A 129851-nucleotide genomic window follows, 5' to 3' on the forward strand; every position below is an offset into this window, starting at 1 on the left:
TTTACACGTAATAAGTACCTTATAATTTACTTTAATTAATAATTAAAATATTTAAAACAAACTGCTTACAATTATTAGCTACAATTACGATACGGTGCAATATAATAATAGATAAAATCAGAGCTTATTTTATTTTATATTTTATGGATTTAGAATTAATAATTAGATAATTAATCATTAAACTATTGAAACACAAGTACAAAATAAATTAGCGTCTAAGAAAAAAATTTTTTTTTTCAAAATATACTTAAAAAATTGCACCGTCTTATTTTTTTAATCTACCAATTAGATTATAATAATTGCGTAAACAATGATTCTGTACAACGCCTTCTAAAACTTCATTCTAGTAATAACTACAATAATTAATCGATTAAAAAAAAAATTAATCATTACTTATTACATTCACATTCACACGAGACGTTTAAACACTCATTCTACATTTTATTTTTACAGATCTTAGGTAGTGGTGCGAAAGCTATTTCAATTGATTTTATAATTATAATTAATAAACATGGACTTGTCTATTTAATAGACATAATTAAGACTTTCAGTTGATTTAAATTTTTTATCAATAAAATTTTTATAAATATTTTTTATGGACAAATGGTAACAAAGAAAAATAATTGATTTGTTTTGTATTGTTTTTTTTTTATAGATAAATTTTCTATCTAATAAAAAAAAATAATACAAAATATTGGAAGCAATTATTTTCAATTTATAACCGCCGGACATATATTAAAGTGCTAGTGCGGGTAGTTAAAAAAACACAATAAAAAAAAATATGACCCGCACGATGGCACTATTTTTTTTAGTAAAACAGATTTGATTTCACATTAATATTTTTTTTTTCATGATTTTCTTAAGCATACAAAAATAAATTATAATAATAATAATAATGATAATGTATCTCTTGACTTACTCATGTACAACGAATACTATGTTATACAGGTAATATTTATAATATATATATGTATTTATATAAATATATTTTAAAGTATATATATCTTCTTAAAATAATATTCTTACGTGAATTAAAAAAAAAAATGCTTTCTTTAATTATATTTTTTAACACATAATGGCACGCCTAGGAGAGACCTTATAGAGATTTTATGTTAAATATTTAAAAATACTACACTGAAATTTTTTATTTAAATTTAAATAATTAAATTTAATCTTTCAATTTAACAAAAAGCCATAAAAAATAATAATTTACATGTATAATAATAAAAAAGAAAAATGTTTAAAATAAATAGAAATATAAAATCCTAGATTACAAATAAAATTCCGGCATAGTATTTATCAGTTAATAAATTATACCTTTAAAAGGCACGTGGATAAAAAAATTTATTGGAAGCTTATCTATCGCCAACATTCCATACTAAAAAATAATAAAATCAATAGCTTCAATTAATTAAAACTGAAGAAATAATAGTAATCTATAGTTTGTACATTTCAATAAAGATATTTTAATGAATATATAGATATATATCGTATTTGCAACGACCTTGATTGTCATCGTCGCAAATTGAGGCACGCTGATTTCGTCACTTCCATATTATAACGGAAGACAAAGGTGAAAGGCAAGGAAGTTTTATTTCTTCATTAACTTTTTTTTCTTTTTGTCTTGTTCTTACTATTATCATTATGATTATTATTATTATATATATATGATGAAGGCTCCTTCTTTTCATTTTTAATATCGATGGGCTGTCAACGACGTAAGTAATGCTGTTAGTGGCACTCCCCTAGGCAATTTTCGTTCTTATATTCACCATGAAGTTTGCTTGGTGTGTATACGCTTTGGCTGCAGCGAATTATCTACACAAATAATATATATATTTAAATATGTACTTAAATGTATGTATGCTTAAGAATATATACATGTATATAATTTACCGCCATTTTGAATAATTGAATATTAATATATTAACAAAATGTTACATGCAAGAGATGCTTTAGCGATGATAAGTATGACTTTTATCATGTTTATATTGCTTACCTATGTAGTCTGGAGCGATTAATTAATTAAATATTCGTTGAAATGTATGACAAGAAGACTAGGAGTACCGAGAGTGCCGCAAGCGATCGCGTCGATGCTGCATTCTTAGATTCTGAGGCTGTGTGATAAAATTTTACTTTTATTTTTATTTCTTAAATACTCTGTTAATTATTTTATGCTAAATTTATATTAATGTCTATTTATTCAACGGTTTTCGATATTATCGGTAATTACTGATTACTTACGATTTTGTGGCGAAGCAATAATGTATTCTAGGTCGAAGGAATGAGTGTCGGAGCTGGACGACCATCCCAACTCATTCTTAGCCAGCAGTTTCGTCTCGTACGTCACGCCCGCCTGAAGACCTTCCAGAGCATGTTCGACCATAAATTCATCTCCTTCTCCGTCTTTCACATTAGGACTCACTGACTTCCAGTCTGCATCGCCTTTGCGACGATACTCCAGCTAAGAAGAAAACACATTAAATGAGAAAAAATATTCTGTCATTAATCACTCTTGTTTTAAGTACTCGGTGTGCGTATGTGCACCATTTAAATACTTCTCACGCCTGATACGGTGAAAACTTTTTTTTTTTTATTCTATATGATTTTAATATTCTTTGTCAATTATTTTATATTTTACACATATTTTTGTTGTCTAACAAGATCATTTTAAGAAGAAAGTTTATGTGAGACACTTTTAATCGTTAAAAAAACATTATTGGAAAGTTGTAAGTAAAAATAACATTTTTTTAAGCTAGATTTTTTAAGGAAATTTGTGGTGATTCGTTCTAGTTACACAAAGAAAATTTTTAGTTTACAGTTGGTGTATGTTAAAAATATGCCGCTGCTCTTTTGATCATGCGGGACATACTGTATTTCTATATCCGGTAAAATTCATCAATTTCATTACATAAAAATTAATTATTATTTCAATAATAACAATTGGGAAAAAAATTTTTTTTTAACAAATAAATTTACAATATTAAAATCAGAAGATATTTAAAAAAAAATTTTATTTTTTTTTTAAAGAAAAAATTAATACTAAAAAAATATTTTTTTAAATTGTATTTATAATTTCTACAAAATTTTGCACCTGTAATTTTTTTAATTATAATTTATCAGTTAAAAAAATTATTAGAAATCTGATAATTTATCACATAAAATATTTAAAAATTGCACCCACAATTTAAAAAATTTTTATACTTTTACTTGGAAAAAAATCAAACTGTGCAAGCTGCTAATTTTAAACAGTAACTCTATTTTATTATACCCTTTCTCAGAATACAATAAACCTAATACAGGACGTGAAAGCCTTTTAAATTTCTTTATAACAGTAGTATACTTTTAATGGGTTACAAATTTGCTTACTTTGTACTCCTTGATGGGTGAGTAGCTTTTAACTTTCCATTTGAAGACAACTGTTTTTTCGTCATCCAAACGGTCCATTCCAACCCACCTGGGCTTAACCGGAGTACCAGTAAGAATAATTTCCTTGCTGGCTTCACCCATCGCATTTGAAGCAGTACAAACGTAGGAACCGAAGTCATCGCTGTCAGTGTGTTCAATTATCAGTACGCGTGAAGATTTTTCTTCAGAATGAAGTTTCTTGTCCTTTCTGCCGGTCACCGGCTTGCCGTTCTTCGACCATGTCACCTTTGCGCGAGGGTGGGCGTGAACTTTACACTTCAACTCAGAAATCAGTCCCCTTCCCGTGTGAACGATGTCATGCTCTGTTTCTATTACTGGTTTGACTATAAAAATATAAAATATGAATAAATATACATCTTTTTGGTTGAATTAATGGTATCATAATAGAATACCCGCAGAAAAAATACCCGCATTCATGTAAAGAGAGGACAAAAATTAAAAAAAAAAAAAATCATGGCAGATTCTTGAAGATAAATTTAAATATGATTTCTATTTTAAAAATACACATTTTTTATTAACAGAATTTAAAACAAAATTGATTGGAAAGTTATTTTAATTTAAAGAAGAAATTTAATATTTATAATATTAAAAATTTTGGGGAACTATAAAAAAAAATATGTCCTAAAAAATCAGAACCGTTAAAATTGATTTCATAAATACAATAATTATTAATCAGTTCCATTTTTTCCAATTGGTTCATTATTATCATTATCATTAATAAAATAATATTTTTTTTTTAGTTTTCAAAACCACTCTCAATTTTCTTATGTGATAATTAACTAGCAAAATATTGATATCTGGGTGTAATGTCTGCGGGTATTTTTTTACGCAGTTTTGGTCTGGTAAAATACAAAAATAAATTTGAGGGAACAATTATCGAGAGTAAAAATACTTACACTTGACAACTACGTCAATTGATTCGTATGGAGGACGGTCTTCCGGTACATCAGCAAGACATTGATAAAGACCTCCATGATGTCTATTGGCTTTAATTATTTTAACGTATTTGCCATTTTTGTCTATTTCTTCACCATTGTGCAATGATGATCCCTGGAATTAAAATTTAAATTAAAAATCTAAAATAGACACTGCTGTGGGTTGTCCATAAATTATTCAACAGGATAGAGAGAACAAATAGGAGAGAAGAAAAAATGAGACCGCTGTATATAATATACATGAATATAATTAACTTTGGTGAAACAAATTGATAAAAAATTGTTTTTATACTCAAATAATAAAAACGTAATTCACGATACGGTTAGTGAGTACAAACATAAAAAAAATATGTAATAACATTTTTTTATGTAAATTCAGCTTCAATTTCACACTTTGATAATTTTAAATTATTAAAAACGATTTTATTTTTATTCATAAATATTTTTGTTGAAATTTTTTTTTTTTTTTTTTTTTTTTAAATAATTAGCTTGCATACCTTGTGCGACCAAACAATCTTGTGTGATCCCTTAATTTCACAACCAAAAGTAACACTCTCATTTTCGTTGACCTCGACTCGCTTCCCAGGAACAACGCGGATCCGCTTGTCATCATCCTTCGGTCTGTCGATAACATGGACCTTATGTATGACCTCCACCGGTTGGTCTACACCTAAGAGAGAGCACGTGTAAGAATCTGAGGAGTCGTTCTTCGTCACATTATAAATAATTAAACTGTGATTCGCAGTCGTGACTATCTTCGAGGTGATATCTTTAGTCATATCGGAGTCGCCGAAGAACAAACTGACGTTGCCTTTCTTCCATTCAACCGTATAGGCATCTATTAAATAAAAAAAATTTATTGTCAATAAATAATCATTATCATATTAAACTTTTTAATTATTAACAGAAAATAAAGCAGTGTCTTTTTTAAAATCTAGTCTATTTAAAAAAATCTCGGAGCGTTAAATTTCTTCTTTACAAAACTGACGGCCGCTCGAAATAATAAAACCGCCCTCATAGAGTTTTACCTGACTCGGCATAACCTTAGCTACTATTATTTTCTTTTTAATTCTAAAGAGTCAAGCACATACAAAGGAATAAAAAATATATATATATATATATATATATATATTGTAGATTTTTTTGTGTACATACCTCCGTTAACAATATAACATGGCAACTCGACGTTGCTACCCGGTCTAACTTCGATCATTTGGGGTTTAGTCTTTATTTCTGGGGGTTCTGCGAGTGCCCCATTGTTATCATTATCAGCGTCTGCCTCTGATTCTTCGTCATAGTCTGTTTCGTCTCCCAAGTAACCTTCTTCTTCATTATTTTCTACGTCTGGCTGCTGGTCGGGTCTTCCATAAGCTGGAAAAATAAAAAAATAAATTTAATTATGATTTTTGTTTTAAAAATGGAAATTTTTAATTGAAAAAAATAAATTTTATTTAAAGAAGAAATTTAATATTTATAATTTAAATAATTCTGATGAATTACAAGGAAAAAATTTGTTACAAAAAATTATAATTATTTTTGTTTTAAGAAAAAATTTCTTATTGATAAAATTTGAACAATTTAAGATAAAATTGATTGGAAAAAACTTTTGATGTAAAAAAGGAATTCAATATTTATAACTTTTTATATTTATAACAAAATTTATAAACATTTAAGACAAAATTGGTTGGAGAATAATTTTATTTTAAAGAAGAAATTTAATATTTATAATAGTAATAATTCTGATGAATTACAAAGAAAAAATGTATCCTAAAAAATCAGAATTCTTTTTATTTGAAATCAAAATTTCTTATTGATGAAATTTTAAAAATTTGGGTTAAAATTGATTAGAAAATACTCTTGATATGAAAAAGAAATTTAATATTTATAATAATAAAAATTTTGGGGAATTATAAGAAAAAATATACCCTAAAAAATCGGAACTGTCAAAATTGATTATCTGAATCGTTGTGTAAACACAAAAATTATGTATCAGGTCTATTATTTTTCTAATTGGTTTATAATTTTCATTATCAATGTAATAATAATTTTTTAATGAATAAAACAATGAAGCTAAAAAATCATTTAAATAAAATTAGTGTTAGATAATTAATAAAACATAAAAGAAAATCCGTTTACAATACAATAGAAAAATTTATAAACCACCAGAGAAATGTGAATAAAAACTGACAATTATTCTTAATGCCATATGTCAATACATCAATTTATCCTAGTTTCAGATAGCACGAGCCCTTAGTCCACTTAATCCAAAGGGTGAGGCAGTGATGATAAAATACTAAAGACATGCAGAGCACGCGTGACGATAGCCCGTTAACAGCCGCATCATCAAGCTTCAAGACATGACATACTTATACATCTCCAAAGTAGATTTCACATGTATATATACATATTTTTAAAAGAACACATAGATATAAGTGGATAACCACGCCTTCGTTAGAAATAAATAGGTCAAGTAAATACTCATCATTTAAGGATAGTAATAGTAATAATGACAATGAGTGTCGTGTGTGGTGAATAAGTGTGTCTTAGTCTGCAGACATCACCCGTTTACATTACGATCAATTCAATCAAGCTTCATATAATATCACCATAATTTTATCCCAGTAGAGCATAGATTGTTATAGATATCTCCGTCTCCCACGACCTGGTAACTCTTATTGTTATGTATTAATAAATTCACACTATCACACCATGTTTATTTCTTCCTACATGTAGGAACACAGTAAAAAATTTTCAGTCATTGTGTAAAAATTTTAGTATCGAAAATTTAAAATTTTCCCACAAATTAACACTAAGTTTGTGTAAAAAAAGTCATTAAAAAAATTTTTGCAAACAATATTATTAATATTTTAATCCTCATATTTTATAATAAATATTTAAGCTTTGAAGATTCATCGCTTTTTAAATAATTAATTAATTAAATTTTTATTTATTGAAACAAAAGATTATCTTCAAAACAATTTTTAGGAATCAGAATTAAGCCAGAAATTAAACCCAAATTTTTAAATTTTACAAAAGATTTTTTACTGTGCAGACAAAAAAATTTCTTCAAATCTATAAAAAAAAAAACTAATTCTGATAATGTATTTATTTTTCCTTTTACTTCGCTTATGTAATATTTTATCAGATAAAAAAAAATCATTGATTTTCTTAGCGGGAAGTTAAAAAAATTTTTTTTGCATTGAAAAATTTTTTATTGAGCAGATAAAAAAAATTTCTACACATCTATTAGTTAAAAAAAAAACTAATCCTGGTAATGTACCCGAGTGTCTTACTTTTCCTTTTACTTCGCTCCATTTAATATTTATCAGGTAATAAAAAAAAAGGAAGAAATGAGAAAAAAAAGAATAAATGAATAACGCGATTAAGTGATGAACTGAGGAAGAATCTGGGTTAATAGCAGGGTATCGCCACCCTCTGGTCAGGAACTATTTTTCCCTTTACTTAACTTACTGGTAGACTAGGACATGTAGTGCATGAGTATGCCATAAATGTGGAGGAGTCTAACAACGAGCTGAGCCACTACACACGAACATGCTAGTATATCTTTTCGTACAAGATTACAGGCGCCAGGATGCCCCATTGCGTAGCGACCCCGTCTGACGCGTTTCCATACACCCTCCTACGCAGTATCACGCCTTTTATTATTATTTTCTCTACATGTAAATCTATCCTGATTCTGTCACAGCAGACTAGACAAGCGGCTGGAGCCTTTATATATATTTCTGTGAGCTAACTTTGCGAATCTGAATTAGAAGTAGAATTATAGAGATAAATATTTAAAGTAATTGCAGGAGGGTGTTTATTTGTTTGACGATTGCGTGTACGTTAAATTACTCGGATATGTTAAATATAAAATGTCGACTGAATGATCCTTTGGGTGAAATAGTGAGCTCTATTGTGCATAAAAAGCTCAAGGCTCAAATTAAATGATTGAGTTAAAAAGCCGAGAGTTTATACATCCATAATACATAATACATAATACATAGCATAAATATGTATGAAGGTGTGGTTATCGATTCTGTATGAGCTTCTTTATTCTTCTGCTCATACGTACACTTGCTCACTGTCTCGTAAATTTACCCAGGTGCGATCGTTAAATTTACCTAATTTTCACACAGTTATTACTTATTCGAGCATTATTTTTGGCCCTTTGATCCTCCTCTTTAACATCCGGTTAATTTATGCTCTGAGGTTATTTATTTTTATGCCTTTGTAAATATTTATTGGTGGATGATTAATTTTTTAAGTGGTTTTAATTGGTGTACTTTTCAGTCGCAATAAAAATATATTTTGATTCAATTTAATCCGCTGGTGCGGAAGCTGAAATGTAATTTACTCGGTAAATATGTTTTTAATGATTAAAAAATGTTTTTTTGCCTCTTTTGTGATTCAAAATTTTGTTGGAAAATTTATTTAAAATTTTTTAAGTATAATTTTATTTGATATGAAATTAAAGCTGTTTTTATTGGAAGGTGACTTATTTCAGAGAATTTAAATAAATAAATTAATTAATTAAGTAAATTGCAAATGATTATTTTCCAGAAAGAAATTAATTTTTTAATAATTTTCTATTGTGTAAAAAATTTTTTAGTTTCAAAAATGATTTATTAATTTTGTGTATTACGTTTTTTTTTACTGCTTACGAAAATTGTTGGTTTATTTTTATAATTTTTGTCTATCGGGCTCCAATCAAATTCGATTTATATAAAGTAATTTTATTTGATTTATTATTCTTATAAAAAATAATGGATATTATATCTATTATTTTTAGAAATAAAATTTAATCAAATTTATGGTTTAAAAAATTTTTTTATATTTCTTATATTCTTTATTATATTTTTATATTTAAAAAAAAAAAAAAATAAATAAATTGAATCAAGTTTTTTTATCACTCTATCCAAAAAAATTTTTTTTCATCGTGAATTTTGTATAAAATTGAAATTGAGAAATAAATAAGACTTTAAAATGAATTCACCATGAAATCATGTTAATATCGAAATAAAAATGTAAAAAAAAAAAAAAAACAAAAATAGTGTACGAAAAATGTTCTTTACACAAAAGTATAGAAAAATGAAATTTATTATTTATTCATTTTTTTTTTGCCAGTGCAATAAAAACTTACAAAAAGCATTCTATATAAAGTTAAAAATATTCAGATAATTCAAATTTGTCTCCAAGAAAAATAGTTTGTGAATTTTTGTACGTATAGTAGTCTTCCCCTATCTATTAAGAGTGACAAAAAGCTCCATTTGTTCCTTTGAAAGTCAAAAAAACTAAAAATATTTAAAAAACAATTAAAAAAAAATTCTAACCACTAATAAATCTTAGAAAGAACATGATAGCGATTACTCAGAGTACATTTGAGAAATTGGTGAACGGATGGCCGTTCATAGTCATATAGTTGTTTCACATCCGTGGCACACCCTCGAGACTCCGTCTTCATTTTATTCGCCGTACCGGTCGATCGTGTTCATCTACAAATATATATACGTATATATTTATACGTGTAACCCCATATAAATTGCTCTCGAAGCTCGAACAATGCAAAGGAAGAATAGACAAGAGTATAACTTTGTTATCGATGATAAAAAAAAAAACCTCCCATTGCAATAAATTTCCATTGTATATAAAACAATGTATATTTAAACCCGAACTAGAGTAATAATATGTATGTCTATTTATAAATATGTATTTATATCGATGTCAATATCAATATCAATAATGATGAAAGTTAAAACATTTGCAGAGTCAATATTTAATTGCTATTTTGAAAAGTAAATGAACTCATGATTTTATATTAGCGATGCAAGTCGTGAGCGCGATTTGTAATGGCCGAAATAACGGGGTCGCGTAACTCGCGCTAACCGTAAATCTATTTTGAATTTGGTACACGCTCAAAACTTACCACGTCGTACCTAACCGGAGCCGGTCGTGATGTCATGCTGTATTTAGGCGCCTATTACTATGTGATCGTGTAGTAACTCTCTATACACATATAAACATACATAACTACTGTACACTGTATAGTACTTCTTCTATCATATACGTGTGGGTACTATTTTATACAGCAATCCAACATTTTGGAGTGACGGCATCGCCAAAAAAAGTCCTCGCGGTCAGGATCATGTGTCCGCAACTAAACATACCTTCTAAATGTATAATAACTATTTTTATTTCCACGTCATTGTTAAGGCGCTAATATCGCTGTACATATAAATTATTTTAAAGCGACTATTAACAACAATAGTCACGTATTAATTATCAAAAATTAATAGCTTCTAGTTTAGGAAATACGAGGTCTACATATTTATTACTGTTTACCCCTAATATATTAGCTACATATGATGGATTTATATTTATAACTACAACTCAAACTATAACTATATGCTGGAATTTATTTGCTAACGTTCCAATTCTATTTGTTATTCGTAATTAAATGGGACGTCGATGTCAGCCTAGGTTTTCCACGACTCGATACTTTGTCACTCACTCACTGAAGGCATATATTTTATTAGAGGATATTATTATCATTATTTTGTTTTATTTTTGTGCTAAAATAAGTAGCAAAATAATCGTATTCATAAATTTAAAGTTAGTGGATTAAAAATTGATCAAAAATATTTATAATATTTATAAAGTTCACATTTGTTAAATTAAGCTGTCATAAGGGCATGATACTAAAATTAGCCGACGTTAAACAATTTTTGAATTTTTTTTATTAATTAAATTAGAACTAAAAAATATTTTTAAAAAATTGCACGTATAATTTTAAAAATTTTCTACATGTTTAATTTTTTTTTTATTGTTTTTTGATAATTTTTCAATAAAATAAGTCACAAAAATTTCCAGATGTCGGTTAATTTAATTTTCATCTTAAGAGCTTGCATTAATTTAACGAAAATTAAATTATTGAAGTATATTAAAAATTTACTAGATTTTTTATATCTGTCATCAAATTTACTTTTGATCTTGATAATATAAAAAAAAAATTTCTTTTTTTACTATAATTCATCAGAAGAGAGCAAGGATAAAATATCAAAATTTTTTATACCAAATTTTAAAATCAAAAATTAAATTATACTAAATCAAAATTTTAAAAATTAAATTGCAGCAATTTTTAATTATAAAAAAAGAAAAATAATTATTATTAAATCAAAAGAATTTTTTCTTATTATTGTCCTGTCAATGATTCACGTCTTTAATTATCGCATGATGCAGTAGCTTATTACGAAGAAGCGTCAATTAAATAATTTAGTGGCGTTCATGATATAAATTTAACAATCCAACTACACCCAATAAATAATGACGTTAGAAGGAGAATAAAAGTCATATCATTTTTATGAAGCATCCGAAAAAGGTCTTGGACATGTTGGGAAGGTCGTTTTGTGACGTGTAGTAAAAGCAGCCGACAATCGCAACAAGTCCAAGACTAAGATCAAGACCCAGAGCATGTAGTCGACAAGTCAATTACCGTACCCAGTCAATTCTACTATACTATACGGTCGATGGATGATCGAGCTCAAGAGTAAGATCGTCAATCTTTTGGTTACATTTCTTCCTCGCCCTTATACTTGTTATGCATTCTACATCACTCTTCATCGGACCCGCTTGCTTTAAAAGTCACATATCGTGATCCCTCGGTTATATATAATATATAACTGTAGGACATGTAGAATAGAGAGAATTTATTTCTATTACTGCTCAAGTAAATAAAATAAATATTTGATAACATACACAAGCATATATGTTACATGTTTTGTTGATTCAAAAGTAATGCCAGCATTGTCAGAGTCACACCATCTTAAAAGAAATGTTTCTTGCAGTTGTGGGTACGGGAAAATATTTTTTTATTCAAACATCAATACATACTATTATTTTCTTATTAATCATCCATTTAATTTAAAAATCATTAATCTTAAAATTTTATATCGACGCTAATAAAATTTTGAATTTCCAATTTAAAATTTCTATAATTTTACAGTAAATTTCTCATGATATATATTAATAATAATTATTATAATTAATAATGTAGAACATTGAAGTAAAAATAACTTATTTATAGATTATGTTTAGCACACAAATCATCTAGCACATTAATTTTATTGTAGAGCCCTAAAGAATTCAAAAGTTTTACAAAATTTTGGCAACCACTCTAGACAGAAAAAAATTAACTTGAATCAAGAAAATAATTTTGAAAAACTTTATCGTTTTGATTTGAGTGGAAAAATTCTTAAACTCAGAAAAGTTTTCTTAGTTTAAGTAAGTTTTGCTTGATTCAATTGGTTTAGGAATTTTTCTCTGTATTCAACTTATTTATTTTTTTTTTTTTTTCAGTGTACAAATATCCTCCAAATAATTTATTCTTATTTCTTTGCTGTTCAAAATGATCACTAATTTGACTTTGACTTTTAAAATTTCCTCTATTCATTTTTCATGAGTACAAATGTAATTTGTTAGTTGATAAGAATTACAGAATGTTTCCATTTTTATAGCTAAAAAATTTTAACACTTTTGGTTTATAATGTTATAATTTAAAAAATATATGTTTTTGTTATTTTATGTTCTTAAATTTGTTTGTGAGTAAAAAAATAGTGAAAAACCTCATTAATTTCTTAAGTATGATCACTAATTGACAAAGACTGATTAAAATAAATAAAATTTCTCTGAAAATCAACGGAAATCTGTCGTAAAAATTAAATCCAAACTTCCTTAATGATTTTTCTTTAAAACAACATCAAAAACTTTTAAAAGTCAGGAAATAAAGGCGGTTCTGATCCCAAAAACTGTCCCTGATTTTCCATCTAAAAAATATTTACGACTCTGTCAGAATAATTTATTACCCTAAAACATATCAATTGATTTGTGGTTCCCAATACCCAAACCAAAGTACATAAATAAAAAATTATAATCATTACTCAATATATAACTTTCAGGATTTAGTTAGCCAGCAATGCCATCGAATATGTTAAAGCTAAATGTATGTATGACGAATACAAAATGAATGACGTCACTGGGTACATTCTCTCACGCATTAATGGTTATTATTGTCAAGCAACTCGCACTCTCATTCCGCGCCTCTTTCATATGTATTATATATGCACCAACTAATATAACCAGCGTAGCAGCGGGCACCAGCTTCGGAGTTACTCGCGGGGGAAATGGGGGTCAGTCCCCTAGCCCAGCTCGTTTTTTCTCATTACTCTTCTCTTTCTCTTTTTCTTTTACCATCTGTGTTCAGTTCTGTATTTGTTCCTATCTCTCGATCCCTCAGCAACGAACTCAGTACATCAGACATCAAACACACATGTATAATATGTAGTGTTTGCATGCGTTGGCGTGTGCGCCAACGAAATAAAAGGCGTGCGCTGACTCGTTCCAATCTAATGAGAATGTTACCAAGCGAGAGATGATGATCAAGGGGAGTGCCATTGACCGAATCAACGGTGACTTCTACTACTTTGGTCACCAAGCACATGTACACATATATACCTATAAGTTAGTATTGTACTGTGTATGTGTACTTGTGGTAAGCGACACTCTTTCTCTTAATTTACGCTACACATATAATACAGAAGATCTAGATCAGTCTCTCCTCGGCGGTTTAGTTTCATTGCATTGAATTAACCAAAAAAAAAAAAGCGCATGTAATCTGGCTCTGCAGAACTTCCTAAATAACAAACAGTACAGACAGTTTGTCTCAATTCGACGGCGCAGAGTCCTCAGTGCTCCTCGGTTTAGCAAAAGCCTCCAAAGTTAAGTCAGAAATAAACGCTGATGAACATAGGACTTAACTGATCCTCTCAGAAGAGAGAAGAAAGAAGAAAGAGGAATAAGAGAAGAAGAGAAATAAGAAAACGTTTGAGATCGTGGTTGGACAATTGCCAAGTGGCAAAAACATCATAGACATGAGCTCACAGGTGCCGTTTCCAGTTAACATATTCAACCTTCTCTCTTCAGCCAGCTCTATCACTTATTTTAAAAATTTTTTTTTATTGTTACCTTTCTCTCTTGTAAGTACAAGCAAAGGCTTCTTCTCTTTCGACTATAGTTGTAAGTTATAACCAAGTATTTAAACTTTGCTATTTGGAAAGACGGCCGCGTCTCGCACCAAGTACATATATATGTTCTGGTGAAGCTGAGCTGAGATGAGAAGACTGGATCTCAAAACTGCATTTCCAATCCCCGTATACGTTACAACATTGCGTACCGGGAAAGCACGCTTGGATTTATCGCTGATGATTCTTTATACAGCCGGTTGTCGGTGCCGTTGGAATTAGAACCGGCTTTACTTCGTTGGTCTTAGTTCTTGGTCAGGTCAGCTTCACTCTTTATCTTTACTTGTAAAGTAAGAGACGATGATATTATGTCTGCTTGTTGTAAGTTTAAGTGTATAATACGAGTTTTAAGATTGCCAGTTGGTTACCACCACGGCCATTACTGGATGATGAGACAGTACATAGTAATAATAATAATACTGACAACAACGATAGTAATAAAAATTATTTTTTTTAGTTTGGTGTTAGTCAATTTTTGAAAAATTTTAATTGACAAAATAATAATAATTTTTATTTTTTATTTTTAAAAAAGTTACCAAATACTAATTGAAGTTTTGACATTCAAAAATTTAATAGTTCATCACAGTACCTTGCTCTCTTCTGGTGAATTATAATTAAAAAAATTTTTTTTCCATTTAATATTTTAACAAAATCAAAATTATTTATTTCTTAAGTTTATTTAATAGTCACATAATCAGTATGGTCATGAGCAAGATTATAAACAATGTTAAATAATTTTAAATAATATTCTAAGAAAAGATAGAAAATAATAAAATAAAAATATTTAAGCAATTATGCATGCATGAAAATTTTGAACCATAATAACTGGTGAAACAATATAATAGCTAAATATTTTGACTGCAGTTTAGAAATTAAGACTAGATTATATTTTTGTGAAAATTTTTAGCGACTTTAATGTTTTTATCACTTCCTGGAGGTTTTTCTCGTCGCTCCAAAATTATTAATATTAATTTTAACACTAAAAACTTTAATATTTTATTACAACATTTCAGCATCATATTTTGCTCTCTTATAAATTATAATAAAGAAAAAAAATTTTTTATTTATAAAATATTCAAATAAAATTAAGATGAATATTATAATTTTAAAATAAACTGGATATAAAATATAAAAATTCGAGTAACTTCCAATCTAATAAATTTTTAATATCCGCCAAAATGGACTTTTTGTTAAATTAATGCAAGTTATTATAATAAGCTTAATTTAACAATTGTGAAATTTGTCCCTATTATATTCAATCTACTAAGGTGTTTTCAAAAAAAATTATTAAAAGCCAATAAAGAAAGAATAATAATAATATAGTGGTCATCCGAGTGTACAAATGTGTACACTTATATCGAGAATAGTTGTTACTTTGTGAGCAGTATAACACAAAATAACATAATGTGAAAATAGAAGAGAGAAGAGAGAAGATAGAACATAGGACAGGAGATAGAGAGGATGAGTTAAAGCTGGACTGGAGAACAATGACCCTGAGTACTGCGACGGGTTCATCCCGCAAACTCGTCACGCGTCCATTTAACCCCGCACACGTCTCGTCTACTGTACAGTGTACTGTATTCTGCGGGGATCTAATACTTTCCCTTGTTTGGACACTGGGCTTCTTGGAACAGAGGGGAGGACACTCGGGGGGCCTCGTTCCTCCCATCAGCAATCGAGAAGATAAACATCGATGAGGGTGCCTCGGCTGAACCGCCGTTTCGGCATTCCTTCTTTGTATCGTGTTAATTCGTAAGAACATGCGTCATATTTGGCTAACGCTCTTTCGCAAAGGTAATGCTCAGCAAACACGACCACTACATCCTTCCTCTTAGGTCACCGGGATTTACGGATTATTAATGTGCTTGTAATTGTATAATTAAAACCCTATAATTACTTAAAAAACAAAAAAAAAAAAAAAACAATTATTGTATTGTCTGATGACGATGACTAATACTAACAATTAGATTGTTCAGATAATATACAGAGTAGAGAATAAAGGTACTGTATATTGTAATAAATAGTCGTACTGGAATATGACATGGTGTAGATGGAATTCCTGAAGGCTGTATAACACTCGTTATACATTATACATTGGTATTCCACTCTCTCCATTGATTTGATCATTAAATATACAACAACAATCAGTGGTGCACTCTCCGGCGTATTCCACTCTCAACTTCTTATTCTTGTACTTCGTCATGCTTGGATTACTATCAAGTGGTGAGTCACTATATACATTACGATCCTCTTCTTCATAAATTATATTTTTTCACCTAACCCGTATCATTATTTTTTCAAGTCACTCGAGACTCTTTCTAATATCGGCTCCGTACACGCTTACAGATATATGTACATATTATATATATTTTAGATATCCAGATAGAGACAATGATAGAATCATACTAAAGTCTATTGATGACCATTACGATTTCAGGGTGGCCGTGAATAGAATTAATACGTTTGATGTGTGGAGTCAAATAAAGGTTTATATATAATGTTAAATGTTTTATATAAAATGTAATCTTGAATACCTTCGATAAGAATCATCGATGAAAACTTGGAAAAAGACTCTTCATTAGAATTTATATAGTGAAGTGTGTGGTAATAAAATATATGTATATTTAAGGTGTCAACTTGCCACATGCTAGCAATACTAATAAATACTTTTCATCGTTATCATTATCATTATGATTGTATTATTAGACAACCCAATCCAAATACAAATGTTTTTTTTTTATTTTATTTGATTAACGCTTTTTCATTTTCGAGTATTGTGTGGCTTTCATCGTCTATAAGAGCACATAACTTGTTAAATTTTCTATTTAGGGCTTGCTGCAAGGCGCTTCGAGATTTCAAAAAGTATCCGTCAAAATAGACTTCAAGTATCATCCTTCAGTTACAGTTAGAACGCATTCATCATAAAGTCAAGTTTTAGGCTTCATTTTTTTTATTTAGTGTTGAAGTTCTGACAATAGGAGATGTCAGGATCAAAAAAGCCCGTTACTTTTTTTGTTAAAGTAATTAACAGTACAGTTCTATATTTTTTTCAATTATTCTGTGAAATATAGAGTCAAGTATTTCATTTTTATTGACACGCTTTTATTAGCTTAACATGTACCTATCTTTGTAACAAAATTTTTTGGCGTCATTTTTATCAATTTAAGATGTCTGATTAGTTTCAAAATTTATATATGCATCGATGGAAATAAAATATTTTGATAACTTTGTCCTCACCAGGATCATTATTATTAACCAAAAAAATGACTAATTTTATAGCTTAAATATACAATATCCATAAAAAATCGCTTTTGGTTTGTAATTAAACTCGAAAATTCTCAAAATAAATTATAATCTATCAAACTAAAAAATATTCTTTAATAAAAAACTTAACTAAAGAATAAAAAATAATTTACAATAAAAATAGTTATCAAAAAACAAATAAATTTTGTAGAAAACGCTTAAGAACAAAAATTTATCAAAATGAATTTTTTCATCACTTTTAATTTTAAACTTATTCAAAACTATTTTTACTTTTTAACTAAGTTTGTTATTAAAGCATTTTTAATTTTTAAAATTACCATTTGTTAAAATACTTTTTAAAGATTGAGACACTCTTTGCTTCGAAGAAGCCTTAGATAAAATTTTTTAAGGGAGTTTTTAGTTTTAGTTCCAACAGTGGTCTGAAGCCATGGTATGCTGAGGATATTTGTGACATTCCTAATCAAATTACAAGGACTCTGGCCATACATTTATTATAATCCCGAGATTCAGTCGCTTTGGCATGGAATAGATGAGTTTCTTGTGTTTGTATTTGTATTCGTGTTTGTATTTAATTTAAGTTTCGCTCAATCCGGATAGGATAGAAGGTTGCAGTCGGCCCGTGTTAATTAGTTAACTCAATACAATCTGTGATAAATAAAGACGGACGGCAAATAAATCACCGAGCTAAAAATGGCTGATGATTGATTAGGCTCATAAATATGTATATTTATTTCTATTAATGGTTAATGGCGAATGAGGAAGATTAAAGTAGGATTTGATGCATCAGATCAAACAAAACGAACGGTATAGGTGTTCATCAGTCACCAGTTATTATGATGCAGTTATTATAATTACGTACATATATTATATTATATTATAAATGATCAACCGATGATGTCAGAGTATTGCCACTTAAGGTTGCTAACTTGCCGATCCGTAATTGCGCCACACGTGCTTCATTATCATGACAATTATGTCTGCCGGCAAGAGTAAAACGTGACAGACCTAATGCTCATTTCCTCGTTTCCCTTGGATACCCTCGGCTATTTCTATGCCTCTATTTTTTCTAGTATTCTCAGCCATTAATTTAATGTTCCTCTCTATTCATTCTCTTTTTTGTCAATGTAATACTTTTACTGCTGTCCTCTGTGACATACACTGGCTTCTAACTAGTTACAAGCACAGTTTGTTAGTTTGTTCTCAGGTTTATGGGTTAGGCATCACTGGTAATAATGTTCTGGATAATTGGGAAAAGGCTTCGAGCTTCCGTTTTGCATACAATAAAACAGTAAATCATTATACAGGTATTATAAAGGTTTTTTTTCTCTATCACGTCAAATATTTACCGGATCCCGGAATTCGCTGACCCGAACTGGTCGTCAATTACAGCTTTCGAATAATTTACACCTCGTTATTTTATTCACTGGGTAAATTTATAATATCTGAACTATAAAAGATTTCAATTCTTCTGTATAAAAAATTTATATCAAACATATATTTTCAGTAGCCAACTTTTGACCGATTTTTTTTAGATATTATTTACATCTTAACTGTAATTGTGAAGTATAATAAAAATAAATGTTACATTGAAAAAATTAAACTTCTTAATTCAAGACAAAAACTCTGGGATTAAATAAAATTTTTGTATGCAAAAATTTTTGTCTTCATTAAAAATAATTTAATTTTTTAAAATTGTTTTTTTTTTTATTCAAAATTTTTCCTCTTAAATTTTGTTGATTTACTGAAATTTATTTACTCAAATAAATCAAGTTAATTTTTTTTTCAGTGTGAAATATATAATAAATAAATGTATCAAAATATAATAAATATTTATTTTGATAATTATATTCTTTATACACAGTAAAAAATTTTTTTTTTAATATTAAACACTTTTATGAATAAATTTAACACTTTTTTTTTTATGTAATGACGGAAAATTTTTTACTATAAAGAGTTCAAAATATATTTTTTTTATTTTTTAATTTAAGATAATTGAAATTAATACGAAAATCGACAGAAAATTAACCTACTAAAAATATATTTATTCCTTATTTATTTTGATCAAATTTTTTGTATTTTTAATAAAAATAGTTTTAATTAAAATTGATTAATTCTAATTATTAATTCAATGATAAGCGATAAACGTCACTTAGAATATTTACCATAATCTTCTATTCCCTTCTTAAGAAGTCGTGAGTAATAAACGATAACATCTTCTTGACATTGCTAATCTCGAGATTCTATGAAAGCGACCAAGACAAAAGGATCAAGTTATAACGTGTCAAGTTTATTCCTACCCTAGTATAGTATCAGTACAAGCTCATACATATATGTGTATGATATCTGTAATAAAAAGTGATGATGATCAGCGCACGATCTAACTGTCGTGTATGTCGAGTGAATACATTAGACTCTCTGTACAACTCTGGCTTCCGGTTATGCAACTGTTTCCATACCAGTCGGAGCAAAAACTATCATTGAAATAAAATGTACAAGTGCTTTTAATCCAGCTTGTAATTTAACCATTAGATAAATACAATTTTTAAAATAAAACACTCTAAACTTCAGAACCACACGCTGCGATCCGTGATGTTTGATATATATAGTAATTATTCCGTAACAGTTATCCATCATACCGCGCTGTTTAATCAACACACTTATATTAATTTACATAACGCTTATCCGTAAATGTGTCTCTGGTTCACATACCATGTGCATATACTCAGCTCAATGCTGAAAGCGCAGTACACATATAATAATTCCATTGCATAGTATTTAATTACCAGACTAAACTTTAGTACAATTTCACTCTTGTAATCAAAATTTTGATATTATATGATATCTAAAAATTAAATTATTCATACATATTTTTATATTGGATGAATAAAAGCAAATATTACACAGTAAAAAATTTTACGTCATTGCGTCAAAAAACATAGTGTTAAAAATTTCTGTGTTAAATATTTAATACTTTTATGCGTAAATTAAACATTTATTCTGTTAGATCAACACAAAAAAGTGTTAAATATTTAAGATAAAAATTTTTAACACACAATTTTTTGACGCAAAATTTTGTACTGTGTACCCTGATAAAAAATTAATTTGATTCAAGATTAAATTTTTTGAATCAAGAATATTATTTTGAAGAATTTCATATTATTCTGAGTCAAGCAAAAATATTATTAAATAAAGTAAAATTTACTTGAACCAAGAACAATATTGCATTCTCTTATTTTTTGTCTTTTTTTATTGAAGTCTCTTGCTATGATAATATACATCTTTGTATAGCATCTAATTATATTCGACTTAGTTACTACTTTACCAAAATTTATTTTATAACTGTATTTATATCTAATGTATATTTCTCTATGTATATACTTGTTTACGCTACTTTGTAAATTTACAAACTTAAATAATTTTTCACTAGTTATAACTAAATTCCAAAGAGTCTTGGTCCTATAATTGAATTTATAAATGTTGGGCTTTCAATACAGTAGAAAATTTCGCGTCATTGTATTAAAAAATTTTATGTTAATTCTCTTAAATCAAGACAAAAAAATTTTAAATATTCAACACAAATTTTTATGTTGTAATGACGCAAAATTTATTACTGTATAATATAATTGTAAAAATAATAAATAAACTTTTTAAATCAATAATTTTTAACTTGATTAAACAATTTTTTTTTCAAATCAAGTTAATTTATTGGTATACATATATATATATACTATATGTTTGGTCTAAGTCCATAAAGTGACTCATATTATAAATTACAATTATGAAAAGTATAAACCTCAAAAGTCAAAACAATATTTTTACCACCTATTAGCCACAAATTGTAAATAAAGCTTGACTCTGTGACTCAGACCAGGATTTAAAAACCTCTATAGCGATATAATACAAGTGTAAAGATTTTATTTGGTATTTTGTATTAGGTACGAGAGTTCTGAGGCAAAGCCGAGGCGAAGACAAAGCAAAGTTGCATATATTTTAATATTTTTTTATTTTAATTTACACGTTCAAACACTTTTCCTGAGGACACAAAAGAATCACGTATTCCCGGTCTGCGGCGATGCTGCGGCACTTTTACGATGTTACAACCCGCTACATAAGTCCAAGTACATAAATATATATGTATATATATACATACATAATATCTGCAAGTACTCTTTTCCTTTCATCTGTACATGCATACAATACATACACACAGCAGTAATATAATGGGTAGTGATGTGAGTCTGCACCAAAATGCATGAGGATATGTGCAGATGTGATGCGTGCTGCACGAAAGTACACGAATAAATGCAGCCCAAGGGACTTTAGCTACACGTATAACGTTTGGTGGTTCTTTTTTGCTTTCTTCGTGCAGAAATTCAATTCGTCCATCCTTTCTTCTTCTTCTCCTCGTACTAGTACATACACCATGTACCAGTTTGCCTTTTATCCGACATTGCAGGGTTCGTCGACCGGTTTCTTAAGGTCTCGGCTGGTCCACGGTCCACCGATCCTCCTTCCAAGATTTTATTTAAAGTCCTCAGATAGGAGGATTTTATTTTATCAAGGACTAGTAGGACTATTCTGCTTTGGATAAAAAATATTCAAATGCTTAGAACGGGTGGATGTGACTGTGTAAATGCATGAGAATGAGGATGAGGATGTTTGTACATATGTGTGTAAATAAATGGAGAGAGGTTTCCCTGATGTTACCAGCGGAAATACTCGGCGATCGTTATCAAACCTATGGGGGATGCATGAATGGATTATTGTTCTCTCCACTAGCTGAGACAAATTACTCACAATCAACTGACATTGACGTTGAAAAAATTATTTTATTGAAACATCATCATCATCAGTCATGAGTAATTTACGATATTGATTTCATTACTTTCATTTTTGTTTAATATTTCTTCCTTATCAAAATTTTTTCACTGTAATCATTTATAGTAATTTTATTATTTTGATTGATGAGCTTAATTTATATAAATTGATATTGAGATTGAGATGTCTTTTTAGGAAGCTCGGAGCCGGTAATCCGGTGGGAGGGGCTGGAATTTTTGTTAGCCGATAGCCGATAGATGATGAAAACTAAAATTCTCTGTTAATATGTTTTAATCCGTTGCGTATGGATGCAAACCTCCTACAAGCGTTTTGACGTGGAGAAGGCCACTTTATCGTGCACGCACCCGACTTAGTTATTATTAGACGGCGATAGAATTCACCGCAAAGGAGAATGGAAGGGCGAGGAAAACCCGCGTGCCATCGGCTCACTCCCTATTTCACTTCTTCGCCTCCTCAACTTCTTATGCTCATTCTGAACTTTTGTTGGTTATTTTTCTCCGTCATCTCTTTCTCACAACTTTCGGACTTTCTTATTCTCTTTTTCTTATGGTCCCCTTATGTGTCTATTATTAAAATACAAAATAGAGCTTTTGCTACTTCTGCGATGCTTATTGATATACATTAAATATTTTCAGTCTGGAATTATTTTCTGCTTAGCAATGTTTTTAAATATAGAAGGGTTTAAAAATGATTGAAGGGGAAGAGAAGGAGTTAGTTCTTTGATAAAATTTTTTTTAAGATGTATTTTATGATTCATTTGAATTTTTAAATACCATTTATACATCGGTTAACCATAAAAGTAGACTTAAGTGTCTTTAAGACAGTTAATTTGACTAAAAATGTTCTAATTAGATAATTGTTTTACTCAATGTCAAAAAATTCTCCAGTTATGATAAAAATAAGTAAATTAAAATTTTTTTTTCATTAAAAATCAATTCAATATTTCTTGTTGGAGAATTTGGAATTTTTTTATACACTTTAATAGTTTTTGTAACGTTACTAATTATAAGTAAAATGTATAATTACGTTAAAAATTATCTTCGACTTTGTTAAGAAATTTTTTTAATTTATTGAAATAATTGAGTAATTTTTTGTTCTTTCAAATTGTGCAAAATTATGTCAAAATATATTTTTAGATAAAATATTTGCAGAAAAATCGATCTTATTATTATTTAAAAGTTGACAATAATAAAATGTAAATTAAAAAAAAGTCTTGAATTTACGCAAAATCCAACTTTTTCATGAGTCATGAGTTATTAAAAAAATAAAGAATGAAATAAAAAAAATCTGTTGAATAATCATTAATAAAAATAAGTAAAATAATATGAATCGGCTAAAAATATGCAATTTATCATGAACTTCATTCCGGTTTCGAATTTTTTCTTCCTAAAAATAAAACAAAATTTTTTTTTTATTCCAGTGCATAGCAATGAGTAAAATCCGGCCGCGATGATTTAAGATATGTACTAGCCTAAACCGACACTTGATAACATAAACATAAAATACAAGGAATGCGAGGGAATAATTATTCAAAGAAAACTATTGGTCATATATTAAAGTATTTAGCATGCACCGCGACCTCCGATAAACTAAAACAGGGCTAGTGTCGTAAATATCCAACCTCAACAATAGTAGTAATATATTAATAGCAATTACTCACAAGATGTCGATATGTTTATTTATATTTATGATACATTGAAGTAATTAAAAATACCACAAGATAATTTATGTTGTGTGTAATGAAACGAAAATAAACCGGTCGTAATCGGGGAAAAACAGTATTTAGTAAGAACAGTAATTCATGTTTGATGCTAATACGAAAAAATTTCTGCATATTAACTATCAGCTGGGTGACATAATAAAAATGTAACTTTACAAGCAACTTGCTGATAAGTTAAAGCAACAATTATCTAAGTAAAATGGAAATTTATTCGACCCGTATATATTGTAAGTGATATCTCATATGTGTGATGTATACTTACACTATTAACTGTATCTAATATAATATTAAATGGTCAACTTTTCCAATAATTTATTATTAACAAGCTCAGAGTTAGTCCAGAGTAAATTACGCTATAAGTTATAATTTAATTAAAATTTAATTGAAAAAATCTATTTATTTAATAATAATAATAATAATAATGAAAACAAGAAGGAGAGTTTTCATAAGCCAGGTGTTTTCAGTACCGAAGCTCGTAAATACTAAGGAGGTTGTAAATATGTTTTATTTAAATGGCGTGAATGATAAATAGTGGAAAGAGAAATAAAATTTTGGGCTGAGTTGTACGATAGCTAAGCAGCTGGTATTAATTCGTGATTATTCAGCATGTGTGTGACTTTGGGGAATCAACGAAGGCTAATGTAACGACCTAACGACTCACTCATCTCTCCCCATGTACATTTTTATTATTCTACAGCACAGGACTTTTTTGTATATTTATATATCCAACGACATTCATACACATACGATACAATGAGACATTCTTTTACTCTATTAATATAACGAGACATTAACTCATCGCAGTCGGCACGCGAGATACAATTTTCATTAAAGAGTTCATGACATACCCGCCAATCTTTAATCTTATCTCCAAATGTATATATTGACCAAAAAAATTCAAGTTTCAACAAACCTTATAAGATTAAAAAACAGTTTAATTGGCCGCGTGAATAAGAAATGTTGATTTTAATAAAACAGTTTGTTTTAAAAAGTAAATAATAAAGAGACAATTAAATCCTCGTGTTTAATAGTACTTCCGTGATAATACATTAGTTATAATTTAAGTCACGCAAAGGTTGTCGCGAGAGTAAAAAGCAGGTTTGAATGAGCGTGACATAATTTTCCATGACCCAGAATGAGAAAGTCATCAGCTATTCTTAAAGACATTATTTAACTTGTTAGTCTACCCCTAATGCATACATATATGTTTATTAGACATATGTGGTATGTTACTTTTCATTAGGTCTCAATTCCACGACAGCAGACCTTACAATGATTGTTGGAAAGTGCGTGAGCCGAGTTATAAGCGAGCTTAACCATAAAAAAACGTGACAGCCTCGCCCTATTCTGAATATTTTATTCTATTGTGATGGTTTTTCTTCTTCTGGTGGATACCAAGCAAATTAAATTCCACCACGGTTTACATTAATACATTTATATCCATTTAATGTACATTGCATATAATAGAGTACAGTGCGAAGCGCTAATGCAGAGCAGAGTAGATAAGCTCGCGGAATAAATGAATGAAGAAATAAAAGCAAGTTAGCTCAAAAGTATAACAAACGATAAATCGATGGAATTTATCTGACAAGTTCAATGTCCTGAGTAAGAAACTCGATACGATATAATACTTTAAATCGTTTTTCTGCAGTAGGTTCTTCTGTTGTTGCCAGTTGATACTCGCTTGTTGGTAGTCAGCTCGCATTGTAGGTGACTCAAGATATCATCTTCATCTTCATCTTGCTCATGGTACATTCTATGCTATTGCACACGCACTCGCGAATTCAAATGACAGATGATTGAAAACGAGACACCAGACACAGACGAGTTTATTTTATTTGCTAATGAGCTAATGTGTCGATCTTCAGCCACCCAGTCCATTAGCTTTAGATCATAAATAAAAATACAAGTTAAACAAATGAAGATAAAGATTCGGTTAATGAAGATGATGATGATGATCATCATGAGCTAATAGATGATAAATTGCTATTTATAATTAATCGATACGCTTTTCTGTTTGATCTTTTATGAGTCATCGAAAAAAAAGTATATTAATATACTGAAATAGCGAGCCTTAAGAGAAAGCGAGATAGATTGCCGAGAAAGGGGCGGTATGAGGAAGATGAGTTTGCACGAGATAACATGGACGAATAAAGTCGGCAATAATTCTTCTCGGGTGAGCTGCTGATTCTAAAGACCAGACACATATAATAGTGATATGTGAGTCTCTGTATGTTGGTACATAGTTAAGCACCAGTTGTCTTGCTCTTGGTTTCGGTCTTGCTCTTTTCATAGTAGTTTATAGTCATTGGAGAAGAAGAAGGGACAACGCAAGAGATTGTGGTCGAGGGTATGATGTCAAGTACAAATGAACGACTCCAAATGCTTAAAAGCGACTCTTGTTTACCATACTAATGTTTTATCATCCTCGGTCATTCTCAGAATAACACTCCGATCTGAATAAAACTAATTACCCGTCAGTCTAAATATAATAATAATAATTATTATTATTAGTTTAATAACTCAAACTATTTATTTTTGTCCAAACTAATTATAAATCATGGTAATGGTTAATTAATTCAATAACTCTCAGCTCAACACACATCCATAGATTTATAAAGTAAACAAAGGTTTGTTCAAAAGATTAACTAATGTGAGCAAACATAACCGGTGATTTATTCACAAAGCTATTCGTTGATATCCCGTTATGGAAGTCCTCACATTGTTAAGCTTTATTGTCTTGTTACATTGCATTAATATAATATATATAACATATATAAAATGTTACGACACCAAAATCGTGATGGATAAAAAAGTGTTCTGTGATTTTTTTAACAGGCCATGGACACCGACGACAATAAATTTAAATAATTGTCTTCATCCTCATCCACATCCTCGTCAATGATATCATCATCAAATACAGAAACAGAATGGAAACGCTTGAATATATTCCAGGTTCACAAACGGAGACAAAAGTAGAGATAGGATTTCGGACCGGCAACATATAACGCTGAGAGGTACAAGGAAAACAAATAAGGTGTTGACAGGTGTTTAAAATTATTGAAATTCGGAAAAAGTGTGCGTAGAATTGAATATTAATAGGATATGTTGCTGGGTTGTATGTTTAAAAATAGATGTTTAGAAAGATGTCTATTATGTCCAAGTTCTAGGTGGGATTAATCAATTGGCGTGGCACGTGGTCTAGGTCTGATGTCTGATAAACAGACAGGGAACATATATGTGAAGGTAAACTTGCGTGTAAGTGTAATATATGTAAGCAATGCCATGCCGGATGGCAATTGATGTAATGTCTGGCGGTCTCATTACCGCGAGGGGAACTCAAGTGAAGAATTTTCCCTCTGGCTAGAAGCTATACGGCTGCGATATAATTTAATACTTGATCCTCGATTAAGAGCCTTGTCCTTCCATTCCTTTTTTAATTGACTCTATAGAGAATCAGAGTTTTAAGAGATTTTTCGCCGAGAACTGTTCATTAATCCTTTTTAACTAGACGTGTATAGTGTTATTTTATTTAATTTAAGGTAATATCACTGATACCACAAGTGAAGAAAAGAACACTCTTGTTACAAGAATTTAAATTGTTGGAAATTTTAAACACTTTTTTTTATTAGCTGAAGAAATCACATTTTTCTTGTAGTATTTTTTTTTTTAATCTAGTTTTTTTTTTTCATGCAGAAAAAATAATTTGAAAGAAAATCAACAAGTATTTTATTTAAGACTAACATTATTTTATCATCAAAATCAAAAACTTGAAGTCTTTAATAATATACTTGTTGACTTTTTTTCAATTTTTTGTTTCTGTATGAAAAAAACTTGATTTTATAACAAAAATACTACGAGAAAATATTTATTTCATTTCAAAAGTAATTTTTTCTTTCAGTTGCATTGAAGAAAAAGAGCCAGAGATAAATTTTTGATAGTTTTCTTTATTAATTATCACTATTACATGCTTTGAATCTGTACTTTGAAGTATGCTAAGTAATTAATGTTATTTATTTTCATTACTTAAATTTTTATTAAAATCTGAACGGTACTTTTTGAAAAACAAAATAAAATCTAGGACAAAAAATTTTTTATATTAATATCTTTTTTCTGGTACTCTGGAGCTTTTTAAAAATTCAACTGGCTTATTAACTTATTGTAATGTACAATAGTATGCCAAGTTTCATTAAATTCTTCTTGGTAATTCTATAACCAAGAGTACTCTACCTTAATTTAAGAGCTATCTCGCGAATGAAATAAATAAAACCCGTGGAAACTGAAACGGGTTGTAAGGTTATCCATAAAACGACAATGGCGCCTGTCTTCGACCCAGAATGTTTTGCATTCGGGATGCAAATTTATTCAAAGCCGGATCTTTCTATCCACCAGGAGAAGTATAGTGCATGAAGTATAGTAGAGGCATGTAAGCCATACCATCGAAGAATCCGCCGACACCACGACCACCACTTTTACGATTCGCCGGTCAGAATAATACACCGAAGAATCAAGACTACTATTATATATTTTGGTGGGCTGAACCGGTTGAATTTACTTGAAAATAACTTTGAATTTTTGGGGCTCTTTGTTAGGCTAGTTAATAATAATCCTGAAATTATGGGTTGGAATGATGAATAAAATTTGTGGAAATGCTAAAAGAAAAAATAAGCTTTCGTTTTATGAATTTTAAGCTACTTATGGATTGATGATGATAAATATTTAAGATTGAGCTGAAAAATTGACGCTTAGCTCTTTTTTCTCAATAATGTCTAGCCTGTTCTTTCAAATTAAATAAGATTTAATGAAATATTCACACTTTAAATTATGTAAATCCTGGTACCTCGTTAATCACTTTCCATCTCTGCACACACATTCCTATCTGGGTGTAAATGTACATAAATGATACCCAGCCCATATACATATCACGTGAGTAAATAAAAACACTGTCAGCAGCGGAAGGTAATTTATTCAATGAAAAAAAAAAAATTCTTGTATTATGAAAATTTTTTTGACACAGAAACATATATTATTGATAATGCTCAAGAATATTTTTTTTTGTTTAAGCGATTGGTCGAATTAATCAAAATAGTTTTTATTTCATTTAAATAAAGCTATTTATTGTAAGTTTGCTTACACTGATAAAAAATAATTTGATTCAAGAGAAAAAATTTACTTAAATAAAAAAAAATTTCTTGGTTCAAAATTTTTTCTGTTGAAAAGTTAATTTTTTTTATCAATTTATCACAATGTAATGAAGGTAGATATTAATATTATTTTGCTAAAAAATTAATATATTAAATTTCTGATTTTAACAATCAAGAAATTATTTTCTAAATAATTTGTCTTTCTCTCTCTGTGTACACATAAATTTCCAGAGATTTTTTTTTCATTTTTCAACGTTTTTTAAATCAAAGGAAACACGTTTAGAATTTTAAGATAACGTCAGATTATGAATTTAAAGATGCTGCCGCTGGCATAGTAATACGGAAAATGTTAAAAGCAGACGTAGATGTGTAGCGAGTTAAGTGAATAGTATTATATATTATATCGAGGGTTGTTGAAGCTCTACTCCAATCTCCTGCATGCCTTTCCTTGAGAACCTTGCTCTGCAACCGGTGGAGAAAAAAGTAGAAGCACTTTAGGAAGGAGCCATCGTAAAGATAACTTTCAGATGACACAACGTCGGGAAATTTTACTTCTTTACGGCGTTGAGATAAGAGACAATGGGTATTATTTATTAACTTGTCTGATTTTTGTATTTTATTTTACTTATCAAAGTGGAAATAATTGAGCAACGATAGCATTCTAGTTACTTAAGGAACTTTCATCCAAATTAAGTTTTAGAGAATTCTAGCAGTTATTTTTGTTCAAATTTTATCAATAAATTTCATCTTTGTCGATTGAATTGAATTTCAAATAATTTTGATTATTTATTTATCATTAATTAATAAAGTTCAAATTTAATACAAAATTTATGTTACTTCAAATATAATTCAGGATATATGTTGCACTGGAATTCCCAGCAGTATTTTAGGATATACAGTCCATTCCGGATTAGAGTGGAATGGGACACTTCAAAGGGAAATCTCGCCTGGAATGTTTTGAGATTTTCAGTACTAAATATTCGTAATTGGTTTTTGGAATAAAACTTAATTATTCACGTGTACAAAGACATAATGTAATTTGTAAAATTAATTAAATAATATTGTTGACTTGTTTGTTTTAAAATTTTTCCCCTTAATTATATAAATTAAAGTTCCAATTAAGATTCTACAAACTTTTTAAATTGAAAAATTGTAAGAAAAAAAAAAGTTGAAAGAACCAGCTTAAAGAGAGTAGACCATCGCGTTGTGGGGCCTGCAAAAGTACGGTCTTATCTCGATGATCATTTTACGATGTTTAAGGGCAATAAACATGTTTCTTTATTTTTTTTCAACTTTGATCATTCAGGTGGATAAACTTAAAATTTTACAGTGCTTAGGGGCAAACTATAAAAATCCCGAAACATTAGATTTCAAATATTGTAAAGCTCAGGTAATAGAGACCAAATTATACGCTGAATTAAAAAAGGTCTAGACTTTTTTTAACTCATATTTACTTTTTTTTTTTATTTTGTAAATAACTTTGCTCTTGAATAGACTTATAATTTTTGTCTGTTAAATTTTAAAATTAGGTCATCGGAATACAATTCGTAATTTAAATTATAATACTCGGATATTTACATTATACATTAACACTTCGTCATTAAATATATATTCTCGCTGACATATTCATTTTCGTAGGTATTATCTTTTAATAAATATTTACAGAGTGACACAAGATTTTCTAGGGATAATTATTTTAAATTTATTATAAAAATTCTCACTTAAAAAAATTACTTTAGTCAACTAAAAATTTTTCATCTAATTTTTTGATAGCAAAAAAAGATTCTTGTTTGAAAAAAACTTTTTCCTTAAAAAATAATATGAGCAAAAAAAAATTAATCTTCAGTTTAAAATTATTTTTTCTGTTTTGAAAGTTTTTACCGTATAAATATTTAGAGTTTATTTTAAATTTAAGCAATAATAATGTGTTTAAAGATTTTCTCCGTATAAATTCAAATCAACTAACAAGTAACTTGTTAAAAAATTAACAAAACTAAACTCCCACAATTTGGCAACAACGCAGGCTTATTCCGTTTTATAACTGAAAGCTGCTGCGATTCTCGGTTTACACATGCAAGATTCATGGTATAGTACACAGTATGGTGTTGGCTCTTCTCCCTCGGTGCTATAAAAACCTCAAGTGCCTTTACTACATAATATAATACATGATAGCGGTGTAGTATACTTATACATATATAAGTATAAGTGTAAGTGTAAGTGTAATGTAAAATGCAGTGTATTAGTATGTAGTAAAAGTCGAGCAGTATATATCAAAGATTAAACATTCTCGCTAGTCTTGTGTATACAGCCATAAAATTCTCATACCATACGGTTAATACGCTAGCTCGATTTTTTATTATCTTCTTCATGGTCACTTTTAAAATTACTATGATCAGATGAAAGTACAGTTTTTTCTCTCATCATGATTACTCACTAAATTACTCATTAAATCGATACATTAGTAGTCTAACTATTGATTATAAGAGCTATCATGTGTCCATTAATTATTCATTTTTTATTATTTGTCGCTGCAAGCGCATGTAAAATTATTTATGGTGTCGTGGTTATACAGTAATCTAGATCACGATTGAATAATTTTAATGTTTCAAGATTAACGTACATTACAATATTTTATTATATAGAATTTTCTTTCACAATCACTTGCAGTAGTCATGTCGATTATGTACCAAAGAAATCGATTTGTGAACGCGCTCGAATAACGTTACCTCTATTTCGTGAAAGTAGGATAAATTCTTTGATGATTTTTTTTTTTATTTTTAGATCCTCTGAGTTTTGACAATTTACTATTTTTTATTTTTAAGGGTGTATTTTTTATTTCAAATGATTGAAAATTTAATTCTAATAAAGAGTATTAAAATTTAAGAATTTTTTTTTTCAATAAAAATTTTTACAAGAATTTCTATCTAAAGAAAGTGATTCTGAGTCAAATATTCAAGATGCAAAAAATTTGTAAGAAACTTTTTTGTATCCTCAAAAAAATCATTTAGACAAAAATTAAATTTAAAGTTAAAACTTGTGTAGTTAAAGTAAAAATTTTTCATAAATAAAATAATAAATTAAGCAAATTCCTCACCAAAAATCCAGCTATTAAAGAGATTCTCCTACTTAGCATAATTCGGCGTGTCGACCAGACTGAATTACACTTTGGTGTTTATACAATAGTCTGATAATCAGAGACCAATGACCTCAGATCGTCGATTTAAATGCGATTGGAATAAATAAAGTAAACTTAACTAAACTTTAACTAAATAGTATTTACTGGTAACGAGTATAAGTCCATATACATACAACTATACAATGCATAACTTTTGAAACATACGAGTGTAGAGCGGAAGTGCTTTTCGTTTATCACGATTAAAGGATCAGTGTTCGTTAAACAGTGAACTGTACTGTCTGGTCGCATTTTGCCAGCACTTACTACTAATTACCGAGGGCTTTCAAGTCTTGTAATCAATTTATCCTGCAATCAATTTATTAATATAAATATGCTAAAATTTTTAGTAAAAAAACGGTACAATAGATGCTTTAAAAATTCGCGAACTAGGTCAGGGTCTTAAAAAGGAATGAGCAAATTTTTAAACGGCAAAAAAAAAGATAGCTCATATATAAAAGTCCAAGAGTTGAGATATGGGACGGGATATATTTTATATTTAATATCAAGGAACGGAGATCTTGGACGACGTTGTATGTTTTGATAATCTTACATGTGAGCTGGAATTCGAGGTGCCGGTATTTTAAAGAGAGTTGAGGGCAACTGAGGGCCACAGTTTACACAATGCATCTTTACTCAAGTGATAAATCTCGACTCGTGGAATAGAAGTCCTCTTTAAAATGTTAAACGTTGTTTAAATTTTTTTTAAATACTTAAATTTAATGTCTGTTAGAGTCTAGACGGCTCCAATATTATTCGCGTTAATAAGCTTCTAATTGTAATTTAAAATAGCGATTTCATTATCTCTGACATGACCTCGAGATAGCAATAAAATTACATGATATAATATAAAATAAAATTTTATTAGATGTAGATATTTATATTTATAAACGAAAACGATTATAAAAAATATATATGATATTAATTGACATAGAACAGGAAGCAATTAGGTTATTTATTAACTATTAGCTATAATCGACTACAATAATTGACGCAATAATTTAAAAAAGCTAAATTTATATCGTAGACCAAATGAACTGACAGCATCATCCCCAGTTGAGTCTACTACATAACATTTCAGTAGCTGAGACGAAATTTTAGTACAGTAGTTTATTGGTATACGCCACTAGAGCATCTATAGAAGTTGAGATGAGAGCATTCGCCTCTATTTTATGTATGTATTATGTTGGGTATGTATGTATGTATGGTTGTATGTATGTAGGAGACGATCTCGCGGTTGCCGGTGGACTAAAACCACGCCTCTTTATTTATAGACGTTCTTGGAAGATGAAGACACCGCTAAGGATGTGGACGGAAGCCAGAGAAGAAATTGATAAAAATTTGTCCACCTTATACGCCGAGAACGTTTTTATACCGCACAATTCACGAATAAAAATTCTGATCTTATCACGAGCAAAAACATACGATTAAGGATTTTTATGGAAAAACGTTTCATTCAAATTTTAAATTTTAATTCTCAGAATTTTTTCTCCTTCATTGTTTAAATTTATAAATTTATAATGGATTTTTGGGAATTTTTTAATAGGAAGTGGTGAGAATTTAAATATAAGTTTGTGAATTCAGTAAGTGAAAATTTTTTTATCAGATCAATTACTAGACTTATCACTGACTTATATTAATTATCATATTCAACAGTAGTTTTTGTCAGCTAATTGTGCACAGAAAAAAATTAATTTTTGAGCGAAAAAAAAATTTTTTTGACCCAAAAAATAATATTTATTAAGACAATAATTATTTTGAGAAAAAGAAATTTTTTTTGCTTCAATAAAATTTTACTTGAGCCAAGATTAAATAAACCTTCTTTTTGTGTGAAATTTTCACTACTCTAACTAGCTATATTGAATTTATTCAATAGTAATTTTATTTTTAGTAATTCATGCGTTGTTTTTTATTAAATGGTTAAAAAATAAGTTTCTCGTTGACTGTAATTGAATTGAATTTATTTTTCAGAGATGATCTTGATATTAATCAGTTTGATAATTTAATAAATTAAAAAAAAAAAAAAGTTATTACCCCGGAATATTTAGAATTTTGCGGAATAATCGCTACATTAAAAATTCATTGAAAGCAAAGAACAGCTTTAAAAAAATGTGGAGATCGGAACTGAGTCGGGAATCGAACCCAGACCTACCTGGTCAAGGGCTCTATTTTTTTTTAGTTTATAAAGGTTGCTAATGAACATAATATGACCAATCATGGCAATGAACTACAGTAGAGTTTATTTTTTTGTTTTACATTTTTACAGGAATCGCAGTTTTTACCTTAATATTAAATTTACGCATATAATTATTTTTATCTTATTGGGTAAAAGAGGAAAAATGGATAAACTCCATTAAGTCATTTATCAGGGACTTTATTTTAAAAATAACTTGGACAGCATGTAAAATTTACATAAATAAATAACATCACCAATCAAAAGACATGTGTCTAACGACCATGTATATTAACACCATCTATGAATAATGAAATTTAATAATTGAAATTTTCTTAGTTTAAATAATTCAAACCCAAAGTAAACTCTCTAACTTGAATAAATTTGAAATTTCATTATCCTATCAATTAAAGTCTCAAAAACTTTAAAATCTCGAACATTATAGAACAGAGTTGAGTAAGAAGATATGAAAAATACTTAGAGCTTCACGAGTCAGATTAATAATTAATTATCAAACAGTATTATATTTCAAGATCGGCTTAACGAGGTATGTACTTTACTGTTTACTCAGTAAGATTTAATCCGCAAAACCTTGGCGCACCCAGTTGAGTATAAGTACTGCACAGCAACCAGCATTTCTTCTTTAGTCCTGATCTTCTGCTTCTCAGTATCATATCAGCCGTCTTTGCTGACGGTGTTTTATTTATAATAATCTGAGCATAAGAATGAGACGAAGAAAAAAAAGAAGAAGCGATTGCCGTCATTATAAGAAAGTAAGACGCCTACGACACAATACACAAGTACCAGGACACCTGTTTATATATTCGTTAATCAAACACTGATGAGACAAGACTCGGAATGCAAAATATAATTACAAAATAAACTAAAATAAAAATTAGTCAGGGACAAGCCCACGCAAGCTTAACTTGTAGATTCACTTTCCTTTATTTCGAGTTGTTTGTTCGTTTTTTCACGTATGTGAGTATGTGTTGCTCGTTGCGTGTAATACTATTGACTCAAAGATATAATATAAGACAGAGCGCTACATAAACATGAGTTACTACGTAACAGAGCCGAAAGAGCTAAGCCAGCATTGACTTATTATCCTAATGTATTGACATACTGAGTCTGCTGACTAATATCCCGTATATTCCCGTAATCGTCGGAATAAACAGTGAAGAAATAAAACAACAAGAAAACTTAATAAAATAAAATAAAATAAGAAGCAAGTTAAAAAAATCAATGAAGAGAATTCAAGTGGAATGCTCGAGGATTCTTATCCCGGAACTTCCGACTATTGACGAAGCCAGAAAGCATCCAGCGATCTTGCTTTAACTTAAACTCATCCGTTCACTTCTCTGCCTCCTATCTCATGTTTCGTATTTTATTTTTTATTTCGTTTGGTTATTTTTTGCTCTTTGCTTCTTCTTGCTTGGCAACCTCGCCAGACGTCGTGGAAGCTGCGTTGCCGCTCGGACGCTGCTGGAGCAACAGCTTAAATGCAAAATACGTCTCGCTACCTTCAAAAGACGGACGAGACCTTGAACTATCCACCACCTCACCATTAGGGTTAAGAAGAATAATTACACAGCTTCTAGCTCTTTTAGTCTTATAATTAGTATTTCTTCTCTAGCTCTCTTGTTCGTCTTTATCCTCGTTAAATTTATTAAATAATTAAGAGCTGATTTTTTTACGGTCTTAATCATCTAGGGTGCTTGTTAAATTATGCAATTATTTGAATAAATTTTAATACGGGCTCGACATTTTAATTATAGTTTAAGTGGATGAGAAATTAGCATTTTTCCGCCAACGATGGAAATTTTTAATTTGAAATTTTTTTTCTTTAAACTGAAATTACTCGTAAGGAACCATAGATACAAAAAATTGACAAGGATCATCTTTATCGAGAATTAAATTTCCTACAAAAAAAAGGTTTCTTACAATTTTTTAATATCTTTAATATTTAACTCTGAATTAAAGTTAAAAACTTCTATTATAATTCGAAAATAAATTTATAACATTAATGTTTCAAATTTTTTTCTTTGAAATTAAAATTTTGAGTAAAAAACTACGGATACAAGATTAATTTTTATAGAGAATTTAATTTCCTACAAAAAATTTATCCAACAATTTTTTAATAATATCTCTCATATTTAACTCAAAATTTGAGCTCAAAACTTAAATCATAATCTGGTAAAAAATTAAAGACATTAATTGTTGAATTTATCTGAGCAAAAATTGAATCTTATTTTACAAATTATTTTTATTTTATTATTTTTATTCTATGATTAGATTTTTATGTGTAAGGAAACTTAATATTTAGTTGAAAATATTTTCGAAAGGGAAAAGTAAGTCCTACCTCTGTTTTATGACCCTACCTCTGTTTCAAGTTTTTCCTTTTAAATTAAAATTCTGAAAGAGTAAACGATAGATACAAAAAATTGGCAAAAATCATTTTTATAGAGAATTATATTTCCTACAAAAAATGTCTCTGACAATTTTTTAATATCTCTCATATATAACTCGAAATAAGAGCTCAAAACTTCTATCCTAATCATTCAGTTATAATAATCCCAAAAAAAAAAATGAAAATGTGTTTACACTACCGGAGAAATTATTTAATCCATAAATTACCATGACAAGATATAAATTTATTCGATATAAATATGTTAACGTGAGAAAGTAGAACGAGTGTATTTATTTATTTGTTCTAGAGTCGAGATCTCGAGGAAGCTAAAGGGGAAAAGAGCGAATGAGGGACGAAATTCTTGAATGAAAGTGAATAAAAGAAGAGTGTTGTATGTAACTGGACGTATGTATGTGTAATAACTTCTACATCTACATAGCTTTAAGAGTTTTTAATGTATAGGTAAATGCAGTTGTGTGGAATATTTTCATATTCATATTTATAATATACATCTTATCATAGTATCGTATATTGTATAGCATCATATAGAGGACACACAGACTATAACAGTGTGTGAGATTTCACGCCTTAGTTATTTATGCGGGTAACTAATTGACCTTATCTCAAGGAAAGATCCAACCGATTCTCTTAAAGATACTCGTGGCGAATGGGGTTGAAGACCTTCTTCGTCAAAATCACGCCTCAAGTTATCAATTATATTGCCGTTTGATCAATTTATTAAAATTAAAAACTCCCTTCTATATTCTCTTCGCGGCCATCATCATCTTCTTCTTCATCATCGCGATTATCATCATCTTCACTGGCTCTTTATTTATGAATACTTAGTTTCACAAAACTGTGAGGTTTATTAATATTTAAATTTGCCATATTGATTCTCCGTTTAAATATCAGCATAAATCTTATCTACGGAATGTGGATTCTTGACCAATATTCAATGCTAACTTATGCAAAACTTGTATTTCCTATTTCGTAAGTGCAATCCGTGCGTAAGTTTAATTTATTTATAAATAATAATAATAAATATTCACATAAATATGACTCTGAAGAAATTTAAAGAAAATAATACAATAAATATAAATACATTACTTTATAATTTACAATTATATTTGCATAGCATCTGCTGAGACTGAAGTAGGCTTGAGTAAATTTTTAAATATTCCTTATTTATTATTTTGAATTATTTTTCTCAACGGTATTTTTATTATTTTAACTGATGGTTAATTTATAATGTAGAGGTAACAACAATAATAAACACCGTATATTATTTAAATAAAATGTAATACGGCTGGCAGTTATCGGCTAAACAAACGGTTTGACTATTATTTCTTCAAGGCTCTGTTGAAGTGTATGAAAGAAAATATGAACAAGAGTTATTGTAAAACTTGCATAATCATTTTACAACCTGTCTAATTTTTTCAATTGGCTAGTGAGGTGTAGACAAATAAACAGTCATACAACATGTTAAAGAGACGAGCATGTCCAAATAAATTTTAGGTAATTAATTTATTACAAGATAAAATTTATTTTATTGTATTACTAGTCATTTTGGGCGACATATGGTGCATTATTATTTAATTTAATTTAATTTTAATAATTGTAATGATTTTTTGTTACTCACTACACATTTTTTTCATTTCTTCGTTAATTTTTTAATTTTTGTAAATTAATTATAGTTTCAAAAATAAAAATATCAAAGTAGTTAATTCTTAAATTATAATCTTCATGTCTTAAAGACTTTCGTACATAATATTTAATAGTAGATATCGACGGTCTAATTAGCAATTGGTCTAACTCCATGTTTTTTAGAGGGTGATTTTTTAACATTTTTATGTAACAATAGTTCAATTATAAATTATTATAACTCTAATAACCAAAATATTATACCTCTAATAAATATTAAATGGTTTTTTAAAGTGATAATAAATTTTTAACTAATTATTTTATCATAAAAATGGATGATTCTCTAAAATGGAGTTAGACAATTTGCTAATTAGAACGTCGATGTACATTTTTATTTTTTAATTTTGATAAGTTTAATCATATTGTTGTTTTTGAGACTCTAATAAATTTCATAGTCAGTACTCATTTATCTTTAGCGTAGCGCATAAACGTCCTTGTTAAAATCTATGCATCAATTGTTTTCTCAAAGATATAACCGAAAATAGAGGTTCTATTGTATGAAATAATTAGTAAGTGAAATTTTGAACTTTCGCCGTCTTACGATCGGATGACTCATGAACTCCTAAAACAGTTCACTGACTCTTGTCTCTTTGGAATTGTCACGCTTGTCAAGTCGTAGTCTACACAAGAGTGAGCACAAAACTTAAATCAAAATATAATTCATAATGACTGGTTAGTTGTAATTTTGAGTATAAATAAAAAAATAACAAAAAAATATCCTATGAATATTAGCATAAATATTTATTTTAATCATCGCGATAACCATTATGCAGTCCTTGAATGGACAATAAAAATTAAACGATAAAAATTTATCAAATGTCTTCTTTATCTGTCCCACATATGTAAAGTTCTCGAGCTAATCCTACTTAAAAAGCCGGATTTTTTGCCACTCGTAAAGCTTTTTTCAAACATGTTTGCGCTGTATAATTGATTCATTGTTCAAATATTTGTATGAAGAAATAAATACACTCTGTGAGGCTGTTCTAAGTCTTAGAAGAATATATTATATACATATAAATATTTTCCGTAGAGTTCAAGTATATTAATCGTAGTTAATTAAACAAATTTATACGCTAATAGTGATAAGAGTTACTAATATCCTATTGCGACGTTATCGTGGTGATAAATTTGAGAAAAAATATTTATTTCCGTCCATTATACGATAATTTATTAATTACATCTTTCATTGAAAGTCTTTGAATGTTTTTAACGAGTTTTTGCTTCAAGAACAATTTATCTCCTTGGAGAAACAATTATATTTTTCTTTCTAAACAATACGAATAGAAGTGATTAAAGAACGAATTCAATTCAATTGAAACGGAATGTTGGATATATGTACATGTATAGATCAGTAAAACGAATGAAGAATTATATCAAAAACATTTAGAATGAAACATATCATTGAATAATTAAATGATTATACAATATCAAAGTACAGAAAAAACAAAAATTGATAAAAGAAAAATGAAAGAAACCAATAGCAAAACTAAACTAAATAATATCAATTGAAAATAAACATCGTCATATCATCAATCGTTTCTCTGTTCACACAAATCGCTTCTCCAGACACTAATTGACCTTATAATTTCTTCTAATCACATAGATGACCAAATTAAAAGAAAAACAAATAGTTGATATTATAATTGTATGTGTAAAAAGCGACTATTAGCGATGATTAAATAAAATAAAAGGAAAATAAACATGTATAACCTATAACATAAATGGTGATGATATATTAAATGAGAATTCTATAAATGTTGATGACAAGTTAACGACATGTCTGTATAGCATGCCACACGGGAATAAAAATATATATTATCAATTGTATATAAAACTTCGAAGTTTAGTTTAGCGAAGAAAGTTTCAATAGAAAACTCACATCATTATTTCTTTATACTTGTAGTGTTATATATTGAGTTGAAAAATATAGTTTAAATTGTATGAAGCATAAATAAATAATAAAATAAAATCTTTTTTTTTTTTATTGTACACAGTCGCTGTATTTATTTTTGGGATTGGATATAATAATGATGTCATCACTGTTTTATTTCACATTCGTGACATCATCGCGACGAAAAATTCTCATCTAGACTTGTTGGCATTATGAGATCCTTTACTCACTGTTTTACTTGGGCTGTAAGTAATATAATATTAACTCTCTCACACGTCCCACATCAATTCAGAAATCGCAGATGTTTTTAAACACATATTTTAATTGACAATTATTATTTTAAAAATCCTAGTATTTATTTTTTTTACTTCTAAATAAAACTCACATTTGACGTGCTTTGATCCCGGATAATAAATTGTTTGTTGCTATTTTTATAATTATTATTTGTTAATAAAAAAAATTTTTACTGGGAATATTAATGGTACAAATTAAAAAACTGAGTAAATATTTCATAACCGATAATTATTCAACAGTAAAAAGTGAGAGGTTGATATAAAAAACTTGATTAATCTAATGAAAAAAATTAATTGTATAGGAATAAAAAAGTGTCATAATGAAGTTCTGCAATTAACGATTTTCCGTCATTTCATAGCATTGCTGAATTTATTTTAATTACTATCTTCAGTACACATGATTAATGATTGATGAATGAGCTTCTTGAGTTAGTTTATTTTTTAAATTAATTTATCGATGAATTGACTTAAAACTGGGTTAGAATGTTTAATTGTCTACATGCTGGCATGTGATTCACTTTATATACTTCTCACTGTACAAATGTGTAATGAAGATTGAAAGCTAATTAAAAAAAAAATTTTTAGTGATAGAGAATTTCTAACGCTTCACGAATAAGTATTAAATAATATGAGATAAATTGATAATTAATTTGAAGAATAAAAAATCAAACAACACAAAAAATGAGCAGTTGAATTTTTTCAATTTATAATGTAAATTTTTTTAGTTAACTGCTCTGAAAAAAAAAAAAAAAAAAAACGGAATTACAATTTTAAATAAAATTTTTGTAAAATACAATTTTTAGATTTGAAATTCATATCTTTTAAAGTTTATTAAAAATTCTATTTTAAAACTGTAATTTTTTTATTTTTCTTCTCAAGCGACCTAACTATTAAATTTTACACTATGAACTGTAATTATTGATCTGTTATTTTTTCCGTGAACTGAATTCAACTTTCATAAAAATAACTTATACCACACAAAAGAAGAATATTATAAGTTTCTGTAATATTTGAAGATTTGAATTGTTTTGATAAGGATATATCAGTATTATCTTGCCCTATATTCATAAACAAATATTTATTATCCTCTTCGTAAATCAAAACAAACTATCAAATAACCACAAATATATAAATTTCGAAATAACCAATGCTTTCCTTTCATGAACAGTAGAAACTTGAAACGTTAAATTATCTCCAATTTCATTTCAATTAAATTCCTATGACCTCATTTTATGATAACAGACTCAAATTTATCACATTAATCAAAAACTTTCAAGGATTATAAATAACAGGAGTGGAGATATCAAACATACATATGATGAATCAATTACTCGTTAACTGCACTCACATAGATTGATTAAAATAGCCGGCAATCACAATCACATTCGCCTTAGCATCGACATCCTTAATAAAAAAGGGTGAGACTTCTTGGAACGTGTAACGGACGTGAGATAAAAATACCCGTGGTATCAAGTCGACGGATCATTAGTCCGTCGAAAATTATTTTTTAATCGCTTATTGTATATTGTATATTGTTAATAAATATATCTATATAATATAACTACAATTATTAAAAGCGACGATGATGATAATAATAATTACAAGTTGTAAGTTATAGCTCAGGATGCAATTTAAAGCGGAAGTTAACCGATGCGTTTCGTAATAGCCCAGGACAATGGTTCGTCGACCTAATTCGCGGTAAGCTCTGTTGGCAATAGTGTGACACTCGTCAATGTCAAAAGAATAAGAGTTAGTTATAATTCAGGTTTTAAAGTTTAAATAGAACATATGAGTAACGAGGGTGAGTAAGTGACGACAAAACAAAATAAATAAACATTTATTCTGATGGTAGTCATTATCCCACCCTCAGTGTAAAACAATTACTCCCCTAAAACAATTTTTTTATAATAATAAAATAATCCCCGATTCGCGTTTTAAAGAATGACGTCAGCGGGGTTTAACATCTGTGACTCGACCTTAGACTTCCGGTTTTTTTTGGCGGTACCATTGTTTTTATTATTGACTATGTTTGGTATTTATAACTTTCCTTTTATTTAATTCAACTCCAAAATAAAACTTCATTTTATTTAAAAAATCTTGCTGAGTACTTTATCGATTATCGGTTTAATTAAAGTCTAATTCAAAGCAGAATAATAGTAATAATAATAATAATAATAATAATAATAATAATAAAGAAAAAAAAGTAAAATAAAACACATGATATGAGATTTCTTTGTCACAGAGATGCGACACCTTGACAAGGTATAAACACATAACACAAGGGCAACAAGGTGTAGGTGTAGTAGTTTATCCTCTATTATATCCTTAGACAAGATTTTTAGTTCCTATACTTATTTTTATTCTACTTCTATTCTATTATACACAACATGCTTTACTAATAACGGGACTTTTAGTTCTCAGTAGAACATACACACACATGAAGGGTGTATGTACATGTCGACTGGCACGTTAGTTGTACGTGTACCAGCTTAAGTCTTAAGTCTTAGAAGAACAATATTTGAAAAAAAAAAATATAAACTCTCTTGTTACTCGAAAGATCTTACTCGGATAATTCGACCTTTAGCTGAATTGTAAACTTTTTGCAGCCTTTGTCGATCCACGAGATTTTCTTTGTCGATGGACAAATACTTTTACTCTTTTAAAGGATTTTTTTTTCTCAAAGGTGTTCTTTAAGTGTAAGTTTAAGATGGTTAGCTTGAATGTAAATTGGCGGCCGATGCGATTCGAGTCGAATAAAAGAAAGGGATTGGAATAGAAGCATTAATTTAAATCAATGAAACAATTGTCCAATTACGTTACCGGTTATTTAGTATCATTGCGAATGAATAAATAATGAATGGGTCAGTGATATGTAATAATATAATATCTTTTATGTTATGCCTTATATATGGGATTAGATTATATGTATATATGAGAAAAATACGTGTATCCTAATGTGAAAAAGGTGAAATCGTGATTTCTCAATGGAAGAAAATATTACTCGGAAACGTATGTAAGATTCATAAGTTCTAGCATCATGTGTTGTATATTGCACTTTTATTTGTAATATTAATGATACGGAGTTTTCATCGATCGGTTCAGAGCGGGTCTTGCTTTCTGATCTCGAGCTTTTTAAAAAAAATAATTGCTAATCACTAATCACTCGTCCATCAATCAATGCCTACGATTATTTTATTTACTAGACTTGATAATCTTTAAGTATTTATAAATAAAATGTAATATAACATTGCTTATGACCTAAAATTATTTCAGGGACATTTGTGATCGTGTACTACGTAATTGATGTGAAAAAAATATGTTTATGACTCAGTTATTAAATCTGGACGGACGGTTTTAGTTTTACGGTCCTATTTGAGTAGACCCGGGGGAAAAAAAAAAAAAAAAAAAAAAACAATTATTTTTTATTAGAACATTTAAATGCGGAGAAATTTAGTTAAATAACTTTAAACTTATTTATAATTTCTCTTCATTACCATTTAATAAGACGATAAATTTAAATTTATTAAATAGTAATGGACTATTTAAAATTATATAAATATTATGAGAAAGTTTAAACTTTAAAGCACTGACGTTAATGTTTCTTTAACAAGCTGAATAATCCAGTATTTTTATTTGAGTATAAAAATATTTAAAAAAAAGTCATCAAATGTGAGTTAATGCTCACGTCTGACTCCGTAATAATTTTTAATCTTTTGATATTTGAGCCTTGCCCATAAAAGCCGAATGTATTTTTCTATTTGGTTATTTTATTTACGGATTAACTCTTTAGAATGTTTTTTGTTTTATTAAATAATAACATTTTTTAATTAATCAAAGATTTATGGATTTTTTATTTCTTTTCTCAGAAGTTCTGATACAATTTTTATTTTTCAATCGTCATGTTCATGTGATTATAAAACAACGCATTAAAACCTTTAAAATAATATTAAGATCGAAAAATTCCAAAAATAATTTTTTACGACTTAAAGATTTTAATTGAATAAAAAATTTGAGTATTTTACTCCAAAATTTTATTTTTAAGTTTATTTATTTGATTTTAAAACAGCCAATTAAAATTATAAAAACAATATTCTAATAAAATAAATCTAAAAATAAATTTTTACGACTTAAAAATTCAAGAGTTTACTCCAAATTTTTACACAAAATTGTCTAAAATTTTTTTTTTAATTCAAATTTATGAAATAAAACTTCAATCAAAATTATAAGTTATGAAAAAAATATCAGTTTTTATCTATCGCAAGTTTGATAACAATAAAATATCAGATATCAAACATCTATTGAAAAGAACCAGACATTGCGCGATACTACAAGTGTTCCCTTGGCGCTCACTAAAAATAAACATAATTAAATTTTTCTCAGCTATTTATCAACCTAATTATAATTATATTTTGACTTGAAATTAAATGGAGCAATTAAACAGAATATATTACTAAAAGAGTTACATTATGAATAAGTAATTCACTTAAAAATAAATAACAAACATATAAATAAAAATAAAATAAAATCCACTTAATATTAAAATCCATTCAATAAACAGCATTAGTAAAAACATATATATTATTAATATTACATGAGTGTGAGTGCGGTTTACCATTACACTATATAGGCTTAGCTCGCCCTTTAGCCGCATAAACTCTCGGTGCAAGTCGTTAAACGTCGAATGAATCCGCGGCATTGACAGGCAAAGGCTTTGTACTTTAGCCAGAGGCAACATAAAGTGCCCACAGACTTGACTCATATATATGTTTTTGAGCCTCCTCCCTTTACGCTCTTTGTCGTTTTGACTTTACTCAATACTGACACACTCACGCATTACAAACTACGTGCATACAAATACAAATTTATATACAATAATAATAATAAGCATAACAATCTACTGCAGTCTATTCTCTTCTGTGCTGACCTTTCTCTGTTCTGTACCCCGAGAATGTGCTCACAATGCTTAGCAACATGTTAAAGTACAAACATACTAAATAATGGAGTAATGAATACAAATAGAAACGGGAAAAATATAAATAGCGTAAAGGGTTCTTGAGTCAGTGTCTTCAATGAAGAAGAGTCTCTTATAGAATTTAAGTGAATGAATTGTTGTAATTCTTTTCATTATTGTGTCTTTCTCAAGTCAGTGCAGCACAATAGTTAAAATTTAAAAAAAAAAAAAATAGGAAGCTCTAGTCGAGGTTTTTTGTAAAGAAAATTTAAAAGTTTTAATTTATTCATATTCATGGCTTCGGAATTTGTGTCGTTCAATGAAATGTTCCGAGTTTCCTGTTCACGAGCTTGTTTTATTGCCGACAACGGTGCCCGCATTTATCAATTTGCCCGTCATAGTCAAGAAAGATTGCATAGTGAGAACACGGGAAAATTATCGGTTGCTTGAGCCACGTAACGCGGATCAACTAGTCTATAACACCAATCATTGTATGTTTGTACACATTGTTGTTTATTTTACTTTTTATCCCGATGTAAAGGTCATCTGTAAGTATTGTTTCTACATCTTAATAATGGTCGTTGAAGTACGAATCTAGCTAGCATTTTAATGTTGTTGTTTAAGATTGTACTTTTAGGAATAAATATCATGACTTGTTCTTTTATTTTTAGTTAATAATTATTTTTAAAAGTCTTAGGCGTTTAAAATTATCTATGTTGAATTTTTTTTTTTTTTATAATAGCTCTTCTGATTTTTTGCTTTCGTTGAATTAAAATCAGTATTTAATTTAATTGACTAATAAAAATAATTTGATTCAAGCAAAAAAATTTTTACTGGTTTGAATAAATTTTACTTGATTCAAGAATTTTTCTCTTAAATCTAGTTAATTTTTTTTTCAGTGTAAATTAATTTTAATTAAAATTTAAAGTAAAACTTTCGATTTTAAATTTATTTATGTAATTTAATAAATTCCATTACTTTTATTAAATTTTATTTGAGGAACTTTAAAATATATAAAATATAGAATATTATTCAAATAAGAAGATATAAAGTAAAGTTTACTTGGTTCAAGATTTTTTGTTCTTAGGTCAAGTTAATTTTTCTATCAGTGTTTAAAAAACTACTATTAATTTCAAATAAAAATTATCATTTTGCACAAAAAGTGATAAAATTAACATACCAGAGCGGCTATTGCAAAAAATGGCATTTTATTTCAATAGTTCATTAATCATTTAAAAAAAATATTTAAAATAACATTAAAGAATACAAAAAAAACGTTGATAGATAATATTTTGCAATTACATAAAAATCTAATGTTTTGATTAACTTCCGATCAGAATCTTTGATAAATTTTATATGATGCTATTGCAAAATATGATACAGTGATCATATAACCACAATCTAATTATTAAAATGGGAATAAATGTCTAAATTATTGTCAATCATGTGTCGGACATATTTCAACGTCAATAAACTGTCGCCCATGTCAATAGCCACCAGAAATAAAAAAATCAGATAATTACTATTCAACGCACACAAATGATCTATGCAAAGATATTTTAATTTTATTACGCTAATAGACAATTTTATTGTTTCTTTTTTTATTATTATAGAATATTTATATGGACTTGAGTAGAAATACGCCTCGGAAATAGGATAATGGTGATGATAAATATAGAGGCGTCTGGTCAGTGGGTGGATTGTTATTGGAGCTGAGTCAATAAATTAAATTTAATTCAATTTTAAAAATGACCATAAATTGTGACAGAAAAAAGCAAAATTTGGGTCAGGGTAACTAGATTTATATTTATGCTTTTTTTAAATAATAAAGAATAAAAACGGACCGGAAGTTTATATGTTACACAATGCACGACGGTTTCGTTTCACAATTTGTAATCCTGGGTACTATCTAAATCTTACACTGATGTGAGCGCACCAGAGAAATTGTTGAAAAAGCTATCTGTCAAAGACTAATCTTCAAAAAAAAAAAAAAAAAGCTTCTCATTGCATAATTTTAATATCTCGGCAATTAAAATTTTTCTGATAATATTCTTTATAGGTGAAAGTAATTAATGATAACCTTTGTAATTATCACAATAATAATTATTATTACTATTTAAAGTTTAAACAAATTGGCACTAATTTTCCCGAGTGACAAGATTAGTCACATTGAGCGTATAGTAAGTACGATGTCTCGATTCTCTGGACTGTTATTATTATTACATACTATACATATAACGAGAGTATGACCGAGTGACCTGGGATGATGATGAAAAAAAAAAAAAAATAAAACAAACTACAGTTATACATTACACAATTTTCTATTTATTCAAATTGCGAATTACTCAATAAGTTTTAATTTCAATAAAAATAAAGACATAAATCAGTAAAGATTATCTCGGATTCACGATAAGCTAGTACATCAAACAAACCGAACAAAGTGGATAAAAATGAATGAAAAACTCGAAACTTTTAATAAATTTTTGTAAAAAAGTATCGAATTACTAAAATGATAAATATACATACAAGTTATATTAACTTAATTTATATTTTCCCTTTACACCGATATAAATTACCCCTGGGAAATAAAATGTATTAAATAAACTTCTTAACATAAATGTGTTTGTACTGTTAAGTGTTTTCAGCTAAAGCTAAAGAGAAAATAATAGGTATACATACATAAAGTATAAATATAAATAAATGAAATGAAAGGTGAAATGAATATTGAAGCGTGTCGGAAAGTTTTTCTCATGCGGGTTTTTAAATACATTAACGGTAACACTAATATAACATTCCAGTATTAGTATTATATACATATACGTATACAATACAATAATGATAATGTAGTGTTAAGTCTCTAGACCAATAAACGACGCTCAATTGCTTAATTACACTACTACTGGTAACTAGGTACTCATGGTATGGGTATGGGTTTATAGTTTTTTTTTTCTTCTTTTTTCCCGCGGATAGAAATGACGCAATCACTTTGGCGCGCGGCACGTTGTTAGTTCTTGTTGTTATTTTACATTCTGGGGTACTGTAGTTTACTATACAGTCGATAATACGGCTCATACCTGTTACGCTATTATTGATAAGACCGAGACTACACGCCAAGAATTTTAAACTAATAATATATATTTAGATAGGCGAGGTTTTTTTTATCGGAATAATGATTAGAGTTAATGATTAAACGAGAGCAAAATAATATTTTCTCGTTTTTTTTTTTTTTTTTTTTTTTATTCAAGTAATCAAGATCGTTGATCAGTGACCGACCAAAATTTTTAATTGACAATTGAGCGTGATATTAAAGATTTCAGAGTTATTGTAAGGCTCATCATTATTAATTTTATTATTATAATTTTTCCTTAAAAAAAAATAACGAGTATTTTTTATTTAATTATTATTAGGGGCTATGATAATTATACTTTCTTTTGTAGACACAAGATACGCTGATGTACGCTATTGTAGTGATGTGAAGAGCAGTAATAAACCAACCAATGATCCATCATCCGTCAACCGCTAACCCACCGATCCGTTCGATTCCTTTCCATGGTAATTCACACCGTTCATCCAGCCGGCAAATTGTAGGTGTATGAAGCTCGTATCGATATGATGCTATGCTGAATATAATATCGAGTTATAGACGGTTCATGTTTGGACGAACGCTGTATATCCATAATTCAGCACATGCCTCGTGTACTGAGTAATAAAGCCCCCAAAAATTTTTTTACTAGAATAATATATTATTCAGCGGTAGTTCACGCCTCATCGAATCACGATTGAAGTATTGAGGATAATACTGGTATATATACTCCCTCGATCCAAATGAAAGTCCATTTTAAATCCCCCTGTCTTTAAATATTAACTTAAACACATTATATAGTCCCACCGGTATAATACAAAGGTGTAAAGCCTTCATTCAACTTGTATCAACAGGTGTCGCGGAGAAAAAATACAGTAAATTACCGGAAAAAAAATAATTAAACTGTGAAATTTCTGTTTATAGGCTTTAGGGTTGAGAAGACAAGTGTGTTTTTTTTTGTTGATCTTTTAATTGATCTTGAAAATGTATTTTTTTATGATTAATTAATTTACGATTTAGAATTTTTTTTATACTTATTTTTTTTTAAAGAATAGAAATTTTCAAGACAAAAAAATTTTTGTTGAAAGAATAGACCTGTAATTTTAAAATTTGGAGATTAAAGGAAGGTATACTTAGTATAATTGGTCACGTTTTTACTCCGAATTCAACTAAATTATTTGTTGAAAAATTACCTCACACGTTTTGAAAGAAAAATTTTTTTACATTACAAAAGTAACAGATAACTGTATAAAAGATTTGTAATTTAGTTTAAAAATTCTAAATAAAGTTTTTTCATGTATGATAATAATAATAGTATAAATTATGAAAATTTTTAATAAAAAAATCGGAGATACAAAAAAAATGAAGTAAATTTGTAAAAAGTTAAATCTTCAAAAAGTTACTTGAATTTTTTTGTTCTTTGAAATTTAGAACCAAAATTAAAAAATTTTTTAACAATCAAATTATTGCAAAGACGTCAACTTCATAAAAAATTGATATTTATTAAAAAAAATATGAATAATAAGCCATAAATCGTAGTTTTAAAAATTCGAAAAAAAACCTTCCAAGAATACAAAGAATTGCGACACATTAATAAAAATAAGAAATGTGTAGCAAAAGTGAAATGCGTGTCAAGTATAAAAAAGAGGTTATTATACGGATTTTAAAATGGAACACCCACATTTGAAATCGTCAGCAGCAGCAGTAATATATAATATAATATAACACATAACAGTAGAAGAGTGCGGCAAAGGTTCTTTACGTTTTAATGCAAACGGTCGAGAGAATCGTGCCAGGAATTCTCGAACATACAAGCTGAACAAGTATAACAAACACAGGGAAAGGAATCGTCCAGCGTGTACACGTATAAAGCGAACTAAACGGCGAGCAGTTGTGTGCAGGCTGGTTGGTTTGTTCCTACCGGCCATCTGTCCAGAGCCAGAATGGATGAGACTCAAACGTAAACGCACGCGGTTTTCATTCTACCTGGCAATACTATACATAACACTACTCTTCTCATTCTGCTTCACCTGGTTCCTCTCCTCCCTCGCCGGTAGTCTTTTTCACTGACACACTCTTACTTATTTTCTCCAGAACCAATACCAGCTTATATTCTCAATTCCGAAACTCTTGAGCTTCAGCTTTGGCTTAACCACCCATAATGAGAGTATTCACGGACCAGCTACCGACTACAATCGTACGCACCGCCAATATGTATTACCACTGTGCAGTGTGTTGACCAGCGCGTGTTCTTCTTGCTAATACACTGATGTACAACCGGACCATCACTACCATTACTGATCTCTTCCTTCAGATTCACGTTTTTTCTCAAAAGATCTTACTTTTAAACCAGACACTAATGCGCTCTTTTTTGTCTTTGTTTTTTCTTTATCATTTTATTTAACTACAGTTATATTTATTTTTTTTAATGAATAATAATAATAATAATTATTATTATTATTATTATATTAATAAACCTGGAAAGATACCATCTGGCAGTTGAAAAGTTTTTTCCAATTTAAAAAAAAAGTAATAAATTAATAAATAAGTATCCATTTAATTTAAAATGATTATCAATTCAATAATTTTGATTTACATTTCAAGACTAACTTTTAATTGAATTATTATTTTTATTTTTTCTACAGCTGTTTTACTATAAAGAAAGAAAAGATTTATTTAAATGAAGAATAATACAAAACCTTTCGTCCAAAAATTTTATAGAATTTAATTTAAAAGTGACTAAATTATCGAGTATTCATCTTGTAAAGATTTTAGAAATTGTAATTTTGGAGTAAACAAGTTTTTTTAAAGTTTCATAGCAACCAGAAGATTTATGCTAACTAAAGTTACTCTAGCGTGAAATGAAGTTCATTTTTCCTATTTAAATTGGAAATTAAAAAAAAAAAAACCTGATGTATTATTCACAATCTTTTCAAAGATAAACTCTTTCAATATTTTCTTTCAATTTTCAAGGAAGAATTGTTTCAAAGCATTGAAAATATATGTTAAATGATGTAAGCTGAAGCTATCAATTTTTAGTTTGGAATTTAGATGGACAGAATAAACAAAGTAAAAATTATTTAGTTGCATCATACCACATTCTGCAAAACATAAAATTTATTTTCTATATCTAGAGAGAATATCTATAGCAAAATAGCTATTTTAAGATCTAGGAAGCTTCCTGTAAATATGTAAAACAATTTATTTGCCGGTAATATTTATTCGGTCTATCCTCCGAAAATATAAATTTATTTATAGCGCTAAAAAATTCAGTGTATTTATTTTATCGGATTTTGAACTTCGGCGTGTCTTTGATCTTGAAAGATATCTTATAAAAAAAATTTAAATATAATCTTTGTATTTTATGATACAGAATCTCCAATAGAGTGAATTTCAATAAAAAGAACGGCAAAAGATGGTGATTAAATTCTGAGGAAGAAAAATTATTGATACGGTAATTTAATTATGATAATTATGATCCCTCGAGATGAAGCTAATTAATTAGATGAACTTGAAGAGCATGGATAATGGACAAAAGGATTGTCACCGCCCATTTTGTACAACCGAGTTGATGTTAAATAAAGATTAGAGTAACAACAAAAAATTATAATCCAGCACTCCATATATTAAAGGATTAACCGTGGAGTAAGATAGTACTTTATCCGCCCATTATCCGTGCACGAGCTTTTCTCCGATGGTTAATTACAGTTCACAACATAATGTAATGGTTACATAGTAATATAAATATAAATACATGTAACTTTAAGTTAAGTAAAAGGTCATTGGACGTTTATGAAAAAACATAAAACCCGACAGTAAAAATAAAATAAAAATAATAATTATGTACTTGTACTGTACGCAATGAAATTCACGGACTCTCTAACTTATGTCATAAACGATTCAATTGTCGTGGAAAATTGAATTAAATCGTGTGTGATATATATTTTTAACCGGATAACACACTGTGTACACTACTTACATGTATTTACATTGAAATCGATGGGCTATAAAGATAACAAAGATTACCATTTTTATCGCTACATACTACGTACGGATACGTGTATATGACAAGTTAAGCTAAGTCAGGGTAACTGGTGACCCATGTATATTTATATTTTGATCTTTTAGTAACGGATATACTACATACATATTGTCAGAAATAAAAAAAAAAATTAACTGTTGAGGCAGGAAATGTCTTGGCAACTTCTTCTATCTAGTTCAAATAATTCGATACGGAACTCAGGCTCCCAAATTTATTTTTCTGTCCTAAACTTATTAAAGATTTCATGACACTGAAAGTAAGAGACACTTTTCCATTTTTTAATTTTGTTTGACAAATAAATTAGTTATAGAAAATTAGAAAAAAATTGCTTTTGGAGTTTTTTGCAATTTTTATTGGTGGAATTTTATGGAAATCAAGTTAGCAGATTTCTGACAATTTTAAAATTTTTTTTTTATTTAAAAATTTATTACAAAAAAAAATTCCACAAAAAATTTGAAAAATGATGAGTGCAATTTTTGAAAAATATTTTTTTAGCTCTAATTTAATAGATGAAAAAATAGTTAGTCTGCTAATTTTAGTGTCAGAATTTTTTTTTATTGAAAAAATAATTACAAAAAATTTTTTTTTTAATTTCATTTGTAAAAAACTTTAAAAACTGGCAGTGCAATTAAAAAAAAATATTTTTTTGTTTTAATTTAATTATTAAAAAAAAATCAAAAAATTAAAAATGTCGGCTAACTTTAGTATTATAATTTTTTTTTCTTAATATTTGTAAAAATTCTAAAATTGATCTAATGTCTCTCAATTTAAGTACCATAAAATTAAAAATAAATAAATCTTACCGTGACAGACAAGAAGCAGAGCCAAAAAAGCAGCAATCCTCGTAGAATACATTTTTGAAAATGTTTTTTAAAAACAAAAACAAATAGTCTCTGAAGAGATAAAAAAAAAACTTGAAGATTAATTAAAATATATTTATTTTTAATAAACACCTGCACCACAGATTACTCTTGTTGAATTTCAATAAATCACCACGACTACGCGCCGGACGGATTAATTACGTACAACTGTCAATTAAATACCGGAGGGATTGAACCCCGAGAAGAAATTTAAATAAAAAAAATTATTTTATTTACTAATAAAATTTTTTTTTTGTTTTCAAATTGCCAAGCCGTTATGGTGAAGATACACGATTATGATCACGACTGATTAGAGGTAGGACTTAATACAAACTGAGAGACGCGAACGGTATAACCCCGCAGAGCTGAAGAAATCGCGCCTTCGGCTTTACTTTTTACAGGGACCTGCGCACAACCCGGTGCGCGCTATGAACCCGCGTATGCCACCCACACTCTCACTTTAAATTATAATAACTAACATAACTATTTATTATATATTATTAATTCACTTTTTATAGAGAACAGTCATTATTATCGTCTCTAATGGTGTGCATTGATTTTTCTTCATTACTTTCACTTGTCTCATTATAAGGAAGACAAGCCATTGATATTGTTTTATGATTCATGTTTTGGAGTAATTAATAATAATAATTATTATTATTATGCAGACTTGTTTATGCAGTTGATTGATCGAAAAATCACATTTATTTATGTTGGTGTGAATCACTAACTGAAATTTCTGCAATACTTTGTCATTGTCATAACTAACGCGTCACTTCCTAGAATTTCTATTTCATTATTGATAAATTTATAAATATTTATATTATAAGCGTACATTTTTTAATCTAACAGTATGTAAAAAACAAGATAACATTGTTGTTAGATTATTTGGTTTTGATAAGAAACTATGTCTGACGCCAGGTGAATTTTTGAGCTTCTTCCTCGCTTATCATTTTTTTTTATAATGAGCACAACTGAATTCATTGTTAATTATTCTATCACGCAGCTTTGTTTAATGATCAAATCATTTTTTTATTAGAATTTTGCAGCATTATTCTCATTATGGTATGTATATGTATATGTATAAGTATATATAGTATGTAGTTACGACAAAACGATAAGAAAATAATTCATACTGACATAAAGTGAGTAATTCCGCAGTTTCCCCTTAAAATAACAGTCGGTAATTAATCTTCAAAAATCATAGTATTGAGTTTGACATGCAGGGGTCAGCATCAGTCTAAGAAGTTCGCTTCGAATAAGTAAGAGAATTAAAGATTTTTCTATTTTAAAAAAAAATAAATAATAGATTAAAAAACAGACTTTTAACATCTGACGATTCTTAGAATTTTACAAATCAATAATTAATGAAAATAAAAGTAGCCGACATCTAAAAATTTTTATGATTTTTTTTTATTGAAGAAATATTACAAAAAAAAAAAATTTTTTTTGATTTATTAAAAACTCAAAAAACTATAAGTGCAATTGTTAAAAATATTTTTTAGTTGTAATTTAATAAATTAAGCAAAATAAAAAAATTAAAAATGTCGGCTAACTTTATTGTTACTGAAAATTAAGTTAGCCTTGGAAAAAAAAATTCATTTGTAAAAAACTTTAAGTGCAATTTTAAAAAAATATGTTTTTGTTCTAATTTAATTAATGTATAAAAAATTAAGAAATTAAAAACGTCGACTAACTTTAGTATTGTTACAAATAAATGATTACAAAAAAAATATTTTGAAAAATTTGCACTTCATTTTATAAAATTTCTACAGGTTGAATTTTTTTTATTATAATTTAATTGTTAAAAAATCTAAAAAATTGTTAGATGATTGTTGAAAATTCAGTATCATTAAATTTTTCTTATCTAATTATCTATCAAGAAGAATCATTTTTTAAATTAATTTAGTAATTTATTAAAAATTTTTAAATTATAAACTATACCTTTTTAAGTAAATTTATTCCAATATATCTTAATTATAATTTAATTAATCGAAGATCACTTTAATAAAAGTTATACTATTTACAAATTTGGTTTATTATAAATTTTTTCTTTATCATTCAAGCAAATTTTTGAATTTTTGCATCAATGAAGAGGATACTACAATTTTCTACAGATGGCGATGTAGATTTTGTCCTTTTCAGTAAAATGTCAAGCTTTTATTGTTTTTATTTATACAAAAAGGAGGTAAATCAAAAAATTCGAACTGACAATTAAATTTCAAATAAAATTTATTATAATTTTTAAGCTGTCAAATAATTATATACTTACAAACGTGTTTATTGTGTAATAATAATTCCTAAAAAGTCATGGAAAATGAAAAAGCATCATTGGATTCACGTGTCACTGTTAATTTGGTTATGCACAACTATACAACAAGTGTAAACAAAAACAAAGCCGTTGAATTAAGTAATTACTTTAGTTCTTTGTTATCTGGTAATTTTTCTGATCATAACCTCAAAGAACACCAAATAAAGTATGACATTTCCGTTGAAATATTTAAGGTTCGTAATTATATAATCATCAATAGTATTAATTATTATTTTAATTAATTATATTAAATTATCCAACAGACTTATATCGATTGGATCGAGAATGCACATAGTGCACAGTCAGAAAATTATCCAACTATTTATTCGGAGCCTGAAAAAAGTTTGAAAAATGTAGCTGATGACTACGACGGTTTATTGGAACTATTAAAGACGAGCATAATTTTCATGAGCGAACAATTAACTTGTCAACTAAGTCGAATAATAATAACAAGATGGCTTGATCCTGACAAGTCTCTTGACATCTGGAAGTTTGCTCAAGACTACGGCTTGTGTACTTTGAAAGACGTCGCCTTTGAAGTTTGCCTAGACAGATTTTCTGAACTTCCTTACATAAAATTGATGATTCTGCCAACGGATAAATTCATTGAATTAGTAACAAATTCTAATATCAATGACAATAAATTCCGCCGTCAATCATTGGTTTTGGATTTTTTGAAGATGAATGAAGATTCTATTAATCCTGATCATGAACTAGTCCTTCAAGTATAAAATAAGAATTATCAGTAATTATTTACAAGTTTTGCACGCCTCATAAGCAAAGCGTTGAAGTAGTACTCTACTCTCGACATTTCAAAAAAAGCAGTTTTCTCGAAACTGAGATTGATTTTTTTATATTTACATTGCACTTACAAGTTAATATAAGTGTACTAATATCAAGTCAAATAATTTGTCAGGCACATAAAATATATTTCAATAAAAATTATTTTGTTTAACATAGTAAATAATAAAATTAAAAATAATCTTTTTGACATATCAACCGTGAAAGTTGGATTTTCAAGCAACACACAGAGGGCGCAAAGAATACAATTTCTGACACTCTATAGTTTAGTTAATTTACCTCGTACTAGTATCGAAATAGTATATTACACCCCTTGGGAAGGAAAATAAGAAAAGCCTCAGATCACATGTAATTGTTGACCTCGGCTTCGCCTCGGCCAACAATTACATGTGATCTGAGGTTTTCTTTTTTACTTCCCAAGGGCTGTATTAGTATATTACACACCTGTGGCAAGAAAATGAGAAATGTCTCAGAACACATATATGTTGCCCGAGGCGAAGCCGAGGTCGACATATATGTGGTCTGAGATATTTATTATTTTCCTGCCATAGGTTTGTATACTATTTTTCTGTCCGACAGAGGCGGAAAGCGGCAATTTCGTTTAGCGCAGCGGGCCGAAAGTTGCCACTTTCCGCCTGGAGGGCAGAAAAATATTTTTTCTCATCTCCGGGCGGAAAGCGTCAATTTTCCTCCCGCTGCGCTAAACGAAAATGCCGCTTTCCGCCTCCGTCGAGGAGAAAAATAGTATACACACCACGGGCAGTAAATAAGAAAGCCTCAGATCACATGTTTATTGACCTCGGCTTCGCCTCGGACAACAACTACATGTGATCTGAGACATTTCTTATTTTACTGCCCTAGATGTGTAATATACTATTTTGTCCGAGGAAGGAGGAAAGCGGCAACTTTGTTTAGCGCAGTGAGACCAAAGTTGCCACTTTCCGCCCAGAGGGCAAAAAAGAAACTTCTCTCTCTCTATCTGTCTCTACATTTCTGCACGGCTGCTAAAATACGCTATAGCCGAATCTTGTAAACGACCTCAACATATACGTAAATTTAATCCGTCGCTATTTAATCTCGTGTGACAGGCTTTGTGTTTAAATTATAAAGTTATTAATAAAGATGAGTGAACTATTAACAAAAACATCAACTCCACCTAATTTAACTACTATGGCAATTACTTTAAATAAAATAAACAATGATAAGACATTTTTCACGGTTCTTTCAAATCCAACTTTCACAATTGATATGACAAAAAATTATGTTCGATACTTTATGCTCAAAGGTAGGGATTCTGACAAACTTGAAGTGAAGGCACGCGTTTGAGACTATGATACATTCTCATCAAGATCTCGTACTATATCTGGACTCGCTACGCTCGTCCGGATAAATAACTCGGTCTTGATAAGAATGCGCCATAGCCTCAAACTCGTGACGTCACTTCAAGTCGTCAAAATCCCTGCCTTTGCGCATACGTATCGAAAATAACTATTCCTGGACGTCCGTGTGTCTGTGCTTATAGATTGGTGTATGTGGCAGGGAAATTGGTCGAAAAAATGATTGTACCAGAATAATTTTTTTTTTATTATCTAAAGTAACACACGACGGACTTTTTCAATTAATATGAGCGTTCAATTCACTGTCATTAAATTATTATTTATAAAAAACTAACATATGAATGTGTATTTTTTTGTATATCTATCGATACATTTTATTATCGTATTTTTTGTCCTTACTTTAGAATTATGGCGCCACTAAACCATAGCAGAGTTTTCTGTTTTTTATTATTTTGCTTTTTATATTTTGTTTTAATCAATTTTATTGTGAAAAATGAGATTATGAGGCGTGCACTTTTGGATTTTCCAAACTTTTTTTTAATTTTGCTTGTTTTTACGGCGAGAAAAAATTTAGAAAAAATAAAGATTTCGATAGCTTTTTTGCCTTTAAAAGTTGGAAAAAATATTGGCTTTTATGATTTTGGATAAAATTTCTATTTTATTTTTTTTTGAAAGATACATAAAAAAAACGAACAATTAGAAAAAAAATTGATCAATTTGATAAAAAAAAAAAAATTCTATGGCCAAATATAGGGCAAAATGGGGTTTACCCCACTTGTAAATAATTACCGAATTATCATTACTATTAGTTATAACAAAATATTAATATTAATAATTAAAGATTGCAGATTTGAACACAAGAACTAAGCTAAACTCGCAATGCTTTGTCACTTATAAATTAAACGACACAGAAAAAAAACAGTACTGTGTTTATTGTCTGAATGATCGTGAGCTCGTGGAACTTGTTGACTTCGAGCCAATGTTTAAGTATTTAGACGGTGAATACGAAGTTTTGGGTCGTAGGATTGTTGGGAGAAGTAAGTTTCACATGGACATAATTTTTTTTTATTGATATTTTAAGTATTTTTCTGTATAAGGATTCAGTATTTATGTGATTGGTGGTGAGAAAGGACTAGGAACTGGACGATTCATTAAATCTATCTGGCGTTATTGTTTGATTTCACGTACTTGGTATTACGTGACTGAGTAAGTTAATTAAAATGAACTAATTTTTAATCAAGTTTATCTATAATTAAAAATTGTGTTTATTTACAGATTGTGCACTCCACGGCGACACATGATCGCAGAATTTTTAGACCAAAATCTTTATTTGATGGGCGGAATTGGAAATTTCAGAGTGAAACTTTCATCAGTAGCTATTTTGAATGTTAATACTAGTATGTTTGATTAATTTTCAACTTATCCTTGATTAAAAATATTTATTTGATAAAAAAATTGATAAATTTCCAGATGAGTGGCATGAAGGTGAAAAAATTCCTGAAGTATTTACTGAAATACCTCCCTCATGTGTATCGGCCGGGCGAATCATTTATTATTCAACAAATTTTTACGTGTTCAATCAGGAAGGGAACGGTTGGAAGATGATTCCTTCATATAATTCTGAACCATGTTATGCGCTGACTGGTGATCCTGTTTCACCAGAAGTTTACAGTTTTTATAGTTCTTATCAGCCATCTTGTAAGTATATTTTATGGTTCAATTCACTCATACATGTTGTGATTTATACAGTGAACCTTCACAAGTTCTAACTGATCAGTCACTCTGTGTGAGTTTAAATGATTTTTTTAATTCAATTTAACTGTTTTTTAGTAAATTCTTCAGATCCCAATAATGAGATTATCAAGATACAGTATTCCTCATCGGCATTTAATTATCAACCGAATGCTACGAATGATCATACAAAAATATTTTATGAAGGATGGGAATGTTGCCGACATATTTTTAATAAACCATTATTGGTAAGTTTTCGTTGTAAAGATGATAAAGTCTTAATTGAAAAAAGGACTATAGACGACGATCCGAAGGACATAAATTTCAAAATTATTGATAGTTTTTATCAGCAAGTTGATAACATAAATCCGTCATTGTTTAGTTACCAACTTGGGTGCTTTAATATTATCAATCCTGATACTTTGTACAATTAAATGTAAATGAATAAATTTTGTTTTTATTTTTTTACAATTTGAAATTATTTGATGAATATTTTTTAATAAAAATAATTAAAAGGATAAGGTAATGATAAAAAGTCATATTTATATTTTTATCTTTCATAAATCATGAATTTTATTTCGTACGTTTTATTTCAATAAATTTTTTAATTTATAACGGAAGCAGTCTTAAAACAAAATTAACACGATAGTTTTATTTCGTTATTATGATTACATTGGAATAAAAATAAATAAAATAATATATCGTAAAACTTGAAATTAATTACAGATAATTTGAAATTGTGGGAGAGATAATTTATATATTTTGTTTATTTATGAATGATATTTACAAGATTTAAGATGTTATTTTTGTTGAGGATGCTGGTCTTGTAAATAATACTCATAATTTTATAGTCTGTAACTAATCTCAAGTATTGACAATATCAATTAAAATAATTATAATAATAAATAATAATTTTTTTTTTTGATAATCGTGCATTAACAAATTGGCATAAATAATAATTAGCGTGCAAAAATGAATCTGCTATCCGATTATTAATGCATTATGACAAACACACAGAAAGAAAACGTTTTTTTTTGTAATAATTAATAAGTAATAATAATTATAATAATAGTAAATAATAGTAATAAATAAATAAATGATTATCTTAATATTTTATACATGAAATTAAATGATTAACGCACATGACGTAAATTAATTTAATTATACATTCACTTTTTTCAGTTTCTTTAGTAATTTCTTTTTTTGTAAAATCAATTAATGTTTATCAAAATTAATCGCGTCTATTATTTTATATTTATCATTGATTTTATTTTTTGTTTAAATGAGATGAAAAAAAATAAATAAATAAATAAAAGTGTCAACGACACTCACTGATCATGAGGATTAGTGACATTTAATGCAAACGCTGATATTGTTTCGCCTTTTTTGCCAATCGCTCGCGCGGCATACTGACCAATATCACCAGCTGTACATGATTTAATACGTATTTCGAAGGATTTGTCGCCGTCTGAACTAAATAGATATCTGCTACTAGATTCATCGATTGGTTTACCATCTTTCAGCCACGTTACTGTAAATTAAAATAATTATTACATGAGTATCTCTAGTGCAGTAAACTTTTTGTTTTTAAATGCCTAATAGATACTATATTAAATTCAAAGACTATATTAAATATTAAATTCCTTTAAATTCTTTTAGTTTTTATTAACAAGTGCTTTAAAAGTTAATTTCCTGAATTTTCAATTTAATCTAACTTAATTTAATTTAATTTAAAATATTTAAAAAAAAATCTAAAATTTTAAATAGTAGTAAAAAGTGATATTAACAATTAATATGAAATAATTAAGTAACAAGTGGTGCTAGAACCAGAGCTTTAATTATTTAACAATATGCAGATTAATATAATATATCACTGTGATGAAAAATTGTAAAAAGCAGTTTTTACTGTTGTACAATGCTAAATAAATCTATCTATCTAATGATTTGAAAAACTATAAGTGCAATTTATTAAAAATATTTTTTTAGTTTCAATTTAACAAATGAAAAAAATTTTTAAACGTCTGTTAATTTCAGTATAGAGTTTTATTATCTTTAATTAAGATAAAAAATTCTTTACTGAGAAATTGATTTCAATCCAAAAAATTTTGATTCAATTCAAGAACTATTCCTTTTGATTCTATAATATTAAATTCTTAAAAAAAAAAATGATGTTCTCAGCTTAAGACTTTTTTTCTCGAGTCTCAAATTTTTTTATCAGTCTATTTTTAAGCTTTAACTTTTACATTGAATCACATTAATAAAATTAATTAATAGTAATTAAATAATTACCCTTGAGTGGTGCAGTTTCAGTCCGGCAGGCAAAGTTTACTGATTCACCTTCGTTTACTGTTGCCGACTCTGGGAATGTCGCGAACACTGGGCTCTTTGGTTCCTCATTAGGAACTGAAATTAATAATTTTTATAGTTTAGAACCCAATAATAAATAAAAATAATTAAAATCAAACATAGAAAAAAAATTACCAAGAACATTGAGTGTACATGAAGAAAAGCTTTCACCGGCGTCGTTGAATGCCTCGCACGTGTAAGTGCCTGAATCCTCGGGGAAAATTTCCGCTATAGTAAGTTTGTAAATATTGGCTTCATTCGAGTAGTTGAAGTCTTTGCTGGGTTTTATTTCTTTGTTATTGTGGAGCCAGACAACGTCGAATTTCTTAGCGCCAATTATTCGGCAGCTCAGTACCACCGCTTCGCCGTCTTTGACGTAGGCACTCTTGAGATGGTCGACTATCTTCGGTGGCTTGTCACCGCCTGATTTTTTGCCACTTGCATTCGTCATTGCTAATCATAAAAAATAAATATTTAATATTTAATTAAATTTCAAATTTCAATAAAAAATAAATATTTAAGTAAAGATATGTTACTCACGTTTGACAGTTAATTTACATGATGTGCTTGCTGCACCCATACTGTTCGTAGCTTTACACGTGTATTCTCCCTCGTCTTCTGGGAAGACTTCGTTTATTATAAGAGTTGCTACTCGGTTCTTGTATTTAAGGTCTACTACTTCTGACGATCTCAAAGTCTTTCCGTTCTTAGTCCACGTGATTTGAGGTTCTGGATCACCGTCTACTTTAACACTCAGTTCCAATGGCTCGCCGTCGTTTACTTTAAGATCTTTCAGTTTTGTTACAAACTCTGGTTGTCGCATTGAATCATCCGATGGGTCTATTGAATTTTAACAAATATAATTTATATTAATTATATAAATTCTCTTGGTTTAAAATCTTTTAAAACGAGAGTATTCGATTTTCTTAAAAATCTTGAAGAACAATAAAATAGTGAGCTAGTAAAAATTGATCATTCCAAAATATTTAAAAAACAATATATCCACTTGTGTATTATGTAAATCTTATATCTTAAGCTATTATGTAAATATTATTTTAAAATATGTATGTATTAACAGTACTTATGTGAAATATAACTTTATATATAAAATTTTTGCCGTTCGGCTTCACGCCTTGGCATTTAAATTTAATAAATAAATAAATAAAATTAATATTTTAATAAATTAATACTCTAGTTTTATAATTAAAGGCAAATTTAAAAAAAAAAGCAAAAAAAAATGATTTTTAAATTGAGAGACATTTGATAATTTTTTAATTTTATGAAAAATAAATTGTGACAATAAAAAATTATTAATAAAAAATTCCAAGTGTAGAAATTGTAAAAAATAAATAAAATTTTTTAAAATTTGTTTTATAATTAATTTTTTTGTTGAATAAAATCTAGGTAAATATTTACAAGTGGGGTAAACCATTTTAATTTTCACGAATTTTTGAACGAAATTTCTATTTGATTTTATTGATATATTTTTTTTTTTGAAAAGTACATAAAAAGACGAACAATTAAAAAAAAAAAGTCGATTATCACAATTTTTTAGAAAATTGTGATGTTCAACTTTTTTTTTTTTAATTGTTCATTTTTTATAAACTTTTCAAAAAAAAATATATCCAAAAAAGATAAAATAGAAATTTTATCCAAAAACATGAGACCCAAAATTTTTTTCAACTTTTGAAGGCAAAAAGGCTATAGAAATCTTTTTTTTTTCCTTTCATAACATTTTTTTATCATAAATGCGCCGTAAAAATAAGTAGAATAAAAAAAATTAAAAAATGTTAATTTTTCACCTAAATATGGCCAAAAATAGGGTGGACGCCACTTGTAAATACTAAAATCTAAATATGGTGAAATGTCTGCTAATTTCAGTGTCATAAAATAAATATTTCTGAATATCTTACATAAAAGTTCTTTAGTTGCATTCCTAGACCTCGACGGGCTTCCAGTTGAATCTAATTTCGAGCCGTATTTCTTGAAACTCGAAGTGTCAGTCGTCGTCTGAAATAGTACCATAAAAATTATAGCCATTTTTTTTATAAATTAATATATTTATTTTAAATAAATAAAAATCATACTCTGGAGAATGATGAGTTTTTGTTTGAACTTGCGTAGCTGCTAAACTGTTGTTTGATAACAACTTGTGCCGGTGCTGGTTTTATTGGCTGCTCAATGAATTTCCGGTCTAAAACAATAATTAAATATTTAATAAACTCATAAATTATAACTTTAATGATTTAATAAAATAGTCGTAAAAAATTAAAATACCTGCTGAGTGCAAGATATTATCAGCTAATTTTTCTTGTTCTTCAGTCTCACCCATTCCTAGAATGAAGTTATTAAAATGATTAATCAGAAATAAAATATTTTTGTTAATAAAAAGTAAAATTCATACCTTCTACAATGACAACACAACTAGTTTCATCACTTCCATGGCAGTTAGTGGCCACACACTTGTATTTTCCACTGTCCGATGGTCTGCAGTCAATGATTTCCATAGTGACGACACCATCGGAATGAGACATCGCGTACTCGTGTTTCGATAATTCGCGACTGTCTCTGAACCACCTGACAGATGGAGGAGGTTTACCGCTGAGACAACAGAGCAGTTTGCAGCACTGTCGTTCCTGCATGACACGAGGTCTGAGCTCGAAGGTGAAGCTGGGTGCTGATTCTGTTGTCTCCAGCCAGAAGTACTGTGGTAATGGTTCACGTCTACGTACTGGAGCGATGTCCGGTTTGTATGGTGGCATTTCTCTTGGAAGAGCTGTAATTAATTTATTAATTAAAATGTTATGCGATTTATTAAATTGTTTTTTGCTCCAATTAAGTAAAGGATGTTAGAAATTTATTGAATTTCTGACTAAAAATTTAAAATAAAAAAAAGTTAACTCTTGGGACGCTAAAATGTCGAAATTAAAAAAAAAAAACTCATTTATAAAAATCTATCTGAATTAAAAAATTTTTCGAATTTTTCAGAAAGAAGAGAATAAAAAAAATTTTTTCTCCACACTGATAAAAAAATTGACTCGACTCAAGAGCCAAACTCTTAAACCAAGAATTCCATTTTGAAGAAAATGATTTTCTCGAGTCAAGAGAATAAATTCTTGACTCAAGAAAATTTTCTTAGACCAAGAATAATTTCTTAGCTCAAGAATTTATTCTCTTGACTCAAGAAAATCATTTTCTTCAAAATGGAATTCTTGGTTCAAGAGTTTGGCTCTTGAGTCAAGTCAATTTTTTTATCAGTGCAGGATAGTCATATGATAAAATCGATTTTTTTAGTGAAATTTAGAGTCATTACAAAGGTCTTGACTTGAGTTTGTGCCTTTTCAAGGTTTCATATCATTCTCACCGATAGTCAATTTATTATGATAAGTATTTAGGCAATATTCGAAAATACTCTATCTCTAGATACATAATTAAGAAATCTTGTGAACTATTGACATTTTTAAAGATATAAGCTTACCCCGACATTACACTCATCGAGACCTTTCATTTGAGTACCCACATCAATTTTTCATATATTTTATGTATATTATATATATATATATATATATATATATATATATATATATATATATATATATATATATATATATATATATGTATATATGAAAATGCATGTGGGTACTCAAATGAAAGCTCTTGATTAGTGTAACATTGGAATGAGCTTATATTTTTAAAATATATATTATATATTTATGTATATATGAAAAATATATCAAAATGCATGTGGGTACTCAAATGAAAGCTCTTGATGAGTGTAACATTGGGATGAGCTTATATCTTTAAAAACGTCAATAGTTAAGAAAGTACAGTGCAATTTAACAAAATTTATTATTGAATAAAGAAAAATTATTTATTTATCGTTCACAAGTTACGGCGGTCACATAGTAACTGCAAGGTTGCTACTATTCATGATTTGATTAGAGTTAAAATAAATTTTTTTATCCTCCCTTTTAATTCTGCAGCGTAAAATTTGAATTACATCTTTTTTGGGTTCACGCAATTAATTAACTAAATAAAAAAATAAAAACTTACGTTGGACATTAAGGAAGACAACTTCTTCCCGGTATCCATAGTGGTTTTCAGCCCGAATAACATACTCTCCTCTGTCCTCCAACTTGGATCTGTTGATGATGAAGGTGTAATCATCACCGACGTATCTCTTCATAAATTTAACAGACTGTCTAAGTTCCTGATTATTGTGGAACCACGTGAGAGTTGGAGCAGCAATAGCTATCACACGACACGTGAATTTGACACTCTGTCCTTCATAAGTAAACGCACTTTGTGGCTTGATAACAAATCTTGGAGCTGCTTGTCTTCGATCTTAAATTAAAAACCCTCTAATTACTATCTAACTCAACATTAATAATTATTAATCATAAAATAAAAATAAAAAACTTACCGAAAGACGAGTCATAAATCTTGTATTTCTCAATAAGCAATTTCCTAAGCGACGAGTATTCCGCAAGTCGTCCAATAGGTAGAACATATTTCTCCCAGTCTTCGTACTTAGCCCTAATTCTATCCCTGAACCTGATGTACTTGCTGCCAGCAATTCTGCCAGTAAGATCGCTGTGGTCTCCAGTCAACCACGGGTGTACCAGACACTCATGAGCAGTCATACGTTTTTCCTTGTTCTTGATCAGCAGTCTGCGGATAAAGTCTTTGCCCTCGTCAGAAACATGCCTGAACGTCTCCTCATCAAAGTCCCAGTCGCAGGCCTTGACATTTTTAAGCGTCTCTATGTCATTGTCCCCAGCAAAAGGCGAAAGACCACTAAGCAAAACGTAAGCCAGGACTCCACAAGCCCACATGTCTGTGTAGAACCCAACAGGTTCCCGCTCTACAATTTCAGGCGCTGCAAATTCCGCAGTTCCTGTGCTGATCTTGACCACTTCATTAGGATCTAATTTAGTAGCTAAGCCAAAGTCAATCAGCTTAACATTGGTGCTGTTTCTCATTTGGCACATGATATTCTCCGGCTTGATATCCAAGTGGATGATGTTCTTCTCATGCATGTGCTTGATACCCTCGCAGATCTGTCTCATGTAATTAATAACTTCAGCTTCCGACATGATGTAGCCTTCAGCAGTGATTCGCTCGAACAGTTCTCCACCTGACAAGAACTCGAATATCAAAATCATTTCATCGTCATCTTCAAATGCATCGTGTAAGTTTATTAACTTCTGGTGGTGCAGCTGGTTCATAATATCTATCTCCTTCCTGATCAACTCCTTCTCCATAATATGCGACACTGGGATAAATTTAGCCGCAAATATATTTCCAGTAGCGCGTTCACGACACCGATGAACGACTCCGAATGCTCCGGTACCGATTTCTTCAAGAATATCATATCTGTCGTAGACTGACATTGTCTTGATCTCAACAGGCTGGGGCACATACTTGCTGTAGATGTCAAAGACAAACTGATCATAATCGCGAACTTTTTCATCGCTGTTTCCCCGGATCTTCTTGCCGCTTTCATCATACCGGACTTCGCGTTTTTCAGGCGCCTTCTTTTTAGCACCCTTGGTCGTGATCAGTGGCGTGACTTCACTGGGGTCAGATCTTCCGTATACATTTTCAGCACAGACACGGAAGTCATACTGATGACCAGGACTCAAGTCTTGAACAGCGAAGCTGGTGAATCGCGTCATACCACATCTGATCCAGCTGGTCATCGGAGCTTCTCGTTTTTCAACAACGTAGTTGGTGATGTTGCTACCACCGTCCCACAGTGGAGGCTTCCAAGTAAGTGCCAATGAATCGTGACCAATGTTATCAATAACTGGGAAGCGTGGTGGGTCTGGACGATCGCTAATTTGAATCTTAATGATAGCTGAGTCTTGTCCCAGTTCATTTTCAGCTGTAATTCTGTACGGTCCAGAATCAATGCGGTTTCCGTCTCTGATAGTCAAGATCGCGTGTCGTTCTTTAAGTTCAACATTGTAGTGACCTCCAGACTCAATAGTTTCACCTTCACGAATCCAGTGGATCTTGGGCTTGGGGAATCCAGTGAAAGGAATCTTAATCACGACATTAACACCCTTGTCGAAGAAGGCAGTGTCACGGAACCTTGGAGGAACATTAAGTTTAGGAGGTGTCATGATGAATAATTCACCTTTGGTGGATTTGTGGCCTCCCTTGTTGGAAGCGCGACAGATATACTCATCGGCATCTTCACCAAAGACATCCTGAATCACCAGAGTATGGCAATCGTTCTCGGAGAATATCTGGTAGCGGCTGCTGTTCTGGAGTTCTCTAGCTCCCTTGTACCAGGTGATGTGAGGCGTAGGAGAGCCAGTGATTACACACTTGAAGGTAGCGTTTGTGTTCTGAGCGCAGTTTATTTTCTTCAGACCCTGGATTATCTCTGGAGGCTTGGACACCTGAGGATCGACGATCTTCACCGATGTAGAAGCAGTAGACTCTGGACTGAGTCCAGCTTGGTTCTGAGCAAACACGCGGAACTCGTACTGACGACCTTCGATCAAGTTGCTGACGTTTATCTGAGTCGTAGGGCAGATAAGAATGTTGACGCGTTGCCAGGCAATGGTACCTGCTTCGCGTTTGTCGATCCAGTAGCCCTGGACTCTCGCTCCTCCGTCGTTCTCAGGCTTGGTCCAAGACAGGTTAACAAAGTCTCCACCAATCTCCAGAACTTTAGGCTTTCCGGGAGGTCCTGGCGGGTCGAAGAGCGCTTTGGCTTTGATGGGATTGGTTCCTTCCAAAGCAGGGCCCATTCCGTTGTCATTGACGGCCATCACACGGTACATGTACTCGTGTCCTTCGTTCAGGCCTTGGACAATGAAGGTGGTGTCCTTGACCGAGCTGGAGATGGTCAGCCAGTGTCCTTGAGTAACATCGCGACGTTCTACGACGTAGTGAGTGACTTTGAGACCACCGTCTGACTTGGGTGGGTGCCAAGCAAGAGTGCATGTGTGCTTGTCGATGTCAGAAGCCTCTAGTGGTCCAACAGGCGGTCCAGGAGGTCCAGTAACGCGAGCGTTGAAGGATCCGCTTACACTGCCACTGTCATTGCTGATGGACAGCTCGTAGAGACCTTCGTCTTCGCGGTTTATGTCTTTGATGAAAATAATCAAGTACTCGTCGAAGATGGTGTACTTGATGTGCGCAGACTCGACCACCTTGGAGCCGTCCTTCTTGAGGACTACGTCCATTGGTTGATCACCGCTGTACCAGATCTTGATCTTGGTGTTGTCCTTCTCCGGCAAGTAAAGGTCACTTGGCATGCGCTCAATCCTCGGTGGCGTTCCAATCTTTAGTCTCATCGTTGTCGTGGCGATTCCCAGAGGATTAGAAGCCTGGCAAGCGTAATCTCCGCTGTCAGCTTCCCAAACTTCTGAGATGACAAGTCTGAAGAGACCGTCGTCTCGGCTTTCGCATCTGAATCGTCCGCCCATTGTGATTTCCCGTCCGTTGCGCAGCCATCTGGGTGTAGGCATTGGTCTGCCTGTAGCTTCGCATTCCAGGACGTAAGTTTTGCCCAATGGAACTCCTTGGCTGACTGGTAGCGGCTTGGTGAACTCTGGTTTCTCTCCACCCTCAACTTCGCAGACTTTGACGGGCGTTGTGCATGAGCTCGCTTCAGATTTTCCAGCAGCGTTAACTGCAAACACTCGGAACTCGTAATCGCCTCTTTCAATCAAATGCATCACGGTGTAATCAAGATCTACCACGTTGTACTCGTTGCACTTCATCCAGATAGCCGAGCCGATTTCTCGCTTCTCGATAACGTATCCAGTGATTCGGCTACCTCCGTCAGAAGTCGGAGCCTCCCATCTCAAGTCTACGTAATTCTTGCCGACCTTGATGACTTGTGGAGTACCAGGTGGTGAAGGTACGTTGAATTTGCTGCGTAGTTTGAATTGTATCGAGGGTGGACTGGGTTTGCTGAGTCCAGCGGCGTTTTGAGCGCGAACACGGAATTCATACTCCTGACCGCGAGCCAATCCGTAGCAGATGTAGTGGGTGTCTTTCACCAGGTAGTCGTTGGCTATGCGCCAGCTGCTACCGTCTGTAGGGTCGCGATACTCCACTTTGTACCCTTGAATCCTTGATCCACCATCTGAAACTGGCTTGTCCCAAGAAATGGTGATGCTGTCGGTGTCCCAGTCGATGACTCTTGGTTGACCAGGTGGCTCAGGAACGTTGAACTGGAATTTGGCCATTATTGGCTCATCGCCTACCAGAGGCTCAGATATTCCGTACTGATTTTCAGCACGCACTCTAAAGTTGAACTTTTTGTTGGGTTCAAGACCCATTACGTCGTAGTGCGTGTTGCGTACGAAACTGCTTAATTTTACCCAGTAACCGCCAGGATCCAATTTCTCGACAACATAATTGGTAACTGGTGAACCACCATCGTCAAATGGCGGCTTCCAGGACAGGGTGCAAGTTTCAGGAGTAATGTCAGACACATCGAGTGGTCCCAGAGGATGCGACGGTTTGTCGACGACCAGAACTCGGCAAGAAGCTGAGTCTGTGCCAATTGCATTCGCCAGTTGAATAGTGTAACAACCAGTATCGCTTCTCTTGGCCTTGCGGTTGATAAACTGCGAAGCTACTTCTGTCGTCTCGAACTTTATTCTGTCATCTTGGATAACTTCTTCTCCGTTTATCGACCAGTTGGGTCTGGGTTTCGGGTTGGCGTTAAACGGAACAGTTATGGTGAAATGTTCACCAGCAATCACTGTCATGTCGCGGATGCTCAGGTCGCTAGTGATCTTGGGCGCAAATTGTGGTGCAGCTGCGCGAATAGCGTCTGAACTCATGCTCCATGGACCTTGTCCAGCAGCATTAACTGCTGCGACACGGAATTCGTAGTCGTGATTTTCAATCAATCCTCCTACCTTGTAAGTAGTGTCAGGAATACGTGCTGGAGTTGCTTTAATCCACTTGTCTTCGCTGATCATACGCTTCTCGACAATGTAACCGGTGATTGGTGAGCCTCCATCGCTTCTTGGTCTCGACCAGGTGATAGTGATGCTGTCTTCTGTAGTCTCGACACCTTGAGGTACTCCTGGAGCGCTTGGCGGATCGAATGGATAGCGCGCTTTGATTGGTTCTTTAGTTTCAACTGGATCAGAAGTTCCGTATTGGTTTTCAGCCATCACGCGGAACTCGTACTCCTGCCCGATATTGAGATTACGTACACGAACAAATGGAGCAGTGACGTAGCCACTGATCTTGGTCCAAGACTGGGATCTTTCACGTTTCTCAATCACGTAGTTGGTGATATCAGCTCCGCCATTGTCCTTAGGCGGGTTCCAGTACAACGTAAGAGCTTCTCCTGCAAATTCGTCGGCTCTAAGGTTCTGCGGTGGGCTTGGACGGTCAAGAACTCTAACATTGACAGTGGCAGTGTCGAATCCAGAAGAGTTCCTTAGCTGAAGACGGTACTGACCTCCATCAGAGCGTCGCGAGTTCTTAACGACAATACTGGCGTAATCATCTTCAAGTTTTTGATGAACTCTTCTGTCTGTTTCATCCAGAACGACGTCGTTTGCAAACCAAGAAGCCATGGGTCTTGGGAAGCCTACATACGGAACGTGGATGCTGAAATCTTCTCCAGCGCGGACTGTGATGTCTCTGACGCCTCCCAAGTCCATGATCGGTTTGTTAGGTTGTTCTTCAATGGTGATGGGGTTCGTAGGACGACTTGGGTCGCTCTTTCCAACGTCATTCATAGCAATTATACGGAACTGGTACTCGTCTCCGAGTCTCAGCTTGGGCACAGTGTAGATGAGTCCAGAAATTGGAGCTCCATTGACATCTGACCAATCAGATTCGTCTTTCCTCTTGGATTGAACGTAGTAACCGCGAATCTTAGCACCACCGTCGTTTCTTGGTGGTCTCCATGACAGAGTAACTGAATCTTTGGTAACTCGGTCAGCGTTGGGTTGCTCAGGAGCGTCTGGCCTGAGACGTTGGTGTCCAGCGACAATCTGGTCAGTGGCTCTGCTAGGATCTCCTGGTCCAGCTTCATTAACAGCAATCACACGGAATTCATAGCGACCACCTTCATGAAGATCTTGAACGGAGAATGTTGTATTGGGTGTCGCGTAATTGTTTACCTTGAGCCATTCGCCGCCTCGTTCACGTTTCTCTACGTAGTAACCAGTAATAGGCTTACCGCCAGTGTTGTCTGGTGGATTCCAGGTGAGAGTACAAGTGTTGGGCGTGTAACCAAGAATTTCTGGCTGACTTGGTGGTCCTGGAGGATCGAAAGGACTCTTGGCCACCACGGGTTTGCCGTCCAGAGGTTCTGATACTCCGTAGAGATTCTCAGCACGTACTCTGAAGATATACCGACGGCCTTCTTGCAATCCTCGGGCTGTAAAGTGGCAAGTAGGACAGAAGCCAGGTACTTGGCGCCAGTTGTCCATTCCAAAGTCGCACATTTCGACGATGTAGTTGGTGATCTCAGCGCCACCGTTGTCGTCAGGTGGACTCCAGGACAATGACACTGACTCGTGGTTGGTTCCTGAGTACAGAAGCGGTCCTTTCGGCGGATCAGGCTTGTCGACGACGATCACCTGAATGTCAGCCATGTCGCTTCCAAATTCATTGGTCGCTTCCACGGAGTAGAATCCAGCGTCTTCGCGAGTAGACTTCTCAATCAGTAAAACAGTGTGTTCACTCTTAGTCTGCGTGGAAATTCGGTAGTTATCCACCAATGGACCAGCGTCTTTGAGCCAAGCGACTCTTGGAGTTGGTGCTCCGGAGATCGGAATATCCACGTGGATTGGTTCTCCAGCACGAACGCGGATCTTACGGCCCAGAAGAGCGTCAAGGTGAAGTTTAGGCTTCTCTTTCATTGGTCTAGCAGCAAAGACGTTAGAAGCGTCACTTGGTTTTCCGGCTCCCGCGGCGTTAACTGCAGAAACACGGTACTCATACTGATGACCTTCAGAAACATGTTCGTCAAGGTAATCAGGTATCTTGACCAGTTCCTTGTTGATTCTTATCCAGCGACCCGTAGCGCGATCACGTCTCTCAATTTCGTATCCAAGAATGGCGGATCCTCCGTTGCTAATTGGCGGAGTCCATTTGATGTGAATATGATCTTTGCTAGAGTCCAAGCATTCGGGTTTACCTGGTTGTCCAGGAACAACGAATTGATTCTTCGCGACGATAGCTTTATCAGTTTTCAGAGGATCTGAACGACCTTGCAAGTTTTCTGCCGAGACTCGGAACTCGTATTTCGAGCCTTCCATCAACCTTGGAACCGTTGCGTGGGTCTGAGTAGGGCTGACGTGGTTAACAGCTGGTACCCAACCACCTCCGTGAGTCAAATCACGTTTCTCAATAACGTATCCAGTAATTTCACTACCGCCATTGTCTTTCGGTGGTTTCCAGGACAAAGTAACCGACTGGCTAGTAATTTCTTCGTACTCTAATGGACCTTCAGGTGGACCTGGACGGTCGAGGACAATGAGGTTGAAGCTACCCTCGTCAACACCGCTTTCGTTCTTCAATGTAAGATGGTAACGACCTGAATCAGCCCGTTGAGCGTTGACAGTATGCACGATTGTGTGGTATCCAATAGAAGTAATCGTTGTTTTTTCATTAGTAGTAAGCTCTTTGTTGTTCAAAGTCCAAGTTACTTCAGGTGTAGGTTCTCCGATGAAGTGAATATCAACATGGAAGACCAATCCGGCTTTGATTCTAATGTCATCCAACGGAGTTTGAATTTTAGGTGCCAGATGACGACTCTTGGCAATTACCGTGTCGCTTGGTTCCGAAGGTTCTGACTGTCCGGCAGCATTAACCGCAATTACCCTGAACTCGTACTCCATTCCTTCAGTAAGGTCCGGAGCAGTCGCACTAGTTTTGTCACTAGGTACGTGAACGGCGTTGATCCAGTAAGGACTGCCTTTCTCCTTCTTCTGAACAATGTATCCAGTGATAGGCGATCCTCCGTTGTTTTCAGGAGCTGGCCAGGTCAGGTCAACGTGATCTTTGTCCCAGTCAACAATCTTGGGCTTACCAGGTGCATCAGGCTCATCGAACTCATTCTTAGCCACAATACTGCGGGTTGTTTCCAGAGGATCTGACTCGCCGATGTTGTTCACAGCCTTCACACGGAAGTAGTACTCCTTTCGGTGAGTCAGTCTGAAAACTTCGTGGTTCAAAGTCATTGCCATACCTGCGTCAGACCAAGTTCCTCGTGAGACGTCCATCTTCTCGACGATGTAATGAAGAATTGGACTTCCACCGTCATCGAGCGGTAACTGCCATGACAAATGACAGCTGTCCTTGCAAATGTTACTGACCACCAGTGGTTTCTCTGGTGGTGAAGGCCGATCCAGCACTGTGACATGAGCACTAGCTGACATTTTTCCAACGTCATTAACTAGATTCAAAGTGTAACGACCAGCGTCAGATCGTACAGAGAAGGGAATTTCAAAGGTTGTGTTGGTTGACGTGGTGAATATTTCATGGCGAACATCTTGTTCAATCGGTTTGCCGTTTAGAGTCCAGTAGGCAGTGGGCTTAGGAGCCGCCTCGATGGGAAGGTCCCAACTGATCTTCTGGCCAGCTCGCACCGTCAGGTCTCGCATCAACATCTTATCGAAGGTCGGAGCCTGGAACCTTGGTTTTGTAATCACCGGCGCTGAAGCTTCTGAAGGTTCTCCTTGTCCGCCTTGGTTGACTGCAATCACGCGGAACTCATATTCCTGACCTTCAGCAAGATCTGGCACCTTAGCAGTGCAATTCTTTCCTCCGGAAACTTCCAAGGCTTTTTCCCATTGTCCAAAGCGCGGACGTTTCTCAATAATGTACCCAGTGATTGGAGATCCACCGTCTTTCTTCGGTGGAGTCCATTCAAGATCAACGTAGTCTTTGTTCCAATCAGTCGCAATTGGCTGGCCAGGTTTGTCGGGTTTGCCAAACGGATCCTTGGCAGTGATTTCATCAAGCCCTGTCAAAGGCAATGACTCTCCAATCTTGTTCACAGCACGAATACGGAACGTGTATTGATGTCCTTCTATCAAATGATCAACTTTGTAAGTGCACATATCTGATTCAGCAGCAGGAACCCAGCGCATGCTTTCCGAGTCCATTTTTTCGATCATATAGTGAAGGATCTCAGCGCCTCCATCATCTCTTGGGACTCTCCAGCTGAGTGTACAGCCGTGTCTTGTGACGTTGTCAATCTTAAGTGGACCCTCTGGTGGAGATGGAACGTCCATTACGATAACTTCCAACGTAGCACTGTCTACACCGTTGACATTCTTAACTGTCAACGTGTAAGTACCCGAGTCTGCACGTCTAGCGTCCATGAAACGCACCTTCGTGTTGTAATCCGAGTTGGTAATTTTAATACGGTCATCATTAGTGACCATATTGCCCTTCAAGTTCCATTCCTTGGTTGGTGGTGGTTCACCAATAACCGGAACATCAAAGTCGAAGAACGCACCAGCCTTGACTTTGACATCCAGCATGTATTTGCGGTCGATTTTCGGTGGCAAATTCTTCGGTCTTGCAATGTGCGGACTAGTAGGATCTGAAGCTGCGCCAGGACCACCTTTGTTTACAGCGCGAACACGGAATTCATAAGTAGTACCTTCTATCAAATCATTGACTCTTCCGCGAGTAACATCTCCTTCAATTTTGCTAACTTCTTCCCAATTAGGATTAAATTTATCTCTCTTTTCAATAATGTACCCAATAATTGGAGATCCTCCATCTTCAACCGGCCGACCCCAGGCCAGTTCAACAAAGTCGCGGTCAAAGTCCGTGATTTTGGGAGTTCCTGGTTTGCCAGGTTCGTCGAACGGATTCTTAGCTTCAACATTTTGTGTAGTCGTAAGTGGATCTGATTTTCCTTGTTTATTAACAGCACGAACACGGAATTTGTACTTGTGTCTCGGGGTTAGATCATCAATCTTCAGAGTAGTCTCTGGACCATCTGTTTGACCCGCTGGGACCCATCTTCCAGTCGCGTCGTCCATTTTCTCGACGACGTAGCACTCAATAGGCTGTCCTCCATCATCCTCCGGCGGGTTCCACGACAAAGTACACCCTTCCGCATGGACATCTGAAGCTCTCAGCGGTCCCTCCGGTGCTCCGGGTTTATCTAATACAATAACTCTCACAGTAGCTGAATCCTTACCGCTGGAATTCTCAGCATTGAGAGTGTATCTTCCAGAGTCGGCTCTAGTCGCCATGCGGACGGCAAAGTTAGTTGCGTATTCTACGTTCTTAATCTTGATACGATCAGTCGGGTAAAGTTCCTTGACCCCTAATAACCAGGTTGTCTTTGGCGGAGGTTCTCCGCTGACTTTGACATCAAAGCTGAAGTTCTGGCCAGCTTTGATTTTTATGTCTTCCAGGTTCGTACGGTCGATCATTGGCGGCTGGTTGCGTGGCTTAGCGATTATTGTTGGTGTTGCATTGGAAGGTTCACTGGGACCAGCTGCATTAACTGCGCGAACGCGGAATTCATACGGCTGGCCTTCTATTAAATCTGGAACGGTTGCATAAGTCAACTCTGGAGATACTTCCATGGCTTTTTCCCAGTCACCATATTTGTCTTTCTTCTCGATTATGTATCCAGTAATCGGAGAACCTCCGTCATTCAATGGAGGTGTCCATTCAAGATCCACATGATCACGATCCCAGTCTGTGGCTTTGAGATTTCCAGGCTTGTCAGGTTCATCGAATGGATTCTTAGCGATTATAGTTTCCTCGGCAGTAAGTGGTTCTGACTCTCCTTCAGCGTTGATGGCAGACACACGGAACTTGTACTCTTTCCCGGGAGTCAACCCGATGACATCCATGTGAGGCTCGGGAGACCTGCCACAAGGAATCCAGCAGCCGGTGTCCGGGTCCATTTTCTCGACTTGGTAGTATTCTACAGGAGTACCACCATCGTCTATTGGACGCTTCCATTTAAGCTTGCAGCCCTCTTTGTGGACGTCTGAGATCTCCAGTGGACCTTCAGGCGCAGATGGCTTGTCAGTGACGACCACATTTATGGTGACACTGTCCTTGCCCGAGCTGTTGGTCGCTGTGACCACGTACTCCCCGGTGTTATTTCGAGCCACAGGTCTGATCACTAGTTTGGTGCTGTAAGGAGGATTCTCGAGGGTGACTGTTTTGTTAGAGACAATTGGGATAGATGAACAACGCCAGTCGACATGTGGTGCCGGTTCTCCAATAATATTTGCGTCGAATTTGAGGGTTGAACCTGCTGATAGGGTTATGTCCTTCAGGTGTCTTCGGTCGATCTTTGGAGCAACTGTAACATTATTATTTTTGAGTATCAATTTTTAGGAAATTAATTTGGCTAGAAAATTTTAGTAATTATTTACAAGTGGGATCAACCTCATTTTGGGCCATAACTAGGTGAAAAATTAGCATATAAAAATTTTCTTAATGATTAAAAATGTCGTGAAAGGAAAAAATAAAGATTTCGATAGCTTTTTTTCCTTTAAAAGTTGGAAAAAATTTTGGCTTTAATGTTTTTGGATAAAATTTCTATTTTATCTTTTTTTGGTATATTATTTTTTTTGAAAAATACACGGAAAGAACAAGATGACACTGGCTATCATCCAAGATTATACTGAGGGAAAAAAATTTCAGATAGTAGCTAGTATAATTCAGATTACAATGAGTATAATCCAGAGATCACGCAGTATAATCTGAATTTTTCTAGCTACTATCTGAAATTTTTTTTCACCACAGATATCACTGAGTATAATCTGGGATGGTATCCAGTGTCATCTTGTTCTTTCCGTGTATATAAAAAAAAACAAACAATTTAAAAAAAAATTGATCAATTTGATCAAAAAAAAAAAAATTTACATGACCCAGTATGGGTTGACCCCACTTGTAAATAATTACCGACTTTTTTTAATAGGACATTGAAATTAGCTGACACTTGATAATTTTTTGATTTTCCTATTTATAATTTTTTAGAGCTTCTATTTAAGAAATTTTTTAAAATAATTTTTCTTGTCATAATTTATTTGTAAAAGAATTTCTAAAAATTATCAGATGTCTCCTAATTTCAATATTATTTTTTAAATACTTACGGAAACGTGGCTTAGCAAGGAATGTCTTGCTAACATCACCAGGTTCCGACTGACCAGCTTTGTTGACAGCAATAACACGGAACTGATATTCATTTCCTTCAATCAATCCCGTTAAATGTGCTTCTAACTGTGGGGAAGTCAATTCCAAAGCTTTTTCCCACATAGCGCTGTATTTATCTTTCTTCTCAATAATATATCCAGTGATTGGAGACCCACCATTCGAGAAAGGTTCTCGCCAGGTTAAGTCTACTGTGTTTGCTGACCAGTCTGTCGGCTCAGGAGCACCAGGAGGCGATGGTACCGCTACAATTAATTATAAAAATTAGTAATCATTCCTTTATAATAAATAAATTATAAATTATAATAATTAAAAAATTAGTAAGTATTTACTGAATGGATCCTTGGCGATGATAGATCCATAAGTCTCCAGCGGCTCAGATTCTCCCTCAGAATTGAGGGCTTTAACGCGGAATTTGTACTCGTGACCGGGAGTTAAACCATCAACCTTCATCTCAGTACCCGCACACTTGCCAACTGGCAACCAAACACCAGTCTCCGGGTCATATTTCTCCACGAGATATCCTTCGATTGGTTCGCCACCATCATCCTTGGGTTTTCTCCATTTGAGGGTACAACCATTCTTGGTGATGTCAGAAACGTCCAGAGGTCCTTCGGGCTTCGATGGTCTTGCTGAGAATCACAAAAACATTTTTACTATAAGTTATAGTTATTGTTATTACAATCTAATAAATTTTATGTATTCTTCACTAAATAATTATTGTAGATGATAATTTTTTAAGTATATAAAATTAAACAGACCGACTGCTAGATCTTTGGGCGCCATAGACACATTAATGTTACCGCGAGCAAACTTTTCAACAGTCTATTAATGTCAAGCAAATTCAATTGTTAATATCTCTAGTGTCTGCACTTGAATTGATGCCGAAATTTTTTTTGTAGCAATAAATTTGTTACGTAATTACTTGTCCTTAACCCTCTTTATAACTCTATTATTGTCTAATTGTAATTAAATATCAATAACAATTGATAAATAAGTATTATCTATTTTTTAAGTTAGTTTTAAAAAATTTTTTTTTATTCATAAATTATATTTGACCAAAATTTTGGTAATTATTTACAAGTGGGGTCAACCCATGCTAGCCTAATGTTAAATTATTCATGATCAAATTGATCAATTTTTTTTTTTTAATTGTTTATTTTTTTATGTACTTTTAAAAAAAAAAAATATATATCGAAAACATTAAAAAAAGATAAAATAGAAATTTTATCCAAAAATATGAGAGCCAAAATTTTTCCAACTTTTAAAGGCAAGAAAGCTATCGAAATCTTTATTTTTTCTGTTCACGACATTTTTTATCATAAATGCGCCGTAAAAACGGACAGAATAAAAAAAAATGAAAAAATGTTAATTTTTTACCTAAAAATGGCAAAAAATAGGGTGAACCCCACTTGTAAATAATTACCAAAATTTTTTTAATAGAAATCTTCAGATTTGATTAAAAAAATTGTCAAAATTTTTTTTAATAAAAGTTTTTAAATCTAATTAAAAACTTTTTTAATTTGAACAAATTTTTTTTTATCCTCAAGTAAATAAAATTTTTTTTATTCTCAAGTAAAGAGAATAATTATATCCTTCTTCATCTAATATACTTACAAATAACAGTGACCTCGACTTCAGCAGTATCACTTCCAAACTGATTAACAGCTGTAATCTTGTAAATTCCAGTGTCTTTGCGTTCAGCTTTGTCATTGAAGAACTTGGTGTTATTCGGCTCATTAACGACACGACGGTAGGTCGTTATGTGAATATTCTTGTCATTGATAACCCAGGTGACCTCAGGAACCGGTTCACCGATAACTTTAACGTCAAAGTGGAAGCGCTCACCCTCGCGAATGTGAACATCGCGGAGATTACGTCTATCAATTTTGGGTGGTACTGAAAAATTAATATCCAAATTAACATCAAGTAGTTCAAAAATCTTTGTAAAAAAATATTTTTATAGTACCTCTGCGACTCTTAGCCATGATTGCTTTGCTGGCGTCAGAAGGTTCACCAGGACCAGCAGCGTTGATAGCTCTGACTCTGAACTCGTACTCGACACCTTCGTCAAGATTTTCTGCACGACCTTTGCACTCGGGGCTGTTTGTCTCGCAAGCTTTCATCCATTTTTGAGAGCCCTTTTCGCGTTTCTCGATCATATAGCCAGTTATTGGAGATCCACCGTCTTGTAACGGTGGAGTCCATCTGAGATCAACGTGATCTTTGTCCCAGTCGGTTGCTTCTGGTCTACCTGGTGGTCCTGGCTCATCTGTATTCAATAAAAATAATATATAATTTAATACAATAATTTTTTAAATTAATTTATTCAACAAAAATTTTATTATTTTATTTAATTTAAAATTTTAATATCTTCGACAGTTGTAAAATTTTGTATACAATTTTTTTTTTTATTGACAGATTTTTTTGGAGAAATTAAATCAAAGCCGGAATATTTTTCAAACTTCAATTTAAAAATCATAAAAAGCGGTGTAAGTATACTTATAATTTTATTTTTCAAAAAATTTAAAATAATTTTTTTCTACTTTGTCCGAAACGCGTCATGACAAATTTTAAGATCACGAATTAAAATTAAAATAAAATTTACTCCTTACAATTTGCTCGATGACTAAAAAAAAAAAAAAAAATAATTAAAATAATTAAATTACCAAACGGATTTTTGGCGACAATACTATGATCCGTGACCAAAGGTTCAGACTCTCCTTCAGCATTGACCGCCGCGACCCGGAACTTATACTCTTGCCCGGGTACCAAATTTTCAACTTCAAAATTATTGTCCTTAGTTCTTCCAACAGGAATCCATCTTCCTGTTTCAGTGTCCATTTTCTCGACAACGTAGTGTTCAATAGGAGCTCCACCGTCATCAATTGGAGGATTCCATTTAAGTTTGCATCCCTCCTTATGAACATCACTGACCTTAAGCGGTCCCTCAGGCTTAGCTGGTCTATCTAGCACCAAAATTTCAATCGAAGCTTCATCTTTACCGGAATCATTTTCCGCCTTAAGAGTCAGCTGTCCACAGTGTTTTCTCGTCGCCGAAGGAATAATGAACTTAGTCCTATAATCTTCCATCTCAATAGTAAGACTAACTCCATCTTCCTGGCGAACTTTGTTGTGCCACCAAACTTTGTCTGGCGGAGGTTCTCCAGATACTTTAACATCCAGCTTTATTTGATTACCAGCCTTAACCGTGAGATCGCGAAGATTGGTACGATCAATCTTCGGAGCTGCATATCTGTCTTTGGCTGTCAAAATATCACTAGGATCACTAGGTTGACTGACTCCTCCTTTATTGACAGCTTTGATTCTGAATTGATACTTCTGTCCTTCAGTCAAATCTTCAACCGTGCCTTGGAGTTTTTCCCCAGGAACTTCGCCAGCTTTCGTCCACTTTCCATACATATCTTTCTTCTCAATGATGTACTTTTCAATAGGCGCTCCGCCGTCACGTTTCGGAGGCTTCCACTTAAGGACAACATGTCGCTTGTCCCAGTCCTTCAAGTCTGGTTTGCCAGGAGGGTCTGGTTCTCTGAAGGGATTCTTGGCAGTGGTCGGAAGATCAGTTTCCAAAGGTTCCGAGTCGCCTTCAGCGTTGACGGCTTTCACACGGAACATGTAGTCTTTTCCTTCATTCAGCCCTCCAATTTCCGCCTCTGGAGTTTTGCTTGTCGCGCAAGGAACCCACCTTCCAGTATCAACATCCATACGTTCAACAATATAATGATCAATCGGTTCGCCACCGTCATCATCAGGCGGATTCCACTTCAACTTACAGCCATCCGCTGTGACATCAGAAACGTCCAAAGGACCTTTAGGTTTGGTAGGCTTGCTAAGAACCACCAGCTCGATGTCAACCTGATCGGTTCCACTGTCATTGGTAGCTATAACAGTGTAAGTTCCTGTGTCAGCTCGCTTCAACTTGTTAAGAATGAACAACGTGTGATATTCTTCGTTGTCAATCTTGAGACGATCCATCGACTTCAGGATCGTGTCTTTGTACTTCCAGGTGACTTGTGGTGGCGGCTCTCCTTTTATGTCAGCTTCCAGCCGCAGCATCTGGCCAATCCTGAGAACTTTCTTCGCCAGGTTTTTCCTGTCGATTCTTGGAGCCAAAAATCTTGGCTTGGCTACCACACTCTTGGAAACGTCACTGGGTTCACTAGGTCCTGCGCGATTTACTGCAACCACACGGAACTCGTACTCGTGCCCAGGTTCGATTCCTTCAGTAACTTTAGCAGTGGTTCTATCACCAACAACCATTGCTGCGTCAACCCACGTCCTTCCGTCCTTGTCGCGCATCTGGACGATATATTTCTCAATAGCCGCTCCACCAGTGTCTTCCGGTGGAGTCCAGGCCAAGTCCACGAAATCTTTATCCCAGTCCTTGAGATCAGGACGTCCTGGCTTGCTGGGTTCGTTGAAGGGATTCTTGGCGATTATTGATTTATCAGCTTCCAACTCTTCAGAGTCGCCTTCTTTGTTAACAGCTTTGACGCGGAACTTGTAAGGCTTGCCCTCAAGCAATCCAGTGATGTTAGCTTCAGGCTCAGTGGATCTGGCACAAGAAACCCAAGTTCCAGAAAGCGGGTCCAATTTCTCGATTTCGTAGTACTCGATAGGGCAGCCACCATCATCGTCTGGTCTGTGCCATTTCAATTTACAACCATGCTTAGTGACATCAGTAACTGAGAGCGGACCCTTGGGTTTAGTTGGTTTACCAACGACAGTGATCTCAATCTCCGCTTCATCTTCTCCAACTTCATTGGTAGCACGAATCGTGTACGTACCAGTGTGCTTGCGTTTGGCTTTCATTACAAAGAACTTTGTGTTGTAGTCAATGTTATCAATTCTATAGACATCATCTGTTTTCAACTGGGTCTCTCCAATGGACCAAGTGACAATTGGAGGCGGCTCTCCAATAATGTTGACATTCAAGCTGATAGTCAGGCCAACTTTGACAGTCAACGGCTGCAAACTAGTACGGTCAATGTGCGGTTTCAACCAACGTGCCTTGGCAGTGTGAGGATTAGTCGCTTCACTAGGTTCTCCAGGTCCTGCTTTGTTGACAGCTCTGATTCGGAATTGATACTGATTGCCTTCAACCAACCTTGGAACAATTCCTTCGCATTTAGGACCAGAAGTTTCAACAGCTTTTACGAAACTTGTATCAAACTTCTCTTTCATCTCAATTATGTACCCAGTTATTGGAGCGCCTCCGTCACGCATAGGAGGCTCCCATTTAAGCTTAACAGTGCTCTCAGACCAGTCGACAATATCCGGCAGTCCAGGAGCTCCAGGTGGGTCGAACGGATTTTTAGCAACCACAGCACTTTCTGTGTTCAAAGGCTCTGATTCTCCTTCTTCATTGACTGCTTTCACACGGAACTCGTATTTATGACCCGGTTCTAGGCCCGTAAGGACGTGCTCTGTTTTTTCTGGATCCACTACTCCTGCCGGAACCCATCTTCCAGTAACCAGATCCATTTTTTCAACAATGTAGCTCGACAATGGTAGACCTCCGTCGTCTTTAGGTTTCTTCCATTTCAACTTACAGCCTTCTTTATGGACGTCCACTACTTCCAAAGGTCCTTCAGGTTTTCCAGGCTTGTCCAAAATGATAATCTCGACTTCAGCTTCGTCACGTCCTGAGTCATTGACGGCTGTAATAGTGTACTTCCCTGTATCTTTACGGCTCGTGTGGGACATGATAAGTTTCGTCAGGTAGTCTTCGTTCTCGATCTTTAATTCTGGCGTGTTTTCGAGAGTCAAGCTACCGCGAGTCCAAGTTATCGTTGGTGGAGGTTCTCCTTCAACGTCAACTTCCAACTTTACATGCTGGCCTGCGCGTACTTTGATAGTCTGTAGCTTGTCGCGGTTTATATGTGGCTTCAAGTAGCGAGCTTTAGCGACGTGAGGCTTAGTAGGGTCGCTAGGTTCGCCGGGTCCAGCTTTGTTGACAGCTCGAACACGGAATTGATAAGTGGAGCCTTTCTTCAGCCCAGTAACGATTCCTTTGGGTTCACCAGACCGGGTGTCGATGGCTTCTTCCCAGTGAGTCGAGAATTTCTCCTTCTTTTCAATTATGTAAGAAGTAATAGGAACACCTCCATCGTTCTTGGGTGGCGCCCACTTCAAGTTAACTCTATCAACGTCCCAGTCTTCGAGCTCTGGAACTCCAGGTCTGCCTGGAAGGTCGAACGGATTCTTGGCAACGATTCCACCAGACGTGTTCAGTGGTTCAGATTCTCCTTCTTCGTTGATTGCTTTGACACGGAACTCATACTCGTGACCTTCAGTCAAACCTTTTACGTCCATTTCTGTGTCGTTGGTGCGGCCAACTGGCACCCAACGACCGGTTGTTTTGTCTAACTTCTCGACTTGATAACCGGTGATCGGTTTTCCTCCATCGTCTTCTGGTTTTTCCCAATGAAGCTTACAGCCGTTCTTTGAGACGTCTGAAACTTTTAGAGGGCCTTTAGGTTGACCTGGTGCTGAAAGAACGGTCACTTCCACTTCAGCTTCGTCTTCTCCTGAAGCGTTCACGGCTTTTATTTTCCAGACACCAGTGTTCTTTCGCACTGAGTCGTTGATGGTGAACTTGGTGTTGTATTCAATATTAACAATCTCGATATTTCCTCCAGATTTAACGAGTTCGTTCTTGTGGTACCAAGTTATTTCTGGTGGAGGTTCTCCGCGTACGTCTACATCGTACTTTATCTGTTTGCCAGCTCTTACAATTATTGGCTTCAAGTTTGTACGGTCAATTCTCGGTTTCACTAAAAAATTAATGTAAGATTTAAAAAAAATTGTTTTATTTTTATTGTTAAGAAAAGACGAGCATGGTACCACGGGGTTTATCTGATGACTTCATCATTTATTCATTTCTGCGCTTATACATAACTTCTTTGGAAGAATTTTACAATTCTTTCTAAATTAAGAATTGTTTCTTCATTATGAAATTTTTTCATTATAAAAACGCAATATTTCACAACTTATTCCGAATCTCACGCTGAGAATTTCATAAAAATGATTATAAATAGCTTAAAGTAATGCTAAATATAGTCGGAGCCATAATTTCTACGATTGTAAATATTAATACTTACAATACAATAGATGATACCTATTACCTTACATTATATCATAAATATTAAATATTTTTTATAATACATCAATGGTTAAATAATCTTACATTTTTCAATTATTACAATTCATATGGTAAGTATTATTATTCACGATGAGAATTATAGTTATTCTGCACAAAATTAATTTTCCAACTATTTTTTCCTTTAAAATACATTTACCAAATTTACTTATTGAATGTTATAAAAATCAAGAAACAATAAAGTTAAAAATTAAATAAAATAATTAAAAACTCGGTGCATAACTTTCAAATGCACTATTCAATTAGTACCATAATTATACCCATTAATAATACTAAAATTATATACCCAGAATAACCATTAATAATTATTCATAATAAAATTTTCAGCGTGCACGTAAAAATAATATTCAACAGCCTATCATATGCTTTTTGAATTTTTAGAACCAATCCCTAACATCTATAATAACATTGTACCATGCTCGTGCATCCTTTACATAAATAATACCAATCCTAATTATCAACATAAACTTACATGCTTTGTGCTTGACCATTTGCATCTTAGAAGCATCAGAAGGCGGTGATGGCCCAGCTTTGTTAACAGCAATTACCCTGAACTGGTACTCAGCCCGATCTTTCAGGCCCATCACCCTAGCAGCTAGCCCTTCGCTAGCAGGGACTTCCATCGCCTTCTCCCAGTCTGGCTTGAACCGATCTTTCTTCTCAATAATATACTTCTCGATAGGAGATCCACCATCAAAGTCCGGAGCGGTCCACTTCAAGCTAACCGATTCATTGTCATAATCGGTAATCAATGGAGTTCCAGGAGCATGTGGTTCGTCGAACGGATTCTTGGCTACCGTTGGCTTGTCACTGGTCAGCGGTTCCGAGTCTCCTTCATCATTGACCGCGGTCACACGGAACATGTACTCGCTTCCAGGATTCAGCCCGGTGATATCAAACTCCATGTTGTCCGCATTTCCAGGTACTCTTCCACATCGGACCCACTTTCCAGTCCTAGTATCCATGCGTTCTATTTCGTACTCCTTGATCGGGACACCACCATCGTCTTCTGGTTTCTGCCATTTAACTTTAGCACTGGTAGCTGTCACGTCTGACACCTTGAGTGGTCCACCAGGCGCGTCAGGCTTGCCCAAAACAGTAAGCTCAACAGACTCTTCATCACGCCCGTTGACATTCTCAGCAATTAAAGTATACTTTCCAGTATCTTTTCGCGTCGCATTAACTATCGAAAACTCAGTATGGTACTCAACATTCTCTATCTTGATCCTCTCAGTGGTAGTCAGCGGGATATTGTCCCTCCAAATCCAGTTGGTAGTCGGAGGTGGTTCACCAATGACATCAACAGACCACTTGTGAGTACGTCCGGCTTTTATCACCACCGATTTCAAATTAGTCCTGTCAATTCTCGGTTTCAAGTTTCTGTGCTTGCAAATATGATTGTCGGTAGGCTCACTTGGCTGAGAAACACCAGCTTTATTAGCAGCACGAACTCTGAATTGGTAGACCATTTTCTCCTTCAAGCCTTCTACTTTAGCTTCAGGATTATCATCCGTGGTCTTCATAACTTCAACCCAGTCTGGCGAGAACTTATCTTTCATTTCCACGACATAGTGAGTAATAGGTCTACCACCGTCTTTCTCAGGCTTGGTCCATTTCAAGGACACGCTCACGTTGTCATAATCAAATATTTCTGGCTTGCCAGGTTTGTCTGGCTCATCGTATGGATTCTTGGCCACAATAGCTTCATCAGTGACCAGTGGTTCAGATTCGCCTTCTTTGTTGGTAGCCTTAACACGGAACTTGTACTTCTTGTTCGGTGTCAGTCCAGTGAAAGAGAAGCTGTCTTTATCGGGACCGACTTCTCCAGCAGGAACCCATCTTCCAGTGTCGACATCCATCTTCTCAAGAGTGTAACCCGTTAAAGGCGCTCCTCCATCGTCTTCAGGGCGCTTCCACTTGACAGTGATATGATCAGAACGTACCTCTTCAGTGACAAGTGGTCCCTTGGGTGGAGAAGGCTTGTCTAATACCACAACATCACCAATGCTCTCACACTCGCCCGAGCCGTTCTTCAGAACCAACTTATACTTACCCGAGTCGGCGCGAGTTGTTTTACGAACCGTCAAAACAGTGTTGCGTTCGTATTTATCAATAGTTATTCTTTCAGCAGAATCCTCTGCTAATTCTTTAGATCCCAAGAACCAATGAACTTCAGGATCTGGTTCTCCACCGTATTTAATATCATACTTGATAACTTGTCCTTTCTTTACCACCAAGTTGGTTAACTGATCGCCGATAATAAACGGCTTAACGAATCTGCATTTGGCGATTATTGGTTTCGTTGCGTCTGAAGGTTCTCCAGGACCGGCTTTGTTTACGGCGCGAATCCTGAACTCGTACTGGGTGCCTTCTTTTAGGCCATCAATGGTACCTGAAGTAACGTCACCTTCAATCTCTTTGCCCTTGACCCACTCTTTGCCAAACTTTTCCTTGTATTCGATGATGTATCCAGTGATTGGAGAACCACCATCACTGTCTGGCTTTGTCCATTTAAGATCTGCGTGATCTACGTCCCAATCTACGACCTCGACATTACCCGGTTTTCCAGGCTCGTCCCAAGGATCTTTGGCCAGAATCGGCTTGCCGAACAGCGCAGGCTCACTAGTACCAATTTTGTTGACAGCGCGGATTCGGAATTTGTATTCTTTCTTAGTTTTAAGGTCTTCGACTTTGAAGACGCATTTTTCACCAGGCGTAACTTCGCCGACGCTCTCCCACTGGTTCTTAAGACTCATGTCCAGTCTTTCGACGACATACTTGGTGATAGGAGAGCCTCCGTCGTTTTCAGAAGCCTTCCAGGATACGACGCATGAAGTAGCGAATACTTCAGTGACGTCAACGTCTCTTGGAGGAGTTGGAGCGTCTTGCATCACTATGTTGACGTCTTTAACTTCCTCGCCCTGTCCGTTGCTGATTTTTACCTGGTAAATACCGGACTGGTCGCGCTGCGGCTTCTTTATCTTGTAGGTTATTTTATCTTCGCCTACTACTACCTCGACGTCCTTGAGAGGCAGTGCTTTTCCGTCTTTCATGAGCTTAGCTTCTATGGGAGTCTGCTTGGTTCCTTCGACTTTGTAAGGAATGATGAAGACGATTGGCGAAGAACAAGGTCCTTCGACTTTGTCCGGAATTTCGGCGATCGGCTTGCTCTCGCCCTTGCGAACAGTTAACTTGCAGCTGCTGGAAAGTTCTCCACTCTTGCAAGTGATCTCTCCCTCGTCGGACATCTCGGTTTTATTGAAGACTAATTGATGCTTACCACCGCCGAGATTCTTTATCTCAATGCGGTCGTTCGGTTCGATCGGCTTGCCGTTGAACAGCCACTCTGCTGGGGCTGTTTGGTCTTGGAGTTCCACGTCCAGGACACATTTTTCGCGTTCGGTTGCTGAAGTGTCTTTTAGTTTCTTGGTGAAGCTGTTTAAGTCTGGATAAAAAATTTTAAAGTTAAATTAATTTTTTTTTTTTTTCCTTCTGAAGAATCAAAAATTTTTAAAAATTGAACTTACAATTGACAACAAGTTCACCTTCTGTTTTGTCGGCATTACTGACACAAGAATATTGGCCAGCATCTGTTACTTTACAGTCTTTAATAACGAGTTTTCGTTTTCGGCCATCAACTTTTATTGAAATTCTATAAAAAAATTTTATATTTGTAGATTAGATATATTTATAATTCAATAATTGTAATTGTTTGGAAAAAAAAATCGATAAGATAACTTAAATAATTTTTTTTTTCATTTTATTATTTTTTGTTATGGCAGATTTAAGAATATGCTTTAAAAAATTATGAAAAATAATTTTATCAATTTTATTTTTTTAAAAAAAAAGTGGATACTTATTTTGTTTTTCATTAATTTATAAAGTAAAATATTTTTTTTTCTTAAATTTTTTTCAAAAATTTTTAAGATAAAAAATAAAATTTAGTAACTTAATTTTTTGATTTTTTATTACACTGAAAATTAAAATAATATCAATACCTCTTATCTCCAGTGATTTCTTGGTCACCCTTGAACCATTTAACGTCACCAGCAGCGTCATCAAGCTCACAGAGCATTGTAATAGTGTCTTTTTCAACAGCCGTTTGACTTTTTAGTACTTTTACGAATTTGTACGGGTACTCTGTAATCAATTTAATATTATAATAATTACAACTTACAATTGAACCGAAGAATGAACCAACAAAATTATTCGTAAAACAAAAATTAATTAAAAAAAAAATTACCTATAATTTTAAGAGTAGTTTCGGTCTTATCATTTTGCTTATTAATTTTACAACAGTATTCATCACTGTCTTCTATCTTAGCGTTCTTAATTGTCAATCTGCAGACACCAGACATATCTTTCGAGATGCTGTATACATCTCCATCCTTAAAAAAAAGAAAAATTAATTAGTTAATTCCAGGTACTTCTTTAAAATTAATTATTTATAGACTTTTTATCTTAAAATACCTCGAGTTTAGTTTTTCCTTTGTACCAAGTAACTAGAGCCAAATTCGAGCTCAAAGTACACTCCATATAAGCTTCATGTAGCGAGTAACCCTGAGTTTCTTTGTTCAGGGGCTTAATGAAAGTGTACGATGGATCCGGTTCTACAAATGAATTTATGAATTTATAATTGAATAAAAAAAATCAAACTTACTAATTAAATAATAAATATTATAAAAAAACTTACCTTCGACATTTAAGAATGCAGTGGAAGTTATTCCGCCAATATCGATGGTATATTTACCAGTATCTTCGACTTTTGGATTTGAAATAATCAGCTTGTACGAATCTTCTTCATTGACGAATTTGTACTTTGATGATGGAAACAATTCCTAAATAATTTAATAATAAATTTAATTATTTTTATCTTTTTTAGAAAATTTTTTCTTCTTACTTATAAATTATAAAATTTGTAAAAAACTAAATGTAAAAATTGATATGAATAAAATTTAATTATTTTTTTTTTTATCTTTTTTAGAAAATTTCTTCTTCTTCTTGCTTATAAATTATAAAATTTGGAAAAAACTAATTATAAAAATTGATACAAATAAAATTTAATTAAAATTATAAATTATACAATAAAAAAAAAACTTACATCCTTGCGGAAGAACCATTTGGGCTTAGCATTGGGTTTAGAGAAGTTGCAATCAAATGTAACCTTCTTATCTTTGCCCTCCTTGGCTATTTGATCAACCAGAGGTTTCAAGAATGAGTCTTGCTTCTAAAATTTTTAAGAAAACAACAAATGATACCAAAAATCTCCAACATTCAAATAAATGACAACAATTATTATTAATATTTTTAATATTTGATTGTATATGCCATTAGACATTATTGTGATGATGAATCTGGACCTATTAGTGCTTGAGTTATAATTTATAATGATAGATGTATCCCCCGTTGATTCATGCCCTCATGTCGATGCTGTTAATCATCTCGTGCGAGACAATACGTTCAAGAGTTATAATTATAAATGTAAATATAAATAATAATTATTATAAAAAATAAATTGTAAATAGTGTAAAGTTGTCATTAATCAGAACATAAGTATTAATGTTGTTTATGCGTGACGTGCAGTGCACAAACGTCTAATATGTGTAACATGACAGTTATTTAATTATGTTGTTTAATGTTTAATAAGAATAATTGAAGTAAATAATATATATAATATTTATTTATAAGCTGATGTGCAGTTTGTCACGTGTGTGTAAGTAGTAACATAACGACAGTTAGAATATATCCATGGCACGGGCAATTGATTATTGCCAACCTCCGTCTTGACGAAGTGATGAAGGGTCGGCCAGTCAGGTATTAATTCAGCTAGTGACTGCCTACGTGATCCACTAGTCTAGAAATAAAAATAACCAAGCTTCGACGTATGTCAAATAATATCATTATCTTGATTTATTATCCAGGTCCTTGTATTATCCTAATACAATTTTTTAACGGGAATTTTTTTTTTTTTAATAAAGGGGGACCAATAAAATTCATTTTAAATCATCGGGTCTATTTACAGTTTTATTAGATTGGGATTTAATGTACAATGAGCCTTTGGATAAAAATTTGGGCTCGGATAAATTATATTTTATAAGCAGCTTACTGCAGGATTTAATTGTTTTTTAGTCCGGCATTTTTAGTGGCACTTCGAGGACCGACATTTTACTTTTTGTAATTTTTATTACTGGGTAAAAGCGACCAAAACTTGTGAGAGATTTAATTGCTGACGTTATAGGGGATTAAATTTTTATATTAAAGCTAGAAGTTGGGTGCCACAAATTTTGACTTGACCGTATATAAAGAATTTTTTGACCCCTTTTTTCTTCTCTCAAAAAAATTAACATTTTAGAATAATACTAAAGTTAGCCGACGTTTTTAATTTTTTGATCATTTTTCATTTGTGAAATTAGAACTAAAAAATATTTTTTTAAAATTGCACTTATAGTTTTTCAAGTATTTTACAAATGAAAATTTTTTTTTATTTTTTTGTGATGATTTTTTCAATGAAAAAAATTCTAAAAATTTTTAGATGTCGGCTAACTTAATTTTCATCAACTTTGGAAAGAATTGAAATTTTTCAAAAAAATTCTACGGAATTATTAATTTACTGAGACTTAGAAAAAGTTGATGAAGAATTGTCAAAAAATTGCTGATATAAAACGTAGTTATAGTCAAAAATAGGGAGCATGGCGCCCAACGTAGAGCCTCAACCAATTGTAAATTTAAAGTATCCGTGTAATTTTTAATAATTATGGGTATAATTTACAATTCAGATGTTTACTGTTGTTTGTTGTTGTACTGATTGAAAATAAAATTGGGGCTATCGAACCTTTTTCTTCACTCGAACAATGAGCTTCGGCCAATCGACGATTAATTCTTGGAGACTCGGTCTTCGCTGGATGTCGAAGATGTCCTGCAGTAGTCAGTCACCGTATTCGTACGTTTTGTAAATAGAATAAGCCGAATTAGTAATGCGATCCTCGAAGTACCAATCAGTGCCTCATTATAACTTTCGGTAAAATATTAATAAATAAATGCTTATAAATAAAGCACTGATTTATGGATTTTGTTGGATAAAATAATCGGGGCTTCGATCAAGATAATTCGAATGATATAAATATGGTGACCTATAAGAGAGTCCTGGAAAAAAATGATAAATAAATTTAATCTGATTTGCTACGAGTACCCAAGGTAAATAACAAATACAGTATTTATAATAAAAATAATAAAACAGAAACATTAATCAAAATCAAAATCAAAATAAAATAAAATGCAGAGTGAAAATTTTTTTTAAACAACCCCGGTTTTTAATTTAAGGGAGATTCATATCAGATTCAAGGGTGGAACAGAAACCTTTAACCAGCTCCAATTAGGTTCTCCTTTTTTATCGAGTGGAATACGGATTTCTTCGTCAGGTCTCACATAGATAATGATCTCGTTACCTTCTTGGCACCAACTTCTTCCCCCGGGCAATGGCTATAAATTTTACAGGGATTTTTTGGTTTACAGTAATTATTCACAAAAATCCAATCAAATAAATTTTTGTTATGGGAGCGAACAAGTGCTCGGGACATCTTACCTCAGAAAACAAAATTCATTACCGAATCTAATAAATTGACTTACGTGTTTTCAAATATTTCAACATAATAGTGATAACTGATAAATAATAAATTTAGACAGTCATTTAAGACAGATGACTGAGCTGAAGATAAAAGTATGAAAAAGTAATAATTAATAGAAATGACCATTACGTCAATGCATACCCTTTCGACTTTTTTCAAAGCTGGCTTGGGTTTCTCAACCTCTTTAAGATCTACTTTCTCGTGATCTTCTTCTTTAGCCCATTTAGCGTACTTTCGTTTCTTCAACATTGTACGGAAGTCCATACCACTTGCGTCTGATGAAAAAAATTAAATTATTTTTTTTTTTTCATTTATAAATTTAAAAAATTTTACACTGTCAAAAATTTTGTTGTAAAAATGGACTCCGAAAACACTACACGGAAAAAAGAAAAAGGAAATAATTACATTATATAATATAACGTGGCGCTTCATATAAAAAAACTGGAAAAATTACAGTTTCAGATTGTATACTGATAAAAGGATTTCTTAGTATTTAAGAAGATTTTTTTGTACTTAAGAAATCATTTCTTAAACATTATTTTTTAGTATTTAAAAAATATTTATTAAATACTAAGAATACTAAGAAATATTTCTTAAATACTAAAAAATATTTTTTAAATACTAAGAAATGATGTTTAAGAAATGATTTCTTAAATACAAAGAAATCTTTTTAAATGCTAAGAAATCCTTCTATCAGTGTTATTATTACAGGTTTTGTAAGAATTACATTGTAAAATGTAAATATTACATTGAAAACTCTGAAAATTAACATTCAAAGTTTGAATTTATAAAAATGTTATTTCAAATTGCAATTTTTCTAGTTTTTTTTACGAAGCGACGCTTATTACTATTTATATTGTAATTTTTACATTTTTCTTTTTTCGTGTACTCGGTGTAAAATTTTAATCCGTGTAATTTTAATACGGTATGATCCATTTTTTACACCATTCTGTGTTATTTAATATGATTAGCTCTGTTATATCTGAACAAGCTATTAAGCGAAATTTAATTGTATAAATAAATAAACGATGAATTAAATTAAAATTAATTAAAGACAAAGAAAAATTTTTTTCAAAATTTTAGTTTTGTTGATTTTTACGAAAAAAAAACTTTTTTTTTTTAAAATTGAATTTTTTTATACTGACTAATGTTAACTAAAAAAAAATTTTTTTTGTCCGTAGGAACAAAATTAAAATTTTACATCGTATAGTGTTCTCGAAGTCCATTTTTACACCAAAATTTTTTATAATTTCAAAAAAAATTTTTACCTGATACGTAAAGCTGCATTTCTGCAGAATCTTCACCATGGATGTTGCTAACAACAATTTTGTAGGTTCCTTCATCGTTAGGTTTAGTTTTTCGCATGCAAAGGGTAATGGAGTTGGTCTCGCTGTCGGTGAGGAATTTGTATCTGCCACCTTCGATGATTTCAGTCATACCCTTGTACCACTTGAAGGTGGGCGCGGGGGTTCCCTCCACCTGGACGGTGAGGTACCCCGTCGCATCTTCGACGGCGGAGTACGACTCCTGGACGTCGACAATCTGCGGTGGTCCAGCTGGTCCGACATCGCGGAGTGGTGTGCTAGGCTGGTTGATCTTATTCTCGAGGTCCGCCACGCTTGGTCTCCTTAAGTCCGTACTCGGACGACGTCGCTGTGTAATTAGAATATCGTTAATAACTCTATTTTTATTTTATTTACTTAATTTTAACATTTAAAGCCATATTAACAGCTTTTTTTTTTTTATTAATTTTACTGTCAATAATTTACCAATGATACTCAATTTTTAATCCTTTTTCTACAATTAATTGCAAAAAAACATTTTTTTGCAAGGGTTAAGAATTTAATTTTTTTGCCTTACCTGTTTATTTACAAAATATCATTGGCATTAAATTAATAAAATTCATGTGCATACAATTATAACTATCAAGCAGTAAAATATACAAAGCATTTTGAGGATATATTTATAATTATAAAAAAAAAGAATATAAAAATGTGAAAAATAATAGTTTAGGATTTTTGAAAGCAATATACAAACAACATATCGTCATTAGATATTTTAGTGCTAGGAAATAAGTATTGTGCATTTTTATATAAAATTTTTTTTCTAAGAATTTATTTCAAATTTTTCATAGAAATTTAGATCAAGTTCAATTAAATTGAGAACATCGTCTGAAATTATGTTACAATATAAAACTTCATATGCTTACATAATATGTACTCAATTTTACAATAAATGTCCATGAAAAAAAAGCAGTTAATAGTTATAGTTTATAATGTAAATTTTGAGATTTAAATGCTTCGCAAAAAAAAAAAATTGGAAAAATTTTTAAAATATAATTTTCACAAACTTTGTAGGAAAAAACATTTTTTCACTGCAATTTTTCCAGTTTTTTTTTTTTCTCGGCGAACCTAACTATAAAAATTTATACTATAAACTGTAATAATTCATTTTTTCCGTGAATTAAAATCTAAAATTCATGCCATAATTTCAAAATTATTATAATTTTTCAGTTTACACAAAAAACAATTTCTTGAACCAAAAAAATTAACGAAGAAACTCAAAAAATAGTTTTGGTTTTTTATTTCAGCATGAAATTATAAATTTTTGTTACTATTAAAAAATAGTAACATTTATATATATTTTTTTTAATAATCTTATTAAAAATTGAATATAAAAATGCATCGCAGTTATGGAAAAAAAGGAAAAATTGGTATTATAAAAAAAATGATAGATTATTTATATAAATAAAAATTGTTGAGAATATAAATAGTGAGCCTGTAATGAATATGACAGTATAAGTATTATAAGTATAGAAGAACACATGTATTATTATTTACTATTATTATTATAAGTAGTAGTATTATTACATTACTATGTAAATAGTGATAACGAAAAGTTATAAAAATGAATGAAGTAATAAATAATTATTTTTATTATTCGGTGACTGCAGAGTGAAATATTAAAATTATAAATAAATCAGACTGCGAAACAAGTGATTTTAGTGGAACATATAAATTATAAAAAAAAAATTAAATATTAAATTAACACTGTGATTTACGTGTATAGAAAGTAAACCCAAGAATCCAATTAGGTACAGAGTAAATCAAGCCGTTGATCTCATAATCTGGCTTAGGATCAAGGCATTTCAATTATTTTATGAGACACATTATGACCTCGCTAGTTAATTGGGAATCAATGGAAATTAATCAGTTCGGACATGAATATGCTAAATTCGTATCTAGGGTACTCTGGGTTCTTATTTCGCAGTCGTTACTTTTATTTTATTATATATTTATTAATTTACTATTTTTAAATTATTATTTTTTGTAAATTAATAAATATTTTATTATTATATTAATTAATAAATTAATAAATAGTTAAGAAGACAAATGAGGATATTTACAGGAGTGAAGAAACAAGGATTTACAATGACCCGTAGAAAATTTTTCTAAAAACTACTATCTAAAAAAATCTATTGATTTCGATCGCTTGTATTTACAAATTTAACATTTAATTATAAAAAATATAATATTTACAAGATTCGATTATTGTACATATATATTTACAGATTGTACACAGAAAAAGAAATTAACTTGAATCAAGAGAAAAATTCTTGAACAAAGAAAATAATTTTGAAGAAGTTCATTGTCTTGAATCAAGTAAAATTTACAACCAAAAAAAATTTCTTAGTTTAAGAATTTTTTAACTCAAACCAAGAAGATGAAATTCTTCAAAATTATTTTCTTGATTCAAATAAATTTTTTTTCTGTGTAAGAGTGACAAAAAATGACAAACATACAAAAGCGCGTCTGAAAAATTTACAAATGAAAATAATTACAAATGATCAATGAACAACAATTAAACGACTTTTATTCACGTTTCAAAATTATCTAACCTGTTTGTCTTGGACCACACCGGGGCGCCCAAGTTTATTCTGCTTGTCAATAAAAAAAATAATTTAATAATCTGATTTTAAGGGACTAGAGTTCTTAGGTGAGGATAATATTTAAACTTATTTTAATAAATTAAATATATTATATAGATAAAATAAAATTAGAGTAGCAAGTGAGGCAATTATCAGATTTGCAGCAGCAGCGCCAGCAGCTCCAGTATTAGCTAAAAAAATTTCAATTAATTTATTATTTTTATTAATTAATTTATTATTCGAGGAAAATTGTTAACCAGTTTGATATTTAATGTTGAATAGTGTAAAGAGTTTGTTTAATTGTTTATTAATCTTGATGAGTAGCTCGGTGAATATAAGAAATATAAGAATTAATGATGAGAAATTGAAGATAGAGATGATTGTCCATATAATTGATATTGTGACTGATGATGATGATTGGTGATTAGTAGGAGCTAGATTGTAATTAATAATAATAGACTCTTTAAAATAAAATAAACAAAATATTTATTCCAGTTTCTCGTAAATTTTAACCGGATAATAATTAGGAATCTAAAAATCATCTTGAAAGTAACGTCAAGATGAATTATTGCGGGTATGAGCAAAAATATGAAAAATATTTAATAAGGGTAAAATATATTTAAGTATTAAGTGAGTAATTAATAAAAATAAAAATGCGGTCGATGGTCTTGGTTTATAGGTAAGCTTTGTGTTTCACAAATCTCACCTTGATGTCCAACACCTCGCCTGGGCGCAACTTTCCAGCCTGCACAAAATTACAGACAACTATCAACGAGGGTACGTTTACATTAACATTAAAATATTTTTATCGATTTTAGATAAATAGTTCAAAACTTTTACTCGTTTATCGGTACTTTTTATTGAGTAAGATGATTATATTAATAATAATATTATTATTATTATTTTAACTAGCTATGAGATGAGATGACTGTCCAAATGCCTTTGGACGATAGAACATTTTTTATGATAAAGAAGTCTCTGGTTCCTGTAGTCAAGTTTGTTATGAGAAAATTTAATTAGAGATTTAGCTAGCTATAAAAAGAAAAAGAGATTAATAGTTTTTTTTTATGATATTCAAGATAGTTGAATTTTACTGTAGCCAGATGTTGAGAGCGTGCGATAGAAAGCGCAAAGATACAGGGTTCGATTCCTGCTGCCGGTAAATGGTGTAAATTTTTTAATTTTTTTTATCAACTATCTTGAAATAATTGATGATTTAAATAGAGTAAAGTATTTTAGCATACGGATTGCGGAAAAGGAATCTCGAATTATTTTTTAAATTCAATTTTTATACTTACAAAATTATTCTAGTTTTTTTCTTCAATAAAAAAATTTTCTTAAAAAAATAATAACAGTGGTATCAAAGTATCTTTTTTGAATACAATAAAAGCAAATGACAGAGTAAGAAGCAAGTGATTAATTAACAAACTGTGTATCGGGACACCAGTTCTGATCCCTGACAATCATTTAGCATTAAGTTAAATTGTTAACACGGTGTAACAACATTGTTGAGCAATCCGTCAAGCTTAATTGTTGTGGCTAGTTACCGCTACACGTGTCACGACAATAACGCTGGCCAAAGCACGAGCCAGGGCGTCAATTTGATGATTGCCAACAAGAACTTGACAATTAACTATTAATCATTGGGAGATAAGATAAATATCAATACATTATACAATATATTTTTCTAAAGACTGGTTTTTATAATACTATAAATCTGAATTTTGTTGGCTATCCATTCTATTACACGAATTTTCATCTAATTATTTATAATATCGTTAGCCTGTATTCCCTCCAGGCATAAATATCAATATTGACAAAAAAATGATAATTAGATAATAAATTCCAACGACTTTGTTTTGGCTGAACACGAGGTCAAATTTTTAGTGAGTTACTGAAAAGCGAGCCACCCTCAGTCCTCAGTCTTGTGATTAGAGTCCTAAATTCTGTTTGTCTGTGTCCCAGTCTCAGTCTGGGCGCAATTAAAGCCGATGATGAATAGCTGTCAGGTAATATATTATATCATTAGTTAATTTATACACAAAATAGCTCGCATATATTAACGACATATATAATAATATAAGTGCAGATAAATATCAGCAGTCTGGTTCTAGTTGTGCTTTAATTTTCATGAGCCATTAACGTTCTTTAGGATGTCGACGCCAATAATAATAGAGTAGAGAGCTCCGGGGCGTAGCGACGCGTACCTTTGGTTTTAAAGTTAAATGATTTAAGAATGATCGTCAAATGGACTTATCGACCTGCCAGATGGCACAGGGGCCTACTCAACAGTAATCTATCTATCCGTGTTACATTTTTTATTTATACATAAGTATGTCTTTAAATGTTATTTTCAGATTTAGTATTTTAAGAATTTAATTACTACCCCGCGGGCAATCGTGCGCAAAAACTCATCTTAGACGCTGCTTTTAACATACCACTTTATTATAGTTATATTAATTATTATTATTATTAATATCACAACTATAACAGCGTACAAAGTGACATTTTAAGATATTTCGAGAGTCCTTTTCCACATGATACAACGCTTACGGTTATTAATATTACTCGAGATTATTAATATCCTCGTCATCGTCTATCGATTAAGGTGTGAGAAGGTGCTGATTATAAGAGACCTAAAGATATTTAATGCAGTCATGCTTCTCTTTATCAGATTTTTTCCCGAGCTCTCAGAGTCCGTGCCAGATGCCATATGCAAATGCATTTTATTTTTTTTCTTTCCGTTTATTTAATATGCTCCATTCGGTGAGTCACTCATTGGCTCTTATGCTTTTATAATTGTCTTTTATTCTATCAAATTTTATTATTTTTTGATACTGAAAGTAGACAATTTTTTTTAATTTGTTTAATAGTAATCAAAAAATTTTTTAAATTTCAATTTTGAATATTCAAAAGTTATAAAATGGTAATTGCTTACATTTTTTAAAACATCAATTTTTTTATTTAAAAATTTAAATTTAAAATTAATTTTTTTTTTTGATGAATTTTAAGGAAAAAAATATAATTCATATGAAAAATTTGTAATTTTTTTTATCAAGTAAATTCTAAAAAAAAATTTTAATATATTTATTCATTCTTTATAATAATTATAATTTTATATTAAAAAATTTTTTTAATTTTCTGTCATTAAAAATGTTAAATAAGGTAAAAGCCCCAATAGATGATCATGTACCAGTATATGATCACTCCATGTATTTGTATACCTATATTTATGAATATAGATATACAAATACATGGAGTGATCATATACTGGTACGTGATCATCTATTGGGGCTTTTACCTTATTTTTACTAATTTAAAAAAAATTTTTTACTAATTAAGGTAAAAGCCCCAATAGATGATCATGTACCAGTATATGATCACTCCGTGTATTTGTATACCTATATTTGTGAATATAGATATACAAATACATGGAGTGATCATATACTGGTACGTGATCATCTATTGGGGCTTTTACCTTATCTGTATTATATTTTATATTATAAATTATAAATTGATATTTAGGGAAAAAAAAAAAAAAAAAAAAAAAAAATTGTCTATTAAAAGTTCTCAATATCATTTCCAAAAATTATCAATTTGACAGCTAACAATTACTTTAAATATTAATATGGTGGTAAAAAAATCAGTAATTATTTTTGTACCACATGTAAGTGCATGATTGTGCCGTGTTATAAATGCGAGAGTAAAAAAAGTAAAATAAGAATGCAGTTTAATGTAATAAGTAGTAGAATAGAAGAATTCCGGAGATTTGCGGCATTTCTCACCTTCTTCTCCTCAATCACCTCTCCAGGACGCAGCTTCCTATGCTCCTACGGATCAAATTGTTATGTAGACTGTATTGTGTAACGTGTATATGTCATAGTCATGATATATTCTCTATCTATACACCTATTACTAAATATCTTAAACAAAAATTATAAATTAATCTGATCTGCTTCTTGGCAACCTGTAAACCCACCTAATCATAATTAGGATCATTGGAATAAAATGTTTGGGATAGAATTAAGCGTAACCGCGCTTATAACTCCAGACAAGCGATACTCGTCAATTCAAGTAGACTAATACAATATGCCAGCAATTTAAATTAACAATCTACGGTGACTAAAATGATTTATAATAACTATAAAGGAAAACACATGTATAAACTGACGCATGACTAAAATTTGACAAATACAGTAAAAAAAAATATAAAACAAAGGTTTTCTTCACAATGCAAGGTACGAATATCTACCAAGGATGTTTTGACTATTTTGAGCAAAAATTTTTACAAACTACTGATTTTTGGTATTTCTTATTTAATAAATTAATTTATTGATTGATTAATAAATTGTTGATGAAGATAAAATTTTCCGACACCAAAAATCAGCAGAAAATTGACCAAAAAAAAGTTTCAAAAGTTTTACCTCGTCGCTGATGATAAGACTAGGTCTACGTCCCAATTCCTCGGGAGGAATTAATGAACCACGGCGACTACTTGCACCACTTCCAGGTATAAGTGATGGTCTTCTGCTACCAACAGGCGTAGTTTCGCGGATAACTTCGATCTTAGGTGTCTCTTGTGGCGCAACTATTTCCGGTAACTTGGGCTACAATTGAAAAAAAAATCATCAACAATCAACACCTCACGACACTTCACTTATATATTTTTATTTAATAAATAAATAAATAAATTTTTGTTGTAATTAAAACGGTAATTTTTACGAGACGAAGCGGCTTAGTGGATCCATGACTGGCCACTGGGACGACGGATTTTACACAGACAAAATTTGGTGGACACGCACCGATAGATACTGAAAATAGAAAACGTCCCTCTCCTTATCCCTTGTAATAATAAGAAGCTGCGGACAATAAGTTGGCCTTAAAAGCCTAACGGGTATTTATTTTTTGTACCGATAATTGGAATAGTGTAATTAGATCACGGGTGTCGGGGTTTTAATTTAGTTTTTTTATTTAATTTATGGGTGAATGAATGTTTTATTTTTTATCCTCGTAGTAAAAATAGTAAATTAGGACTGTTTTATTCTTTATTTGATGAATAATCTCGTTGTTTGGTTGCCAAAAATTTTTCGAGAATCAGGAGCTGAGATATTCTTGATGATTAATTACTAAGGACGGCGATAACATTTGAAGCGATAATTAGCGCACACCCACGGTCAGTTTATTAATTTTGGTAAGACGGTTTTACCGCAATTATAATATCGTATGGTTGCCAGTCTTAGTCGCGCTACTTCTAACTCTCAAGCGATTTCCATTTTTATCTTACCTTTGATTCGAATTTCTGAAACAAAAAATAACAATTTATTTATAATTAATTATCAGTGAATCAAATTTTTTTTTTCAATAAATTAAAATAATTACCTGAGTAGCTGGTCGCTCAAGTTTTGTCTTATCACGACCCGCGTATTCGCCAAACTCGAATTCTTGAGGCTTCTCCAAAACTGGACGCTCGTAATCTGGAATTTCCGGAAGCTCGTAGTTTTTTTCTTTGTCCGCTTTCGAAGTTTTTGACTTTTTCTTCTCTTCGACTTTGCTTTTCTCCGTTTTCTAAATAAATTCCAATTAAAAAAATTATCATCCACTCAATAAAAATTTTTCTCATTAATCGATTATTAAAAAAAAAATACAAAAATTAAAATATTGTACAATTTAAAAAAACTTATTTTTTAATTATATGTTTATTGCAATGATTGCATGGATGATTTTTTATTGCAATGATTTTGTTTTAATGCTTATAATTTATAATTATTAAGAATATGCGGTGATACAATGGTGTATAATTATAATGATTTAAGCGGAGTGCTGATGGGTGAATTTTTATTAATCATACATTAAGGAATTAATGTGTATCATACAATCATACCATTAAGGAATTTTAATTCGTGCAGAGAACGAAATTTAGAAAGCTGATTTATAATTAATTATCGTAATTTTAAAAATACACAGTAAAAAATTTTGTGTGATTGTGTAAAAAAATTTTTTGTTAAATATTTAACGCAAATTTTTTACTGTATATAAGAAGTCGGCTTTTTAAGAAAGAAGTAAAGTTTTTTCAAAAAATTTTGAAGTCTGATTTTATTGGTTTGATCCACGGATACCTTTAGCTCGACAATATAGCCATGTTCTGCCGTCTCAGGCTGTTTTTGTTCTTTAGTTACGGGTTTTAGTTGTACATTGAAGAAGTTCTCGAATTTAGCTGCTACCTTCGGCAAATTACGATCCGAATTTTCGTTTGTAGCGTTGCCATTGGTTTCTACTTGCTACATCATTGTCGACAAATTTTTAATTCATTAGATTGTTCTTAGCCAATTTACAGCGACTTTATGTTGGATTTTAAATTATATTCTACATGATTAGTTTTTTTCTAAACTAATAAAACAATTAAGCAAACCACAAGTACTTACAGGTATTTACAAATATTTACAAGGGTTTTTTAATACTATGGTTTTATTTACAAGTAAGAATTAATTTTTAGTTAATTTTACCTTTAGTTCGACCTTGTTCAGCTCCTTTTCTTCCGGCTGTAACAAAAAAAATTAATTTATTTTATTGATAAATTTAATAAAATTAATTTATTAAAATTTTAACTATTAAAAAAAAAAAAAAAATATTATAAGCACCTTTTGAACAGGTTTCAAACTTGTGCGCCTTAGTACAGCTTCTTCCTTCTGTAAAAAAAATAATTAATTAATTAAATTGATAAAAAAAATTTTTTCATCCTTTCAATAGTGATTTGTTACTCGTACTGAAAGTAATTAGTTTTATTGAATTAAAATTACATAATTAATGAAGATAATTATTACAGAGCTGCTGAAAATTAATTAATTAATATAATAGTGCTAGTGATTTAAAAATATTAAGAATACCAAAATGCTGAGGCCGTGCGTTGATTAATAACTAGATATTTCGATAAATTGTGCATGATGATGAAGATGATGATGATGATGAGTAATTGTAAGTTTAATTGTAAGTAAATGCTGGTGATTGTTCAATACGGATGCCGATTAATAATCTGTTTATTTATTTAAAAGTGTAATTTTTAGTGTATACCTTCAGTTCGGGTTTAAGAAGATTACTTTTGGGTTTAAGTTTACTAGGCTCATCCTTCTAAAAATGAATAAGATTTATTTCGAGGTGAGAAAGTTATAAATTTAGATAAAACGTTAATTTACATATTATATATTAAAATTTAAATGATGTGCGAACAGTTTTGTGTACCTTGGACTCCTCGGGTTTGCCAAGGGTGGCTTTTGGTTTTGGAATTGGTTCTTCCTGTAATGTTTTATGTTTACGTAATTTTACACGGATTATTAATTTTATTTCGTAATTGTGTTTTTATAATTATAACTCTAATATTTTGTTTGTAATTAATCAACTGTTTGTGTACCTTAGGCTCAGTCGCTTTGGCAGCAACGGGTTTTAATGTTACTTCCGGTTTGGCCTGCATTAATTGTGAAAATTAATAAATTTATTTCATTTCATTACCAATTATGTTTTATTAATTTCAATTTGTTCATACTCTATCTACCTCTTTATCATTTTCCGGTTCCTTCTTTGAAATTGATAACCGTTTCTGAAAATTATTTTCACGATTTGCCAATTAGTATTTTACTTAGTTTCAAAATTTTATTTTTTTATTTTTACCTTCGGTGTGGGTTCATCCACAGGTAATTTTGATTTAGATTCTGGTTTTTCCTACAAATTTTCAATTTTTTTTTTTTTTTAATAATTTTGTTTCAGAGTAATTTCAAGTAATGAAAGTTTAAATGTGTTTGAATGTACCTTTGGCTCTTCAATTGCTTCAGATTTTGGTTTACTCACTGGTTTTGTTTTCTAAATTTTCATTTTTTTTTTTTATTAAGTTTTCTTCTTTGGATACAAAATAATATATCAAATAATTTAAACTTACCTTCTCTGTAGTTTTAGTTTTTTCCATAATTGATGTTCGCCGACTTTCTGATTTATTCTCTTCGACCTGAGTAAAAAATTTTAAATATTCAATTTTCATCTACCAAAACTAATAATTAACTAAATAACATCAACAAATAAAATTCAAGTAATGAAACTATTTGATGCCGGTACACCGTAAATTGATTATAATTCCAATTAGATTTTTTTTTTAACATGTGTAATTCTTTGCCAATTGAATAATTTTGTTTCATGGTGTACCTGCTGTATTGATGAACGTCTACTGGATACGGGAGAACCATTTTCGGAGATCTACAAGGAATAGGGATGGAAATAAGTAATAAAATATTTATAATTAATTTATATAAAATAGGTAATTATTCACAAGTAGGGTCAAACATATTTTTGGCGTATCTAGGTGAAAAATTAACATTTAAAAATTTTTTTTTTCTATTTTGTTTGTAATTACGGCAGATTTATGGTGGTGATATCGAAAATATTAAAAAATTAATATTCCGATAGCCATTTTGCCTTCAAAAGTTGGAAAAAATTTTGGCTTTCATGTTTTTGGATAAAATTTCTATTTTATCCTTTTTCGATGTCTTTGATATATTTTTTTTTTTTTGAAAAGTACATAAAAAAATGAACAATTAAAAAAAAAAAGTTGAATGACAATTTTTTAAAAAATTTATAAATTTTTTTGAAAATTTGTAAAATTTGTTAAAATTGTAGTAATCAACTTTTTTTTTTTTTAATTGTTTATTTTTTATGTATTTTAAAAAAAAAAAATATATCAAAATTTTTTTTTTTAATTTCGTTCAAAAAAATGAAAATTAAAATGGTAGACCCCACTTGTAAATAATTACCTTAATTTTAATTAATTTTCAATAAAAAAATTTAAGAATCTTGATATATAAATTATTAAAAAATTCAAAAAAAAAAAAAGAAATTTTACCGTTTCCTCTGTAGTGGAGACGAGAGAGCTTCTTCGACTTTCAGTTTTCAATTCTTCTACCTGTAATTTCCAATAAATATTACACAACCCTATTATATTTGATTTATAAATTTTTATTATAAATTGTTTTTAATTACCCTACTGACTGATGTTTTACGCAATGTAACTTTTTCAGGTTTCGGTGTGGTTTCACGAGATTCTGGTTCTTTCTTTTTGAGAATTTTCTTTAAAAAAAAAAAGTTAATAATTTATAAAGGTGAATTCAATATTCAGTAAAAAGTTAAAAATGTCTTACCTTCTCAGGTTCTTTCTTCTCTTCTGGTTTGAGTTCAGTTTTCTTCTGCAATTTTTAACAAAAATTTAAATCATAGTACGCATTAGCTTTTTCAAATTAAAAAAAAAAATTACAAAAATAAATACCTTGATAGACTTTCTTTCTTCGGTAGCTTCACCATTCTTAACAGTTTCTTCCTCCTTTTTCTACCCGAATAAAAATATTATTTAAAAACAACGAATTTATAAACCGCATATACACTCGAATTTAATGTAAAAAATGTAAACACTTCATGCAGAAATTCATGCAAATTCACAAAAATTGGGGCAAAATATAATAAATTGTAGGATGTTTATTTTAGCCTTGGGTATCTCGAGCGAAATAAGCTTAAGCTCAGAAGCTTTTTATGTAATTGATGAACCAGCCACTCTAAACAGAAATCATTGATTAAGTAAACAGAAAAAAAAGTAAACAACCTGGAAAAATAATTTATTTTTAAATCTTTAACTCAAACCAAATAAATAAGTCTAATGGCATTGATCAAATATTAATAGCATATATATTAAACTTTCTACTAAGCGTATGATTAATTGCCGACAGTTAAATGTCGAAATCTAAAAGCTTTAAAAGTATAATCAATCGTACGCTTTTTTTTTAAACTCACCAATGTCTCAATCTTCTGAAAATAAAAATAATTATCATTAATAACTTGAAAGCTCATCAAATATTTTAAACAATATACAAAATTATTCAAATTTTTATTCTAATTACTTTTTAAAAATCATGAAATCTAATTTTAGGTAAAATTTTCATGCTTGGATAACGAAATTTTCTTTTTTTTATAATCCATACTCTACTTCAATAAATTAACATTCCAATTTTTTGTTCAGTTATTGTGAAATTAAAATATTAAAAAGTTGAAGTACTGACGAAAAATATCCTTAGAAATAATTAAACTCAACATTTATTGTATATGTGTGTTTATAATTGTCAATAACTTCAGAGCAATTACTTTTTGATACTAACTAACACAAAATGGAGGACAGTTATACAAAAATGGTGGCTTACGTACAAAAAAATTCACCCAGGAATAATTAAAAAAATTCTAAGGGAAGTTATTTTAAATATCTGTAATCATTAATCATGATTATTAATTATGAAAGTTTATACATGATTGCAACTGCTCAAAAGTTAAAAAAAAAAAAAAAAAGTTATGTGTTACCTTGTCAGGTTTGTCGATACCATTTGTTTTGGTTTCAGGCTTGTCCTTAAAGAAATAAAAAAAAATATCGTGGATAATCAGGCTCGGATAAAAAATAAACTATACTTTGAATGAGCGGAAATATATACAGATGATAAATATGCTGAAGAGAAGAAATACTGAGATGACAGAAGAAGAATAGAGTCCAGATAATAAGCTATAGTTTTAATTTGTAAGTGTAAAAGATGTCAGAATAGAGTAAAAGTGTAAGTGTGATTTGAAGGTGTACCTCGATGAGAACAGAATAATCAGAAGCTTCGGACTTAGGTTCGTCAATGATTGCTTCTGTAACGCTGGATTCGACGACACTCACCGAATCCTCCTCTATTTCTTCTTCATCAATATCTTCTTCACTCAATTCACTACTACTGTCAATAGTATGATCTCCATTGGATTCAGACATTGATATCTCCTATGAGCGTATTGACAAAAAAATTTTGAACGAATAAAAAAAAAGTCGCGCTACCAAATTTCCAATATTTAGAGATTTTTCAGCGAAGCATGTTGATCCTTGAGTTAGAGTCAGTGCATTGAAGCATTTTGCTAATTTCTAAAATATTGTTAGTCGTGTAAATAACAAACCATAAATAATTCATTAGTATCTCGTGTACCTTCTTCTCTTCAATCTTTTTGATCTCCTCAATTTTCTTTTTCTCTTCAACTTTGACTTCTTCTATCTTCTTCTTCTCCTCGACTTTCTTCTCTTCAATCTTCTCCTCGACCTTTTCTTCCTCCTTCTTTTCAACCTTTTTCTTTTTCTTCTTCTCTTCTTCTTCATCTTTTTTCTTTTCCTCACGCTTCTACAATTTTATGGTGTTAATAACAAATCATGCGCTTACTTTATTGTAAATTAATCACAGGGAAGAAATTAATCACATAAATAGTTTTAATAATTTACATTGTCTTATCTGCGATGACCTTTCAAGTTAATAATAGTTTTAATTCAAGTAAATTGTAAATAATTACAAGACTTATCGTCTTCGTATGTATTTTTTGTATAATACTTATCATATAAATTACCTTGACTGTTACAGTTGTACTCGACTCATCTTTGCCAGCTTCGTTGCTGACGACTACCTTATAAGTGCCGCTGAACTCTTCAGTTGACGAAGTAATTACCAACTTCATCTCGATTCCATTGAAAGAAATATTAACATTCTTTGTACTGGTAAGTATTGTTGTATCTCTGTACCACTCGATAGTGACTTTCTTATTTTGACGCGTAAGCGAAGCTGATAGTTCGATTGTTTCACCATATTCGACAGTCTGAAAAAAATTATAATTACATTAATTACTTATCATGCAGTTTTATAAAAAATTTAACAAATAATTTTACAGTTTATAAATTTAACGAAAATTTCAAAGAGATTTAAAATGTAAAATTATATAATTAACACACTGATAGAAGGATTTGTTTATAGTTAAAAATATTTGTTAATATTTAATGAATCATTTATTAGAGACCACTTTTTAGTCCTTAACAAATATTTTTTAGTATTTAAAAAGAGTTATTAATATTTAATAAATGAATATCAGATTTATTAAATATAAACAAATCATTTTAAATACTAAGAAATATTTGTTTAATACTTAAAATTGGTCTCTAATAAATGATTTGTTAACTATTAACAAATATTTTTTAATACAAATAAATCCTTCTATCAGTGCAGAAAGTACTTTACTTTCAAAAATATCAAGAAAATTAATAAATAAATCTCAATATAAATAATTTTATTATAGAGTATAAAAATGCTAAAAATAAATAAAATAATTTAAAAATTTCTCAGTACCAAAGCCGGATGGTTGAGAAATTTACTATAAATAGTTTTATAGTCAGAAATTTAGTGTTTGTTTTAAGAATAATTTAAATATTTTTATAGCATCATTTTTATTTATTTCCATCAAAAAAATGTTTAAAAATTCCACCAGTCATTAATGAAAAAAAAAAAAAAAAAAAAAACAATATTTATTTACAGATCTTAAAAAATTGTAATTCGAATAAAAAAAAAAAAAAAAATACCTTTGATGATAATCCACTGCCGATTTTCGGTTTCTCGACTTCCTCTGGCAACTCGGCGACTTCAACAACCTGAGATGTAGCTTCACCCTTTTCATTTCTCGCAACCAGCTTGTATTTACCCTTGTCAGCGGTTGAAATCTGCTCGATTTCCAATTTAACGGCAAACTCGCCCTCCTTGATTTTTTCAACAAGCAATTTGTGCCGTTCATCTTCTTTTACAGCCTGAGATTCTTTGAACCAAGTACAGTCCGGTGCGAACTTTGAGAGGACAGTACACTCGACTATCACAGTCTTCTTCTTTATAATCTTCACCACCTTGGGCTTTTCTTTTATCACCGGAATAACTAAAGATCACAATAAAAAACCATTCAATTAATAAATCAATCAATTATCAAATAATAATAAAAAATTCTTACTTTCAACGTTTAAGGTGAGATTGGCATTGAGTTCACCCAAGGAGTTCTTGATATTACACTTGTAAAGCCCTGAGTCATCAGCACCAGGGTCATTAAGAATCAATTTAATGTAATAGATGCCTTCCTTCTCTTCAACAACGCTGAGCTTGATTTTGGAGGATTCCTTGACTACTTTTCCAGCATGGGTCCATACAATATTTGGTTTAGGCTTGGCTCGAACTTTGCAATCCATGATAACGACTTTTCCGCCATCCTGCGATTGGATTCGCGGCTTTTCTACAAAAGTCGGTCCATCGCCTTCAGGCTCTGGTTCAGCCTCAATGTTGAGGTTCAAATTGGCGTTGCTTTCACCAAATTCATTTCTCACGTGACATCTGTAAGTGCCACCATCTGGACCAGTTGGATCCTGAAATTAGATAAATTGAATTTTATTTTACCTTTATGTGTATACTAAAAAAAAAAAAAAAAAAAAAATCTTTTGAAAAAAATTAGCAATGTTGTAATAAGAAATTAATTTGTTGAAAATTTTGGTAAATATTTACAAGTGGGGTCCACCATTTTAATTTTCATTTTTTTTGAACGAAATTTCTATTTGATTTTATTGATACATTTTATTTTGAAAAATACATAAAAAATGAACAGTTAAAAAAAATAAGTTGATTATCACAATTTTAACAAATTTTCAAAAAAATTAATAAATTTTTTTGAAAATTGTGATATTCAACTTTTTTTTTTTAATTGTTTGTTTTTTTATGTATTTTTCAAAAAAAAATATATCAAAAACATCAAAAAAAGATCAAATATAAATTTTATCCAAAAACATGAGAGCCAAAATTTTTTTCCAACTTTTGAAGATAAAAAAGCTATCGAAATCTTTATTTTTTTCTTTCACGACATTTTTTATCATAAATGTCAATTATATGTTAATTTTTCACCTAGGCATGGTCCAAAATTGGGTTGACCCCACTTATGAATAATTACTAAAATTTTAAACAATTTTATTTCTTAGCTTGAAGAAATAAAACTTTTTCTCACAGTAATTTTTTTGTTAAAAAAAAATTTTTTCGATTTGAAAAAAACAATTTTGGATAAAAATTCACATTTTGTCTATCTAAAATTGTTTTTTTTTCCAAATCAAAAAAATTTTTTTAAACAAGAAATTTAATGTGGGAAAAATTTTTATTTCTTCAGCTTATAAATAAAATTTTAAAAAAATTAATTTTCTGTCACAACAATGTCCATTTCTTTGAAAATAAATTTTTTCTCCTAGTGTATAAATAAATAAAAGTTTCTTTAAAATGAAATAAAAAAATTAGTTACTTTGATCTCCATAGTGAGTTCATAAACATCTTCTTCGACATCAATGCACTTGATTGAAATTTTAGAGGATTCTTTTACAGCGCTGTTACCGCGGAACCACGTGACCTCAGGCTTGGGCTTAGCTTTGCACTTGCATTTCATTGTTATCAAGGTGCCACTTTCGTTTGGAATAATCCGTGGCTTCTCGATGAATGAGGGTGCAAAACCACCGGCGTCTTCTGCATCTTGGAAATAATCCACAATTAGGCATTTGTGATTTTAATAAAAAAATATTTAAAAAAAATGAAGAAATAGGAATAAAAATTAAAATTATATGTTAAATAAATAAAAAGCAAGTAAATTAGTTAATTTAAAATCGGAGTAGAATGAATCAAAAGCAAGACAAGACACAAATGACTGTTAGGATACAGACTTACCCAAGCAACACATTACCTACACAAATTTAAATAATAAAGAATGATAAATGTAAAGATAAAGACAATTGTAAATAATAATTGAAACGCGTGCATTGATAAAACCCGACATTCATGATTTTCGTGCTGGAAAAATCGTGCATGTACATTTTCATATATTCATAATAAATACAATTTGATAATTCATTAAAATTTTTAGGTAAAGAAGATAAGAGAAGGTAAAGTCGTGCACGGTAAAACGGTTCCACGACTTGCCTTGAAAGTTAAGGGAGATGTTGGCATTGCTCTCCCCGTAATTGTTAAAGGCATTGCAGCGGTAATTTCCCCCGTCGGCTTTTGTCGGGTTCGATATTTCGAGGGTTAGAAGATACGTGTCCTTGCCGGTCGCTTTTTTGAACATCTTTATGCGGGAGCTCCCGTTTATTGCTTTCTGGCCTTGGTACCAGGTGATGTCCGGCACTGGGTGAGCTTCCAGGATACACTCCATTATCAGCAAGTCGCCTTCTTGACGTATCGTTGGTTTTTTTGGAAAACGCGGGGCTTTACCGTCGGGTATTCTAGGTAATTTTTTTTATTAATTCTAGTTCTTCATCATTTCACAATCGGTTTGTAAATTTTTAGTTACCAAATTTTTAATCATTTTTTATCTTCTTTAATTACTAGTTACATTTTTGTTTTTTGATTTTTCTTGTTTAATTTTTTTAATCTAATTTTAAACAAAATTTTTTAAATTGAGGATTAAAAAATTAATACTTTTGAAGGTGTTATACATTTTTCGACTTTTCTTATTCAAAAAGTAATTAACATTTTTTAGATTTTTCAAATTTACTTTACAACAAAAAAAAATGTACAATTTAAATTGATAAAAAATTTGACTTAGAAAAAGAAAATATCTATTAAAAAAATTTTTTTTTTAAGAATAAAACATTAAATTGTTTATTTCAAGTATGAAAAATTGAAACAATATCTAAAAAAAAAAAAAACGAGATTAAAAATTTTAAAGTTTTAATCATGTAACTCAGAGCAATAATTAATAGAGTAAAAATATTTGAATCCTATAAAGACATAAGAAATTAATAAATCAAATAATTGTCAAAAAATTTTGAAATTCATTAACTAGGTCGACTTGTACAATAATTTAATAATATATGTTGTGTAATAAATCCCAAAAAATGATTAAAATCTTTGGTAATAAATAATTTAGTTTAAAATAATCGTACTTAGGTTTATCCCCGCCTTCAAAATTGAGATTAATAGTCGCAGTACCCTGGCCATGTTTGTTTTTAGCAATAGCTTTGTATTCGCCGCTGTCAGATTTAGCGACATTATTAATCTGCAGCCTTGCGAGATAGTACAATTTTTGATCTAGTTCCAGAGATACCTTGTACCTTCCACTCTCTCTAATTTCATTGGTCCCATGACACCTGTCCATTCAAAATTTCCATTTCCATTGCATCAATAATCCAGAATGATCAACAAGTAATTGACAAACATAAATGGATAAATAATTTTCATTGATCAGATAATTAAAAAAATAAAAAAAAAATCCCGTATTTCTTACCACTTGACACTGGGTTTGGGGTCTCCTACTAATCGACACTCGAAGGTAATCGTGTTGCCATCATCAGATTGTCTGATCACAGGTCGTTCAGTGAATGTTGGCTTGATCCCGTCATCAGGAACAGGCGCTTCGTCGCCTAGTTATTTTTCATTTTAGTAACTTATAATTTATTTGTATTCTTTATTTATTTTTTTAGCGACGTATCGATCGAAATTTTTACATAAAAAATCTACCGTTTGTTCTTGACGTCGTAACTTTATTATTAATTGTATTTTTTCTTTTCAAACACTTGAAAGTAATTTTTTGTGTTGCTGGACAATTGTCAAAAATGAATGAGTGTTTGATGAATTTTAGATGATCGCTAATAATTATTAAAATTGTTTTTAATGACACACGTCAAACATTTTATTATAGTAATATATATGTATAGAATGAAATATGTAATTTATAAATGATGATTTCATAAGCAGCAACCTACTAATTAAGCAAAAGTCACTAAGGCCTAGTTATATTATCACAATTTTCAAATTAATTTATCATTATGAAGCATTATAAATTTATAATTGTATTTTTTTCACGGTTGTTTTTAATTTTGAGCTTGAAAACGTTTTGTGTACAAGCTGGGTTGTATATCGTAAGTTATGATAATAAGTCAACTTTTTTATCTCTTGCAACTCTCTGTCTCGACGATGATCAACGATCGATACGTGCTACTTGAAGGAAAAATCACTATTTGATAAATAAAAATAAAATTAAAAAGTAGGTCGATCGACAGTCGAGTTAAAATAAATGGAAATTTGTAAATAAAATAAATAAAAATAAAAGTTTAAATGATAATTGTAATTTAAGAGAAGAAGAGAAGAAATTGTAAAATAATTAGAGATCGATATACATCCCCAAGATATTAAAAGAGCGTGTGGCGTGAAGTATAGGCAAATACTTACTGTCAAAATTTAGGGATATCGTTGCGTTTGATTCACCGAGTTCATTTTTCGCAGTCACTTTGTATTTTCCAGCATCCTCTACTGTTACATTTTTTATTTCAAGTGTTGCGAAGTATGAATGTCCGTCTTTGTCGACTGACAACTGAAAAAAGTAGAAAAATTTACGGTAATTTGTGAGATTGTTATTCTTAAAAAAAAAAAACTTTAAATTGTAGTCTTTGATTTTTTTTAAGTGAAAATTTAATTTAATTTTTGAGAAAAATACACTAAAAAATTTTCGTTAAATCTAAAAATCAGAAAATTTTTTTTATAGAAGAGTATTTTAATTAAATCAAAATTAGTGATTTATTTCTTGTATAAAAATTTTAAAATTTCTTAAACAAAAATAATATTTTAAATTTCAGATGTTTTTATTATTTATTTTTATATCGAATGTTATAATTCTAAACTTGCATAGCTTTGAGGTATTTTTCTGTTCATTAGTAGCTATATTTTTGAACAAAATTAGGACACTGAAAAAAAAAAATTTTTTGTCCAGAAAAAAATATCTTGACTTAAGAATCTTTTAAAATTAATTTTGGTTTTTTCGACAAAAGAATAGCAATATTTATTATGACAATAAAATATTGGCATTAATTTTGATAGATTAACAAACGAACAGGTTCACTTAAATTAAACAAAAAAATAATTTGATTAATTCGATCAATTCTTGAGACAAGAAAATATATTCTTGAAAATTATCAAGAATATATATTCTTATTACAAGAAAATTTTCTCAAGAGTAGTAATTTTTTTCTCAGTATAGAATTTATATGATTTTTCAAATAAAAATTTTTTATAATAATAAAATTAAATTTCAGATGTTAAAGTTATGAAAATAATAATAAATACCTTATGTCTCGGTGAATTATTAACAACATTCCCATCATGAAACCACGAAACTTTTGGTGTAGGATCGGCAGTAATACGACATTCAAATAATAATCTTTTTCCATCATCTTCTTGTCTTATAGCCGGTTTTTTCGCAAAAGTCGGTGCGATACCGTCGATTTGTCTGTAATTTTTTGATACACAAATAATAAATAATGAAAAAAAAAAAAAAAGAATTAGTTATTAATTCATCACCAAATCTAACAATTAAACTAATTAATAAATAAAAATAATACACAAGTAATTAAATAAAAATTGAAGAATATACTATTTTGTTAGCGTATGAAAAGTGAAAGATTTATTGAAGCACTCACCGTTTGTTCGGCGAAACGGCTAAAAAGTAAAGAAGAAAAAATAAAGCTCAATTAGAAAGAAGCTTAAGAGTTTTAGATGCATTTAATAAGCGATAAAAATTAGTAATTGATAATTAAATTAGCAAGAAAAGTATAGAGATAGTGAAAAAATAAAACATAATATTTTTATTATCAGAAGCGTGTTTTTAAAGTTTTATTTTAAAAAATCAATTATCAGATTGATTTTTTAGCACACGTCTCTAATTATGAGCATTGAACTCACTTTTCTCTAGGCTCGTCCATTGCTGTAAAATATAACTTTAATTATGTATTTTGTCCGAATTTTGATTTTAATTAAAAAAAAAAAGTTAATGTGGAGGCTAAAGATTGAACTATAAAGTAAGTGTATATTGAAGTGGGTCGAAAAAAAATTTTAATTCGGAATTAAAGTTTATAAAAAAAAATTTCAATTTAAAATATGTCGAAACTCCCCGAAAATAAAAAAAAAAATTTAATAAATTTCGAAATAATTTTCAAACATAAAATTTTTATTAATTCAGACATGAATGAATTTAATTAATTATTTATTGAAGTAAAAATGATTTAAATTAAATATTGAATCAAAATTAAAAAATCCGAGGTAAAAAATTAATGAAGTACTTGAATTCTTTTTAAAAATTTTTCAAACCACCATAGTATACAGTACAGTGTCCATAAAAATCAATCAGAACAAAAAAAAACTTACGACTGAAGTTCAAGTTGATCGACGCAGCGACCTCGCCCATTTTGTTCATGGCCTTGACCTTGTAAAGTCCAGCATCCGTTTCAATAACATCATCAATCTCAAGAACAACGAGGAACTTGTTGGTCCCGACACTTTGTATTTTGAAGTTTGTCCTAGCGTCCTCTTGCAGCTGTTGGTCGCCGCGAAACCACGATATCTCGGGTTTCGGGGCACTAACGAGCTGGCACTCGAAGATAAGACGATTGCCCTCATCCTCCTGCCGAAGCTGGGGCTTCTGCGTGAAGCTGGGCGCGAAATCGTCGGCGACCCCCATTGTGATAACGGGGTGTCACCCTTTTGACGTTTTAGTTTATTTTAATAAAGTGCCACTTTAATTACGCGAATCTCTTGAAGGCAACATTCAAATAAATGAGCGCCTCGCGCCCTTTTCTCCTTTTTAGTTTTCTTTTCTTCTTATCTTCTTTTAATTTCTGAAACGTAATTTTATTTCGTTTGAAAAAATTGAATTTTTTTTTTTTTTTTTTTTTTTTTTTTTTTCACTAATTCTTTGCTTATGAGCTTTTTTTTAAATATTATTATGTTGTAATAATGTGGTTTTATATTTTTTGATTTTATACATTAATTTAAATTTGAAAGCTCCTAAAAAATGTACAAATTATTCAAAAATAGGCGCAAGGCTCCTAATTTTTATAAAAATACGTGCAAATTTTATATTGATATTGATAATTGATTAATTTCACGGTAATCTAGTTTTTTTGGTCATTTTATTTGTTTTTATGTTATTAAAAATTATTTTTAATATTCATAAAAATTTATAAAATTAAATTTTTCAATAAATTTTAATAAAAACTCTGTTTTGACCCAAAATTTTTATTAATATGTGTCCACACAATTTTAATATTTTTTGGATAAAAAAAAAAAAAAAACAATTAAGAAAAGTTTTTCAAAAATTTTTATTTTTCTATTTTTTACTAAAAATTTTTGACTTTTTTTATTTTAATAATTCTATTTTTGATGAAAAAAAATTCTAAGTATTATTTTTATGAGTTGAAGAATTACCGACCGTGAAAATAAACTACCCATATATATTAATAAAGATTAAACCCCCTAAAATTCATCCAGTCAATAAAAATTTACAACCAAACTTTTTTTTTCTCTTTCTACCAAAAATAAAAAAATTTTCAAAATATCCTTATGACCTTGAATAACCCTAAAAGTAAAAAAAAATATAATCTCCCCAAATTTAAAACGATCTCAGAATTCTCGAGCCCAAACAATCACCTAAATAACAACAAACAACACCCCAAAGCCTTTAATAACAACAAAAAATAATTATAAATACGAATCGTGATCATATCATTAATCATAACCAAAGCAGACCGATGACGCAAAGGTCCTATTATTAATACACCTCTTAGCTCGAAATAGACAGCTCAGTTATCTTAGTGAACGGTTATTACGTCTGACATGACGAGACATCTCTATGCATATTCATAATTATTTTTTTGTCACTCGACAAATACCAATAACTCATACGGCTCCACTAATTCCCGCTTTTAAAATCGCTCCGTTAATCACCTCAATAAATTAATATTTTAGAATCATAAATCCGAAGCTAAAGAATAAAAATAAAAATAAGAATAGAGTAAAAGTATGTAACGGGATCAGTGAGAGAGTTTAACAAAAATTATAGAACTAGTGATACAATTCGCTGTAAGAGTTGGCAGTAGGCCGCGGGAATGCTCGAGATCGCTGCCCCTCGAAAATTTTCGCTTACATTCTTACACTGATCTATTTTAGCCAGAGTTTACTTATAAATTATTGTGTATTCTCAAACTGATGTACACACTCTCGCTCACACCAGCGACTGTTTAAATGATTTTGTACCTACGAATGCAACATTATCTACACATGCTCGTATTGCCGTAAATAGGGTCATAAAAATCAAGATTGGGATAATCTAGATCATCGACATGGATAATTGTTCGCATTGCGATTCTATTTTAGGACTTGAATCATGGCTTGCAATAAGATACCAATCATCAGCTTCATCATTTGTCGTTTAAATATTACTATTACGTGTCATACGATAAAATTAAATGGATTTTTTACAAATATACCTATATGACTCAGATTTGTTATTTAAGCGTGCGACTAGTCATAAGTCACTTCTCTATTTATATTTAAATACCTGAATTGTTAACTTCTGATTCACAGTCTAATTTTTATTTTATTAATAACATTAATATTAATTTTGTAAATATTTTTTTTATTAATACTTTGGTTAAAAAAAAAAAAAATTCTTACGGCTGACTACTGCGGGGAGTTACTACTTAGAAAGTAAATGTTAGTGGAGGCCGCGTGACAGCTGATCGAAAAATTTTTATGAAATTTGAGCGTTCGAATTTTTGAAGATATTTATAAACCGAAAAACGAGCTTGATATCTTTGTACGCCCACGCGGCTGTTATTTTTTATTTTTTTTTTCGTTTAAATTTCGCGTATTAAGTGGAGCGATGATAATAATAGGAAAAAAAAATTATTAGAAGTAATGATAATAAAAATTTGTAAAATAAATAAATTGAAAGGGGGATATAATATTCTAAGAGAGTTTAGAAACGACAAAACTTCTTGTACGTTTTCTTCTCCTCCTCACATTACCGTTCTCTAAAAATACATGGACATCGAGCCTAGATACCTAGATTAACGCTACGAATAGAGCCCGACAGTCTTACAGCGTTCACAGTAGCAGCGTGATAAATTTCATTTTTTTATTTTAAAAAATAAAAAAATCTAAATTATTAAAAAATTTTTCTCTAAGTTCAAACGAAAATTTCGAAATTATATAAATTTTAAAATAAAAATGAGAATAAAAATAAAAATAAAAAAAGAGTAATAAAATCCTTATATTAAAATAAAAAATAAAAAAAATTGATAATAAACCACTTGATAAAAACTTTCTAACTAGTCCGGATAAAACTGCACTTGAATGATTACGCAACAATTTTCATTAAACCACTCACTCGCAATAATTATCCAATGCACTTTTAATCACTGTTTGAAATAAAAATTAATTATTGTAAAATGTCACAATTTTTTTATTTTTTTTTAAGTTTTTAAAACTTACTTGCGAAAAATTCCGTTAAAGAAAGTAGTAAGATGAGATAAGTTGCACGGCGAACTTGCACACTTTGCCTTAATAAGCACTCGTCGGAGAAGAGAGTCTCTCCCTCTCTCTTCCACGCACCAGAGCTTAGTGACAAATAATCGTTAGGAAAGCGAATAAATATATACGTAAAAAAATAAAATAGTGTCAATAAAAATAAATATTATTAGTCAACTGTCTGTTTGTAATAACGCAATAATTGACGATTGACTATTGATAATTGATAATAGAGCAGCCGAATAATGTCGTAAAATCGCGATCGAGACTCGTTGTTCGATGCTTCGTTGATTCGTCAAACAATAATTATATTCGTCACTATTTATTCTCACTACTCGTCAGGCTGCCACTGATCTCCCTCCCTGATGATGTTAAAAAAAAATTTTTTTTATCTACACCCGCTCTTTTCCCCTCCACTTTTTTAACCGCCCACTCTTTCTTTTTTTCACTGGTTCTATACTTGTCGCCCTCTTTCTCTATCTCTATCTCTATCTCTCTCTCCCTCAAGCTCTCTTTCTCTCTTAATTAGCCTCTTCGTCTTTATTTTCTCCGCTGTCTCGGGTCCGTTTGTCGTCGCTCCGTCGGCCGTTTCAATCGGCGTGGCCCCGCGCGCGAACTAACCGAACTAAATCTTGATCTGGTACTTGATGCTTTCGGGAGTCCGATTCGCCGCCGATTCTACCTCCCACTCTTTTCGACATTTTTTTATTTACCTACTCTCGAGATTTCTTTTAATCCACCCTCGCATAAGTTCTTTTGATCTTTAGCCATTAATTTATTATTTAAGAATCGCTAAAACAATCATTATTATTGTTCAGACGATAATATTTTTTTCAAATTTTTATTACTATATTAATTTAAAATTCAAATTAATGAGAATCAATTTAGCAGATATTTAATAATTTTTTAAAAGTAATTTTTTGGAGCTAATTTATTTATTAAAAAAAAATAAAAAAATTATCAAGTGACAGCTGACTTCAATGTCATTTCAAATTACTTTGCTTAAAAGTATAAAAAAAAAATTGGAAAACTATAAAATAAATTTTTTTCAATGTACTTTATCAAATTTATTTAAACGCGATAAAGCTTTGTAAAATAAATCATAAATTTTTTCATAATAATTTATTGCTTTTAAACTTGAAGTTTTTTTATTTATTTTTTTTTTTAACAAGTTACATAGTAAATTTTTTAATTTATTTATTAGAATATTAACTTCAATTATATTTATGATTTTTTTTAAATAATTACTCATCATTAATAATTGTTAAGAAATTAAAGATTTTTTGTCTAATAATTTTTTATAAATCCTTAATTTATTTTTACTATTACTATGATTGTTATTGTTATTATAAAATATAAATAAAAGAATAAAAGTAAAAAAAAATATTTAAAAAACGTAAAAATAAAAAAATAAATTTGTCAAAATTACAAAACATGTTTATTTAAACTAGTGTATAAATAAACAGTAATAAAATAAATAAGAGAGAGCGCATGAGGATGAGTGGATATATACCGACGTGACTAAATGATAAAACCGTCATCAGGGGATGACGATGACCCGTGATCGTCTGATGAAAGCTAGGTAAAGGAAATCCCAAATAAAAGTAAAGTAAAGCTCAATTTGAGTAGATCTAAAAATAATAATAACTCGAAAAGCTAACTAAGAGGAAGACAATTGTTGATCACCAATTAACAATCCGCGTGATAGTCATACTCATAGTCATACGCTTAAGAGTAATGTGACCAGTTAAGTGTATCTGCATAGTATAGTAGTTGTTACTCGACTATTGGCCTTGTCTCTCTTTTATTTAAGTTCAGAAAATAAACTAACCGTATGTACCCGCGGAATTTTCATGTATTTTCATTTATAGCATCAGGATGCTGGTGAGTGTACAGGTATAACGTTGCCCAGTCGTAATACCCGCCCACGCTTGTTCTAATTGCACTCCCGCGCGAACCACCACGCCGACAATGTCAAAGATTCCTGATAAGTCATCTCAGACGCTCATTCATTCTTCTTTTTATTTAAACGATTTTGACAACATTTTACACTTTTTTTTATTTTTTACATAAATAAATAATATTTATTTTTTCATAACAGTGTGATGAAATTATTTTTTTTAATACTGGCTCAAAAAATATTCCTTTTTTTCTCATTAAATTATCAACAATTAATTAAATTTTTAACAACTTTTATTGAACATTTTTTGACTTGGAAAAAAAAAACAATATTTTTCAGACTTTTAATCTCTAAAAATCTAAAACTCAATTTAAATTAGTCTTTAATATAAATGTAAGTACATACGAACGATAAAATAAACTTCCGATACTAAAATAGCACAAAATTTTTCTTCACATTGAATATTTATTCAAATGCTTCTGTACCAATACCATGCAAAATTGAATATCTCCATCTTACTACAATGTTCATCCTTAAATTGGCAATCAAAATTATATTAAAGATTCGGACTAGTTACACTTTTGTTTACCGTCTTTGTTGTACAGCTTTAGAAAGAACTACCTGCTGTAACTCTTGTAGCTTAGAAAGTTTCAAAAATAAAATCTTTGAATAACATATAGATCAAGAAAAAGTAGACTGGCCTACTTAGTATTTCAGTTCAATTTCTGCTAAATTAGATACGGTTATCTAAAAAATCTCTCATATGCAATAGAATTAATAAGGAGCTTTTTATTTTTAACAATTTTTTGATAAAAAATTTTTACAAATAATTTATGGCATCAATTGCTTGAAATTTATAAATAAAAACCAAACTCCAAAAATTTACCAACATAATATTCTATCTAAAACGAAAAAATTATTTTGATCACAATTTTCATCATTAATTTGTTCAATTATCAAGAATAATAATCTTCAAAAAAATTTATTTAAGATTAAAATTTATAAATAATTTAATTGCATTATAAACTACGGTTCCACACAATTAAACCGTACTAAAGACATCCACCCCCATTTAAAAATGGGTCATCGTGTCGTGTGACTGTTATGTGCTCAACATTAACCAGGACAGCCAAGGTCCACTGTGTCCATACCAGCAAACATAAGTAAAGCACATAACATTCTAAACTCAGCTACATGGTATATGATACATATATTATACCAACTATAAAGCTGGTGCATAAACTACTCCGTGGTTAGCTGTAGTGTCGGTGGTATTACACCGCGTAGAACCGGTCAGAGAAGAAAAGGAGTCAAGGGCAGCGACGATGATCTCCAGAACTTTGGATTTATAAATAATTGAATCGAAATTTCTTCTTATTCTTGGCTTCTGGTGCAATTCAGTAGACCGGAGCTACTAAAACTTCTATGAATTTAACCTCCTCCATCCAACCCACCCAATTTTATATAAAACAAAATTAAATACACCTATACCTCTACTTGTATATCTATACTAAAGAACATATATATTTATAACTAAACGTGCAAGTTACCGGTTAAATTGTTTTGCAAGCTCAGATACTATATGAACGAACAAGCGAGACAAATAGTTGAGATGAGATAAATTACGAAATAGCGAGAGAGTTTGAAAATTGCACTCAGTATAATAACGTGTGTTTAAATGCTTGGTATATAGCTTTCAGGCAGCTTGGTCTTCTGGCAACCCGACTGCTTTTCTAAATTTACACCACTGCCCCTCACCGCTTAATCTATCTTTATGTATTAGAGATAGAATGTATAGTGAAGGCCTGATGATACTATGCCTGATTCTTGTGCTTATGCTAGCTCTACTCTCTCCTCTCGTAACGCACTACCTCCAAAGAGCTAAGCAGCTGTCGTCGAAAATTAGATAGAGTCGCTGTTAGACCCTCGTAACACACCAAATTAAAGTTTAAATTACTGTATGATAATAGGAGCTATTGTAGTTTCATCCACATATCATGTATATAGTTATGCAGCACTTGCGAAATTTTAATTAATCTAGTGAAATTTTTATGCTGTATGCATATTGGGGAATTTCGTTGATTACAACTCTTACAGGAATAGAAAGAAAGTAATTAGGGGTTTTAGAGGGGATTTTACTTGAAAATATGATAGAATAATTATTGAACAAATTTAAATAAATACAGACAAAAATTTGTTTTACTAATGGGGGTAATGATGGTTGATGGGTCTTGAAACTTTGATTCGTGAAAAATTGATAAATTTCAGAGTAAAAACTGAAATTTTGTTAAAATTATTTGTTGAAACTGAAATTTTAGTAGAATTTATCGTAATTACTGTTAAGTACTGTCACTTTGAGTTTTTGAAATTAGAATTTGTTTAAATTACAATTTAAGGCTTTAGTTTTTATCTAAATTAATATTAAAAACTCAAATTTTTCTAAAATTTACTAAGATTTTTAGTTGAAACTGGAATTTGAATAGAATTTATCGGAATTACCGTTGAAAACTTTGATTTTTACGTTTTAACCTCTAGAAGTATCATAAAATTTATTCAAATTACTATTTAAAACTAAAATTTCTATAAAACGCATTTAAATTGCCATAAAAAGCTGAAATTTTCATCAAATTTATAAAAATTAGTGTTAACAGCTGAAATTTATCAAAATTATCAATTCAAACTCGAATTTAAATAGAATTTATCGAAATTACTATTAGAAACTAATTTTTTTAAACTGTAATTTATATTATTGAAAGAATAAGAAGAATTTTGTGTCCAGGATAGCCATATGATAAAATCGGTTTTTTTAGTGAAATTTAGTGTCACTGCAAAAGTCTTGATTTGAACTTGTGCCTTTTCAAGGTTTCTTATCATTTTCACCGATAGGCAATTCATGATGATAAGTATTTAGGCTGCATTCGAAAATTCTTTATCTCTAGATACATAATTAAGAAATGACCTTTTATCTTGTAAAATATTGACATTTTTAAAGATATAAGCTCACCCCGACATAATACTCATCGAGACCTTTTATTCGAATACCCACATCAATTTTTCATATACTTTATATATTATATATATGTATATATGAAAAATATATCAAAATGCATGTCGGTACTCAAATGAAAGCTCTTGATGAGTGTAACATCGGGATGAGCTTATATCTTTAAAAAACGTCAATAGTTAAGAAAGTACAGTGCAATTTAACATAATTAAGAAACGGCCTTGTATCTTGTGAACTATTGACATTTTTAAAGACATAAGCTCACTCCGACATTACACTCATCGAGACCTTTCATTTGAGTATCCACATCAATTTTTCATATATTTATATATATTATATATATATATATGAATATATGAAAAATATATCAAAATGCATGTGGGTACTCAAATGAAAGCTCTTGATGAGTGTAAACATCGGGATGAGCTTATATCTTTAAAAACGTCAATATTTAAGAAAGTACAGTGCAATTTAACAAAAGTCATTATTTAATAAAGCAAAATTTTATTTATTTATAGTACACATGTCACAGCAGTCACATAATGACTGCAAGGTTGCTAGTAATAAAATTACTGTATAAAATAAAAATTTGTCAAAATTATACTTCAAAACTTGAGCTTAAAACTAAAATACATTACCTGCAGTACTCCAATACAACTATTTTTATTGTTTTTTTACTAAATGTGTCAGTTTACCCACTGAAATTCTCTTAAAATATTTTTCAGCTAAGTTGTAAACAAGTTAACTAAAAATTAGAGGACACAGCACGTAAATACTCAGTACCGAAGACATAACAGCGGGCTTAATTGAAGTGGTGTGGACACCTGGTTCATATTGCGTATATTAAAAAATAAATCTTATTAACCGGAAAACGTAACTTGTGAATATTATTTTGTATTCTGATGATTGATTTACGGGCCGGTGAAATATATTAACAGCAATAAAAATTAATAGAGTGATTATTATTACTTTATGTTGAGATGGTCGTGGTAGGGATTTATTTAAGACTTGAGACAGGTTTATGTAAATTACTCGGTTATTAGACGGTTGAAAAGGCTCGATTGATTGAAACTGTTATTGTGTAAACTATTTATGTTTATTAGGTTTATTGTCTACTAATTTACGTTGGTGAGAAAGAATAGAAGTTTTATTCCGGGTCAATGTACTTTAAATCCGTCTCTGGCGCACGCTTCCTTTGATACTTATTTACACATTTCTAGTCACTTTATCTTATTTTACTGTATAGTGTATTAGACGCTAAAATTATCTTTGAATAAAATTTTTTCATTTAGAATTTATTTTATTGCCTTCAAGTCAAGTTAATTACTTTGTTTTAAAGTTAATAAAAAAAATGATTCATTAATTCAAATTATCCATTAAAACTGAATTTATATTTCAATAAAATTAAATATTATAAATTGTGAATAAATTCATCTCTTTTATTGAATTAATGATATTTTTTATTTCTTCTTATAAATATTTTAAACTGACAGCACCTGCGAGAAAAAAATGCCATCTACTGGTCAAGAATTAAAAATAAATTTTTTAATAAAGAAAAATTTTACTTTTAAAAAAAATTTCTGAGAAAAAAATAAATTTAAGACATTGAAAAAAAAAAATTGGTTAATTAAGTGAATTTTATCCAGAAAATTAAGTGCCGCGATGACAAGCAACAATCATTAAAGATTTTACTGTGTACTCGGTAGAAGTGGTGGCACTTAATATACATTTCATTACGCATCATATTTTAAATTATGTATGTTGCAATAAAGTCCAGAAGTCTAATTGGATTAATAATTTATTTGAGAAATTTTTTAAATGTTGAACTATTTTTTTCATCAATATTTAACAATTATTTAAATGGTTACTTATTGGTCTTAAGTTCTACAACTGTTGTAATATAACTGAAGCAGAACCAGTTGCCAAAAAGCAATTAGTAAATTATGATTATTTCAAATAACAATTCTACTATTTAAATTGTTTATTCTTAGAAATTATTGAAACAAGTGTTTTGTTTATTGTTGAAATGTTATTTAATTTATATAATTAGGAGAACAAAAAAAAATTTTATCTCCCGGCGTATTTATATAAGAAAATGGGTTTTTTTAGTTAAATTTAGTGCCATTGGGAAGGTCTTGACCTGAATTTATCTTTTCAGGGTTTCACATGGTTTTCAGCGGTGGTTAATTTATTATGATAAGTATTAAGAGTAGTTATAAATCATCTAGATTTCGCGCTAGATAAAATTTGTTATATCTCAAATATTAATTTATATAATTAATAACATAAGGAAAATTTTGTAACGAGCATATTTTTATTATAAAATGGATTTCTATACTGAAAGTTAGTACCCACAGAAAAGTCGAAACCTGAAATATTTTTTGGCAATATTAAAGTTATGATCTAAATAATTAAGAAAATAAAAAAAATTTTGTAACTGGGATATTTTTATTTTAAAAGGATTTTTATAGTTAAATTTGGTATCATCAGAAAGACTTGGACCTAAATTAGTTCCTTTTTGCAATTTTATACATTTATTGATGATAGTAAATTTTTGATATCAAATTTTTGGAGCAGTTTTAATTTATTTAAAAAATCTTAAATTATTTATATTGTTATTAAAAATATCAAAAAAATATTGAGCCAAATTTTGTTTTATTTACAATTTGTCATTCTTGACAGTCAAATAGTTACTGCAAGTTACTAATATTTATTAAATAAGTATAAAAAATAGTTAAACATTTTCAACTATCAACATATTGTCAATGTATTATTATAGATCTAAATATTAAAAAATAAAATTTTGCGTAGAAAATTAAGCAATAAAATTTACATTTAAATACGTTCCATTAAAAATGACTAAATTTAAAAAGAAAATTTATTCTAATTTAAAGTTTACTATTAAGTTTTAAGCTTTTACTGGTCTCTGTGCTAATTTATAGTTCTAGTTAAATTTAAGGCTTGTGTATTTTACATTTTACGCCGTCTGTTAAATTTTAAGCTCTATTTTACGCATAATATACTATGTATTACTTTTCTCAGCTACCGTCAATTAGATTTTTAAAATTCTAAATGTTATAAAAAATTTGAGCGAATCAAAATAAAAATTTCTTAATACTGAAAGGAATTTTCCCAATTGTGAATTATTACAACAAAAATAATCTATGTCATAAATGAATTAAGTAGAATAGACATATTAATATTCCTGTTTTTCTTTTGGCTAACAGTTCTAAAAGTCGAGATGTAAGCAATCTAACTGACTAACTGATTATTATTTGTATCAACACATCGCGTGATCTTGTAACTTTGAATAAAATTTAGTGGGCCAAGAGGGTGGATCAAGCGCTACTTATCCAACAACATGTCGTACGTCGTATGATGAACGACCGAGTTCTGAATACATTTGCCCAGCTATGTCACACTTGGATTGATAACCGAATAAATTTATTCGAAAATAGTTTCGCATACTTTTGCAGCCAAACAACAAACAGATAAATATATATACATAAATATATAAATTAACATCCAGCCATCCATTATTTCTCCTCCAGCTGAATATTTTTGCATGACTAATTTGTTGTTTTGCTTGGAAAAAAATATTACACCAAAGAATTTTTGGCTGCTAAAAAATTTCACATGGTCAATTGGACTTTATTATTAAATTTGGCGAATTCTGTCTAAACCACAAGAGATACGAAAAAATTTATAAGACATTTTGAACAGAAAATTTTAATTTCTACTAAAATGACCTCTTGTAATTTTTTCGCATCTTCAATATTTAACAGAGTTTAAGTTTCAAAATAAAAAAGGCCATTCCAAAATTTATTTTTAATAAAATAATGTTATTATTAATAATGTATAATTTAATTCATCGATTAAAAACAAAATTCAATAATAAATTTAAAACTATTTAGAACTAATTTTGTTAAAAAAATTATCTTGTAAAGAAGAAGTTTCTCAAATATTTATAAAACAATTTCAAAGATTATAAGATTTGTATTATCAATGTCCAAATTTTAAGTAACTACTTAGGAACATCAGTTTCCAAATTAATCAGAATTTTTAAACCGGATAAAATTCTAATTGAAGAAAACAATATTTAGAACTAATTTGTGACTAATTTACTGACGACCTACCCGAACACTACACGAAAGATTGATTAATATCGTAATTATTGAATCTACATCATGATTATGCTATGATACAGACAATAATTCTAAAATGGCTGCAACAGTAAAACTGTTTCATTAAGGGGTTACATGGGTTTCGTGGGTTCAAAAAATCGATTTTTTTTTTTTGGCTCATTGATTTCTACAACATCTCAAGAATATTGTCCTAAATTTTCAAGTCGATCCGAATAATAGTTTTGGAGATACAACCTTAGGAAGGTGTGCGCTCCAAGTCAGGTATAGAAGGGTCAGCGCGCCTCAGGTATAGTGAGCAGCTGCTCGTCTATTGTTTGTCTGTCATTGTTGTATATTACTTTCACTTCCTAAGGAAAACTAGTTTGAAATATTTTATTTGGTGATTACTTCTTGAAGCACGAGGTTCATTTGAGGTTATCTCAAGTTTCTATCATATAATTTATTAAAAACGTGGTATTATTTGTGGTTATCTAGTGTCATTTATGAAGTTGATAAACAATGCATAAAATTTCAAGAAAACAGTTAACCGTTGGAGCTCGTAGAAAAGATAGACCGAGAAAAAGGAGACAGTCCTTTAATCCTAAAGATCCGGAAACTGATGATAGTTCCTTCACGAGCACCTCAGCAAAAAAATTAAAAGGTGATGATAAAGAGCACGTGCCAGAAGAGGATACACTCCAATATTCAATCATAGATTTTGCCTTGGTTTTCTCAACTCTCTCATCGTTTGTGCGGTGTTCTAACATTATTGACGATGAAGATAAAGATCAATTGTGTAATGGTAAAGTACAATTTAAGCAATGTTCGAAATTTGGTCTGGGATATAAAATCGTAGTAGAATGTGAACGATGTGATCCAAAATATATTTTATCTTGTCAAAAAATCGGAAGAATGTATGAACTAAATCGCCGGTTCATTTTTGTTATGAGAATATTGGGCTTAGGGCTCGCCGGATGCAAGAAATTCTGCGGTTTGATGGACATAAGCAGTTCATTTTTAAACCAGTCTACATACGATTTTTATATTGATAAAATACATGAGTGTATTGAGACAGTTACTCAGACTCTATTCTCATCTGCTGCTGAAGAAGAAAAACAATTTACAAATATTGAAAACGATTTACAAGATACGACAGATGTGAGTGTTTCCGGTGACGGTACCTGGAAGAAAGGTGGTTTCTCATCACTATATGGTG

The 129851-nt window shown here is 30.9% G+C and overlaps 3 protein-coding genes across 7 annotated transcripts; 1 reads left to right on the plus strand and 2 right to left on the minus strand.

Moving 5' to 3' along the window:
* Positions 1-1327: 1327 nt before the first annotated feature.
* LOC123259931 (opioid-binding protein/cell adhesion molecule homolog) lies at positions 1328-54319 on the minus strand. The gene is made up of 8 exons (XM_044720756.1): positions 53923-54319; positions 5520-5735; positions 4862-5202; positions 4326-4479; positions 3370-3752; positions 2245-2464; positions 2000-2117; positions 1328-1818 (listed from the first exon to the last, which is right to left on the minus strand). The coding sequence occupies exons 1-7, from the start codon at positions 53972-53974 to the stop codon at positions 2026-2028; spliced, it is 1458 nt and encodes a 485-aa protein (XP_044576691.1). The 5' UTR covers positions 53975-54319; the 3' UTR covers positions 1328-1818; positions 2000-2025.
* Positions 54320-56080: 1761 nt separating this feature from the next.
* On the plus strand, positions 56081-60632 carry LOC123259390. The gene is made up of 8 exons (XM_044719867.1): positions 56081-56167; positions 56288-56484; positions 56554-57015; positions 59270-59465; positions 59526-59634; positions 59704-59825; positions 59899-60126; positions 60259-60632. The coding sequence occupies exons 2-8, from the start codon at positions 56290-56292 to the stop codon at positions 60591-60593; spliced, it is 1647 nt and encodes a 548-aa protein (XP_044575802.1). The 5' UTR covers positions 56081-56167; positions 56288-56289; the 3' UTR covers positions 60594-60632.
* An 804-nt stretch (positions 60633-61436) lies between these two features.
* LOC123259405 (twitchin) lies at positions 61437-120244 on the minus strand. 5 transcript variants are annotated; one of them, XM_044719906.1, is made up of 61 exons: positions 119572-120244; positions 116446-116915; positions 115984-116005; positions 115369-115531; positions 114478-114619; positions 113534-113669; positions 113193-113396; positions 112228-112529; positions 111560-111777; positions 110240-110645; positions 109824-110167; positions 108824-109069; positions 108415-108603; positions 108033-108215; positions 107765-107809; positions 107207-107221; positions 106689-106748; positions 106564-106608; positions 106406-106492; positions 106269-106328; positions 105575-105625; positions 105315-105380; positions 105188-105238; positions 105050-105100; positions 104934-104978; positions 104793-104846; positions 104624-104677; positions 104456-104512; positions 104026-104073; positions 103891-103926; positions 103504-103665; positions 102767-102952; positions 102672-102686; positions 101812-101994; positions 101173-101217; positions 98094-98132; positions 97358-97396; positions 94728-95112; positions 93601-93734; positions 90936-91061; positions 90528-90672; positions 90305-90444; positions 90078-90222; positions 89833-89974; positions 89362-89486; positions 86307-89279; positions 81321-85448; positions 80621-80923; positions 80269-80550; positions 78984-79283; positions 78594-78896; positions 66929-77797; positions 66559-66849; positions 64910-65281; positions 64783-64839; positions 64593-64699; positions 64419-64515; positions 63046-63345; positions 62641-62958; positions 62449-62562; positions 61437-61690 (listed from the first exon to the last, which is right to left on the minus strand). In XM_044719906.1, the coding sequence occupies exons 2-61, from the start codon at positions 116756-116758 to the stop codon at positions 61488-61490; spliced, it is 26721 nt and encodes an 8906-aa protein (XP_044575841.1). In that variant the 5' UTR covers positions 116759-116915; positions 119572-120244; the 3' UTR covers positions 61437-61487. The 5 variants fall into 5 exon arrangements, with proteins under 5 accessions (XP_044575841.1, XP_044575838.1, XP_044575837.1 ...); XM_044719903.1 differs by lacking the exons at positions 97358-97396; positions 103504-103665; XM_044719902.1 differs by lacking the exons at positions 97358-97396; positions 98094-98132.
* Positions 120245-129851: the final 9607 nt, after the last annotated feature.

The sequence above is a fragment of the Cotesia glomerata genome, linkage group LG2, assembly GCF_020080835.1.
Source record: "Cotesia glomerata isolate CgM1 linkage group LG2, MPM_Cglom_v2.3, whole genome shotgun sequence".
NCBI lineage: Eukaryota > Metazoa > Arthropoda > Insecta > Hymenoptera > Braconidae > Cotesia > Cotesia glomerata.

Excerpts from the sequence above, each read along its gene's own strand:
- LOC123259931 (XM_044720756.1), bottom strand. The coding sequence starts at position 53,974 with ATGTATTCTACGAGGATTGCTGCTTTTTTGGCTCTGCTTCTTGTCTGT. Across the intron at positions 4,480-4,861 it reads AGATTGTTTGGTCGCACAAG|GGATCATCATTGCACAATGG; the intron begins GTATGCAAGCTA and ends TTTTAATTCCAG. Across the intron at positions 3,753-4,325 it reads AATTGACGTAGTTGTCAAGT|TCAAACCAGTAATAGAAACA; the intron begins GTAAGTATTTTT and ends ATATTTTTATAG.
- LOC123259390 (XM_044719867.1), top strand. The coding sequence starts at position 56,290 with ATGGAAAATGAAAAAGCATCATTGGATTCACGTGTCACTGTTAATTTG. Across the intron at positions 59,635-59,703 it reads ACTTGGTATTACGTGACTGA|ATTGTGCACTCCACGGCGAC; the intron begins GTAAGTTAATTA and ends GTTTATTTACAG. Across the intron at positions 60,127-60,258 it reads TAGTTCTTATCAGCCATCTT|TAAATTCTTCAGATCCCAAT; the intron begins GTAAGTATATTT and ends ACTGTTTTTTAG.
- LOC123259405 (XM_044719906.1), bottom strand. The coding sequence starts at position 116,758 with ATGGGGGTCGCCGACGATTTCGCGCCCAGCTTCACGCAGAAGCCCCAG. Across the intron at positions 95,113-97,357 it reads GTGTGGTCCAAGACAAACAG|CGACGTCGTCCGAGTACGGA; the intron begins GTTAGATAATTT and ends CTAATTACACAG. Across the intron at positions 89,487-89,832 it reads GAAATCACTGGAGATAAGAG|AATTTCAATAAAAGTTGATG; the intron begins GTATTGATATTA and ends ATTTTTTTATAG.